The sequence below is a fragment of the Oryzias latipes genome, chromosome 1 (assembly GCF_053564925.1).
Source record: "Oryzias latipes strain Hd-rR chromosome 1, Olatipes_Hd-rR_3.1".
NCBI classification, from domain to species: domain Eukaryota; kingdom Metazoa; phylum Chordata; class Actinopteri; order Beloniformes; family Adrianichthyidae; genus Oryzias; species Oryzias latipes.
Window position 1 is genome coordinate 29,381,308 of NC_136237.1, and position 144,179 is coordinate 29,525,486.

At 39.0% G+C, this 144,179-nt stretch overlaps 3 protein-coding genes and 1 long non-coding RNA gene across 6 annotated transcripts; 2 read left to right on the forward strand and 2 right to left on the reverse strand.

Annotated features, from left to right (window-relative positions):
* Nucleotides 1–7,066: 7,066 nt before the first annotated feature.
* Nucleotides 7,067–18,785, reverse strand: LOC144981213 (N(6)-adenosine-methyltransferase non-catalytic subunit METTL14-like). 2 transcript variants are annotated; one of them, XM_078953251.1, is made up of 11 exons: nucleotides 18,335–18,785; nucleotides 18,016–18,104; nucleotides 17,683–17,734; nucleotides 13,133–13,210; nucleotides 10,794–10,881; nucleotides 10,627–10,717; nucleotides 10,373–10,514; nucleotides 10,047–10,139; nucleotides 9,078–9,194; nucleotides 7,578–7,788; nucleotides 7,067–7,498 (listed from the first exon to the last, which is right to left on the reverse strand). In XM_078953251.1, exons 1-11 carry the CDS (start codon nucleotides 18,398–18,400, stop codon nucleotides 7,194–7,196), a joined length of 1,332 nt encoding a protein of 443 aa, XP_078809377.1. In that variant the 5' UTR covers nucleotides 18,401–18,785; the 3' UTR covers nucleotides 7,067–7,193. The 2 variants fall into 2 exon arrangements, with proteins under 2 accessions (XP_078809377.1, XP_078809374.1); XM_078953248.1 differs by having other exon boundaries at nucleotides 17,683–17,770.
* A 1,676-nt stretch (nucleotides 18,786–20,461) lies between these two features.
* On the forward strand, nucleotides 20,462–50,475 carry LOC105358156 (neurotrypsin). Its single transcript, XM_078953245.1, has 13 exons — nucleotides 20,462–21,066; nucleotides 22,353–22,491; nucleotides 23,365–23,537; nucleotides 24,317–24,467; nucleotides 24,922–25,100; nucleotides 26,175–26,316; nucleotides 26,391–26,611; nucleotides 31,084–31,225; nucleotides 35,460–35,665; nucleotides 36,721–36,799; nucleotides 37,991–38,113; nucleotides 46,965–47,260; nucleotides 48,752–50,475. The coding sequence occupies exons 1-13, from the start codon at nucleotides 20,736–20,738 to the stop codon at nucleotides 49,072–49,074; spliced, it is 2,505 nt and encodes an 834-aa protein (XP_078809371.1). The 5' UTR covers nucleotides 20,462–20,735; the 3' UTR covers nucleotides 49,075–50,475.
* Nucleotides 50,476–57,821: 7,346 nt separating this feature from the next.
* LOC144981212 (bifunctional heparan sulfate N-deacetylase/N-sulfotransferase 4-like) lies at nucleotides 57,822–100,686 on the reverse strand. Of its 2 annotated transcripts, none has more exons than XM_078953233.1 (15): nucleotides 100,110–100,686; nucleotides 97,323–98,601; nucleotides 86,390–86,477; nucleotides 85,108–85,262; nucleotides 82,722–82,907; nucleotides 75,811–75,939; nucleotides 66,642–66,824; nucleotides 66,111–66,207; nucleotides 65,169–65,292; nucleotides 64,459–64,633; nucleotides 63,972–64,142; nucleotides 63,582–63,691; nucleotides 60,386–60,488; nucleotides 59,418–59,528; nucleotides 57,822–58,464 (listed from the first exon to the last, which is right to left on the reverse strand). In XM_078953233.1, exons 2-15 carry the CDS (start codon nucleotides 98,319–98,321, stop codon nucleotides 58,435–58,437), a joined length of 2,661 nt encoding a protein of 886 aa, XP_078809359.1. In that variant the 5' UTR covers nucleotides 98,322–98,601; nucleotides 100,110–100,686; the 3' UTR covers nucleotides 57,822–58,434. The 2 variants fall into 2 exon arrangements, with proteins under 2 accessions (XP_078809359.1, XP_078809363.1); XM_078953237.1 differs by having other exon boundaries at nucleotides 57,822–58,469.
* Nucleotides 100,687–114,241: 13,555 nt separating this feature from the next.
* Nucleotides 114,242–117,270, forward strand: LOC111947959 (uncharacterized). The gene is made up of 5 exons (XR_013658160.1): nucleotides 114,242–114,350; nucleotides 115,693–115,870; nucleotides 115,961–116,108; nucleotides 116,269–116,378; nucleotides 116,697–117,270. It is a non-coding gene; the product is annotated as an uncharacterized LOC111947959 (long non-coding RNA).
* The last annotated feature ends 26,909 nt before the right edge of the window (nucleotides 117,271–144,179 follow it).

Here is a 144,179-nt window from a genome sequence, read left to right on the forward strand (position 1 = left end):
TACAAGAAATGTGGAAAAACTTCAGCTGCACTGTTCAGTACCCAGGTATTTATCTCTGAGTCCCACTGGCTGGACCTTTGACTAAAAATGTCCCGGATTGATTTTAGGTCATTGAATCAGATTGTATAAAATTAACCAATATGAACTATGAATTGGATCAACAACTACTAAATATGATATCAATCAAATTGTTGAGATGAGTCATTAGACAAAAACAACCTTACAGATAAAAGTACACATTTCAGGTAATAAAGAGGCACCTTTCTCTAGAATCTTGAACAGATGCTCTAATGCGCCACTGGCTTACTTGAAAACGCAACTCTGTCATCTACACACCTTCAAAGCTTTGTACACATAATTCACTAACGCTTTCATGTTGACAAAAGCTATGTGCAGACAGACATATGCCAAGCTATTAAACCTTCTATTGTGGTAGTTTTTCATATAATAGGGAAAGACAGTGCTTTGTTTCGCCAGGATAAGAACAACAATACCATCCATGCCATCCCTCCTCATGAAGACAAAGTTTGCTCGGGGGATAATCCGCCCAGGAGATCTTTTTTCTTTTCTTTTTTCATTCAGCTCAGTGTTTCTGTGTGTTTGTCAAGCTAAATATAGCTGGGCTGGGCTGAATGAAATGTAGGTAAGAGAACTAAAGGCAAATGGGACATAACAAAAGATTATGCAAGGTAACCCTGAGCAAAATAAGCAATATCTACTTTATCTTTTTAAGTTTAATCATTTTTTATTAATGCATTTAAATCAGTTTTGGACACTTTTGAGGATTTCAGTTTCTTCTTGTAAATTCGGCACCTAAATTTGATTTTTTTTGTCCTGATTAGCAAATTTCTGGATTATAAATATGTACTAAAATGTACAAAAAGAAAAAAAAAAGTTTTTTTTAATACTTGATGGTTAAAATTGACTCATTTGGACTCATCTTTTTTGTTTCATTTTGTTTTGTCCCTTTGATCATGCTGGATGGGGAGTGTCAGTACTCAGATTTCACTATGTTGCCCTGAGGTTCATCCTGACAGTCTGGTTTAGTGTAGTGTTTTAACCGACTTTTCTTTTCCATTTCTGGGTTTTCTTGGAAGTAACTTTGTTGACATTTTAAAGCATTAAAGGGAGAAAGGAATCTTGCGGTATAAAGAAACATCCCTGCTCTGGCGACTAAAGGGTTGCTGATTGGAGCAGAGTGAGACGTATCTTTAGCAAACGTGGCTGCAGCATTCTGTAGCTTCATGTGCTTCGTGAGGTGTTCATACTGCAGCAAGGTGATGACCGCAAACATAAGTCCAGATTTGAGTAGAAAGACCTTGAAAACAAACCAATTAACTCTTTAACGCCACGGCTTTAGCTCCACTGTTTACATTCTTTTGATCATATAACTCTTCAACCTTAATGTATTTCCAGCGGATTCTGAAGAGGAGAAAAGCAGCCTTGCATTGCTATGCCACGCTGTACAGTGGTGAAGTCTTGTCTCGAGTCTTGAAGCAATCAAGATAAATCAGCAGATTTTTATATCGGCTTTGGACCGAAATGCAAAGTATTGTGTTTTTTATTTCTTCAAAAACTGTTCATAGATTTTGCTCATATAAAGAATGTTGTGCTTAAACAACATTAATTTAAGAAATAATTTAAACGTGTTTGTGTGTGAATTATCCAAATAAAAACACCTTTAGTCTGACTTTTTAAACTAACAAATGTTCCATTTTGGGCCACAATGATGATAAATCAGCATTCATTGTATTGACAGCTGCTTCAGTCAGACTAAAGGGCAAGCAAGTCATGACACGCAATGACCCAAAAATAACAAACACGAATTAACATCTTCGTAAGAAGATAATCCAGGGTGTGAGACTGCTTTCTGGTGTGCTAAATGCTCAACAATTAAATGAATGTAAAATTAAACTTTATTGTATCCTGTGATGAATCCCTTTTTTCATGTTATCTAAGACTGAGCCTCTGTAAACTTTACTTACCTCTTTATTCAAGGAAATCCTATAAGAACCTCGGCCATACATTATTTGTAGGTTTTAGTGCAAATGTTTATTTATGCTTTCTGATGGTGATTAACTGCAGTATTCATGAGTTTATACTATCCAATAACTTTTGAAAAATGTTATACTGTATATCCTTTAAAAAACGTTTCATTTTGCTACAACCTTTTCATCGTTTTTACGGTTAGAAGTTAAATAAAAGTATTTGTTGTATTCCTTTTAAATGAAAAGTTGAACCACCCAAACACCACAGATCAAAAGTCTACATCCCGTTGAAGGCTAAATATATCCTCTCAACTCTGTAAAAACAGCTAATATACGACTGTCCATTTACTGTTGGTAAAAAGTCAGTTAGTCTGATTTCTCTTTCCTTCCCATTACACTTTTTTTTTAACTGATGTTAAACGGACTTTACTAAATTTTAAGCTGCAAGAAAAACAATAAAACTGCCAAAAGATCCTTGCAATTAATTGTTTTAGGTTTAAATATACCCAAACTTTTAAGAAAGCATATATCCGAATTTGGCAGCTATACTTTTACTATTCTTCACGTCTGCTTTTCTTGTGCAGTATTTGCCACAGCAGAGGACTTCATATGCGACAAATTTAGCAATAAATTCACTATTTTCATGTTTTTAGTTGATATAAACCTTCATAGAGCAAAAATTCTACATTAAAAGTGTATTCTATTGTAAGCATTTTTACAAAACATGAAAAAATACCATATTTGAAGGTGAGTGAAACAGAATAAACATTATTGTTTGTATACATAATACTAACATTTAACCAACCTCTCATGATTAGAACACTTGCAGAACAATTGAATGTTTTGAGCGACAAAAACTTTGGCAGCTAGTAATTACTGTCAATCATCCACCCTTGTGAGCGTCTGAGAAAAAAAAAAAAGTTTGGTCTGACAGCTAGCCAGTAGCCAGTTCCACAAGATGCTCATGTGTCACTCCTTTTCCTTGTCACATTGCAAAATAACTCCCAGTGCCTGAAGGTCCATCTAACAAAGTGAGCTTTATTGTTTAATGTAAAACGCACTTGGGCAACGATGCAGAAGAAGTTGCTAACAGGGAGCTAAACTCATTTACAGAAAGCAGGCTGTCGATACGGCATTTTGCTAGATAAATGATATAAAAGACCCGAGATTGAATTTCTAGACTGACAGGACTTTAATCCCTCTGAGTCATCTGTGATGTAGCGTGACTTTACTGTTTTCGTTTGACCTATGACGTTTGCTCTTGCCCGTCAGTATTGAAATGTACAAAAACACAAAACAAAGAAGAAATCCTAACAATACAATTAAGCTGTTGTTATGACTTACTGTTTCTATTCAAAACTCTTATTAAAACATTTAATGTAAAGAAAAATTCTTGTTACGGCTAAAAGGCAAGTGTCAGACTAGTGGCAAAGTTTTACTATTCTTTTTTTGGACTGGCTGCTGAAAACTTTCTGTGTTGGATCCAAATTTCCTCCTTTCAGTTTGGTGGCGATCCCTTCTAACCATTACTTCTCCCCCCAAAAACATGCAAAAATTTTCTATGCTCCAGTAAAGATAAGTTTAGGTAGTTTAGAACTTAAACAAAGTGAACAACTTCCTATCTGGAACCCGAGAGGGAAGGGAACATAGTCCAGATTTCATATAGAGTCAAAGGTGCCAACCACCTCAGTAAACAAACCCAGAACAATAAAATTAACCCGTCAATTGGCAGCACTTTTCAATTTAGACAAATGTGAACAGGGCTTTTCAAAGTGTTTGTAATTTATAGTAAAGTAATTTTGGTGTTAGGGTTCACTTTAGGGCAACAGTCTTTGACACTCCTCACTGATTCTTCTCTTGAATACATTCTCCTTTGATGTGTCTGTCGATGAGTTAAAATCAGACTGAAATGATTGTGGGGAATGAATTTTCTTCCTGGCCAATTTTGATTTTGCTCACACAAAAACAAAATTCGAATAAAAGTTCATTTTTTAGATACCTTGCTCAGAAAATAATTAGAACATGTTAACCCTTTAAATGCCTCCTCAACAAAGTGGAAGAGCACATTTAGAAAAGATTTTAAATACATTGATTGTGTGCATTACTATAAGCAGCAGATTATTATTATGTTTTTTGTTTATTCCTGGTTGGGTAGGTAAAGTGTCAAAGAAGAAGAACATGAAACAGTGTGGCATCAATATGAGAAAAAATATAGACTTTTCCTAAAAAACATTGAGTGAGGTCAAAACCAACAACACCTTTACCCAGCAAAAGCTGTCGCATGGTGTTATCTCTGATGGTTGAAGACATAAAGGACAACGGAAGCTGCAACAGGACAAAACGGTTTGTTTAAACAGAGCTCTACACCACTCCAATGTTTGGTATAGTACAGGACAGACAGCTTCAGAGGCCTTATCCATTTCTGAGCTTTCAAGGATTAGTGGTTCTTTTGAGAATAGAAATGTTCACGTCAGATTACTGAATGAGAAACAGTTGTTTTTTTTTAAGTTAAAAAAATTGCATCAACGTTAAACGAGATAAACTGGACAAACCAAAATGAGACAGAAGGACTTTTGTGACCTCACACATCACCTACTTGACTTTTTCTTCTTCCGGGCAGTTTAGTAACTATTTCCAGCTCACAGCATGACCCACTATGTCAGACAGAAAGAAAAAAAAAACCTGAACGTTGACAATACCTAGCAGGATAGGAATTTCCTTGAGCAATTGGAATTTTGTTTTTCAATAAATTACAAAAAGATTGCAACAACAAATTTCCCCAGTTTGTCTTCTGTAAGGCTGGGTTTTCACTGGGTCAAGTGGAGTGGGTAGTTTAAAATGTAAGTTTGTCTGATATCAACAAAAAGGGTAACAATTGCTTTAAATTGAGGCTGAGGAGTGAGGAGTATGAGTGGCTGTCTTGTCTGTGTGTGGGCCAACGATGGACTGCTGTCCTGTCCTGAGTTCACCCCGTCTCTGCCCCACCTTACCTGGATTGGCTCCAGCAACCCCATAATCCAGGATAAAGTGTCTACTATATGTGTGTTATCTTTTCTTTTTTGTTTGACAAATCTAAAAAAAGGCATTTACAGTAGGCATTGGTTGCTTTCAGGCAATCATTTAAGCCGTTTTAACAATTTAGTTTCAGTTCATCCCCCTCTGTGCTGTTCTTTCCCTGTGAGTTAGTACCAGGAATTCAAATCATGTGAAAACATCACTTTATGAAGCATACATTTAACTGATTGGGTTGAATTAATGGTTAAACAGGAAACTAAAGAAAACAGTATTCTTTGGCTATGTGTAGATAATAACAGATTCTCTATTTTGCTTTTTCGTTTGCAAGTATATGGGAAATCACTTCATCGATGGTACTTGCTCCTCTGTTAGATATACAAATAGAATAGAATAGAATAGAACTATATTGATTACCTTTTTACCATAGCTTACAATAACTATATTTAAAACAGCAGTTAGATCATAAATAAATTAAAGATAATTCTGATGAATATTGCCTGTGAAACAAAGACATCTTAAATTGCAGATTTTTCATGAAAAACATATTTTTAAAGAAGTTAAAAATTATTTTTGGAATATTTCTTCTATTTTGACAACAGTTATGACATTTGCAGTCCTTTTAAAACATTTCCAAGTCACAACAATGGCAGATACTGAAGTAGTTCATGTCCTTTTTTTCGTATTTTTTCTCTTTCTTTTCTTTTATCTAACTTTTAAATCCCCGTAATTCCCCTGATTGAACTCGCTCTTGTTTCTGTTCTTGTTTTTGAACAGCATAACAATAGTGTGTAGAAAATAATGCAGCACGTCGGTGACATTCCCCGTGGGGAGCCACTCCTTTAATCTGACATTTTCAAAAGTTGCAGCATGCAGGAAATGCGTGAACACAGGCATGCAGCCAAATAGCTTTAAATCAAACCTATCTCCACTGGCAGAAAGGCAAATGCTTTCTTAAAGATTGGGTGGGGAAAATACTTTAAAGACAGCTCTTTAAATAAAAGTTACTTTTAAATTATAGTGTACAATGTTTATTTCAATGAATACTATTGCTTTGACAACACCTGCTGCTTCTTTTTGACCCTCTTTGTGTGTGATGAACAACTGCTCTTTTATTTATAACTGTTACCAAAAAAAATACTTTTTACAATTATTTATAGTCTTCTGCTTTTTAAAAACTAAAGTATTACATTATATTGTTGTTCTTATAAAGCAAATTTGCTTGTCTTATTTTACCATCCGACTGAGAGGCTATAATATGTTCAAGGAAAAACCCGGTTCTACAGAAACATTGAGTCAGGTAAAAAAAAGAAAATCCTTTTTAAAAACAATTCTTTTACAAAATTTTAGTCTAGCTTGCTAATTTATGACACCAAAACACAAATATTAGATGACTTAAAAATACTTTTTTAAATGTTAAGATGTTAAACTATCTGCTTCCACACTGGAAATCTGATAGAGTTCATCCAAATTCCATAACATCACCTTATAAAGATGGTGTTTTGTGTGACTCCTAATTGTCTTTCGCATGTTTGTGTGCTGGACTTCCTATTCAAACTGTTCTGCCTCTTTCTGAGGCGCCTGGGGTCAAGTACTTTAAACAAAACGTAGCTGAGCTGCCCATCTTTCTATACAACACAAATGCATTAAGAACAGCATTTGCAGATAGAATAAAACATGAAATTGCATTTTTTTAACTAGCTTTTTAACATGTACACAAATGACTTTATTTTAGTTTATTTTCCCTTCTTTTAAACCTGGCTGCAAGACGCCACCTGAAGCTCCAGGGAGGTGCACCATTCCCCAAATGGGCCACTCCTTCTCCAACACGTAAAAATACCTAGAGCATGCAGGAAGTGCATGAACAGGACAACACCCATAGTTACTAATCTAAAAAGTTCAAAAGAGTTTAAAAGAGCTTTAGAGATTGCTAAAAATACAATAAATTATATATACATATATATATATATTCACAAACAGCCCAATGTTTTTATTTAACTACCGTAACTCTTAGTAAATGGGCGTAATGATAAAAACCTGTTAAAGAAAGAAAGGAACGCTGAAGCTTAGCATAAAAAAGTTTATTTAGGTCCTAATATGTCTGACCCAGACCACAATGAATTAAGAAGTTTATTCACATTAACTGTGATAGAAAAGAAAAACAAAATCCTGTGTAACTACTTCAGTCTTCCTCTATCGAGGTTGAAACCCTCTATGTAGCCCTCCCCTTCCTCGGAACCCCCCCCTGTCACCCCTGAAATTTGGACGGTTTCTTTCTCGTCCCCGGTCTCCGCCCCTTCCAGCATTTGGTCCTCCACGTCCGCCTCTGGGCGCTCCGCCCCCACGGTCAGACTTCAGCTTCACGGGAGACTTGGGCCGCAGCCTCTCGATTTCCTCGGTGCAGCCGGACAGGTAGGAGTCGGGCGAAGCAAAATGCGACGCGTACGTCTCTGGGTTAAAGTTGGTGTTTGTCAAATTAGGACCAACCGTTAGCCAGCCTGGACGTAAAAGAACCCAACACAAAAGGATGAGTACAGAACAAAAAAATGGGAGCGTTTTCGCATCTCTTCGTTTTACCTGGTCTGATGGTCGAGTCTCGCCCAAACAAATGCAGCCTTCTGCGGCCCAAACAGAAATGCTCGATGATGTGAAAGATCTCAACGGGCTTTTCAACATTTCCCATCTCTGGCTCCTCCGTGATGATTAGGTCAATATCCACATTGGCATGGATAAAGTCTCCATCCGTACTCCTGCGGACTGTTCCTTTGATTCCCATCAGGCAGTGCTCCTGAAAGCATATATATATATATTTGATATGTTGTAGTGATGCACCACATCTACACAGAGCTGTCAGCTTAACTTGACATTTTAGAGAGAACAGTATTCGTTCTGACGTCACTGAAATAACTTAAACACCTTTCTTGGAAGAGAATATTCACACAAATTGGTTGTTTATGCAACACGCTGTTGCTGTTTGGCTCAGAATATGACAAGGAAATCAAGACAGAAACCAGAGTAAACAAACTACCAGATACCAAGGAACCGCCTGCTACCCCTATGCCTGCTTTTCCTTGTTGCCATTTGTAGCCTTTTTCCCCCATCGATGCAGTGTCTTTTTCTTGTTATGTTTTTTTCCTCCACGCACGTTATATAAAAAAGGTTGAAACACTCTCTTAATTACTAAGTAATCAGACGTGAGAAATGCAAAATGATTCGGTTAACTATTGTGTGGCGTTTGTGCCTTTCATCTCTAGTTCTTTTGGGAAAACAAATGCAAAAACAAAAAAAAAAAGGTTGTTTACAGAAAAAGAAAATTATGATTATCAAAATTTTGCCATCAATTATGGATTTCATCATTTTAATATCCCCACAAGTACAGGTGATAGGAATCCTCGACGTGTAGATGCAAACATGCACTTTGGAGCTGAAGTTCAAAACATATTTGTGAGTTGTTGTCATGGCAACAACTCACATGCTTAGTGACTAGTTTTATGGTGACAACTTTGCGGCCCAACTTTGCAGCAAAATTACATAAAGCCCACTACAAATGACATTGCAAAATGCATGAAATACAGTTGAGACTAAATTACATCTATTCTACTATAAGGACAGGCTGACTCAGACCATTAGGCTATAATATTATGGTCTGGCAGCTAAGGTTTTTTTTTTTGGTCAGCAGTTAATCTTTAGCATTTGCCATTACATATTTCATTTCAACAGAAAATTTGCAAGAATAAAACTTGCCACACAGTTATGTCCAAGTCACTTTTGTATGACAATTTCCATTTCTAAAAGCTCCTCTTAATCACATGCAACTGGGATGATTTTCTGTTTCTTAACAAGACGGCAGATGAGCAAAACTAGGCTACAAGGAATGTTACGTCTTTATGCAACCGTGCACTTCACAGCAGAAAAAAAAGGTATGTCATACACTAGTTCTGATTGGCCACATGTATTCTAGAACTTTTTTCTATCCTTATATTCAATATCAATTCAGAGATGGATTGATGCTTTTGTTTGGCATTATTATACATTTGTTTTTGTGGTCACGGTTTTGTTTTTTCTGTGACATTTCACCTTGGTCCTCTGGAAGACTGCCTTTGGATCCAGGGCTTTGGTCTTGCCAGGATTGTTCTTATTGGTCTTGATCCAGCAGATGTCCTCACACCTCCTGAACCCCCATTTTCGCAGGCACTGGAACAAGAACAAGCCATTAAAATGTACACATGAAGAATCCAACGACATACAACAAGAAACCTGCATTCTCTTCTCCGTATCCACTTTATTCTGGTTGGGGTTCAGAAACTAAATACATTTGGTTTTAGATCAAATAGAAATGAAGCTGCAGTAAATTGATATTATTGAAATGCAGGTGTCAACACGACAGCTATAGCATCTGTTTAAAGAAAAACAAAACTGGAATGAAATTCTTTTGTTGTTTTTATTTTTATCCGAGTTCAGAATTTTCTGAATCATTTCTGATAAAACAAATGACTTCTAATAAAAAAGTACTCTATTTAAAGGTCTTTACTTTTGCCGCCTCCTTAAAAGTGAGACTTCGTCATTTGAATTGCCCTTCTTCTAAAGCTGTCATCTCCACAGGTTTGACATTTGACTTTGACATTAACTTAGGCATTCTTAGAATTTTTTTTAGCATGAGGCGAGGTAGTCATGCCGTCTCACTGATAAGTTCTAAACCTCTGAGTATCAGTCATGTCAAAATAATGTCTTTGTTTTTTCATTTTCCCTGCTTGTTTGACATGAGGCTGGATGGTTTCAATAGAGTACATCACATGATGCTTGAAAGGTCAGCGGGGAACATGTAATTTTCATACATACCATTCTGAGGGATCTGTTCACACCTTTATTTAACTAATTTACGGGCAGAAAGAATTTCAAAGACGAATAAATGGGCGTGACTTATAATACCCGTCAAGGAACAAGGAAATTAAAAAAAGGCATAAATAGTTCCCATTTATAACTTGGTAATCCTCTCTTCTCGTAACAGGCGTGGGGCGTTCAGTGCATTCATTTGGACGGTATTACCATTCTGCCCAAGTCCAGTCCCTCCCCAGAGCCACACCACAGGAAGACGAAGGAGCGCAGGTCCGATATCTCCTCAATCTCTAATCTCATGATCTGCAGCAGGAAAGAGATGGGTATGAGATGGCCTTAAAGGTGCTAAAAAAATACAACTTGCATTGATAAATAAATAAAAGGATGAGAAAAATGTGGGGCCTCCTTCTGGAATTGTTGGACTTTAACCTGATCCTCAGATTCACATTTGAATGATGATGAATAGAATCATTACTGATCCTTGTAGAAGTCCAGAAACTACAATATTAGCACGAAAGAAAACTAACTAAACGTACATCATCCCAAGTCCAAAAGCGCTCTGTGTGGCTGATGCCTGATTCTCTGTAATATTCCTCTAAAGGAGGCTCAAGCAAAATCACATCAAACTGGCTCTTCAGTTCCCGCAGGTCAAAGTGCTCTGGATCAGCCTGGAGGTACCTGAAACACACAGACCCACACCCTGAGTAATTCTCACCAGACATCTCACCATAAACATTACAGGTTAAAAGAAGTGTGCAAAAGGTGACATTCATGTCATCGTGTGACATACATGGGAGGGGTGTTGGTGCTGGCGATCAGCTCGTCTTTGAGTCTTATCAACTCCCGCAGTTTGGGGTATTCTTCAAATCGGTCAGCCAAACCTTCCAAACCACAAGTCCAAAGTAATAAGCGGACATGCAGACGATTATTAACACTCAGGAAGAGGTAAATACGCACCGACGTCTCTTATGAAGTTTTGTGGTCTGTGTCCGGTGTCCACAAAGTGCTGACAGTAATCATTGTGAGGGTTCAGACTCTGGGTACCCTGAGGATGAAGGGAGGAGAAGAGAGAAGAAAGGATCAAAAGAAAAAAAATGTGAACCTTTTTAAAACTTGAAAGAAAGTCAATTTGTGTAAAGTTTTCAACTAAAAACTCTACAAAAACAAGTCATTGTCATAAATTCCCAATGTTTTTTTATTTAGCATCTATGCAAAAGAGAAAACAGTGGAATAAATGAATTTTATTACAACTAATGTATTCTCTAAATTCCATAAACCAGTTCACAAGCTCATTTAGTTTCTGAATCAAGATGATTAAATTAAATGTTGATCTTGAATTTCACTTCTAAAACCCATTTTGATTAGCTACGAAAAAAGGTTTTCATAACTAATTTAAAAATAACTAAATTTTGAGTTCTTAAATATAAGAATGGTCAAAAAATCTTTTATTTTTACCCTTAACTTTTATTCTTTAATTCTTCAAAAGAAAATCATAAATTTGATGAATCGATTTAGGATTTTTAAGCTCTGATTAATACATGTTCAAGTAATCTTTTCTTTTTTTTTTAATCAATCTAGCCCAAAATCCTTCAAATATTTTTACAAAGTTTGGACTATAGTCAGTATAATGATTATCTATAGCAGAATTCCTCAGTTGCACGCCATTTCCTCTTATTCAAAACATCCAAATAACAACAAAAACGGATTCCTAATAGAAACATTGCATGTTCTGAGAGACAGAAAATGTGGGTGTTAGTCTCATAGGTCTGTACCAGTGGCAAAAAGCAGAATATTTAATTTGTTATCCAAATGAAAACCAAATGGTCTAGACTTTTAACACAAAGAATACCATGTGGACAGGGCTTAAATGCAAACGCACGCAAATAAAATGCTCTTCATTAGTCAAAGACAACAGAAAAATTTGCTTTAACTGGTTGTTTTAGTTGAAAACTACAAATAACCACAACATGCAAAATGGAAAGTCAGGTAAAGTTTCAGTATGACAACCTCATAACCAAATATATATATAAATATAATATAACCTAACCAAATATTCTATTCAGATGGTTTCCCTGTCTTTGTAGGCTTTGCATAACTGCTTGAGCAGTAACCCTTTGGATCAATGCCTAACTGGTTCATGTGAAGTGAAAACATTTGCCGTCTTCAACCCCAAGATTGGACTTCTGTGTTCAGGGCAGCACAAAGAGCCAATGGGATAATGATGCATGATTCATTTGGCTTTGTTTGGAACATACCAAAGGCTACGCCCAGGCTCCAGAGAATTTACCTGTCAAAAGAAACTCGTCTTCCAGCTTTTGATAGCTAGCTGAAAAGAGTTGTCTATCACAAGGCGCACGCCAAGTCAGATGCGACTCATTCGCACGGATGTGTTACTGACAAAGCACTTTCTCCACACATTTTTATTTTTTTATTTTAAGCCTTTGTGGTTTGCACATTTTATATATCAACCTTTAATTATGTATGCACCTGGACTTGAAATAGCAAAACCAGCAGGCGAGATGCTAATCTTTGCAAAGAGCCTCTCCCTAAAAGGGTGGCTTTAAAACAAGCATTCCAATGACAAAACAAAAGGTGACCAGTCCCCGTCCCCTTCCTCTGCATTTGCTGCTTTGCATTGATGGAACACACCTGACTCAAGTTATCAGCAGCAGACAGGATGTGGATGCCAAAATAACTGGAAGGGGGTGTTCCTCGAGGATTGCAATTGGTCACCCATAAATTCTAAACAGTTAATTTTACACATTTTGAAGGATTTTTATTAAATAAAGGAGATAAACACTAAGCTTTTGCATCGTTTTTTCTGGATTCTATTCTTGCTTTGTACATTTCTTTTTTTAATTTTTTTAATGTCATTTCTCTTTTACTTGTGTTTGTCTTTGTGTATTTTATTGTGCGGGGCTTATTTAATTATTTTATTGCATGATTGGGGATTGGTGTCTTCTGCATTCTTGTTTGTTTTTATGCACAGCACCTTGAGCTGTTTTTTTGTTTTTTTTTTTACATGAAAGGTGCTATAAATAAAATGAATTTGAATTGAATGTGCCACTACTTCCTCAGGATGGTTTAAAAAGAATGCAAAACTGTTGCATACAAGACGTTTTTTATAGAAGCGTGTGAACATTTGCAAAACTACTACAAAAAAGAAATGTGGTTGCCTCAGAAAGAATTGTGTTTGGCTTCATGAAATAAAATCACTGATAAAAAAAGGATAAAAGGCCACATAAATGGTATCTGTGGCAGCAGAATTCATAAGAAAAGAAGAAACGTTCCAAAACCTTCAAGAAAGTACTGGAATCTTTGTACACTTCCTCATATGGAGAGCTCTCATCTGGCTGCTGCACTTCCACCTCATCCTAAAACAGGTGACAAAGATACAAACGTCCTTTAATACACAACACTGCAATTTTGTTTTCGCTAAAAGCACAATATTAGTAGCAAATAAAGCACACAAGAAAAGTGAATGCCCCTGTGACAGTAGTGGTAGTAGATCTTTTCAGTTTGTTTGTAGCTCAACATCAAGAGCAAACAAGAGTCTTTTGGTGGGCAAAGGTGAAGTAAAACATTGGCGAATGAAAGACTGGTTGACAAGACGACTGCAAAACTAGAAACCTGTTGTGTCTTTGAATTAAAGGAATATGGCGACAGACGTCCATATTGAAAAGACTTGCAATTTTCCATAGACAGTTGCCAATCTTCCAATCTGTGCATGTGTTACACAGTTTAATTTTGTTTTGTTTCTAACATGTGACCCCCTGCTGTTTTCTCAAGAAAACTAAAAAATAGGATTGGGGTATTAGAGTATTTCTGAAAATATATAAAGTAAGAGCAGGGTACATGCTTAAAAAGAATTAAAACTTAAAGAACATTTTTTTGTTTTTTTACTCACTACTTTGTCTCTACACTGTAACATAGTGCAGTGGGTACTAGTCACCCACCATCAGTTCACATTTATCCAAAATTCATGTAGAAACAAGTTTCACATTTTTTTGTTTTGTTTCCTTAAACTTTTATATACTTCTCAATTAAATCAATGCACCTTTAATTCAATTTAGTTCCATTTTATGAAATGCAATAAGCATAAATTCACCTTTTACGTTTTTAAATCAATCAAATACGATATTGTTTTCTTATTTTGTTATTATTAATAATGTATTTTTGTATTATTTATATGTACAGACTGAACTAACGTCACACCTAAACAGGATTCTGCAAATGTAAGTTGTCCACAAACTGCTCCTTGGCTTGAATTGTCCAAAGTTTATATAGCCTCATTGTTAACCCTGCTTTAAAGTGACACCCAGTTGCCAGAGGTCATTTAATATTAGTCATATCAATCTCCTAAATAGGGTGTTCTGTTAGGATAAAAAAAACTGCTATGTAAATTCCTACTAAAGCGCTGAATATGTTTTGTGCATAGTATTTGCAAATGACTTATATGTGCTATGTATGTACAGTACAGACCAAAAGTTTAGACACACCTTTTCATTCAAAGAGTTTTCTTTGTTTTCATGACTATGAAAATTGTAGATTCACACTGAAGGCATCAATTTGTGAATTAACACATGTGGAATTATATACATAACAAAAAAGTGTGAAACTTCTGAAAATATGTTATATTGTATTCAGTAGCCACCTTTGGCTTTGATTACTGCTTTGCACACTCTTGGCATTCTCTTGATGAGCTTCAAGAGTTAGTCACCTGACATGTTTTTCACTTCACAGGTGTGCCCTGTCAGGTTTAATAAGTGTGATTTCTTGTCTTATAAATGGGGTTGGGACCATCAGTTGTGTTGTGCAGAAGTCAGGTGGATACACAGCTGATAGTCCTACTGAAAAGACTGTTAGAATTTGCATTATGGCAAGAACAAAGCAGCTAAGTACAGAGAAACGAGTGGCCATCATTACTTTAAGAAAAGAAGGTGGGTCAGTCTGAAAAATTGGGAAAACTTTGAAAGTGTCCCCAAGTGCAGTCACAAAAACCATCAAGCGCTACAAAGAAACTGGCTCACATGCCGACCGCCCCAGTAAAGGAAAACCAAGAGTCACCTCTGCTGCAGAGGATAAGTTCATCCGAGCCACCAGCCTCAGAAGTGGCAGGTTAACAGCAGCTCAGAGTAGAGAGCAGGTCAATGGCACACAGAGTTCTAGCAGCAGACACATCTCTACAACAACTGTTCCAAGAAGACTGTGTGAATCAGGCCTTCATGGTAGAATATCTGCTAGGAAACCACTGCTAAAGAAAGGCAACAAGCAGAAGAGACTTGTTTGGGCTAAAGAACACAAGGAATAGACATTAGACCAGTGGAAATCTGTGCCTTGGTCTGATGATCCAAATTGGAGACTTTTGGTTCCAACCACTGTGTCTTTGTGCGACGCAGAAAAGGTGAACGGATGGACTCTACATGCCTGGTTCCCACCGTGAAGCATGGAGGAGGAGGTGTGATGGTGTGGGGGGGCTGGCTGGTAACACTGTTGGGGATTTATTCCAAATTAAAGGCATACTGAACCAGCATGGCACCACAGCATCTTGCAGCGGCATGCTATTCCATCCGATTTGCGTTTAGTTGGACCATCATTTATTTTTCAATGGGACAATGACCCCAAACACACCTCTATGCTGTGTAAGGGCTATTGGACCAAGAAGGAGAATGATGGGGTGCTGCGCCAGATAACCTGGCCTCCACAGTCACCGGACCTGAACCCAATCGAGATGTTTTGGGGTGAGCTGGACCGCAGAGTGAAGGCAAAAGGGCCAACAAGTGCTAAGCATCTCTGGGAACTCCTTCAAGACTGTTGGAAGACCATTTAAGGTGACTACCTCTTGAAGCTCATCAAGAGAATGCCAAGAGTGTGCAAAGCACAATAAAATCAAAAGGTGGCTTTGAATAACCTACAATATGACATATTTTCAGTTGTTTCACACTTATATGTTATATACAGTAAGGTCAATAAGTATTTGAACGCCCTGTGATTTAGCAAGTTCTCCCATTTAGAAAACATGGAGGGGTCTAAAGTTTTCATCATAGGTGCATTTCCACAGTGAGAGACAGAATCTGAAGAAACATTCAAACATTCAGAAATCACTTTGTACGATTTAAAAAAAAATGTATTTGTATATTACTGTGACAAATAAGTATTTGATCACTTGATTATCAGATTTTCTGACCAGCAAAGACCTGCTGTTCTGCTTTTAAATAGTCCAACTCCACTCTGCTCATAATTCTAAATTATTGGCACCTGTTTGAGGTGGTTAGCTTCCATAAAGGCACCTGTGCCCCCCACAATCAGTCAGAAGTCTAACTACCAACATGGGCAAAACCAAAGAGCTGTCAAAAGAAACGAGACAAAATTGTAGACCTTCACAAAGCTGGAAATGGCTATGGGGCAATTGCCAAGCAGCTTGGTGAGAAAAGAACAACTGTTGGAGCAATTGTCAGAAAATGGAAGAGGCTAATGATGACTGACAATGTCCCTCGGACTGAGGCCCCTTGCAAGATCTCACCTCATGGGGTATCGATGATGCTAAGGAAGGTGAAGAATCAGCCCAGGACTAAAGGGGAGGAGCTGGTCAATGACCCGAAGAGAGCTGGGACCACCGTTTCCAAGGCTACTATAAGTAATACATTAAAACGTCATGGTTTAAAATCATGTATCGCACGGAAGGTTCCCCTGCTGAAGTCAGCCCATGTCAAGGCCCGTCTGAAGTTTGCCAATGACCATCTTGATGAGCCAGAGGAGTCATGGGAAAAAGTCTTGTGGTCAGATGAGACCAAAATAAAACTTTATTGATCTTAACTCCATTCGGCGTGTTTGGAGGAGGAAGAAGGAGGAGCATCATCCCAAGAACACCATACCTACAGTGAAGCACGGGGGTGGAAGCATCATGCTCTGGGGGTGTTTTTCTGCAGAGGGGACAGGACGACTGCACTGTATTAAGGAGAGGATGAACGTGGCTCTGTATTGTGATATATTGGGCAAAAACCTCCTTACCTCAGTCAGAGCGTTGAAGATGGGTCGTGGCTGGGTCTTTCAGCAGGACAATGACCCGAAGCACACAGCCAAGAAAACCAAGGAGTGGCTCCGTAAGAAGCATATCAAGGTTCTGGAGTGGCTTAGCCAGTCTCCAGACCTAAATCCAATAGAGAATCTTTGGAGGGAGCTGAAACGCCGTGTGTCTCAGCAACAGCCCCGAACCCTGACAGATCTAGAGAAGATCTGTATGGAGGAGTGGGCCAAAATCCCTGCTGCAGTGTGTAGAAACCTAGTGAAGAACTACAAGAACCGTTTAACCTCTGTAATTGTTAACAAAGGCTTCTGTACCAAATATTAAAGTTGTTTAACTCAAGTGATCAAATACTTATTTGTCACAGTAATATACAAATAAATTGTTTAAAAAAATTGTACAACGTGATTTCTGAATATTTCCTCAGATTCTGTCTCTCACTGTGGAAATGCACCCATGATGAAGATTTTAGACCCCTCCATCTTTTCTTAGTGGGAGAACTTGATAAATCACAGGGTGATCAAATACTTATTGACCTCACTGTATATAATTCCACATGTGTTAATTCATAGTTGTGATGCCTTCAGTTTGAATCTACAATTTTCATAGTCATGACAATAAAGAAAACTCTTTGAATGAGAAGATCTGTCCAAACTTTTGGTCTGTACTGTATGTATGTATGTACACTTGCTATATATAAAAAAATGAATAAACAAAGTAAACATGACTGAATTAAGAACTATAGACCTAAGCTGGAGAGCAGACGTTCTATGCATGTGCAGGTTCGCAGTAGTGGTAACAGTCAGAAAACGTAGTGCTCACTTTCTGTTCCTCCACATCCTCCTCTGTGTCCTCTCCTTCTGTCGGCTGCTTCCTTTTGGAAGAGGGGAGCAGGCTGTCATATGAAGCCCTGCACAACACAAATATTTATGATTTGTTTCAACATCCCTGCATCAGCATGCACAAAGATCAATGCACAACTTTAAGGGATGGAGAAAGTGATTTTTATCCAGAACTACATCTGGATTCTAACAAACTAGTCACATAGCATAGTTTCTGACTGATTAGCCATTAGCTACAGACTATGTTTCTCTAACCGGCTCCATACAAATATTATTGGGGTTTTGTATTTTCCGTGGATGAATGTTGTGCTACCTGCAAGTTTCTCTGGTTTCCTCGATCTCCTTTAATTCATCCTTGCTGTGAAGGACAGCTCCAATGCTGTCAGCGCTTTCTGCCCCCAACTGTGGGAGTATATTGAAGAATCAGACTGTTTTTGAGGACAACAATGCAAGCAAGCAATGCCAAATGCGTAGCTAACTCATAATTAACCATTATGGAGATGTAAACACTATTAGAAGAGTGATTCAGAGTGGATACAAATATAGAAAGTGTGTTTCTTCGACTTAAACTATGATTATGTTAGCTGACTGTAGCTGTTTGCTATAACAACAGCGACTCTGTGTGTACTTGCCTGTTGGGCTAACAGTTGCCGCCTTAGTTTTTGCCTCTCGCGGATCTCTTGCAGCCTACTGTTCATATTTCCCCTCGTGGCAATTTGTCACAGAAGATTAAAAACCGCGTGGGTTTGTTTTTATTCGGAATAGATTAAGTATTTCATTTAGCATGGAAAGCAACATGCAAGCAGTAGCTAGCTGGCTCTCAGAGAGAAAGCCGCTAAAATATATTTAAAGGGTACGCTCGATATTAACCTCGTCACATCCGAACCAAGTTGAGTTTGTCTAAGTCGTAACGGACGTTGGTGAAATTTTATTTATTTTGTAATGTCGGTGCTCAATTGTAGCTAATTTACCTTAAACCTTTAATATAAATGAATTAAGCTGTAGCGTTGAGCGCATACAGACATTGAAATGCACGAGAACCGGAGCACGCCGGTGAATTTACGATTTAGCAAAATTGTAACTGGTCGCGTAATGATGGCGTCATCTTCAGAACGCATGTGTTTGACGTTTAGAGTTTGCACAACAAGCTGGTGCAGCATTCTATGATCCACTGTGATCTTTTTCCCCATCTGAGGCCTTTATATGGATCATATTGATTAGCTAAGCATGCCCCTATAATTAACCAGGGTATATCATTTTTTTAAATCAAAGATTAATATATAAGAACTTATAACCTTTTCTGAAAAACGTTTTTAATGGTGTTTGTGGAGGGGTGCAGCGAAGGGGGTAGGCTAGGAAATCCGATATGGCCACTCGTGGAATACCATTGGCTACCTTTGCCCCGAGATATATACATTACTGATGGATGTTCAAATCCATCAAGCTATGCTTTTTCCAAATGTGGACTAACACTCACATACTGGTTCAGGGTATTTTTAATTTACGATCAGGACCAGCTTTACCCTTTATTCTCATTTAATTTTTTCAGGGGTTGCTTCAGTAGGCTAAATCACCCACCTCTATTCTACCAAGACTAACACACCAACTACTCTCCATTATTTCTGTGGACCTCCTCTTGATCTGCCCTTAAGCCTCATTCCTGCCAGCTCTAACATCAGCATCCTTGAAAGGATGCTGAATACATCTACACATTCACAATCTGGCTTCCCTGCATTTATCTCCAAATGATCCTACATGAGTTGTTCCTTTGATGGATTTATCCACGATCATCCATCTTCATCACTCCTAAAGAGAACCTCAACATCTTCATCCCTAACACATCCAGCTCTCTTGACTTTCTCAGTGCCCCTAACTGTAGAATACATTGCCATTTCCATTCAATTTTCAATTAAACACAATATTTGTAATCAGAACAGTCAACCAATGAAAGATCTTTTTAAGGGTAAGCCTATATGAAATAAATATTTATAAATTGGAAAATAAAAATCAATAACGTGATTTTTGAATTGACATACAAAATATTAATTGATCATTCAGAATTACAGTAGTAATATATTTCAACTTCAAAATATGTTTTTTGTTGTTGTTGAAAGCTTGGATTATTGAGCATTTTGGATGTTTCAAATTCATACATTTTTTTTAAATTAGTGATGGAACATTTTCATTCTAAAAAACGATTTTAATTGCCACTGATACCCAATTTCTGTAAAATCTGCAGCCAAAATGGAGAAAAAAAAGGAGAAATAGCTATAAAAAGACTCACTTTGTGTGTACAATTTAATTAAATTTATTGAAAAACTTCAACTGAGCATTAGAATTTTTAGAACCTGTGCATTTACCATTTTAACCACCTAGTCTTTATCAAGATTTTCTAAGACAATGCAACCCAGTTTAGCCATCCCAGTAAAAAAAATACAAATAAATAATAATAATGATAAATGAATGGGAAAAATAGGTCCGGCACGTGTCACTGTCATTGTGGGGCTTGGAGTTAATCACTGTGGATCCAGCTCCTGCAAATGAACCCAAAAACTACTGGAATTTAAACTCTTGGATGTGTCCTGCAGCTCAACTGTGATCCACGTGTGACGATAAACAAATACATTTATAAAAATGTGGTTAACTTGCATTTCATGCCAAAGCTGATTATGCATTCCTGCACAAATGCAAAATGTTATTAATCAATCAAATCAAAATAATTGCTTAACTAATAACCCAAATAAAGGATGACACTAAACAAGTTGTTCAAATTTGGACATAGTGCTGCATGCAGACCTCTGTTCTGCATACATCTCTAAATGCATCGGTGTGTTAATGGATTTTTTTTTCTCCCCCTTGGAGGGGTGCCTGCTCAGCAAGCCACGCAAAAGCGGTTTCATCCATCTGCGCCGTTTTCCCAACACGGGGCTCACTCCCGTCCCAAAGCGACGCGGCTGACATGATGAACCCGTCAGCTGATGAGTAGCTGACATTTTCCCCGTTATCAGCGGCTCAGAGCTGTGGAAACCTAACATGCGTGTGGCGTTGCTCGCGTCTATAGCCGTGGTTCTGGCTGCGAGTGACTGTTATTCCAGCCGCGTCTCCTCTTCAGTCATCCTGCCGTTCACCGACTGCGTTCGGAGCCGCGGAAAGGACGGCTTCTACCGGGGATCCATAGACGTGACCGAGTCGGGCAGCCGGTGCATGAACTGGACCGAAGTGGCCGGATTCCAGGAGCGCCACCCGGGCAAAGGGATTGGAGAGCACAACCACTGCCGCAACCCAGACAGCAGGATCAGACCCTGGTGCTTTTTCAGGAACCACAAAGGCAGGATAGACTGGGGTTACTGCGACTGTAAACAAGGTAAACATGCAGGCCCACACGGAGTTGCGTCAAAAAAAAAAAATCTCAATTAAAAAATATGTATCAAAGCAAATATGGGGGGGGGGGGGGGGGGGGAGATGTGCATGCGCAATAGAAAGGCCCGTGCAGGTTTATTATTCTTGTGTAAAGAGTGTGGCTGTAGAGTGGCCACACTCTACAGCCACACTCTACAGGTTTTGCAAAGGTGTGCAACTTTTGTGCACAGGATCAATACAGACAAAGCATGCATGCTGACAATTCTAATGAATCGGATTTATCTCCCATGAAGGCAGCAGGTGAGAAAGCAACACTTTTGTTTTTCTACTAAAAGTCATTTGCATCTACGACAAACATGCAAACAGTTTAGTGCTGATGCCGAGATGCACACATATTTTTTCTTGAGGGAACATGGTTTACAAAATTTCTTCAATTTAGAGACAGTTGCAAGCTTTATTAAAAAAAATGTTTTATTTTACTCTCACTGCTTACTTTAAGCAGTTGAAACCTTACTAAAGCTTGCAACATTTTTTCTCACAAGTTAGAACATGCTGCTGCTCAAGAATGAATTGATATTTTCACTTTACAGAAAGACACAAAACACTGTAATAATGAAAATTACAATGGCATAAATCATAAGCATAGACATTTACAAAAAAAAAACATTTTCATTGAGTTTTGAAATATTCAGAAATTCAATCAGGGTTTTAAAACTCAGCAAAATGAAACACAATTTTTAGTAAGCTTGAAAAAAATGTCAGTCCATACAGTTTTATTATTCATACTAAAAAGTCTTTAAGAAGGCAGGTGGGAAAATGTAGACACACCAAGTACAGTGGAAGAGTTTTAACCCGTAAGAACCTACGGTGACATCAGTGCAACAGAAACATTAAATGTGTTCTGTGGTTCACTTGGTCTGTGGTATATCCCACATAATTTAATTTTTAAAAACGAATGGTTTCTTATGAGTTAATGAACCTGAGTGCTTCTGTGTCCAAAGATCTGCTGACAGGATTCTCAATGAAGACATTTTGCAGACATTTACAGGCTCTTTCGGTTGATGTTTGTGTTGTTTCAGTCAGTGACTCACAGCATGTCATCTTTACATAAAAAATAAAAAATCCTCTTTCCTGTTTTGGATTGTTTATTGGGAATGAAAACATGCTTGATTGAAAGCATTTGCATACAAATCAATTTGTCTTTTTTGTTTTTTTAAAGTCTTCTGGGTTTTTTCTTCAAATTTTTGTGTCTCAGATTTTCTCTTTTCTTAAACTTTTCTTTCACCTCAGGCTCTGTGCGCCTGCAAGGTGGGCGGTCAAAGCTAGATGGCAGAGTGGAGGTATACCTGGGTGGAGTTTGGGGGTCTGTGTGCAGCAACGACTGGGGGGATGAAGACGCTGCTGTGGTTTGCAGACAGCTCGACGAAGGGTAAGAGGGCGAGCACACATGTGCTCACATGTCTCCTGTTTGCTTTGCTCTGCTTGCCTGCTCCTCTCACTCGTGCTGTGAAACACAGGTGCAAGCACACTGACCATCTGCTGCACAGACTCAAACTGTAACGGCATATTGAGGCCTGACGGAGTGATGGGAATACCATTGATGTTAACCACACTTACTAACCTTAAAGGCACTCCCCTCCATTTTTCTGCAAAGTCTCTGTACTTTTCTGTGTGACCTTTGTATTCTTCCTTTATTCTTTCCAGAGGTTTGAAAAACCTTTAGAATCAGGTATTCAGGTATTTACAAGCTCCTTCTCTTTCTACGTCTCTCCGCTTCACACTGGGTGTATTAGTGATCTTGGGATGTCATCATATCGACATATGTTTCAAGAGATATTTGCAGACAGGCCCTACATATCTGCAGTCTTCACAGAGTAGGGTGCAGTCATTTTCCGAGCAGTGCTTTCATCAACAACAGAGACACACTTATTGCACATGTTGTCCAACACTTGTGCTGGCCTGCTCTCTGGCACGAAACACAGCTTTGTGTGCAGTCATCCCAGCATGTGGACAGGAGTCAATAAAGTATACGGTGGAAACGATATAGGTCAAATGTTAGCCATAAGTCAGCTGGAATTCCTACTGATGACTTACACATGCTCCACAGTTGAAGAACTGGAGACTTTGACGGTTCTGTATTTGGACATCATGATCAAACAAGTCATTTAACAGGCTGCCACTATGAATAAAAAATCTGCTTTACCATTGGCAGAGTTTTTTTACTGTTAATATTTTGTTTCAAAATTTCAATAAGGCCTCCACATGAGCGTTAGTGTCTCACCAACTGTCAATTCACCTCCAGGATCTCGGGACGCGCCCGTGCAGTTCCTCTTTTCCGCACAAGCAAGACCAGAATTCACTGGAAGGAAGTCCATTGCCGAGGAGAAGAGCCAGACTTACTCCATTGTTCCAAGAGTACCTGGAATGGAGAGGAGTGTTTAACCGCTGCAGCTGTTACCTGCATCCAACAGAAAAGTAGACAAGTCTGATTTGAAATAATTAAATCCGAGACTCGAGATTTTCATGACTGAAACTGAGATAAATAGGTTTATTTTCTGAATCTGCTACAATTTCAACAACTCTTCGAAAATGTGATTTAAAATAGTTTTTTTTTAAAGTGCACTATGTGTTTTATTTTTTTGACTGTATATGAGAACCGGACTGAGTGACTCCATCCTCTGGTGTTCCAAACAGGAAGAACCTACTGGTTCCAAGAAGCCAAACTCACATGGACTTCTAGTGATAAATAAACAGCTATTACTCAGTCATTATTTTTGTCAGAATAACCATTTTTGCTCGTATACCTTTTTTTTAACATGTTCTTGTTAATCCTCTTTTTTTCATGGTATTTTTTCTGGAACGCGAGTCATTCAAGTTATGAACTGACCAATCAAATGCCTCGATCAAAGACTGTGGTCTCATGACGAACGTTCAAAATGTTTGATCGACAAACCCTTCTGAGCCCGCTTTCAAATGGTATGGGTGTGGACTTCCAACAAGCTCATTCTTGATTGGCGAGAATGGTTGCCATAGGAACGATGACGCAGACCGATTGAGGTCAATCACTACTTATTGATGTTCTCTGGTTCCAACACGGCATCCATAGCGCAAAATAAATGGGGACTGAATTGGCTTAGTTTGGATGGGTGACGTCACACTCACTCCTTCCAGTTCTTATATACAGTCATTGAATATTTCACAGATAGCATTTTTTGGGAAATGTGTTTAAACTTGAATTCTTGTTTGCACTGCAGCTGTTGTGACACTTCCTATGCGGCTGATTGGAGGGGAATCCGAGTCAGAGGGCACAGTTGAAGTCTTCCATGCAGGGCAGTGGGGTTCCATATGTGATGATCAATGGGATGACAGTGATGCAGAAGTGGTGTGTCGACAGCTAGGGCTAAGGTGAAGATCCAACAGCAAAACTCGCACAAAGATCCGTGCTCACACACAAAATGTATAATGTCAACCAGTAATTGCGAAACAATTGTTTTTTTTGCTTGAAATAAAAAAAAAGGCATGATAGTAGTAGAATTAAGCAGAAATCAGTTGATGTGGGTGTCAAATCGTCTTTCTCTCCCTCAGTTTCCAGAACTATGACAAGTATTCCTTCCATTCAGACACACACACAGAAGAGTCAGCTGTAAAGAACATCTGGGGTCAAACAGTGAATCGGACTCATTGTTCCTGAATGAATTCTAGTAGCAAACACACACGCATACGTAGCAACAGTATATGCTCTGCACATGTGTGTATAATGTCTGCACTGTTGAGCCATTTCTCTGGAGAAAAAAAAGAACTATAAGCTATTTATTCTTACTTTCTATTATTGTTTTGCCTTATTTATTTATTTCTGTAGTGGTGCAGCCAAAGCATGGGGCCAGGCACATTTTGGCAAAAGCTCAGGTCGGGTGTGGTTGGATGAGGTGCGTTGCACAGGCAATGAGCTCTCTCTGGAGCAGTGCACAAAAAGTGCGTGGGGAGAACACAACTGTCTGCACTCGGAGGATGCGGGAGTGTCTTGCCACCCCCTTACAGGTATTTCACCACTCCTGAAGAACATGTGATACGTGCAATGAGGTTGAAGTATGATCATGCTTAAAGATGCTGAGTTTGATCAGTTTTCTGTGCAAAATGAATCAGGAGAGAGACCTGATACTAATTTTTGAAGTGAAAAGATGTACATTATATGTTGGGGAGGAAGTTTGAAAAAATTAACTGAGAAGTAGATACAAATAGGAATCTTTGAAGCTATAGTTTATGCCTGCTGGATTGTTTTTTGCAGCTTCAGACAGGTATGCAGACACTAACAACACCAACATTTTAGAGAATACCTCTTCATGCCCTAAAGCACAATGTCAAGGTGAAAAGTGTATTAATGAATCAAGTGTCAAAAAAAAAAGAAAAAACCTAAAGCGCTTTATTAGCGTAGAAACCAAAAAGTAAGAAAAATCTCAAAATTTTAAATTTTGATTTTCAACTCAACTCAACTCAACTTTATTTATAAAGCACTTTAAACAGAACAAGGTTCACCAAAGTGCTGAACAATACAAAAATTAATAAAAGCAGATGAAAATATAAAGCATAAAACACATAAAATAGGTCCGGATTCCAACTCAGTTAAAAGCCAAAGTGAAAAAATATGTTTTAAGAGCAGATTTAAAAATACTGAGTGAGTTTATCTGTCTGAGGTACAGGGGCAATTCGTTCCAGATTTTTGGTCCGAAGACTGAGAAGGCTCGGTCACCTCTCAGTTTTCTCCTGGTCTTCGAGACGACCAGCTGTGTCTGATTTGTTGACCTAAGGGAGCGGGGGGGATTGTACACCTGAATCAGGTCAGACAGATATTTTGGGGCGAGTCCATGGAGACATTTAAAAACAAATAGGAGAATTTTAAAATCAATGCGTAAGCGAACTGGGAGCCAGTGAAGAGATGCAAAAATGGGATTTTATGACTTTGCTTTTATGAAATGTTTTTTTGTTTTGAAATTTCACATTTTCTTTTCATAGAATATCATGTCATGATCTGACTTTACTAATTAGTTGGATTTTGAAATAAATGTTTAGACAAAGGGTCTTCTACTGCGTTCCTGCTCTGCTCATTCTCTTCAGATGGTGCCACCAGGTTGGTTGGAGGTGCAGGTAGTCACGAGGGCCGTCTGGAAATCTTCTACCAGGGTCAGTGGGGGACAGTTTGTGATGATGGCTGGACTAAGTCTAACTCACAGGTGGTGTGTCGTCAGCTCGGTTACAGGTACTGAAAAATGCTCATGCATCTTACTTAAGGGTAGAGCACATTTTTAACTTGTGGGCACTTATCTCTTGCAGGACTGGCGAAACTCTCCTTCTTGAAGGGCCAGACATACCTCCAGGCCCACGCTTTGGGGTGGGGTCAGGTCCCATTCTTCTAGATGATGTGAACTGCACCGGAAAAGAGCCCAGCCTACTGTTGTGCAGCAGAAGGGAGTGGCTTTGCCATGATTGCTCACACCAGGAGGATGTGCACATTGCATGCAATCCTGAGATCAATGGAGAGAGTCTTCCAGCTAGTAAGATAGCACCCTGTCGTTCTGTTTGAGTAATTCTCGATGGTTCCTAAACCAACAAAAAAGCCTGATGATGTAACTATGCCTGAAACCTAAGACCTTACAAACTTATGCTGAGGTAAAGTAAGTTCATGTGATAAGCGATATTCACTACTCTCTGTATTGGAGAGGTCACATGCACACTTGAGGGAAATCATTAAATCTAACCACCATATGAGATAGGCAATATGAAAACATTTGTGGCACAGATAACAAAAAATATGAATATCCACCTATGCTCTAATTCTGCTCAACCCTTTTTGGGGGTCACAGGGTTGCTGGAACCTATCCTAGCTACTGTTGGGCAAAAGCGGGATACACCCTAGACAGGTTGCCAGTCCATCACATGGTTAAGAAATAAATGTGTCAAGTAATAGTTTAATTCAATTCAGTTTTATTTATATAGCCCAATATTACAACAATAGTAGTCTCAATGGGCTTTCTAATAAACATGGAATCATAAAGAAAATGAAGTCATAGAATTCAAAAGGAAATGGCTAAACTAAACTAGACAGACTAAGATAAACATCTTAATGTTTAAAATGAAAGAGTAAAATAGTTTTTAAAAAGACAAGGTAAAAATGTTCTAAAAAAAAAATAAAAGTGAAAGTCACTGGCCAGCATGTTGATGCAGCCTTGTAATGCACAACACCCTGAGGGTGTATTTAGACTGAACACATTTAGTTCACTTAAAGTGAACCAGAGTTTATTTCCCCCGATAATCCAGAACAAATCTTCCATCTATGAAAAATTCCAGACAAGGACTGCAAAGCATAGGAACTGCACGATTTCTTTCTGCCCCGACCTTGTAGTTCCTGGCCAATGACTAAAGAGATCTGTAGTCATTTGCTTTTGCTTGTAAGTTTTGTTTCGTAATAGAATAGTCCGCTTAAAGGCAGTCTGACTACAGACCAAGGTTTAGAACGTAATGGACTCAGCCAGGAACAACTGGCTTTTCCACTCTGAAAACACCATGAGTCTCACACAAAGTGTGACTGGTTAAATAAAACAACAACAAAAAAAAGCTCAGCAAGTCTCATAAAATTACTTTGACAAAAAACTATGTTTAATTTTGTTATAGCTCTGATTTAAAATAAAATGTATTTGTTTGTTTGGGTGACTGCAGTGCACAGGTAGAGCAGTCAACCCCTGATTTGAATATAGCATGTTCGGTTCCCACCTTGCCTGCCCATGTGTCAAAGTGTCCTTGAGCAAGACTGTGAATTTATAAGTTATTGCCAGTGTTCAGCAGCGGTGCCACTATCAAATTGTGAATGTGTATGGGGTGAATGAAACTGTGACTGCAAAGCTCTTTGGGCCTTCTAAGAAGGTAGTAAAGTGCTGTGTAAGTATAGACAATTTTTTATCAATACATTTGGAAAGTTGATTTAGATTTTGATCTTTTGTTTCTACCTTTTAAAAAATGCACAGAAGTGAGCTTTCCTTTGGAATCACTTTTTTTCATTTTACCTTCTGTGGTCATTACACGTATGGCCTGGTATTTATGGCTGAAATTAATATGAGGCTAAGTTATTTTTAACGATCTCTAGCTCCAAACAGCACTCACCTCTTGACCTCATCCTCTGGTCAATATCTTCTTGCTGGTACTTTGTTGGCTGCTTTGGAGACAATAAAGTATTAGAGTCTGCCATCTGGCCCTTTTAACTCAGAAACTACAAGCAGATGTGGCCTCACAAAATATTTTAAGGCACTATATTTTACAAAAACTTTTTTTTTTTTTTTCACAAAAAAAGAGGAAAATGACAGGAGTTGCTGAGGATGTTGTTGTTAAATCAGTTTGAAAGCAGGGTTTAATGAACTGTAGAAGGCCAGGCTTCCCCCTTTACATTGCAGGTGATGAGAAATGGAAGGAGCAATAAAAGAAACTATATTTTCCCCATGTTTGAAGAGTCATGGAAATCCAAGATGACCTGAAATCTGTTTCTTAGATATCTGCTAGTTTAAATGTACTTTCAGTTGGATCTCATCTTACTAGGCAGACACGCAGAAGATGAAGTCATAAGTGCAAGTGTCAGTGGTTCGTGCCGTGTCAGTTGCTCTAGTCTTAACAACTGGGCTGCCTGTAAAGTCATTTTGACAGTGGTAAACTTGCTTTACCAAATCTTAACAAGGAAAACGTAGAAGAGAAAAAAAATCCCTATATAGTTTTGTAATTGATATACATGTATTTATATACTTTTATATAATAGTAGACATGCAGATTTTGGAGGGTGGCAGGGGGGAATCATCGCATCTTTTGTCACTTTTGTCAATTTTCAGACACCAGCAGTAATCCAGTCAGACTAAACACATATGAAGCAACGTGGGAGATAAAAGTATATCTTCTTGTCATTTTTGCTGTACGGATGCGTTTGACTAATGCAACAAAATATGCCTTTGTGTTTTTAAGAGGTTCTTCTGATAAAATACTTACTTCATTAGTTGGTTGGGGCATTTAGACAAAGGTCAAATGACTATCCTCACACAAATATTCTATTCATGTATTCTTTCAATGCACGTGACATTGCTCATATTTTTTTTATCTTTGAAGGTTTGTGAAAAACAAAAATGCTTTTGAAAAGGACGTGCGTATACACAATGAAAAATGAAACAGATGAAGCCAGTCTGAACTCTTAATCTTTCTGTTTTCTGTTCTATCATTTTCACATTTGTTTGAATTTGTTTGCTCCACGGTTTTGCATGTGCATGATTGTGAACTTGTAAAGGTTTTATTTAATACATACTGCCTCCACATTATTTTTTTTATTACCAGCATGATATTTTAAATACTTAGATAAATATCAACTTCCAACAACCAATTCAAACCAAGCGTTCATGTCATAAAGTATTATTAACTTCCTTAACCTGCCCTCATAAGCTTCTATTGGCAATTCACTGCAATTAATTGTGACAACTTTAGATGTAAAGTTGTAATGGCTTTGACCAGACGTGGGGTATACTTAGATACGCTGCACTGCTTGAATCACATCAGTCAAGATAGATGTGATTAAGTTGGCATGCAATTATGAGGGAGAGAAACAAAAAAAATGGATTTTGGAAAAGAGTTTGATGTATGTTCAATATTAATCAGTAAACACCATGTGTCGCCTTTGGTTGAGAGTTTTTTTTTTCCTGTGGGCTTAAAAAAAGGTGACTGGTTGAATTTGAGATTTTAGTCATGCTGATTATTTATAACATACAACCTCAAAACAACTCCCTTTAGAGGTACATAAAAAAACAAACTTTTTAAAACATAATAATGATTTGGATTAATTTAGCTGGTGGAGGATATAAAGGTTGTTCAAGTTCAGCCATTCCTTTTTTTTTTAATATAATAATCAGGTTAGTGAAGGTGTAAACTGATAATCCACACGTTATTGTACATTCAAACACAATTAATGTATGTGTGTCTGTGTAAGCATATGTTGGTAAAGCAATAATAACTCAATAAAAGCTATAAAAAACAGGAGAAAGAGATTATGAAACATTGGAATACACATTCTGAACATTGTGGCCTTACAGCTGAACAAAACACATGTCAACATTCAGGAATTGACATTGCTTTGGTTTTTTTCAGGGAAAAAAACAAAGCAAAAAAAACAAAATAATTATGCTCTCTGAACAGGACAAGTGCGTACATGTCTTACGTTTTGGAGACACGATTAACAGGACAATCAAGTTTGTTAAGAATTTATGAGTGTTTACTTTTCTATTTCAGGCCCTAATGCTGACTTGAATTAGTATTTTAGAAAACAGGATTTTTTCCGCAAGCTATCGTGAAATTAAACCTCAGATTATGTGCTATATCAGTTGATATGAAAGCACAAATATGTATCTAGAAATGCATGCAGGTGCCATGTTGATGGCTGACTGCAGACATGGAGATCATACACAGTAATTACAGTTGTCTTTAAAAGAGAAAAAAACTCCTGTAAAATGAAGGGTGTGTTTTTTTCCTTACCTAATATCTATAACTCTACATGCTGGGTTGAACTTTTGTTACAGCACTGGCAGGTATATTCTCACCCACTTTTGGATCAGTAAAACAAAGTCAACCGGGACAGGGAAAAAATCCTTTAATTCTGGTCATGACTTTGGTCTTTGACTTTGTTTCAGCAGCCATAGTTTGACCTTGCCCTATAAAAAAAGCTGATTGCATCATAGCCACTTTGAATATTTTTTTACATTCACATTAGTTGGTTTGATTTGATTTATGAAACAAAATTCACAAAAAATCTCCATAAAGAAAATCATATAGATACATAAAAAGGGCAAAAATGTAGTTATTTGGGACTTCACTGCACTTTAAAGTGACTATTACCAGTCCATCAAGTTTCTTTGTGTCATAATTTAAATCTACAGTAAAAAGAAAAACAAAAAAAGATCACAGCAGGACTTAATGTGGTCCAATATTTGAATTGTCTATTTGCTTTCAGGTTTACGGGTAAGGCTTGCGGGGGGAGAAAGCTCCAGAGAAGGGCGTGTTGAGCTCTACCTGTTCGGTCAGTGGGGCACTGTCTGTGATGATGGGTGGACTGATCAAGACGCTGAGGTTGTCTGCAGACAGTTGGGATACAGGTATGACATTTCTAAGTGTTTTTGTGTCCTTGCCTCATGCATTTGTTGGAGCTTAGATGAAAGTGCAAATGAAATGCGCATGGCAAATTACAAATCTCTCCTTGGTTTTGGTTGTTATTGAAACCTGCCTTGTTCTCACAGGACCACTGCAGGTGAAAGTAAAAGAAGATTGTAGGTGTTGTTTTCACCCCTTGTGGATATAAACATAAGGTGGCACTGACGTCCTAATGCCTGACATACCTTATGTTTTGACGTCACAAAGGTCTGTCAAGCCTCTCCCAGCACTGGCAGCCAAAGAGAACTGTCGGAGTGACTTATAGAATAGATAAAAGAAAACACTCCATCAGAACCCAAGAATTTGTGGTATAGAAAACAAAAATGAACAAAATGTTTCAGAGTGATAAAAGATAAGCAAGAGCTGCTGGAATAGCTTAATGCTGTCTAGGACATCTCCTTTCATCTGGATGACATGTGAGATAAGCTTTTCTTGCTCCATGAATAGAATCAAGTGGATGTATAAGAAGAATGGATGATTCTTCTAGAGCTTTTTTGATGCAGGGCTGTTATAAATGTTTATATTCATAAGCTCTGGTAATAATTATCCGGTGCAATGAGAAATTTTCAAGCATGATCTTTGGTGTCTGTTTAGTTTCTAAGTCCAAGCGCTGCAAACCTATTATCAGTCAAGAAGTCAGCAAACCAGGGAAATTGTATTCAATTCATCTTCTATTAGTGTTCAAAGCAGATCTTAATAAAATAACTTGCACTTTTGCATTCATAGTAAGTTTGCATCAAGGGGACTGGCTGTATGTGGCTACTTTAGAAGCAGCAGAGAGGAGAAAGAAGAGCGCAGTTCAAACTTGCGGCTTTGTGCGCACGAATGCACAGTGGGGTTGTCAGCAACGTCATCTCACAACAAGAAGTTTGTGGTTTTACATTGCTCATGCATGGGCTTTCTCCTGCCTCTCTGGTTTCCCTGCATGCTCCAAAACACAAAGGTTTGGTTGACTCAGAATTGTGAGTGTGTGCAAGGCGAAGTTAACAGAGTTAAATATGGATTTTGCAATTTCGTCTGCTTTAAAAAGTTGGTGAAATTTGGACAAAAAGAAATCTAGCTGAGCGCGTAAGTGCGCTTGAGTAAAATCACAATCCTACTCAGGATGATCTAATGTGTCAAATTATGAAAGGTAATATCAATGAAAAAAAGGAATTTAGGATGCAATTACCTTAAAAACAAGCATGTAAAAAAAAATCAGATTTAAAGTCCCACTCCAATCATAATTTAATTTATATTTAAAATGATCCTAGTTGTCTTTCAATTATGATTATGTCCTTTTTAGCCAAAAAAAACACCAAACCAACATTTTCTAGGACATAGTTCCTGCAGAGTGGCAGTAGTTCATCCAAAATTCACTTCAGAGTTGTGGGCGGGACTGTTGGGGCAGAGTAAGCCTGCCTCCACTTCCCATCATCCACCTGTTAACACTTTTTCCTGCTAACTAACAGCCCCTCACATCCCCAACCAAATATATTGCTCGCCATTTTATGGTGCAACAATCCAGCCATACATTTTTGAGCTGGATGCCAGCTAGGACGAGGATCTAGTCGGCATTAGAGAAGTGGATGCCTAGAAATGTGGCGGAAGCAGGGAGCTTATGGCCGCCGATTGTTAGTTCTACATCACACCTAAAAGCTTTTTCAAATGGCATTTTTTGTCTGCTCCTGGTTCAACGATTTGAAGAAAAAAAAATGCTTAAAAATACAATTTTGAGCTTAATTTTTACATTATGTCCATCATGGTAAAAATGCCACAGAAATATGTTAAAAAACACATTTTTTAGTGGGTCTTTGAGTTTCCTCAATTTTTCACAAAGATAATCTTTTTTTTTTGCCTTTACCTTGATTTGAAGGCATTTCCTTCCATTTTCCATGTCTTAAGCATTTGTTCTGATCAGAATGCTGGAAAAGAGCTCAAAATCATGAGGAAAACTATTATGGTTTGTGGTTTTGCAATGTGATCACTCTACACACTTAAATGAATCCAGACTCTCTTCTCTGCTTGTGTAATCCATCACAGTCTCAAAGGTTTTTTTTTTTTTTCATGTCTTGTGCTCAGCCCCCGATTGTCTGTCTGTTAGTCTGTCTTTTGTCGTCATCTGTAAACTTCTGTTTTCACCTCTGGCTTCATCACACATGTCTTTAGTTTTCAAGTTGGCTGACAATGAAGAAACTACAGATTTTTCTTTCAAATCACATAAATAGGCAACTTTTTATTATAATATTTTTTCCTCTAGGGTTTATTAGCCTATCTCTGACATATTTCCAACTGCATTACCTGATGATCTAAACTGCGTCTGGTTGTCTCCTTTTGATACCTAGTTGTCCTCCTACAAGTCCCCTATTTTTGTGACAGTCATGTCAATCATATGGACAAAAGAGACATCTGGATTGCATGAGAATGAGCGAGTTAAGGAATTTGTTGGACATGTGTAAAAGGCATGTTAGGATGATAATTGTGGGTCACGCAGGGTGTGGACACTGTTTTCTCAATGTATAGCACGGACCCAAAGGGACAGAAGTGTTTCCAATGGTGATCAAGTAACTCAAACATTCTCAAGTAAGGCTGAATTTAACTAACATGTGTGCTACAATTTTTTTAACACTGAGAAAAGAACACTGTGCCATCAAGGGGCAAAACATATTCAAAATAGTTATTAAGTTTGGGCTTTTCTGAACCTTTGGGGTTTTGTAAAAAAAAAGAAAAAGAAAAAAAACACTTGCTTTTTTTTTCCAGGATAGGACTTTCTTAATCCCATAATGGGGCAATTTCACTTCATCAGCAGTGCTGAACTCAATTTTATAGAGACAAATGTTTTAAACGTATGCCAGGTCTGGATTCTAGGCAGGCCAGTTCATGCCTCTTTGGATTTTGTGTGAGAGTTTTGTTTTTATGATGCTGGTTTTTGAATTAAGCTGTAATAAGAAAAGCCACATGACGTTTTTATGCTTTTATTTTAACAAACTATTTCAAGATCTTTTTTATTCAACTTATTAAAGTTTTTTTTTTTGTTTAAAGTCAGTCTTTTACTACCCTGTGTCCACAAAAAGTAGCACTTTTGGAATTCAGAGTGATTGTATCTTATTGAATGACTTTTCAATTTCCAAGTATTGTTTGGTCAGGAAGTGGAGGATCCAAAGTAATTTCAGGAACTTAAAACTCTCATGAAGAGCCACAGTACAAGCATGACATGACCATGAAACAAATGAAACAGAAAGTGGGCCAGGGCCGCAGATGAGCATAAATATACTGAGCATAATTATCTTAAATTAGGTCAGCTGTGGGTAATCATCTGATGAAACCAGGTGAGACTGTGACATGGGGGGAAAAACACAAAACAGAAGCTAGAAAACATAACTGAGATCAAACAAAGCAAAGAAAAAAGGCAAAATCTTCACATTTAAAGTATTTATTTATAGAAATGTGGAGCTTGTTAACTCAAGAAAAGACAGGTTTTTTGTAAAAATGACACAATTCAAGTTCTTATAACATTATTTTGCAGAATTTTCAAACCTTGACATCTTTTAGCTAACTGGTGTCCAAAATGAACTACTTTGCTCTATTTTTTCTATTATTTTTTAACTTTGTACTTATATCAGATGGTATTGCAATTTAACAACTGCTGCAGTGTTTTTATGTATTTCCACAGAAGCACATCAAGCAGACATTATGTCAGTTTCTAGGCTCAGATCCAGCTGATTTGAAGGTTCACCCTCTGCATACTAAGTACTGCCCAGGGAGCTATAGGAGACATAGATGTAACACTTAATCTGTCATAGTTAGAGACATGGGACTCCCAACGGGTGAGTCTGGTTAGAAAAGTTGTCACCCAATGAACTTATAAGCCAGTCTCTTTCAGTTATCTATCAATCATAATCGAAATCAGCTAGTCCACACACCCCAAGCCTATGGTCTCATGGGAAATGTGAAAAGGAGCTGTTTGTAGCTTAAAGTCAAAGGTGAGGCGGTAATACAAGCATAGCTGATATCATGTCCCAGAATGAAGTACAGTCTGACCTCATCTTAACCCTGCAGGCCAACCCATAACTTCTTTATTCTTTATGATACTCTTCATTTTTTAAGTTGTTTTGTCCGTTTGCATAGAAGATTCTAGGATTTTCTTTGTAATCCACATAATTGAGAAAGCTGTTCAAATGAAATGTCTGTTTTTCCTAGTGGTGCCGCTAAAGCACGCTTGATGGCATACTTTGGCGAAGGGACGGGCCCTATCCACATGGACAACGTGAATTGCATCGGTGACGAGCGTTCAATAGCAGACTGCATCAAACAAATGCCCGGCACACACAACTGTCGCCACAGCGAGGATGCTGGAGTCATTTGTGACTATGGTGAACCGCAGCACAGTACCAAAGAGGCCAAAGGTCAGTCAGATCGGGGTATGGCACCCCCCCACCCCCCACCCCTCCACTTAAGTGAAACCCAACTCTGTTGATTTATACGGAGTTCTAGTCAAACCATAATATGTTTAGCAAACACTGCCAACGTTAGCTGTGCACCAAAAACTTAATGAGAAACAACCGACAGCGGGGAAAGGAAGAGGTAAGGCGTTTGGCACAAAGTCAGGGGCTTCAGTAAGAGTGTATGAGCAGATGGTAAAATGAGTTAGCTGAGTTATTGCTGCTTACTGCCCGCTGCATTTTAGGACTGGCTCACAAAGTGCTTTCTGTAACCTCCTGCCATTCCTCACAGGCTACGGTGGTTGGATTCAATGATCATTTATTCATATATAGTTCCTTAATTTACTAATTAAATTTTATTGCAATACTAGTTTATTTTGCATTTACGGTACCTAAGGAAATCTGTGATTACAAAACTTCTACTTTGCCACATTGGGTTACAACTGTCTTTCTGCTTGATTTTTTTCTGTTGTTAGAGCTTCCAGATTTTAGAAAAGATGTAAAATGTGTAACATTAGATTTGATTTATTATTGAAATGCAGAGTTTGCTATTATTCCATGCTTTTCACACTTAAAAAAAGAAATCATACCTTCAAGCTGTTACATAACAAGTAAGAAGCTTTCTTCCATTAGTTACATTTTTATCTGAGCAATTATCTGAGCGGCCTCATCTTGTTTATTATTATCTGTAAGAAACCCTACTTTTTCTAGACTATACGATGTGACTCATTCACCTACTTCTATTGGGTTTTCATCAAAATGGACAGCAATGTATAAGGATGTTTTGTCTGTTCGGTTACTAGCCTTAAAATTTGCACACGCTCTGAATGTTAAAGTTATTTATTTAACTTGTCATCGATTTCAAGCTCCAACGTCATAGCATAAGATGAATTTCAAGCATCATGCTCTTGATCATTCTAAATATTTAACAAACCCAAAATCTGAGATTGTACGAAAGGTTTTGCAATTACTCTCCCTTCCACCTCCTCAACACATGCTCGGTCTTTTGTTTCTGGCAGATCCTGCCATCTCACTTTGTGGTCTGCGGCTTGTCCATACTCGCCAGCGCCGAATCATAGGTGGAGAAAACTCTCTAAGGTAAGCTGTGGCGGATATGGGGGATTATTGACAGGACAGGGAGAGTCTGAAGCAGAGGGAATTCTTATCCTACTGAGCATGTGTGGTGCATTCAAGAATGTGCTAAATGTGGGATTTTGTACGCGCTTTCAGCACACGGTGTTCACTCTGGACTGTCGCTACCCGAAACTCATGCATGACTTGGTGTGAAAATGTCGAAGTGGTGCAAATCTTGCTCCAGGTTTTTTCCTTTACAGCTCTATTCCGATATGTGAACGTTTGTTGTTAAATAATTCCGGCCGGGCACAAACGGCAATTATGGATTTGTCCTCCATGACCGATTTTCATATGGTTGGTACTTCTGTGTTTTGAAAAGGACGCTACCCAGACGTCACTACCAAAGCAAAGTCCCCGATTGGTCAAAGTTCAACTGGTTTTACTTTTGACATATGCACAATTGCCACACAGTTTGTAAGTAGAGCCCGAAAACAGACTTAAAATAAATGCGTAGCGATGCTTGTACATGCATTTGCATGTATATGCATATACAGGCATACATATTCTTTTGAATAGTCTTTTAATTGGAAGTAGTTGCTCAAACAGGCATTTCTGAACCCATGAATTACACATTATTGTAAAAGAGAAAGAGGACATTATTATCTGCTAAAACAGCAATTGTCACCTGCGTGTGCTTTTGCTGTTTTGTGCTGTTTCAGTGGTTGTAAAGAGTAAATATTTTCTATGTATAAATGATACATGCCATGGGTTATAAATCATTAAAAGATCTGGCAAAACATCACTACTTTTTCCCCAGTTTCCATTCACCTATAAGAATGAGAAAGCTCAAACCTGAGGCTAATGAGTGGCAGAGATCCAAAGATGCAGATGTTTTATTGCTCTTGTTCTTGCTGCATTTATGCACACACAGGGATGGTTTACAGTTGCATGTTTATACTTCACAAAGCCACATGTAAACTAACTGTGGCGTCTATGTGAATGTTTATGACATTTCTGACTATTTAAATTCAGGTGCAATGACCTCATGTGCTGACTTTATAACAGAACGACTTCTTTCTTTGTGCTAATGGTTTCAATATTTTATGAAACACAATGCCTCTGCACAGCAGTTCATTTATGCAATTTTGTGATTCATCTGCGATTGAAAAATGTCTGTTTTTGTTGTACGATTTGGCTGTGTGATTGTGTTTACAGGGGTGGCTGGCCGTGGCAGGCCGCTATTCGTTTACGAGGATCCAAAGGTGATGGGAGGCTGGTGTGTGGAGCAACTCTCATTGACACTTGCTGGGTCCTAACTTCAGCACATTGCTTCAAAAGGTAAAAACTTACATTCCCCCACTCAAATACACACACATTGTTTAGTGTTTATTGGAGTCCAAAAGTGTGCACCTTTTTATGCACCTTGTTTTACAGTTTGTTTGTAAAGCGGACATCAGTTTATGTTACTGTTTGAACTCAATCAAAGCTGAGCTACACTTCCTAATGCAGTGTTTTTCAACCAGTGTGCCGCGGCACACTAGTGTGCCGTGGGAGATGGTCAAGTGCGCCGTGGGAAATTGCCCTCATTCACTGATCTAAAAACATTTTCCATCTCCAGGATATCAGCTCTGTGTTCATCCAAACAGGCCCTGATAAAACACTGAGTAGTTAAGAATATAAAATATCTTAAAATTACTTTTTCTTTGTGTTTATTTGATTCTATTAAAGACATTTTGATAAGAATCACGGTACCGCGATTTAGCTGCAGCTATAAGTGTGTAAGGAAAAGTCCCGCCCCTTTAACTGTCTCCGCCAATCATTCTTGAAGGCTTAATCACATGTCATCAGTCTGACCAATCAGAAGTGGTTAAAGTCTTCACTTCCTTGTTCTTAATTCTGCTGATAAAGTTGCTCAGTTCTAACAAAAATACGGTGGTTCATCTCTTATAAAAAAACAGCCGCAATTATCATACAAATCCACGTGAGATTTTGGGGGGGGGGCTGTCGATCAATACAGACCATGAATTTCTGTTTTTTTTTTTTTTTGGATGCTCATGCTGGTGTGCCGCGGGATTTTTGTCAGGGTTAAAGTGTGCCGTGGCTCAGAAAAGGTTGAAAAACACTGTCCTAATGCATACATGCATGTATTAAAAAGGTCCCTGAGGACTGTTTGCATTCCTCTGCTGGCGGGGGAAAATTAAGTCCTTCCATAGCAAATTCTATGTATTTTGAACCATTTTTCAATACAATGAAGTATCTTTAATTATTAACAAAAGGACAATCACCTAAAAACAATGAGGGCTAAAGGAAAGTATCAAATCAGTGTTGGGCTGAAACTGGGTGAAATGTGTATTTTAACCCTCAATTCAGTTGCATGTGGGATGACCTTTTTTAGTTTTACAGAATTTACGACTACGAGCCTCACATTTTTGTGCAGGAATTTGGCCACCTTCCTTTTCTATTAGTTCACTAGGTCTGCATGTTTACGTTGGAACGTAGATTATGGTATGTCAAACATTTAGACAGGTCAAGCCATCTAACTCATTGTAACTTATTCTCGTTCTTTCCTTTTTTCTTCTCGTTCTTCTCACGTTACACTATTTTGGTGCAGAATTAAAATTTGAACAAAGATTGTTTCCACAAAGCTTTTGCTATTTAAAGGTGCGCCCAGTTTGAGTGCATAATACTACATGTATGATCCTACTATGAGGCAAATCAAGGTATGTTCAAAGCACAGTCAACCCCCCCACGTAATTTAAAGTGCAAACAAAAGACTTTCAGCAGTCTGACACTGACCCAAAAAGTGTAGCTGTAGTCAGAGTAAAGGTCTGTCTAATGTCATCAGGAAGACTTTCTGATTTTAGCTGCAGGAAATTTAACAATTCACTGTGTTTAGTCCCGACTCTGGACACCAGGAAAAACCTGTTCCTGAGCTTCTTATAGTCTAACGTGGTTCATATGGGACCATCAGGTCTATGAGCGACAAGAAGCCAGTGCAAAAACCTAGGACAGGACTTATATGGTCATACTTCCTGGTTTTAGTCAGGACCCAAGCAGCAGCATTCTGGATTAAGTGCTGATCCCTCACAGCAGATTAATCTGTAATAGTGGTTTAACTGCTGGGGATAAATGTTTAAATATGTCTCTTTAGGTCTTGTTTAGAAAGTATATCTTCTGCCAATGTTTTGGAGATGGCACATGCCTATAAACTTAATATTTTTTAATCTGACTATTAAATTAATTAAATTCAGGTCTGATCACATGTTTACATCTAGATTACAAACTTGACTTGTTGGTTTTATACAGTCAATGGTTCTACCCAAAGTCTTATTGAACACGTTCAACATTACTTTACTACGGCCCTTTCACAGGCTTTTTTCTGACCTAGTCCCCTCCATGGCCCCTTTTCTAATAGTTTCAATCTTAACGTTGTCCAGAACCTTTAGATATATATAGAAATATAAGTCAAACAAATAATCCACATTAGAACAAGAGGTATTATCATCCCAAAGACCAGCAGCACCCGAATGCAGATGCATGTGACGAAGGCATTTGCCGGACTTCAGACATAAAAGTAAAGTTAGGTGGACTGGATTAAAAAAGAACTACATCAATCATTTTGCTACCTAACCATGCCTAATTTTTAAACATTACATCCAGATTAATAGTGGTAAAAAAGAAAGAACATGAAATAAATTTGTTTTAGTGGGATCTGACAGTATCGGCTTACAATGGATCTGTATTAAATGTTGCTGACTGTAAAGTTAAGCTGTTTTCCTCTTCCAATATTTACAAGAGGGCTGTGGCTCACAGGATAATTGAGTACATTGTATAATACTGTCCCTGTGTTTTGACAAAGCCACATTTCTTTGTCTCTTACTATGGGACTTTTTATTGAAAAGATCCAAGTCTAATCCTGGAAAAGTCATAACTGCAAATGCCCTTCACGCATTAAATATCAGATTGCAGAGGAAGACGAGGAAGTTAATATGGCAGAAGGAGGGGCCATGCTGAACACTGGTCAAACAAGAGGTAGACAATACTTTTTTGATTTTTTTTTAAGATAAAAGTTGTATTTTAATTGACGTTTAAAAGCAAATATGATTTAAAAATATAATTTACACAGTAAACGTGTCAAATTAATCCCACCTTATGTTAAAATGTATTTGTGTCATTTTTGAAATTGTAATCATTTTTCAAGTAATAATTCAATAAACATGCAAATTGAATTTTAATTGATTTAAAGATTCAATTAAAAGAAAAAACAAATAAATAATTAAAAACATTTGTGTGCCCACAACATAATGGATGACGTCAGTCTGTTTTTAAGTTTAATGGGAAAAATGTTGTTGTCTGTTGCGTTTTTATATTTCTCTTTTAACCTTTGTTCAGTTTGTAAAGAATAAGTGTTTGTAATCAGCTGAGCTGAGTATTTGCGTTGAATTCCCGAGAAGCCAAATGTATTGTGTTTTTTCCTAGACAGCTAAAGGTGCCTGTCACTCTTATTTGGAGCAACTAACAAGTCCTACATTTTAATAATCAGATGCAATGCAAATATCTGTAAGGGTTCCAGCTTGGAATTGAAAAGCATAAACCCATTTTATCTGTTTGTTTGTTTGTTTTGTCCAATTTGAAATCTTAAATGGCATTATTATTTAAAGCATATTTTCATTATCTTGGTGAGTTTATACAATGTTATAGTAAGTTATTATAACCCTTATTGTTGAATGCCTAATTTGTCTACTCCCTTTAGGGCTCACTTTTTGCTTTGAATAAGTTGACATAAGTGACTGAAGGTGGAGTCCAAGTCTCTGGGCTATTGAATAAATAATGAAAGAATTAAAAGGTGAATACCTAGAAGGACCTAAAAGAACTTGTGTGTGTGTCATTCAGGATACACCCTAAAACCTGCACAACCTTATTACTATTGACGTGTGTTATTGTTGCTGATTTATTTGATGAGCTCAACAGAATCTTTTTAATATTTTAAATACTACACGTCTGGGTTTGATGAAATTGATGTGATGCATTACAATGGGTTTGACTGACAGCTATGTGTTAATACATCCCTAATAACCAAATAGCTATTGTGTGTATACTCTTAGGGCTCACTTTTTACTCTAAATGTCTTGTAATAATTGACTGCTATTGGAGTTAATCTCTTTGATCTATTGTGTAAATAATGAAGAGGTGGATCTCTAAATTCCTTTTATATAAAGTCAAATAATAAACTCTTGTGCATGGGTGTGTGTTTGTCATTTCAGTGAAATGTAGTTTAGGATACACCCTAATTAAAAAAAGCTTTGTTTTGTTGACCTTGAGATGATAAAAAAACTAGGTTGGAGCTTTTGTTTAGTTAATTTAGTGAAAAACTAATACTGAAATTCAGTCAGAAACCACCATTATTCTCTTATATGACCATATCAAAAATTCCTTTTTTTTGAAGAGTGTTGTGTCTTCTGAAACATTGAGACTCTGTCTAAATTCACAGGTTAATCCCCCCCCCCCCCCCCCCCCAACAAATTGGGTATAATCCAGATGAGCCCGTTTTTCATAGATTTCTTCTGGATCCCATGCTTGTTCAGTATCAAATTGTTGATTAAAACGGAACGCCAATATGTGCCATAAATGTAAGTTTGGGTTATTTTTGGACCTTTTGGATGAGTGGTAAATTTGGAGAGAGGTTTTAGCACCAATTTGCCTTTCTCAAAATCTCCTCTTTTCATACGGGACCACATTTTATTTCTTAACCAACAAACTAAAATAAAGGGTGAGAGATGATGAGCAGTGGAACCACATTTAATATTTTTAGTGATTTACATAAAGAAATCAGACATACAGTACAGACCAAAAGTTTGGACACACCTTCTCATTCAAAGAGTTTTCTTTATTTTCATGACTATGAAAATTGTAGATTCACACTGAAGGCATCAAAACTGTGAATTAAAACATGTGGAATTATATACATAACAAAAAAGTGTAAAACAACTGAAAATATGTTATATTGTAGGTTCTTCATTAGCCACCTTTTGATTTGATTACTGCTTTGCACACTCTTGGCATTCTCTTGATGAGCTTCAAGAGTTAGTCACCTGAAATGTTTTTCACTTCACAGGTGTGCCCTGTCAGGTTTAATAATTGTGATTGTTTGCCTTATAAATGGGGTTGGGACCATCAGTTGTGTTTTGCAATAGTCAGGTGGATACACAGCTGATAGTCCTACTGAATAGACTGTTAGAATTTGTATTATGGCAAGAAAAAAAGCAGCAAAGTACAGAAAAAAGACTGGCCATCATTACTTTAAAAAATGAACTTGAGTCAGTCCAAAAAATTGGGAAAACTTTGAAAGTGTCCCCAAGTGCAATCACAAAAACCATCAAGTGCTAGAAAGAAACTGGCTCACAAGCGGACCGGACAATGGCCCCAAACACCCCTCCAGGCTGAGTCAGGGCTATTTGACCAAGAAGGAGAGTGATGGATGCTGTGCCAGATGACCTGGCCTCCACAGTCACCGGTCCTGAACCCAATTGAGATGCTTTGGGGTGAGCTAAGCATCTCCGGAAACTCCTTCAAGACTGTTGGAGACCATTTAAGGTGACTACCTCTTGAAGCTCATCAAGAGAATGCCAAGAGTGTGCAAAGCAGTAATCAAATCAAGAAGTGGCTACGTTGAAGAACCTACAATGTGACATTTTAGGTATTTCACACTTTTTTGTTATGTATATACCGGTAATTCCACATGTGTTAATTCACAGCTTTGATGCCTTCAGTGTGACTCTACTATTTTCATAGTCATGAAAACAAAGAAAACTGTTCGTAAGATAAGGTGTGTCCAAACTTTTGGTCTGTACTCTATGTGTAAACAATTAAATTGAAATAACCAGCCAACAAGTGAACAGACTAACAATATGAATAACTGGGTTTAACTAAACAATGTTTGTATAAATTCCTAATGGCATATTACTAATTTATCTACTCCCTCGAGGTTCACTTTTTGCTTTGAATTAGTTGACATAAGTGACTGCAGGTGGAGTTACAATACTCTTATTGGCTATTGTAGAAATAATGAGACAATTATTACAGCGGACAAATAATGAGCACGCACGTGTGTGATCTCAGTGAAATGTCATCTAGATACACCCTAGTTTTCAAAAGTATTAAGGTGGAATTACTGATTCACAATCAGACTGTAATATTCTCCATTATCAGTTTTATTTTTATATGAAAAGATATTGAAATCAAAGTAAATATCAAACACTTAAATGACTTTTTGACCTTTGTCCATAGTCTATTTGTAGCAGCATACAGGCCAAAACAGGGTCTTCTGACCTCCCAGTTTTTGACTTTAATGTGTAGTGAGGCTAATAAAGTGGCACACATTTATAAGGTAGCAGACATGCACATCAAATGGCAAAAATGTGTGATTACTTTTGCTTTTAGTATTGCTTTCAAGTTCTCTGAAACTGCATGCAAGATTCGCAATTCTCCATATATTTTATTTGGTATACAAACTGTAACCTCGGATCATGCGATTGACACATTAAACCAGTAGCTTCACAACTAGAGGATTGCCAATAGTAATAAGCCTGTTCACATTGCTAATCATTGAAAGCTGATCCACTGTGCCGAAAGATGAACATAAGCATTTATTTTTAAAATGCCAAATTTCACCAAGATACAATCTAGATTCTCTTTTAATACAGTACAATCTTTGTAAAATTTGGGAATTTCCTTAAATGCTTGGTATATTTTTCTGTACCTAATCAGGGTGCGAAAAGCGTCTTGATACTCTGCCAAACATGTAGCAAGATCCAAAGGTAATCAGATCTTAACAGCAACAGTCTGCCAAGTGTAACTTTAGACAAAGACCTGCATGCTCAAGGCCGTCCTTTTTCCTCTTATTTTCTTGGTTTTTTTTTAGGAGTTTTGCCCGGGCTCACCCTGATTCTAATGTTGTTGCTGTCTCGTTTTATTTCAATAATCCAAAGAATATTTATCAAATAATGACAAATGTTGAGATCAAGCCCCTACCTTCAGTTCTCTAATTTGACACAAACAAAGAAGTATCAAATGTTGTACTTCTTTGAAAGACAACAAGAGGCAGATTTCAGAAGGGAGCAATTGACTCCCATGTAAAAAAATAAATAAATAAATAAATACAATTAAACAATAGGACAAAGTGTACGTAAAGTGTATGTTTTTTCCAAAAAAGGGTTGCCATGAATTCCTAAAAAGTAAAAAAAAAATATTTGGTAAATTTTCCTAAAATGAGGCCTTAAAATGTTTTTGATGCTATTACATTCATATATTGTGTCAATTTAATGGCATACAATCTTCTGACATGAAATAAAAAAAAAAAAAAATGGATGTCTTAAGGTTGTGAACTGATTGTAAATCATGCCTCACCTGCTATATAATGTGCCTACGTCAGTGGTGTAAAGGATAATAATTGGCAAAGTTAGTCAATTAATCTACTTTAAACTTTTAGATTAGCTCCAAAATTCATTCCTCCCCACAGACTGTACAACTGTGCTGAAGTGACACACTATGGACTCATGGGTGTTTGTCACTCATATATTTATTTACTTGTTGCTGCAGTTGTTGTTTCCAGCAGTTTTTTTGTTCTTTAACAGTTGCTTTTGGTGTGTATCTTTACTTATTTATTTATTTTTGTTTAATTTAATTTACTCTGTCATGCAGATGTTCTTCTGCTTTTTTTATGTTGTACTGTAACACTTTAAGGTCACTTTACTTTACTTTTGCTGTACGTCACTTTGCTGCTGTTGCAGTCAATAGAATGTCCCCATCGTGGGATTAATAAAGTTTTGTCTTATCTTATCTTAAAAGCTTTAGCGCCAACAGACTAACACTAACCAACAATAGGAAATCATGGGTTTCAAAAAAATGTTTTGAAGAGTAACGTACTAAAGTCCCTACTGCCAGCATGGTGGTTAAGCAAAATATCAACTGGAGCAGAACTCCACCACAATCAGCCCAGAGTGGCGAGGGTGCTGCATCGTTTTTATGATGTGTTTGAGCTTTAGACTTCAGAAATCAATGACTTTTTACCTTTTGGATTTAACAGAGCTGATGGTTCTAATCATTTTTATTGAAACCAGGACCAAAAATCTTCATAAAAGAAGAAGACTGAGTTACTAAAAGACTAAAAGTAAAATTACATATGAGAATGACTTGTAAAATAAATATATATATATATACAAGCAGAGCAAAATTCTATAAGTAAAATAACATCAGAAAAGCATTGTGTGTGAGTGAATGTTATCAAAAATAATTGTTGAAAAAAATTAACATTTATTTTTGTAGTCCGTTCCTTTCATATGTCATGTTATGTCAATTTTTTTAACTGCTGACATTTTTTGACATTATAGTTGAGTTTTACTCCAATCATATTCATCTAATCATAATCAGTTTCTATGAAATCTGTCCAAGTCAGGATCATCAAACAGGCTGCCATGCACACTTTAGTAGCAGAGGCACACAGGTGCAATAGCTCATGAAGTCTGTGACGCCACTAAAAGGCTTTAGTTTGAGCATTGTCTGTAACCATGATGTGGATGGAGAAGAAATCATGTTAGCATGACGGCGTATACCACTAACTTCATCTAATGCTTTACATAAAAAATTCAATATGGCACAGCTTTGTGCTTTTGTTCAGTTCTGTTTCTTGGTATTTAAAAATGATGTAAAACAAAACAAAAACAAAAGTAAGAAAAGACAAATATGGCATTTTCTTTTGGAATCTGTACAGCAGAGGACCACCCTCACAATAAGCAGTAAGCAAGGGGGCCTTTATGGATTTGCCTTTTCAATCGTTCAGTTCCTTTTTTGAGTCTGTTGAGGTTTTGGTTTTTAGTTGTGAGGTTTAATGTTTATGTTCCTAGTTTTAGTTTTAGACTTTGTGTACTGAAATCAAGTCGTGTCTTCACAGGTTAACCTGCTTTCCAGGTTACAAGTTGTAGATTATGGACAGTGTCAAAAAGTTGTTTTAGTTGCACATATCTGTGATATGTTTATGGCATTTTTAGGTATACTAATAACACAATAGCACAATGCTTTACACAATATCTTGAAATAGGACTAAAAGCTGAGGGGCTCCTGGTGAATATCTTCTTTTTTTGTTTAAAAGTTTCATTCCTGACAAGGGGTTCCTGCATCTTTCCATCTACAGGTACGGTAACAGCACAAAGCTGTATAAAGTACGAGTGGGCGACTATCACTCCCTGGTCCCCGAGGAGTACGAAGAGGAATACGGCGTCGATAAAATTGTCTTTCATCCGAGATACCATTCCCACAGCAATGACTACGACTTGGCCTTGGTTCACCTGTCGCCAGGAGCAGTGAGACAAACGGCGGGAGAATGTGTGTCATTCAGCCGTCACGTTCTTCCAGTCTGCCTGCCCGCGAGGAAGGAGAGACTGCTCAAACAAGCCAGCAACTGCCACATAACAGGCTGGGGGGACACAGGTCAGCTGATAGTGTGTGCATGTTGAGTGTGTGACGCAATTTATTTATTGAGAATTTACAATGAAAAAAACTGATAGTGGCAGGAAATTACAGAAAATGACCCTTTTGCCTGGTTACGTTTTCAGAAACTATTAGTTAAATCTAAATATTGTATGTTGTTTGAAAAATACAATTATGTCTTTCACGTTTTAAAGACAGAAAATGCTACAAATTACATATTTAAAAGACTAAAACAAACAGATTTGGTGGCGAGCTTATAAAGTCTATGGGGCTTTAAGGTGGAAGGCATTTTAAAGTTCAGCCTCGGAGCCTAATCATGTGAGTTCTTATTCCCTCTCTAAATAGCCCTCGTTCCACTTCATCCTCTGTCTGCTGTTACACTTGACTGTGTCCAGAGCAACACATCTGCAAGTGATCTTTAAATTACATGCTGATGTCATTAATCATGGCAACTTAGTCAGAAAGGCCTGCAGAAGGTTATGTTAACACATTGCCAGAGCCCAAACTCCCCTCTGGGAAGAGTGTTTTGATCTCCTATAGTTGAAATTGTGTGTGATAAAAGGATTTAGTTTGTGTGGGTGGCAGAGGAGAGTCGTCCAAGTTTACTTGAGTAAGGCAGCCCGGGCTATTTAGAGTCTGTGATGTTTAGCAATGACCATTCGACTCAAGACTTTGAATAGCTGTGTGGCTTTCTTTCACTCGCATATCACACACGCAAGTAAATTTTCCACATACACATCAACCTAATGCTGCTATGGATAGTTTATGATGCTCACAGGGACCCCAGAAAAAAAAATAAAAAATAAAACTTTGGCTCACATTTTTAGTGGTGTTTCCCACTCACTTCCAATAGGATAGTTGTGGAAACTGTAGTATTGACACAGTCTATAATTTAGATTGATGTAATAGACATCTTTAGGAAAATATTTGCTACAACGTCAGTGGTGCTAACGATGCTCTTATTTTGAAGTCTATTTTTGTCTTCTTGCAGAAAAGACCAAAACAAATCTTAAATATGTCAAATTGCACCTTAATCCTGACACCTGAATTTATTTCCAGCCATGAAAATAAAATCATGTGTTTTTCCTTTCAAGTAGATTGGTTTGATGCATATTTGAATCTATAGGCATCAAGGGGTTCACTTTTAGAATTTAGATTTACAGTACATAGGGGAACAACTTAACAGTGTTGTCGCAATCTTGACCTTTTTGTTGTTGTTTTTTTTTTTTACAAATTAAAACAGTAAAATGAAGGTGTTTTGAAAAACTAAAGTTACTTCTGAAAGCCAGATTGCCACAAAGCAAGGTCATGTCATGCATGCCTGCCAAAAATCAATCATTAAAATTGCTTTTAAATGTAGTGCTAGATCATTTAAGATGAACTGATAATGTTTGCTATGCCACAGCTTGAATAATTTGCAACATGTTTTACCTGAAAAACATCAACTTGCTGAATTATCTTTATAAAATATGGCACCTTTTCCCTCTACAGGACGATCCTACTCCAAAACCCTTCAGCAGGCACCCCTGTCCCTGCTGCCACGCCGCCTTTGCCAGCAGTACTACCACAGTGCCTTCACGAGCCGCATGCTCTGCGCCGGCAGCGTCCAGTCCGACAGGCGCGTTGACAGTTGCCGCGGTGACAGTGGAGGTCCACTAGTGTGTGAGCGACCAGGGGGTGGCTGGGTGATTTATGGAGTCACATCCTGGGGTCATGCTTGCAGGACGCAGCAGTCACCCGGTGTTTACACCAAAGTCTCGGCTTTTAGCTTCTGGATACGCAAAATTATTCGGCGAGACGAGAAAACGAGATAAAAGCAACAATCACCACACCAACTCAGACTGAAGGCTAATCGTGAAGACTCTTAGGACTCAATCAGTTATTTTCAACGTACCGTATTTTCCGGACTATAAGTCGCACCGGAGTATAAGTCGCACCAGCCCAAAAATGCATTATAAAGTAGAAAAAAACACAGATAAGTCGCACTGGACTATAAGTCGCATTTTAACTTTCACAACCTTATATGACACAATCATAGCAGACTGTTTATCTAATAATTTCACAGTAATTTTTTCTCAAACTTATTTATTTATTCCTTTCATGAAGCATCATTGGCTAACTAATACTCTGTTTTCATCCTGTATTTGTAGAAACAGTTTTCACTTTTATTGCATTTCTGAATCTATGAAATCATTGGAAAAATAGAATATTATGTTGTTAGCCTTCAAGATCTTTCTGTAAAAGAAGTTTGCTGATTCTCTGAGTCACTTAACATCCTCTTAACACTGAACATACCTCATACAACAAATTGACCCAGGAACATCATCTCTGTTCCTCACAAATGAACATAACAGGAGGGTTAACAATGTATTTATTTCAATTTATTTCGAATATAAGTCGCTGCGGAGTATAAGTCGCACCCCTTGCCAAACTATGAAAAAAAGTGCGACTTATAGTCCGGAAAATACGGTACTTAGCTCATGCTTATCTTGTGGGTCAATGTTAATTGATTAGAAAACATTTATGTAAAAGCCTGACCTGATTCTTATGGAAAGGTCATAAGCACTTTTTGAACAAACATAAACATAACAGAGGAAGTTTACACCAAAAACATGTCATTCTATGCCATTTTACACCTTTATATTGTTCTGACAATGCTCTGTACATATTTTTCAATGTTTTTTGCATCTATGTATTGTTATTTTAGATCAGTGATTTGAGATGTTGAAAATGGACCAAGTATTATTCTTAGTTTCTCATAAATGCACTCAAGCATGAAGAATAATCAGTGGAATAACCTGAATTATCAAACCTGCACTCCTCGCAACATGACTTTTAACTCTTCAGTGTCGAGTGCTGTCTTCACATTGATGTGTGCTTAAGTGAAATGTGTTTCTTCAAAGTTTATCAATCATGTTTTTAGGATTTTACCTCGTGTACTTCAGGTCTTATGTAACACCAAAAAAGTATTTGACTTTGACTGTGTGCTAAGTGATGTTTGCGCTGAAAGAAATGTGTGTTTTATGTTAAACAAAGCACAAAACAGTATTTTTTAAGTATTGATGTATTATTGTATTGATATGTTGCACAGTATTTCAGTGTTGTCTAACTGTCAACACTTAAGGAAAACCCTCCTAAAAGTTGGACCCCAAACTTCCTGTTAATTTTGTGTTATGTTGTTACATCGTTATATTTCATAAACTAACTTTTCGTAAGACGTGTGTTGGATATTTACTGCAGGCAACGCTTAAGCATTTCTCCTAATGCATGTCTAGCATTCATGTATGACGCTCATTGTCTCTTATCTTATGTGTTTTGTCTTGTTGTGAGCAGCGACGGCACTGATGGCAACGGAAACCTCGCTAGAATGTTTTCTGTGAACATACCGCATCAAACAACACACCCATGACTGACACTGTGGGTACGCACACACAATCGCAGGTACGTTGTGGTATTTAGTTTATGATCTGCACTCATTTGACCGATGATGACTGGTACGTTTCTTTTTTAATTTTGGTCATTTCTATTGAAAAAGCCAAGTCAGTTTTTATACTTTGAGATTAGATGGCGAAAAAGTTATTTTTTACCCTCTAATTAAAGACATAAAAAGGACAGAAATGTTTGACGTAGACCATTGTGGTATTTAAGGTGCCTTTGTGCAATTATCAGTCATTGTCTGCAAAATGTCACTTAAGTCACTTAAAGGGTGTTGCTGAAGCGCCACAAAGGGACCAGAAGTCAGGTTCTTTATCTGGATAATCCTCAGTGGCAAAATAAGATTACAAAAACACAGTTTTGGAATTTTTACTTAATGAGAAAATGCAACCCCGTCCATTTTATTAGCCCGCTGTGTCCCTTTCAGGGTCACAGGGTTGCTGGAGCCTGTCTCGGCTAATGTTGGTCAAAGGTGGGGTACACCATGGACATGTCACCATTACGTCACAGGGCAGCAAACACAACTACTTCTTAAATTGAAACTGCTTTGGCCATTACAGAAGTCCACACCTGAGCAGGAACATGGCCAAACTTGTAGTTAAACTTCGCCCTCAAGTGGTCAGTTTGACTTACAACAATGTAAAAAGGAAGGAAATCTGTGAAAATATGTTGCTTTTGTGCTGTGAAAAATACACAAGCAAAACAAAAAAAAAAGACGTGCTTCACTGGATCTAGTTATGTCCCAATAATAATAGTAGTTACAGGAAATATTTACCCTGTTTTTTAAAACAATGACTTAAACAGTCTGTAAACCAGTATCATTTCTGTTTACTTGCTTTTACTTAACATTTCCACCTTGACAATTGAAATGTAATTCAATCAAAAAGTTTCCCACCAAATGCTTCTGATGTAAAATGTAATAAAATTTATGAGGGATAATGCCCAATGAGGTGGACATTATCAGAAATTAATGAATGAGGCCAAGGCCTGAACGGTCTGACGCAAAGAGTTGGACGGTAGCTTCTATGAATATAAATATCAAGTTACATTGTATAAATTTGTTTAAATTACACTAATATACTATCTTGACATCTTAGGATCTTCTATTATCAGACACGGTTGTGTTTTGTACCATTCCTACAGTGGTATGAGAAAGTTTTGGCACCCCTGATAATGTCCAAGATTTTTCTTCATAAATCATTGGTTGATCGGATCATTAATTTCAGTTAAAAATACCATATAGCAGATGAACACAGTGATATTTGAGAAGTTAAATGTGCTATAATTACATAACTTTTGTGCTATCTTAGATGACCCCACCCTTGCATTGACGTGTTATTCCTACCATGACAAAGGTGGATAAAGGTGGAAAGATTTCATGTAATCCATAGATGATAGATAGATGATGACTTTATTAATCCCACAATGGGGAAATTTCATATATCTGTGGCAGCAAAAAACGACATTCAGAAATAATCTGTTTAACATCAAAAAAGGACATAAAAAATGACATTCATATTAAATTATTAAGAATATTAAATTATTAAAAATTATAATTAGAAATTATAATTACAATTATTATTGAAATTATTATCGAAAATTATATTCATAATAAATAAATAAATAAATATTAAATACTACTACTACTACTAATAATAATAATCACAATAATAAAGATAAAATATGTACAAAAAATATGTCGTCAACTGCAAATGCTTGATCCCTTATGCAACCCGCCGTTGTCACATTTTTTTTTTTTTTTATTGTAAATTGTACAAATTGTAAAAAGTGCAACAACTGCAACAAAAGTAAAAGAATCAATGAGTAAAAGAAAGAAAAACACCCCTTGGACCGTGGAGTGTCACTTTGACACGGTGTTGTACAGTCTGATGGCTGTGGGGAGGAATGACCTGCGGTAGCGCTCCTTCTTACACTGAGGGTGCAACAGTCTTGTGCTGAAGGAGCTGCTCAACGCCTCTAGAGTTTGGTGTAGGGGGTGGGAGGGGTTATCCATGATGGATATTAGCTTAGCTAACATCTTCCTGTCTGCCACCTCCTCCATGGACTCAAGCCTCTACAAGTCTCTGCCTGCACTGCTCCCCGCCCAGCACACAACTCCATAAAGGACCACTGAGGCCACCACAGTATCATAAAAGGTCCTCAGCAGCTGTCTGCACATGCCGAACGACCTCAGTCTCCTCGGCAGGTGGGGGCGACTCTGACCCCTCCCGTACAGAGCATTCGTGTTGTTGGACCAGTCCAGTCTGCTGTTCAGATGAACACCCAGATATTTAAATGTGTCCACGACCTCAATGTCTGAACCCTGGATGTTCACCGGTGAGTGTGGTGTAGGGGACCTCCTGAAGTCCAGGATCAGCTCCTTCGTCTTGCTGGTGGTTAGCACCAGGTGGTTAATTTCACACCAGCCAATAAAGTCGGAGATGACACTCCTGTACTCCTGCTCATCCCCCCCTGATACACAGCCCACAATGACACTGTCATCTGAGAATGGACACTAGTGAAGATCACAAATCACTGAAGAAAAATTGTTCAAAGCACTGTCTAGTAGGTCTACATGACCCAACTCTGAACGTTAAAGTGCTTAGGAGAGCACAAGGGTTAAACAAAAATAATAAAATTTGTTTTACAAGCTCAGAGACCCTTGATCTACATACACATGTAAAGCCTATCATGAGAAGAGGTATTTAAGGTGGCCAAGAGCAAGTTTTTCTCCTCTATGCATCTTCCCTGAAGAATGTCAACATGGGAACCTGAAAACAGCTGTCAGATGACTTGAAAACAAAGATTGTTCAAGATCATAGTTTAGGTGAAGGATACAAAAAGCTTGCTAAGAGACTTCAGCTGTCAATTTCCACTGTGAGGAATATAATGAATGGAAGACCACAGGCACAGTTCAAGCAAAGGCCCGGAGTGGCCGGCCCAGAAAAATCTCACAAAGGCAGAGGCGAAGGATGGTGAGAACAATCAAACTCAACCCACAGACCAGCTCGAAAGACCTACAACATGATCTGGCTGCAGATGGTGTCTCTGTGCATCGTTCAACCATTCAGCGCACTTTGCACAAGAAGATGCTGTATGGAAGAGGAATGCGGAAGAAGCCTGTTCTGCGCACAAGCCACAAACAGAGTCGCCTGAGTTATGCTAAAGCACATTTGGATAAGCCAGCTTCATGTTGGAATAAGGTGCTGTGGACTGATGAAGCTAAAATGGAGTTATTTGGACATAACAAGGGGCGGTATGCTTGGCGAACAAAGAACACAGCATTCCAAGACAAACACTTACTACCCACAGTCAAATTTGGTGGCGGTTCCATCATTCTTTGGGGCTGTGTGGCCAGTGCAGGTACTGGAAATCTTGTCAAAGTTGAAGGTGAGATGGATTCCAGTCAGTTTCAGCAGATTCTTACAAACAATGTTCAAGAATGAGTGACAAAGTTGAAGCCGGGGGCTGGATACTTCAACAAGACAATGAACCTAACCACTGCTCTAATTCTACAAAGGCATTCGTGCAGAGGAACAAGTACAATGTTCTGGAATCATCTCAGTATATATATCTGTGGTGTGATTTAAAGTGGGCTGTCTATGCTCGGAAGTCATCAAATCTGACTGCACTGGAGATGTTTTGCAAAGAGGAATGGTCCAAAATACCTTCAACCAGAATCCAGGGGCCTCATTTATAAACGTTCCGTACGCACAAAAGAAGGCGTACGCCACTCTCTACGCAGTAGTTGATATTTATAAAAAGCAAACTTGACGGGAAAATGTGCGGTCCTTCACGCAAGCTCTGACCCAGGCGTACGCACAAAAACTGGTGAAATGAGAAACGGCGACACCGTCGGCAGATGGAAGAAACACGTGAAAGTCAAAATGACAATACTGCCTCTCATAAATAACATGAAGACTTCACAAAGCAAGTCTTACAATTAACAGCCTACACGAACACCCGTTCGATCGATCAGCAGTGAAACAAACAAAAAAAATCAAACGAAAATTACGACAGAAATTCAAATGAAAACTTATTTGCAAAAAGAAAAGTGAAATATGTTCTGCAATATTGGCATGTTGTGCAATTCATCCTCATAAATAATAGTTAACAGAACGAAATAATGTACAAAACTGATATTCTCGTCAGTGTGTCCGTCTGGCGGAGCAGATATAGGTGCGGGCGTGCGGACAGACGTACTAATTGTCCACTGGGGAAAGTTATTTTCATATTAAAACATTTCTTCATAAGCTATGGAATTATGGTATTCATGCATATGCCTTTAGTTTGTTTTATCTTTGATAAAACCATGTATGGCGTATGTCTCATCATTCACAAAGCAACAAGAAATTACATTTGCGCTGAACAATTTCCCATTTCCACGTCGATTATTACCAACATCTGTAGTTTGTCAGATGCAATAAATGGATGGAAATAAAATGCCCCATCACAATGCGTAATGACGCATAATGGCTGATCTTGCGCTCTTAGAAGATGTGGCAAATGGAAGAATTCGGAGTGAACGCATCCTTAGACAGCAAGAAGACGTGCTGGCAAACGAGGACGAGTGGCTCATGAGCCGGTTCAGACTTCCTCGAGCCGTCCTGTTGGACCTCTGCGGGCTTTTGGGCCCGGCGTTACAGAGGAGCACTCGGAGGAACCACGCGTGTCACCCGGTGCATCTGGCGCTCCGGTGCCCCCCCCCCGGTCCGAGGTTGTGAGGCTACAGCATTTGGCGTCTGCCACCGTTCGCCACTCATGTGCCTTTTTGGCATTAGTAATGCCCACACTGTGCCCTCCAAACAACATTTTTCTCCTCTTTTCCACCTCGCCAACGATAACTTCTACTTCACATTGAGTGGTTACGTTTTTTTGATTTCCTCTCTGTGTTTGCCATGATCTCGCAAGACATGAATATTCCTTTGTGGGCGTTTCACGGACTATTTATGGACAACTATAGGCGTGTCATGAAGCCGCAAAAGCTGCGCAGCATTTAGAATTGGTTGTGATTTATTAAGGGAAAGATGCGTAGGATGTGCGTGTGCACGGTTTTATAAATCCGAATATTTCTGTGCGTACGCACGTCCTATGTTTCATCCGTACGCCACTTCTGACGCAAATCCTACGCAAAGTTTTATAAATGAAGCCCCAGGTCCTTATTGGAAGCTATAGGAAGCGATTGGAGGCTGTCATTTCTGCAAAAGGAGGATCTACTAAATATTGATGGCATGTTTCTGTTGGGGTGCCCAAATTTAAGCACCAGCCTATTTTTGTTTAGGTAATTATTGCACAGTTTCTTTAAATCCAATAAACTTCATTTCACTTCTCAATTATCACTTGGTTCATCTGCTATATGATCAATTTAACTGAAATTGATGATCCAAACAACCAATGATTTATGAAGAAGAATCTTGAAAATTATCAGGGGTGCCCAAACTTTTGCATACCACTGTTGGAATGCTAAAAAACACAACCGTGTCTGATTATAGAAGAACCTAAGCTGACAGTTATTGATATAGACACTATGAACTTTATTTAACAATTTTCAACTTGTTGCTGGTTTAGCAATAAAAGTATTCTGAGAATTAGAATATGTAAATATTTAAAATAAATAAATTTACAATGTTCTAAAAATGGCACGCAGAAATAGGCTGACAGCTTTGAAACACTGACCTTCTTGTTGTTTGACACCTCGTAAATGGCATGTGCGTCACGAAATTCCTTTTGAGTCACACGGAAATACAAATAAAAAAAATACACTTGAAGAGTAAGCCATAAAAAGGCTGGGAATGTTATGCTTGGCTCATGGTGTTTCAGTTACTGCCAAGACAGATACTGGTACTATTGGAAGTATGTTTACTGTTGATTAAGTAGAGATATGGCTGGGTTTTTATGACAACCTCTTAAGAGAGATATAGAAAACAACTTGAGTTTCTTTGTAGTTTTTTTTTATGTGGTGTTTTGGAAAGATATCCATGTTTTATTGTGATAATGATGATTTGATAATGGATTGTCATTTTTAAACACCTTTACAAGAATAGATTAATCTGGTTTTACTTGAATGGCATCATTGGACAATACTAAAACTGAAATGCACATTTAGTTTTTAAACATTTTTTCTTGTATTTTGTGTGGCCTACTGGAATTATATAAACTGAATTAACATGGAGCACAACATAAATCTGCAATTACTAATCAATAATTTTACTTTGAAAAATGTTTACTTTAGCAAAAAGGAAAAAAAGGTCAAAAGTCAATGTAATCATAATGCATGCATGTTTCAGCATTATTTCATTTATTAGTGGATTATTTCTTCTCTACAATATTTTATTGCTCATCACTTTGGAGTAAAATTGTATTTTTTTTACATTAGACTGTTTTATATCCAACAAAATAAAGGCTTTGTATCTATCATACAAAAGTACATCCCTTTTAAATCGATTTTAAAATGCTAATGCATTCCTGTTCATAAACTGCAAAGTAATAAAGTTCTCTTGGGATGTCTGGATAACTATACGACCAACCTTTCAGAGGAGAGTAAACATATTTGTCCATATCATAAAAAAACAAAACAAAACAAAAAGGAAAAGAACATTTTAAGCAGTCATATTTCCTTCTTTAATTTTCCTTCTGTGTGTTCGGTTGACAAAATGGGGGCTTTTCTTTCTAAATAAATCCCCCCCCAAAAACATAGAGGTTTAGAGGGAAAGACAAAACGTTTCTCAAAGGAGACCATGACAAAGAAAAATGTGACTTTGTACTTTTCCAGTAACAGCAGCAACCACAGATCTTGGATTTAGAAAATTATTTGCTTCAAATCATGTCCAGTCCTTTTGAAGAGAGATTTTCTTCAGTCAAAATGTTTGCAGGACTCTTATGTGCAATTTGCAGGTTTCTGTTGCAGCGTCACATTTTCAGCTCTCAGGGAAAGTCTCATCTCAAAGGGTGAAAATGGAAAGTAAATCTTACATAAGCTACTTTCAATGTAAAAAATAATACAAATAAAAGAAAAAAATATACCAATAAAAGTAACAGTCCGTCACCCACCCTGAGTCTGAATTTATCCCTTTTCTCCATCAGAGTAACATCTTAAAACAACAAAAAACACACAAAACTAGTAAAAGCAAGCAAATATATTTGTATTTATTGGGTTGGAGTTTCAAAAAACAGAACTTAGTGCAACGTTATCCCTATGGAAACCACGCACAGCTGACCAGCGCTGCAAGATAACTTAAAGGAGAAAGTCAAATAACAAAAAAAACAAACAATAATATTCACTGCAGACCTGTATGACAGATCAGGAACGGGTTAGGGCAACTCTGGCCAAGCTCTCCTTGTCTCCTATAACTTTCTTTATTGATTTATTGTGGCTCATCTTTTCAGTTCCCACTTCCTTTAGAACTGTTCCATCCATCCATCCATCCATCCATCCATCCATCCATCCATCCATCCATCCATCCATCCATCCATCCATCCATCCATCCATCCATCCATCCATCCATCCATCCATCCATCCATCCATCCATCCATCCATCCATCCATCCATCCATCCACATTTGTTCCTGCTGGGTTTCTCTGTACATCGCTGACGTCCTCTCTGCTCAGCAGCGTCCCGGTTGTAGGTGACGCAGGGCGTGTCATCCTTGCCCCCGCCTCAGGGTGCATGAAAAGGCCACAGACAGTGCAGCTGAAGTCAGGTGCTCCTGGTCACTTCTGCGTCTCTGACGTCTTGACCTTTAACTCTGGCTCACAAACGCAAAGGTTATCTAACCTTCAGAAAGTGGTACAAAGAGAACGGGTTGTTGGGGGCAGGGGGAGAAAAACAGAGAGAAACTGGATAAAGTACTTTAATCATGCTTTTGATTATTTATTGATTAAAATATCAGCCGTGGAAATAGAGAGCAGCAGCGGTGAGTGCTGCAAAATTGGGTTTGTTATTTTTTTCTCTATGAGCAGCAATTCGAGTTTACTCAGAGCTTGAAGGTCAAAACAAGTCTACTTTATCAAGCTATTATGACTAAAGTCGAAAGTGTGAAATAACAGATGTACACAGCTCTAAATCCAAAGTTTCAGTATGGATCAGTGCAGCAGAGATTCTATCGTTTATTATCTAGCAGTATATGTGTTTTTTTTAAACTTTTTTTACTTGTTATTTTTGTGCAAATGCTTTAACCCTTGGGCTATTCTATGGGGTCCAGATGACCCGATCCTTACATTGATGTGTTATCCCTACCATGGCAAAGGTGGATAAAGGTGAAAAGGATTTCATATAATCCATGGACACCAGTGAAGATCACATATCGTTGAAGAAAAAAGGTTTAGCGCACTGTCATTGAAGATTGAACATGAGCTTAAAAAAGCAAATTATTTTGAGTAAATGTATTACAAAATTATTTTTGCTGGCTTGCAATGGCTTTTTAAAAGACAAATCCAGAAAGTTTGACGAAGCAAAGAATATTTCAGGCGTTTGTTGCCCTTTGTAGTCCAGTTTAAAAAAAAGGGGTAATACATCAAACAATCACTGGGTGTCACAATTGAGCAACATAACTACAGTAATTTAGAAATGGTAAAATGGGAAAACTAAGTTGTGAAAATATGAGAGATTTGTTGGTTTTATTTCATTTCTGTCTTTTTACTTAAATAAAGGTAAAAATGAAATGATCCTAAACACTTCACTCTTAAATGATTTGATTCATTGTGAGATGAGCTTGCTACTGACCTTCTGCAGCTCCTCTCTGAGCCAAGAGGGAAGGGGCTGTCCAAGACGATGCAGCAGTTTTGACAGCTCAACATTATGGTCCCTGTAGTACCTGGAGAGATATTCGCGTGCCTGAAGAGCAGAGGAAGAGAAGCAGAGAAGTGTAACAAGATTAGAAAGTAAATGGAGGGTTAAGGAAAGAGTGTTGCAAAGGTCAGAAAAAAAGGAAATAGACGATGGAAAAGGATAGGAAGCAGTTCCCAAGGAAGAAAATAAAAAACGAACAGAAATCACAGAATAAATATAAGGTTTTTTGTTTAATAAAACATATGAGCAGCAAAAAACTGTAAGTTGATATGAACTGACATATGAAAAGAGAGGTGGGGGAGCAAGAGGAAATTACATAAAAAATCCCAGAGATCATCTCTCCACCTCCTCTCTTGTCTCTCACTCCTGCTGTTCGCTCTGCCTCTCTCATCTTCTGAACTCGCTGCCTTTCCCCTCGCTGAAAGCTCAAATAAATTCTAATTACAGGTGACACCAAGGCACAGCCAGTGGCCATGTGTGAGCGCAAGTGTGGAGACAGATTGTTGGTATGAGTTTGTCTTGAAGTGAGAGTGAACATGTGATTCATCCGTGAGCTGGTCTCTCCTCTGCAGAGTCTGCAGCCAGGACAAAGATTAATGGATTTTTTTTCCCTCTGACCTGTCCTTTTCCTCAATCCAAATCTGCCCCCATTTTCTGTCTCTCACAGGTGTTATGTCACTATGAGTCCTCATAGTAAGGTGGTGGATCTCTGGATGGATCTGATTGGTTGACAGTTTTCATTATTGTCTATGTCCTATGGGACGCAGGAGATGGAGAGACTGTGGGCTGTCAATGTCAGTCATCGGATTTGTGGTTTTTTTGAATTATAAGATGGTCAGAGATTTAATTCTGTATTTATATTCTGTATTTATACGCTTTAGGACATGTACAAATAAGTTCACCTCTAGCTCCATAGGAGGGTACTTCCTTCCTTTGCTTTTCCCCAGACATTTTGTCTTTCCTCCGTCAAGGAGTTGACACCAGAAGCCCTTCTGAGGGTCAAAGCTGAGAAGCAGGAAAAGTAGACAAAAACAAACAAAAAAATGTGTTGAGTTGAAAAGCAGTGCAACATTTAACAAAATGTAGGTTAGATTTTTTTTGAGACCACTGATCAAATCACAACCATGCAAAGAAGCTTTAAGCTAATCCTCAGCTACTAACTTGGAAATGTGTGACCTGAAAAGTTGACACATCTCTCACACGAAGCAGAGAGAACTGCTTCAAATTCAACACACTCCGTTTGACTTTTCCTCTTTAGTTATCAGCATCTCCCTGTCAGCCGTGCTATCTCCTCTCCCTTTTAGTGGAACAGTCAGTTCGAGTACACTTGTTGGCTATTAGGCGGCACTCTGATAGGATGGTGAAGTAGCTTTTTTTAACAGCAAAAACTAAATGTAAAAAAAAAAAGTGAGATCATTTTTTTGTTTTTAATCTTGTTCCTATTTGCTGTCAGTTGTTGTGAGTCTAATCCTATTAAGCTTTGTTTTTCATGAGTCCAATCATTGGCCTTTCGTTGTTTACCAAAGAGGTTCTTTTCAATTTGCTGGATTTATTTTGTATTAGTTTTTTGTGATTTGTTTTAATCTTGCATTGCAGCATGGAATGATTTAAAGCAGGATCCATCAGCTAATTCCTATAAACTAACAGAATATGTCCTCTATATTTAAATAATATTTACGAAAAAAAGGTAGTGACAACACCAAAAGAATACATTTAACTGAACTCCAAGTCTACAACTTTTAAAAGCCTTCACTAAATTATATATATATATATAAAAAAACAGAGAAATTACAACTTTTCTCTTCAGTTCAGTTACATACAATTCAGTTCTACAAACTTGATTCTCCAGTGCTGCATTTTTAACATCATCCTGTTGCTATGTAAAAAAAAAGTAGGGGTGTACCAATTAATCGACTTAATCGATGAATTTATATATATTTCTATGATCATACAGTTGGTTTATTTTACTATAGCATAAAAACAATCAAGTGCATCACAGTGGACAACACACATGTGATGGCTGTAAAAACTGATCAGTACATCATTCAAGTCCAATGTGTGGAAACGCTTTGCATTTAGCAAATACATGTGATAATACACTGCGACATACTGGCGACCTGTCCAGGGTGTCCCCTGCCTTCGCCTGTAAGTGGCCAAGATAGGGTCCGGCAGCCCCCTGACCCCGAATGAGATAAAACGGATTAGAAGATGAATGACTGAATGAATGAATGTGACCATACAGTGAGGTAGAATATTCTAATAACGTTCTGTTTGAATTATTTTAATGTGCAAAAACAACAGTGGGCTGAACTTTATGGAACTAAATAGTGAATGGATTTGCCATTAATTCTTGCTTGTTTGTTTGTAAACATATTTAATTTACACTTGATTATATTGTAAGAAATACAAGTAATCTGGGAAACTTCACCTGCACTGTTCAGTATCCAGTTATTTTTCTTTGAGTCAAACTGGTGGAATTTTTGGCTAAAGATGTCCTGGATCGATTTTAGGTCATTAAATCGGATCATTTAAAACTAACCAATATGGACAATGAATTGTAGCAGCAACCACTTATTATGATAAAAATCAAATCGTTATCAAAATGAACCATAAAACATCTTGAAAAAAGATGCACCAAAAGGATTATAAATATTAATATCCGACATAAGTAATGTTGATTTTGGAATCATGCACATTGATGCATGGATTCACAGATTATTCTCCTCAAGTGCACAAACACTGAAGTAAGAAAATGGTAATAACTTGGCGGAAAACAAAAAAAATAGTCACCAGAAAAACTATAAATTCAAGTAATGTATAGGCGTCTGAAATTCCCACACAAGTACAGGAAGAAAAGATCTGTAATTCAGTCTCAAGCACCTTTTAAAATGCACTCCATATTTCACACGAATGGAAAAGATTCCTCCATGATATCCTCTTTATTTCTCTTTGAACACTTCTTGTGCATTTAAAAACCCCTGATGTAATGACCAGAATGGAGAACAGCTGCACCCCAGAGCACATTATGAGAAAACCTGTCACAGGCAGTGACCGTGGGTGTCTTTGTTCATTATGGTACATAATGTTGCTTCTAGTGTACATGTGTGCATGTTAGTCTATCTGCAGATTAAGACATACAGTATACTGTTAGAGTTTAATTTTCTTTGAGATAAATAGTATTTGTTTTGTTCTTCTATTTAACTGATGACACCCTTTAAGGAAACAGACTTTTAATTTTATTCCGTACAAAAACAGAAGAACTTATGCATTCCTATTTAATTCATACAGGGGAAAAAAGGGGGTCAACTTTTAATGAACAGGAGGATCTGTTAGTCCTCAACCGCATGGCATAAACATGTTGCCTTTTGTGTTTTACTTGAGCAACAGCAACAACATAAACAGCATCCTTAATAGTCTATCTTTTTTTTATTTTTTGCAAATTATTTGTCTCAATGAGGCTTTGAGACTCAAAACAGAGGTGAACCCGATTCCAATCACAGCTGAAAAATTCAGGATGTCCCTGTCTGGAGGCTGGAGGGCTTGCAAAGTGATTGCATTCTGCTGAGTGATGCTTGAGAAATAAACAGTTTCCCTACTCCTACAAACCATAAAGGTCACACGTAACAACTCTAATAAAGAAGGAATTGAAACGGGGCATGAAGAGAAAGAGATAATTTTCCCGGGCTATTTGCAAACGGTATATGGGAGAAACTGTCATAAGCAACATGTCATGTCAGTGTGACATATTCAGTCATTAACGTCAGCCTGGATTGCCTGAAGCTTAATAAATGGCTCTGCACTAAATCAAACACATAAACTCCAAAATAAAGAATAAAATCTAATGTGTTATATAGTTTCTTAGTTTTTCTTTAAAAAAAAAAAGTACCGGTATACCTTTGTTTTTTCATTAAATGAATGTTTTTGGCAATAGAAATAAAATGTTTACAGTATTTATAAAATACAGCAGAATGCAATAAAGGCCTAAAAAAAGACAACAGTAGTAAACCAGTAGATGTCAGACTTTTAACAGTTTTGCTTATAGCTCTACATGTGGAATAACATTTGAGCAGGTGGAACATTTGAGAGTGGAACACTCACGTTAGGGCCTGCGAGTAGTTGATGTGAGGTGTGACACCCAAGAACTTTTGGACTTCATCCATCACAGCTGCAGGGTCAGTTCTTAACTGATGACCATCGATGATCATCACCTACATGGATAAATCAGTGTATTATCAGGGTAGACTGGTTAAAAAACATTGTTTCTCTTGTATCATTTTAGCAACAAGCAGCTAAACACAATTCTCTTAAATGTGTTTAATTATTTTCGTTTTAATTTACCCTCATTTCCTTTGTTTCCTAAGAAACTCGGAACAACAGCTCACATATTAAACAAACCAATAGCGATTTCTTTTCTCAATTACAATGTGAGAGAGATCTGCTGCTTGCATGTCTGCATGAGGATAGGCTTGTATCGGTGAGCATGCATACCTGATTAGCAGGATAGAACGTCAACCACCTTTCGAGGTGTTTGGCATAGAGACCGGGGATGAGACAGCGGTTCTGCAGGGAGCGCAGCTCTGCGGGCGCACCTTTTCTGCCACTAATGACATCATAAAAGGTGTACTGCAGGGCTGCGGGGTCTTCGTGGGCCCTTTGATGCTGAAGGTGCACAATATTGAAGGAGGCTTTAAATCACATACTGAAAAAAACTATTTTGAAAAAAAGTGAGATACCATTTAGGATGGCATGTTAACAACTTTCCTTTCTAATTTAAGACAATTTAATAATAGGCTGTTGTGTCATTTTTCTCATAATGGATATGCAGTTACACAATTGTTCCATAAAAGTGACATCAAGCACCCTTATTTGGATACATACAATTATAATCTGTTCAGTAATTGAAAACTTTTGTTAAATAAAAAGTATAAAAAGTCAAAACCAAAAGATGAGCAGTACATACACTTAGTTTACTTGCCTGATACCAGCTGTAGGCTCTGTCTGAGGGGTTGATAAGCAGGGTGATGATCTTGGCCTTTGGCAGCAGAGCAGCGGCTCGCTGTGGAGTCTCCTCTGAAGGGAAATAGTTGGCGCTCTTCTCAAACAGGAAATCTGTGCTAACATTGGAGGGAACAGGGAAAAACTCCATGTACCTGAAGGAAAAAAAAAACCTGCATGCTTAAGAGCCACAGCTCAAACACAGTCATCTAAAACATCAAACATCAACTTTAACAGCACTGTTTGGTGTTTTTCAAAGACAAATGTGTTTCCTAAAGTCACCTTGTTCTGAGCTATATCTGTGCTTAACCAAGCTTGATATAATCTTGATGACATAGTTTAAACCATGTTTAATGAAGGTTTTTTTTTTAAAATACAAGTTTTTTGGATGACTTTGGAGAATACACCAGCTGCCTTGCTGTCAGCCAAGTAACCCACTTATGGGTCAATTTAGGAACCATATGTCTGTGGGCTTAAATTTACCAGATTAAAGGATCACTTTGAGGAAGCTGTTGTGCTGTTTTGAGATGCCTAAAGTATCATTGAAATCTGCCTGACGCGCGACAAACACGGAGCAGAACAACCTTGCAAAAAGGAAAATGAAAAACGGTTGTTTTTTATCTTTTATTTCACCTCTGGCTCTGGCTTGTAAAAGACAAAGAATGAAAGCGTGGTGCCGAGCGTTATTACCAGTCGATCCCTTTGTGGTAGTTGTTGGTGTTGAAGAACTGGACCTCCTCGTAAGTCTTTGGACTGGGAAAGTTACTGGATATGGAGGGGTGCATGAGCAGGAAAAGATAAAGTGCTGTCGTTCCTGGAAGAAAAAGGCATAATTCATTACCGGCTAGTTAATTCAGCAGAATGCAGTGTGTGTATGTGTGTGTGTGTGTGTGTAAAAAGCATGTGAGTCTGAATGTGTGTAAGAGCTTTCAACCACTGATCCATACTGGACAATCTCCCCTTTTCCAGATTTATGTTGCTGAGAACTCATTACGTTTGTGTGTATGTGTGTGTCTGTAAAGTTCAGCGGCCTCTCACATCAAATGATTCAAAATCATTTGACACCAATCAGAAGTGGGGCTTTGGCCCTGCCCCATGCCACATCCTCGACACCTCTCATTTCACCTTCAGACCTCCCGACATCCCCTCTAATAAAATGAAAATTTATAGTAATCTAATTGTGGCTGGGTTGCTAATGTTTCTATAATGAACTCTCCTTCCATTTGGGAGATTATCGCCCAGTTAATTAGCAGTTATATCAAACCTCCTCACCTCACACCCAAAACACCAGCAATTAGAGCTGCAGAAATCACATGGTGGCAAGTCTCAACACTGGAATAATGTGTACACAACTCAGACAGGCTCCTTCTATTCAGCCTCTTTGATGGAGACAGAGTAAAAGAAACAAAAAAGGCAGGCACATTGGTTTCACTGAGCTGAATCTCTGTGCTTCTAAAGCAGACAGCATGTGGGTGGAAGAAAAGAGGCAGGAGCCTCTTCCTTTGTCTCCCTGATGGGGTAAAGGTGGGAGGGGGATTACATGACAAGGCTCTGATCTAGACACCTGTGCACACAGAGCTGGTTTCTGTGTTGCTCGTGCATGACGGAGCGTGATTTTTGAGTGTGCCTTACCTGTTTTCTGTGGTCCCACCACCATGAATTTGGGTAATCTGTCACAGGTTTTCTCTTTAGACCAGATGTCTTTGTGCCGTTTATCATCACACGGGTTCTGAAAAGGTGGGAAGAAGGCTTAGGGACTAAAGCCATCGCGTACATGCGGCATGAAAGCATGCTCACAAATTCATGTCATGGAGGATTTTCCACACAGAGATGAAGAATTGAGCTTTAATTTTTGGGGAATTTAGTTCATAACCAATATTGGTTTTGACATAACTAAATTCCTTCACAAAAAGAGCGAAATGCTTCAAAGTTGTTGTTAAAGAAAACACTCAGCAATCCTTACTAATTTGACTCTTTCTGAGAGTTATTGATGAGGAGCAGTTTGAAACCTGAAGGATTAAACTGTTGTTACAAATTTTTAAAGAATTTTGTGCAAAAATGCTGCAGCTTTTTTTTCTTCTCACCCTAAAATGCTTTAATCCACATTATAAAAACATCAGGACAGAAATACATCAGAATGGGTTTATTCTCTTGCAAACACACCTGCCAAAGTGGGTTCTTTTGTTCGGGAAAAAGCTGAAAGTACTTGTGCGCAAGCTGCAGAGGTGGAAGCGTGTGGAGTCTCAGGTTTGTCCACGAGCGAAGGAAAGAGGCCAAGTGGACAAACGTGTAAAGACCCAGTCGATCATTCCCGTAGTTGGACAGGTGGGTCATGAATATGCTTATCTGGAGTGGAAAGGAGACAAAACGGAACAGGGAATAAAGATGAGAATAGATATAACAACAACAGAGAGAAATCTTTTTCCAAAAAAAGTCAAATTTTCACTTCAAAAGCTGTCGTCGTTGTTGACGTGACTTCACTGAAAGGCGCGATTATGTGTGAGTGTGAACAGTGGGTATCAATATTTACCATCAGCTACTTTTGTTAAGGAAAATTGTGTATTTACTTTCATCCCAAGACGATTTCAAGCACAAAAAGGTAAACAGATAAACTAAAAGTGATGCATTCATTCACCAGTCCTGGTAGATAAAGCCAAAGAGGCAGCACAGTACTCCTAAGAGGCACTGATGGGGGGGAGGGAGATGAGGCTGCACACCGCAGAGTGTGTTTGCAGAGTGTGTCGGAGTGTGTTCGTAATGGTTAATGTGTGTGAGGAAAAAGGAGACACTCAAAAGAGAGAAGGAGCAATAGTGTGTCGGTGGAGGCTATCTGTCCACGCCTCAGTGCTTTTATAGGCTGATCGAAGAGACAAGCTAAGATAGCTGCTGTGTGTGCACACTCACACACACACAACTCAAACACACATGTGCACCTACAGTTTTTTGATTGCACAGAGCTATGGGAATGTGTCCTGATAAAACGGTAACATCAACCATTAAGATATGAATTATTTGTTGAATTTGAGCATGTGTCTGTTTTTGCATAGGTGATTGCAAGTCTGTCTGTGGGTGATGTTTATGAATGTGAACACACCTACACAAACACATGCTGGCCTTAGATTGGAGGATGCTATGTTCATTTCCATTAATTTTGATTTCTGCACAAACCTAAAAGAAACAAGCATGCATGGCTTTAGCTTTAGGGCCCACTCCAATGAGATTTATGTTTTTAACATGTTCTTGTGACATTTTTCTCATAGGGGAGGACATATATAAAAAAAATAAAGATTAAAAGTGCTTTCCTGAGTATTTCTTTATTCAGAATCAGGGACAGATACAAAAATAAAGCTACTATGCATGTTACAAGCTCCCTGCTCCGCTTATTCGGATGTATCTGCTTATAGGCAGATAGATCCATGTACGTCTTCATTTCCCTCGTCCGAGGTGGCATCTAGCTCAAAACTCTATAGGACTATATTGGATAGCTCCAATATTGCTTGCCATTTTTGTTGCACTGGTAATTTTAGGTTGGGGTTGTGAGGTGCTGTAAGCTAGTGGGAAAGGAATGCACTTAAACAGATGGATGATGGGAAATAGGGACGGGCTTACTTTGCAGCAATAACCCAGTTTCTAACTCAGAAATGAATGTTTTAATACATTTCTGCTTTTCTGCAGAGAGTGTGTTCCAGTAAACAACACAAGTTTGCTGAATCATAATTAAAAGACCACTGGGATTTGACAGGTGATCAAAAGATTTGAGCTGACATTTAAAAAAGTCAGATGTTGCACGTTAGAAAAAGTGCAGATTTTGGTACAGGTAGTACAGGTAAAAATATTAGGATTCAAATATTCAGGGGCTGTTTTTTCTGGTGACAAAGGGCTGCCGCTTCTGCTCTCTAACAGGGAAGGTTGGTGTAAATACACAGCGACACAATGTCAGGGTTTGATGGATCAGTGTCCGGCTGACCTGGAAAGCTGTTGAGAATACTGATCAGAAGAGTGTGTAGGTGTGTGAGGCTGAGAGACATTGTGGAAAGCTGAATCGGATACAAATGAAAAGAGTTTTTTTTGTGAGAGAAAGTGCAAAAAAACAAAAAAAAGAGAGGAGAGGGGTTGCATGTCAGAATCATTTTAATGTGCATGAGTGTCTGCCTATGTCAACATAAATATTTATACATTTGTGCATCCGTGTCTGCCATCAAAGTTTTGTGCGTCTGCCATTGTCTTTTTTATCTTGTGCTCACTAAGCAAACCAGCGGTGTAGCGTTCCGGCTTGCTTGCCTTGTATCAATCTAGCTGATGTGTGTGGGAGTAGCAATGTGGAACCACTGTCAAGGCGCCTCCCAGAACTCAGTGTGGGAAATTAGAAATGCATTATGCAAAAATAAACTGTTTAGTTGCCCCTCCCCTTCGATGAAGTGTAATGTTGGTGTTCCCTCTTTGAAGAATGAATGAAAAGAAAAACGGGAAGGCAAAGCTCTCCGCCATCCCAAGAGATATCCATTGAAAATTAAAACCGAGTCGAGACATTTAGCACAGCAGACGGCTGTAAAGAGGAGCAAAATGAGAGTGTAAGCTGTGTACAGAAATATCTGACCCGGGGTGAATAAAAACAATTGTAAAGTTTTCCTCTCTGTGTTTGTTTGTTCTTTTTTTTTTTTCAGAGCAAACAAGGTGATCAAAAAGTGATTTATGTTCCCTTCAAACCCCACAACAGCCTGTGATGTCTGGCTCAGGCTGAAAGAAAGCATGCTGCACTGTATTCATGTGTGTGTGGTATTTCTGCAGGTAACGAGAGAAAGAGGAAGAGAGAGGTAGTCTAAGTATGACTAAAAAGGGTAACATTCATAGTGGGGATTAGGCTGCGGTGGCCAAATTAAACACAGGGGAGGGAAGAAGATGATTTGTGTTTGTAATTGGAGAGCTGCAGAAAAAGAAGGAAAAAAGGAGAAATGCACATAGAGCAGGTTAACAAAGCAAAAGACAGAAAGTAACCTTGACAGGTGAGTTTGAATTAAAAAGCAAAAAGCCCCTTGAGAGAATGCTAATCTCCAAACACAGAGCAAAGTCCCAGCCTTTTTAGTGGAAAGGCTCTCTGTGCCTAAGAATTCAATTAACCGAACCATTTAAAACCTTTCACATCTCATTTCTTGAATATTGAATTGCTCAGAGTCCCATTTGTGCCTTTAATAAAAACATACCATACTTATATATAATTTAGCCCTGAAGTTGGACTCAAATCATATACTTAAACTTGAACTGCGAGTGTGAAGATGATCACTTCCTCTTTTAATTTTTCCCCATCATTCCTCTTGTAGCTTAATATCTTTCCTCTTCTTTCATCTGTTTAACGTCTTTGCTCTGAGTCTCTCATCTGCTCTTAAAAGTAACTTCGTGTTCCTTTCCTCTCTTGCTCTGATCTCGTGTTGACCTAAAAGCTCTGATGAGGCATGTCAAAGCAACATCACATCATGTTCTTCAAGATACAAACATGCAGAAACCCACACAGGCACACAGAAACACAAATGTCATGTCTTCTGAGATTAGAAGAATACTCAGACATGTATTTGAGGTTTATGACATGTTTTAATCCCCTCTAACATGACTGCATGTTTAAAGAGGAAAAAAAAACTTGTGTGCTGCCCTTTGGCTGCCTAATCTTTCACTTTGCCAGTTTGTCTGTTTTATCAATATTGAAAAAAAATTGACGTACATATAGAAAATTTAGCCAATTGTTCAGGTGTTAGCATATCACTTCAGGAAGCAAACATTTTTAAACATGTATGAAACATCCATAACCCTGGCAATCCAAAGAAGGCTGGAACTGCCTCGCTTCTGAGTCGACCTAAATTGACAAAGCTACATTCCACTGAATGCTGTTGCTCTTCAGTGACTGCTTCAGGCAAACTGAACACACTCCCACATGAAAATCTGTTTGCATGGAGGCAATATTTAACTGAATGGGAAAGGGAGTCAAGACAGTTGACAGTTTTATCAGATATTGGGCCAAAGCATCTATAAGCTCTTTCGCTGTTTTGCACATTCTAGAATTTACTGGTAAAATAATTATGTTTAGATTTCTGGTTTTTGGCTGAATGAAAGCAAACAAAAAAAAAGAAAAGAAATTTCTTGCAATTTTTGTATAATTTTACTTTTTACTGGTTAATGCTCCAAAAAAGTTGCAAACCTGGAGATGATTCTGAGAAAGTTATTTGCACAGGGCCAGTCGCAGTCCTGACTAACTTAAAATACAAGATAGTATCTAGTAATCTAAAGTGTTTTGAAAACACTGAATTTATCTGAAGAAAAAAAAAAAAAAAAACATACTTTAGTATGGTTTAAGTTTACATTTTAGAAATACCAATCTCAGTAAAAGCTGATAAACTGCAGAGGGAACAATTTCTATCCAAAATATTTTATAGGTTTAGACACACATTTAAGTTCGAGTGCTTTTCTGGCATCATTTAAGAAACAATTGTATCAAAATGCAGCAATTAACTTCATTTAAACTGACCAAAGCTTTGAGAGAAGAAAAAAAAAATGCTTTTAAATACAAAAATACAAAGTCATTTTTTCTGTTAATAGTTTCTGTTATAAAGTTCCTGATTTATAACTTACTACCAACAGAATCAGAAAGCCTTTATTGTCATTGTTACACAAGAAACTCGTGACAACGAAATTTCCGGTGCTAAGTAATCTTCTAAAGATAAGATAAGATAAAAAAGGATGAAAAGATGTTAAGATAAAAAAAAATAGTGTTTGACTGAAAAATATACATATATACAAGCTACATACATTTTCTATAACTTTTCTATATAACAGAAAAAAGACTATCACTTTTGTTTCATGTTTCTTTGTCATTTTTGTCAACTTTCTAATGAAGCGATATTTTTCAAAAGTGCACTAACATAAAAGATTCTTCAATTTGGTTACCGAATTTGTCTTCTGAATACAGACTCAAGAAAATAGTGCAACTCTGTCATGTGCTTGCACAGTTGTGTATTTATATAGCGCTTTAATACTTTCTTAGAAGGCCCAAAGTGCTTTAGAGTCACAGTCCCATTCACCTATGCACAAGCATTAATACACTTCACAGCCAAACACTGGCGCTAACCTGTACCCACCAGCAGCAATGTAGGGTTTAGTGTCTTGCCCAGGGAAACATGGATACATGAGCAAAGCAAGGTGGGACTCAAATTGGCAATCTACCATTCAAAGGTTGACCGCTCTACCTTTGTATTTAGTGCTTTCTTGGTCCAGTATCTGAGTATCTGACTGATAAAAGTCAACAAGGAAGAAAAGGCAAAACAACTTTATTTGGGGTTGTAAAGCTAAATATAGCTAAACTACGTTGTAAATATTTGGAGGCAAAGATAAGTTTCACAGCATGTATGCTAACTCCTGGCAGGCTCAGATGGGATGCATATGATAATAATACTATTGATGGATTGGATTTTTTTGCACTTTTCAGACGCTCAAAGCGCTTACAATGTGTACTCATTATTTGTTCACTCCTTATTCATACTTGGTGATGGTAAACTACTGATGTAGCCACAGCTGCCCTTAGGCAGACTGGCAGTGGCCACCACTGACCTCTGACCATCATCAGGACATTCATACACATTCACACACCCGTGGCACCACACTGGAGGCATGGAAGGTGAAGTGTCTTGGCCACAACAACAGTTCACTGGGGGGAGCAGGGATCAAACCACCAACCTTTCAATCACTGGCTGACCCGCTCAACCATCTGAGCCACTGCTGCCCCATTGGCATTTGTGCAACAGCAATATGAGCTCCATGGAAATAGCCGTTCTGGTGCATATTTTTGGGCCAACGTTTGGTATTGAACTAGTCACAAGCTGTCAAAGGCCACAAAGAAAAAGTAAAGCAAGAAATATGGCATCAAAGTTGCTGCAGTTAGTTGTACTACTGTTAGCTGACCTGTCTGTTACCTTATAGTGATAGCCTAAGCAATTCACACAGTGCTCCCATTGTTTCTTTTAGAATTTTTTGACATAAAAAGTGGGGGAAAAGTGTTGCAGAGATGCCATGAACATGCTGTGGGGTAGATTTCTTTTTTGTTTCAATCCCAAATCACAATTTTCATTTTATTTTAAATGTAAAAATTCTTTTTTTTAATGACATTTTAATGCTTTGTCATCCTGCAGGTCATTTTGCCTGCTCTCCTTCTGCTTCCATCAGCCAATTCTCTAAAAAGCCCTTTTCCCATTACAGACTACTTATTTCCACATTTCAACATTTCTATCTGACTGCTACTAAAAAGATTATTGTCACGCTGACGCCACCTATCATTCTCTCTACTTTTCCATCATTGTCCTCAACCCTTTCCTCTTGCAGTGGTTGCTTATTTCCTCCTCAAACACAATCTCACCATTTCTGTGGATAATTGAAAGCTGAGCATCAGTACAGCAAAAGATTTCAATTCAATTTACTCTGCCCGCTCCTGTCAACATCTACTGGCCTTTTCTGTTATGCATCTTTCATAGCTTCCCTCTCCCTTTGTAATTTCTCCTCCCATTTGATTTGTGGTTTATTGTGTGTGCAAGCGTGTGTACTGTTTGAAAGCTTGCATGTGTTGATGAACTGCCAAAACCTTCAGTTGCAATCAGCAGGAATCCAGAGAAGGGTATGGGGAGGGAACGGAAATGAGAATGAAAAAGGTGTAGAGAGATTTACATGTGTGAGCAAAGTCAACAGACTGGGGTGGAGAATTGCAAGAAAAGATGGAGAGAAATTGAAGGCCTCCGCAGCAGGGACAGCAGAAGTGAGGCATGTCAGGGGGGAGAGGTGGGTAAAACAGAGCGCGGGGAGATTGTGCTGATATTTGGTGTTTGGCTAATAAGCTTAGTGGCAGAGCTAAGAGCTAAATGTCAGCCCTGATATATGTCTCAAGCTCTGCTTATGTCAGCCCTACACACATTCATTTAAAATATACATACGCAGATGATTAAGTCTCACAAACATATAGTTTGTGTTTGTGTCTGGGAGGGCATACGTGTGCATCACTCCTCTCTGTATGTGTCTAGATTTTCAAGTGACACAAGATGCCGTGACCCGAAAATTAAATCTCAATCTGTCTGCCACCTCCTCACCCCGTTCCCCCACCCTCACCTCGTCCTCCTCTCCCTTTTCTTACACCATCTCTCCAGCCATTTATTGAGGAATCTCTTGGTGCCCTATTGGCTGTTTGCAAAGTCCAATCAATTCTCGGGGTGCACTGTATGCTGAATAATCACGGAAGCACCTCTGAATGATGCAAAAATCTTCCATGCGCACGCACCCAACAAGTTGACTGTCTCTGGCAAAGTGCCACTGCATGTCAGATGTGTTTTAGAGCCACTGAACAGAGATGCAGAGGTGCAGATCATCAAACAAAAGGATAGGCCCGGGGGACTTAGGCGGCAAGTTACAAGGCACTATTGATTAGGCACCAAGTGTGCACACTAATTAAGCTTTTGTATCTGCAAATTGAAACATAGCAGCGAGGCGCTAACATGAATCAGCAGTGACTCTGTGTGCGAGCATTGTCTGAGGATCTTCTAAATATATGATGCGACAAGAGGAGAGCTTTATTACCTGTGACAGTGAAAAGGAGATGAGAACAAACAGGAAGCCAGCCAATGAGAGACAGACAGGAAAAAGCGTGTGCGGATGTGTCACTTGAGGTTGGCTGTAATGACATCACCTGTGAGCTAAAGTTTGATTTGTCCTTTTTTTATGTGTGTGTATTTGAAGTGTGAAGGTACAGTGTTAACCATCACACCATGTAGCTAGTTTCCTGACCTTCTGCATCATATCTCTTCCCTTGCTGTCCGTATTTGAACACACCAAACTCTTTCACTGGGATTGTAAAGGTAAGGTAAACTTTAAAATCCCACAGGGGCAATTTGTGGTACAGGCAGCAAATAAAAACAAAAGGGATGTCACAAAAAGATGCTTGTTTTGAGTGTTTCTGTGAAGATTTCAGGTCAGAGCCTGATCTGCAGGGCAAGTAGATATCAGGTTGATCTAGAAGACGTTTTCAGATCTTCATTTTAACTTGGTTAGTAACATCAACATTACTTTTAAGCAAGTTCCCCTAAAAAGAAATAAATGAATTTGCCTATAAATGGCTTTTTGTTTTAGCTTTCTCAGGTAGTTTTTTTTTAAAGATTGTATATTATTACAACTTTGTTTAAGAACATTGACTTATATAACCACAAATATGTTGTTATTGTTATAATATTTCATGAATTAAACAAATTTGTATAATATGACTTGTCTTATATCGTGTTTTTAGGAGAATATAAGACTTACCTTAAATATTTCAACATTTGAAACTTACTTGTATTTATGTTGTACACCAAGTATTTCTTTTTTTTTTCTCTTTAAACAAATATAGATAGGAAAAAAGCTGTATTTTTCTGAAAAGAAAACATCTTTGTACAGTATTTTGAGTGAAACCCTATTCTGAAAATAACTAATTATGGGAACAAAAGTGATACAGAGAGGAGAATGAAAAAGAAAGGCTTCTGCATAAACAAAAGAGTATAGAACGGAAATACATTAAGAAGTAGCTCAGAAACAAGGAGTCGATAATAAAGTTAAATGTCAAGTAAATGAGACAAAAGAAGAAGAAAAAGAAGATATAAAGAGGAGAATAGGCAGAAGAAAGAGCCAGATTAGGTTATTGTACAAAGCTGCACTTTGCTCCGTGATGTTGGCTGAGTTCTGACAGCTCCTCAGGTTCAGCGCTCCCCTTACCTGACACTTCAATACAGCTTACTGTCTGTCTGCGAGCATCCCTGTGTGTGTTTGTGCACATGCAAGTGTGCTGTTTCCAGTCACAGAGAGCCAGAGCAGAAGAGTTTGTTTGTAGACAATTACTGTGAATGTATATGTGAATCACTGTCTTTAACTGAGTCGAGTGTGTGGCCCCAAACACGTGTGCCCATGGACGAGCCTTTTCAACCGCAAAACCTAATCGCGTTGCTCAATTCAGCTTGGAGTGGAGACGAATTGACATGCCGCCGCAGAGGTAAGTTAGACGGGAGGGGAAATGTGTGTGTTTGTATGTGACAGCAACCCCCTTGTGGTAAGAACTAATTTAAAGAGCGGAGATGAGCAGTGCTCCACCGCGAGACGCTATCCCTGACAGGAAAAGAGACAGACACATGCACAAAAAATAAAAATAAAAAAGGATAGAGATGATATTTCCTTTACAGTGAACTTTAATAATACCTCTCTGAAGTGCCAAAAAATGTGAATCTTCCTCACTCCTTTTATCAGTTAGCTCATGCAAGTGGTTTCTCACAGCTCTCTGACTCACTGGGTTAAGTAGCACAGTGAGAAACAGCTCTCCCCCATGGATGCTCTTGTCCAGTTCTTTCGGTCCACCAGGGTATTCCTTATAGTAGATGGTGTGAGTAAACAGGCCACACGTCTGACGAGGCAGCACCTACAGATACAAACAAAAGGCGAGATGAAGAGCTGTTAATTTGTTTGAATAAACAAAAAGTTCAGCCAAGCAAAGCATGCCGGGAAGGTGCCAACATAGCAGACCTGTGCTGGATACTACAGTTTTAAAACCAATGCCAGTTTATGAATTCAACGCATTTTCCGCCATGCAGTCAACCATACACAGTGTAGAAGTATCATTAGGAGAAGTAGTCATGGAAAATGGAAAAGTACTTTTGATTTTTTTTTATAAAGTACTCACAGCAATATTTCAGTTTTCAAGCTTAACGTCTTTAGATGAAATCAGTCAGTTTTATGGAAACCCATATTACTCCCACAGGAAACACAGAAGCTTAGTGCTTATATTGCTTTCCACATATGCATCAGTACTCCACAAGACCTGTAAAAACACTTTCTTATGTTAAATCACCAGAGTTTCCCCCTTAAGTGTCATAAGAAAAGCCCCGCGATGCAAGAATTTGAGATTAAACTACAACAGATGGTTGTGTGAGGACGTGAGATTGCTGTTCACTTGAAGCGCAAACAAGAAAGTACAAATATAGCTCACAAAAGTAACTACACCATCAGATAATGGATAAAAAAAGAGATAGAGTTATGGTTAGATGTTCGGTCCACTTTACTTAAATGGTTGAGGATATTCTGGTCGTGTTTTACACCATATGGCCGAAGTGCAAGCAGTGACGTCTCTTTTACATTTTAGAGGTCCAAGTTCACCATCTGGATTTAAAACAGGCTGACCTGCTGTCACTTAAGCAGAAAATGTCATTATTAAATGTCATTACATGGGCTTTCCCTATAATAATACATTAACATTTAAGAGGTCTAAAAAAACAAAAGAAGAAAATAGGTCCTTAGCCTTTGGAAAATAGATTAGATAAATGTTAAAATGTAAAAATGAAAAAAAGGAAAATGTCATACTAACTAAATCTCCTGTGTGTTGGTAAAAAAAAGTATATGTAAAATATAAATTGCATTATCTAAAAACTGTCATACAAATATATTTTCAATATTAATCCATCCATCCAGGTGCCCAGCAAAATGCTCCACCACCCACTTCCCCTCTTCAATTTAGGAGTCAAAAATTATCGTTATTGACAAAGATTGAGAAATCCTCAGTAAAAGCTTCTTTAAGCATTAGTAATAGCTTCTCAGCTGCTGTTTTCATATCATTAACAATTAAAAAAAAACAGTAAAACAGTTTGAAATATATAGTTTTGATACTTTCATTTGTAATGGCCTTCCACCCTGCTGGTCGCCAGTTTGTAGTCTAAAATGTATCAAACATTTATATAATTAGCTGCATTTTATATACATTAAATACCAGTACTATTTTCATCTATTTTTAATATTTGCATGCTCGAGTATTTTTACTTTTTTCATTTGTACAGCAGGGTTTGGGAGGATAGTAATTGCATTAGTGCTGTATGTTCAATATACACTATTTTACCAAACGTATTCGCTCACCCATCCAAAAGATCAGAATCAGGTGTCCTAATCACTTGGTCTGGCCACAAGTGTATAAAATCAAGCACTCAGGCATGCAGACTCTTTTTACAAACACATGTGAAAGAACGGGTTACTCTCAGTAGCTCAGTGAAATCCAACGTGGAACTGTCATGGGATGTCACCTGTGCAACAAATGTTGTAGTGAAATTTTCTTACATTTTGGACGATTCCATGCCCCCAACCTTGTGGAAACAATTTGGAGCGGACCCATTCCTCTTCCAACCTTGACTGTGCACCAGTAAGCAAAGGAAGGTCAATAAAGACATGGATGAGTCTTGTGTGGATGAACTTGACTGGCCTGCACAAAGTCCTGACCTGAACCTGACAGAACACCTTTGGGATGAATTAGAGGAGAGACAGAGAGCCAGGCCTTCTCCACCAACATCAGTGTATGACTTCACCAATGCGGTTTTGGAAGAATGGTCAAAAATTGCTGAATTCCCACTCCTCAACCTAGTGGACAGGCTTCCCAGAAGAGTTGAAGCAGTAATAGCTGCAAAAAGTGAAATCAATATTGAACTACAGTTCATGTGAGTCAAGGCAGGTGAGCCAATACTTTTGGTAATATAGTGTATATTGCACATTTGAGAATAACAACACAAAATGTAAATTAATCTTGAATTTGTATTTTTTATTTTCTTTTTTTATTTCTTTTATATAGGTTTTGGATTATCTTGCAGTTGTTTGGCTAAAGATTAATTTTTTGACAAGTACCAAATACTCAATAAAGCTTTATGAATACAGTTTACCGTTCAAGCTTTGGTCACGTGCCTCTGCAGCTCTCACAGGTCAAATCCTGCTTTCATTGGAACAAATTGATACAAGTCATCCTGGAATGCTAACTAACAAAGGAAGCTGTGGAAGCAGAGAAGGCTCGTCTGCTCCGTCCTGAATGGTGGCCATGTCTTGTAATCTCAGCCAAGACATCCATCTGCCTTCACTGAAGCAGCCTTTGAGCGCTCTTCAGTCATTGCTGAGATGGTAAAGGCACATTTTCAAAAGAAAAAGATGTAACACTTTTCATGTTTCTGTCAAGGTTTAAATCCATTTTTCAAGCGTACCTAATTTTAACCAGTGCTTTCTGTCAAATTGCTGACCAGCAGTTTAAGCAACTAATAAAGTGACACGGCTAACATCCAATGACATGTCTCAAAATAATCTGAGGCTTACTGGATGCACCTTCTGATTAGCTGTTGACAGGAAGTGTGACAGCACACACAACACCAAAAGTGACAGAGATGAACTAAATCCCAAAGCAATGGGCACGTGCATTTATTTTCTGAAAGCAAAAAAGGATACATACCTCTAGATCGGTTTGGTTCCTGATAGTGATACAACTTTAGTTAATTACCCGACACAATAAAAGCCTGCACCAATGTAAGTCTTGTATTTGTACAGAAGATTATCTTCTCTCCTGCTGCAGTGCTATTTCCCCCCTCCTCACTTACACTTGTTTGATGCATGTGGTTACTCGCTGTTTACCAAAGGGGAGGAGCTTATCGTTTTTAAATCCAATCTTGACCGTGATTAGTTTTCCCTCGGAAACAACAACTGCAAAAAAATGACCCAAAGCTAAAAACACTGGTTGCATACTCTGCCTCTTGGTTTTATCAACTGTTGCACCATAGATTACAACAGCCACTTAGGTTTATGTCTAAAATAGAAGTGATGGGTGTTGCAATTATTCAAAAATGTAAACCTGCGTTATTAATAAACATGTAAAAAAAAAAAGCAATATTCCGACAATTGCAAAAAGCACTGTGTGCAAACGCATGTAATTTAATGAAAAGAAGAGAATTGAAAAGAAAGGAAAAGCAGTAAGGAAGAATAACATCTTTATAGTGAATTCCTAGTGGAGCACCTCACTGTGTGAAATAGAGAGTAAAAGCTGGAAGCGCAGATATTGGCTTATCTATAAAACATTGCAGACTCATTCACACACACACACACCAACGCCCACACAGACACACTCAAAAGGGAGTGTGAGAGAAGGCCACCATAGCCACAGACACTCAGCACTATTTCACCAAACCAATTATCCACAGAGCTATAGCTCAAACTGATATAGTGCATTTTAAAAAGAAATACACACGTACACATACAAGTATGTGCAGCGCATACACACACTCACATGGCACAAACCCATATCTCAGTCTGATTTGTTCTGATACTGTGGGCCCAGTGGGTCGCTCTCAATCTGCTGACAGAGACACACAAACACCAATTTTTACCATCTAAAGACAACTTCCTGTCCTCCTGTGTGCAAACGAAGACGGAGCACGCAGCAGGATAGAAAGATTGGAGGATAAAAGTGGACATGAAGCATGCCAAAGGTAGAAAAAACAAAAAGGAAATGTGTGATTGATATGGTCCCAACGTAACATTACTCTGGGTCATAAAGCAGGATCATTTTTCAGAATGAGAGAAAGTGAAATGACACTACGGATAGAGTTCATGCATGCATTTCCACACAAATAGGAAATGGCATCCAAACTTTGGACTAAGATTTTTATTTAAGATCCTCAACTGAATTAACTTATTTTTGGGTTGTTTTTTAATATTTAGTTCTTTCTAAAATTGTATGTTGTGTCCAAATGTCCATATGATGATTGTCTTTGATCCTGGACAACATCCCGCACTGGTGAGTTTCTATTAACGTCCCAAACATACTGTTACATTCATCATTGGCCTAAAAAATTAAGGAAAATAAAGTCAAACCTGCTGTCCTGTCAACATTTTCTGCTTACATGGCTTGAATAGCTGTTCTCCTAAGAGGAAGACAGCTCAGTGCAGCAAAATACAAGAAAACCTACAAGAGCACTAGGGGCACCTAATTTTGCTTCAGACACCTCAGGTCTGGGGAAGCTTTCCAGACGGGATTTTCATTACAGGCATTTTTTTATAGCATTTTCCCGAACATGTAGCTTTCAGTTAGGCAGGCCAGTCTGTCTAGACTGTATTTAGCCTGCAGTGCAGGGTGTTTCCCACAGCCTGCAGACTAGCCCAAAGAAGCACAATCAGCAACTTACATTTGAAGACCCTTCATTTCAATGCAAAGCAAAGAAGCCAGGGAAGCTCAACTCATATAATATGATTTGTATGTGTCTATTATAGGGAAATCTCCTCCCAACTAGACAAAAAAGTAAAAAAAAGAACATTAAAACCCTGGAATAAACTGTTAAAGAAAAAGGAATCTTACCTTATCTAAGAAATTGTGTTCACTGTTCTCCTTGCAAAGCTACAACATTTGTGTTATCTGCTTATGTCCATTTCAGAGCATCCTATAAGTTACTGACTTGTTATTTTATTGACTTCAGCAATTCAGTAAAGGTTCTGAATACAGTACAATGAATAAAGTATAATGACACATTACAGCCTGTCAAAAAATGAGTCTGCCTTTGTGCACAGAGGATGTGCGATTGATCGGTTGGCTTTTATGACGCAGCGGCACGACAAAACAGAATAAAAGGCAGACTTCCAGGACTGATTAGAAAATTGATACAGCTGTCTCTTCACATTATTTGCTGGAAAACCAAATATGGCAGAAAAAACATGCACTGATAATTTTGGTGTCAGATGTGATTGGCTCTTTTGTCAGGAAAGAAACCGTTGCGCATGCTGAGGAAGAGCCTGACTGGCAAGTGAATGGAGAGGAGGCGGAGGACGAGAGACCAGGAAAGAGTTGATGACAATTGCTTATGTGAAATGGCTGACAAAAGTTGTGTTCTACCGCTCTCTCAAACTGTGATGGGTGATTATCTATACAAGCGCAAAAGCACAAAAATATCGCTTTTGTGTTTAGCCTTGCGTTCATTCCACAGTATAAATTAAGTGCACTGACAGACACACAAACTCGGAAAAGTTTGCCGCTGTGGCAGCAGTGGGAAGGGATTAAATATTGAATTAAATGAGCTGAACGCACCGCGGTGAGAGAAGGTCAAATATGCCACACCCATAAGAATACACAGGGAGGTAACAAACCACCCATAGCATCATTGATTTTCTGTTGTGGATCCGAAAAAACAATCAACACACAATTTACAATCCACCCATGACTTATTTAACTTTTCACTGCAATATAAAAGATGTCTGCAGCAATAAAAGCTCCAAAGACAGAGCTAACTTGAGTTGAGATGGTCCACAAATTTACAAATTTAAATTTTTAATTAATTTAATTTTCATTTTGAAATGTACGTTTGAGCGACCACTTCTGATGTAAAAGATGAATGTAAACACAAGCTTATATGCGCTTCAGGCTTCTTGCATTCTCGCATTCACACGTCACCACGCAGGTTTTTAAGTCTGTTTATGGGCTATAAATTTATTGCAATTGAATGCACGTTGAAAGTTAAACCAGTTGAACTTTGACCAATCAGAGACTGGGATTCGCTAGTGACGTATGGGTGGCATCCTTTTTAATCATTACGTTTTGTCCCCGGCGTGAATTCTATGACACCATGTCATTCATACATCGGAATAGGGTTGTAAAAAAAAAAAGCCTGGAGCAAGATTCGTGAAATTTGCACTGGTTCTACATTTTGCACTAAGTCTCCTCCATATGTAGGTAAATTGGCTTGTACAAGGTAGCGACACTCCAGTGTGAACCATATGCTAAAAGTGCATTCAAGAATGTCTGTTTTGCACCCGGTGTGTACGTAGCATCATTGTTTATGTTTTTTGTTTTTTCATCAGATGGTGCGTGAGTTTTGCATTTGATTCTGGACTTCTGCCCGATGTTGCTCCTTATACACACCTCATTTAGTCAAATGACACATCTGTGCTTCGTCTACTGCGTGTCAGAAATTTTTTTTAAACATGAATGAACACAACTTATACTCAGAAGAAGCATCTGTTGAGAAATTGTTCTATTTGGATTTTGTCAGGAGATGAAAAGAAAATGGGGAAAAATTACAACTTTATTAAAATACTATCATTTCAAATGAGTTGCCAGCTAAAATTGTATATGTATATATATAGACAGTATTTTGCCTATATATATATATATATATATATATATATATATATATATATATATATATATATATATATATATATATATATATAGTCATTCATGAGTATCCAACATCAAAAAAGTCTCTACAAAAACATGTCAGCTGATCAAAGTGCATTTATGGATGTACATGACTCATGAGAATGGACATATTTATTAGCCTGGTGTGAAGCAGATGCAGCCCTGAAGCTTTTCATAAATAAATGAAAGTTCTTGTGTTTCACAATGGTTGTGCTGGCACTCACCAATATGCTGTTGTGGATGAAGCCTTTGCGGTATCGAGCAGGTTTGAGGTGGGGGTATTCTTCAGTGCTGGTGACCCGGATGTTCCAGACACGCCTCCATGCCTCGTACAGCTGCATGTGCACCGGGTAGACGCCCGAGTGGTGAGGAGCCACGGCGTAACCCATGTCCACTGGGATGTTGTGCTCCTGGATGAGAAGTATTACACAGTTAGTACATGAAGGTTATATTAATAAACAGAAATAATGGCCCAATTACAGATCACACACAAAGGACTTTGTCACACATAAACACAGAGAGCCGCACAGTTGACCTTGCAGTAAAAGCACGTGGTTGGAGTCGTGTTTGTTATGGTGCTGGCCTTGGGGGTCAGAAATTAGAAAAAATACGGGTTCTCATGAAGATGTGTGTGTGTGTGTGTGTGTACGAAATGTGTGCGTGTGAGAGAGAACTGGAGGGTGGATGTTTTCTGGGTGCACTGACAAGACTGATGGTGTTGTCCTTTGGTCTAACACACACCTACTCACATTGTCAAAGCCAAGCATCAATGGTCAGGGGGATGGAGGACTGAGCATGTGCACATGCATTCTACTGAGGTTGGTGATCACACTTTATAGTCCGGCTCACCTTCAACAGCAAGAACCAGCCTCTTTTATGCCACATCATGTGTGTGACACTTTAGGCCAAAGAGGTCAAAGGAATCAGTTTCACGCACACACCAATGTACAACTCACACCCTATGAAACCCATGAGAAGCTTTTAAATTGAAATATGTTTAAACTGCCCATCTGAAATGGATTATCATGCTAAATAAAAAGGGATGACTTCAGCAAATGACTTCAAAAAGCAGTTGAACACAAACAAACACTTGTCCAGATCAAAACGCATAGTGTAAAAGTGCCCAGAGACAACGAGGCTACAAAAACTACACCAACCCTGAGGCACTGTAATATAATGTTCACACCAGGCATGTGATGCATGTTTTTGAATGCGCGTTTAGCCCATGCTGTTCACGGAGGACAAGCAGGAAGGGGCATCTACCTCCTTTCTATTGCTACTGTTTACTAGCGCATATCCGGCATCTATAGTTAGAAGAGGCTTGGTACAAAATAAAAAAGGGACGCCATCTATACGTCACTACCAAATCCGAGTCCCTGATTGGTCAAAGTTCAACTATTTTAAGAGCCCAAAAACGCATTAATGCAAGAGTCTTGAACGCAAAAGCCAGAAACATGCATTTATGGGCGTTTACATAGACTTTTCATTGGAAGTGGTCGCTTAAACATACATAGCAGCTCACTAGTGGTTTTCTGAGTAGCACATGGTTTTCAGTGGCTAGCAGTCTTTCTTCATAGCGAGGATGCCCAGGTTCAAATCCTAGCCGTAACCTTCCTACGTGGAGTTTACATGTTCTCCTCATGCATGCATGGGTATTTTCCGGGAACTCCGGCTTCCTCCTACAGTCTAAAAACATGTTGCATAGGTTAATTGTTGTCTCCAAAATGTCCTTACATTTGCATAAAAATGTGTGGGCCTGCAACTGACTGATGACCTGTTTAGGGTGTACCCTGCCTTCGTCTGACAGTAAATGGATGGGCTCCAGACGTCTGTGACCCCAAAAAGGATTCAGCAGGTTCTGAAGATAGATGGATAGATGAACATCTTAAAATCTTTGATAAAGCATTCAAACTCTGCATATAATTTCTTTCTGCAAAATACATGTTACCCTACAAAAGTAACTAATTTTTCCACCACCTGACAACCCTTCAGGGGATATTTACATAAGAATTTGGGTAAAGGCCTAAGATGGAATATCAGAAAGACAGGTTTAAACCTTACTAAAAACCACACTAATGGTGTCAACTTGTTCTTTTTGACAAGCGACCACAATAATGCCCTTCACAAATGTCAGGAATCAGAATTAAAAGGACTTTTCTATACATTAATTCCAGATAATGAACACCTCTTTGGAGGATTATCCCTCACCCAACCAGAACAATGTCTACATCTTTGATGTGCTTTACCCATGTTACTGACTGGTGGAAATTGAGAGTTCAGCCCTAAAAAACACACAACCTGGTATCTGGCTTCATATTCCCTCAGAATAAATCTTTTAAATTTTCAAAGATTAAAAAAGCTTTTAAATGAGTATGAAAATTGTTGCTGTTTTACTTTTTTTTTTTTTTAATCAAAGCACCATATTGGCTAAAACAGATTGACCTGACAACATTTTTATGGTGTGATGGAGTAAATGACAAGTGTCTGTAGTGACGTGTGTCGCTGGAGGAAACAGTATAATTTAAAGAGACACATTTGAAAAAAAAAAAAGGAGGAAGAAAAACAGACAGTTGCATGAACGATGGATATGTGCCTGCGCATCCATCTCACCAGAGCAAACTCCTTGTTGAGGACCATCTGCTCCAGCAGCGAGGACTCGTTGTGGAAGAGGTGAGGCTGCATGTGGCTCCACATGTGCGGGAACCACCAGAACTCATCCACATACTTGAGCAGCAGATCGTCTCCCTCGTCCTCCTCTGGCGTGCCTGAACGCGTGGGAACACCAGCGTTGACAAGGACGGACGGATGGAGAGGGAAGAACACACAAAACAAATGTTTTCAAACCAACGATCAACCTAACTTTTGCTGGTATAAGGTCAAAAAATAACCTCTTACTAATAAAATAACTGATACCAAGATAGTCAAAAACAAAATGCTTTCGTTGATTTGGATTTTTTTGTCCTTTGTTTTTTGTGTCACACTTATCAACTTCTTTCTATTTCATTCTAAAACCAGATGACTAGTACGGTACAGCCTCTGCCTCACTTAACATCAAATAATATACAGTGCAACCAAATGTAATAATATTAAATATATAACTATATAACTATAAATAATGCTGTCAACATTTATTTTACATCTCTATATAAAAGTAAGCAGTAAAAACCTCAATTATACAAACTAATCTGCTTTTTACCATAAACCACAATGTGGTATGTGAGAATTTGTGGCAGAAATTAGTTGTAGTGCATTTATCTAATTTGACTTTATTCGGCCTTTGAAGGCATCTTTGTTCTTCCTTGCAGCGGTGTAATATTTCATTTCATTTCTGTGGAACCGTAAACCTGGTCGCAAATGTTTGCTGTTTTGTTAGAGTCAGACCGAACAGCCTTGCGATGCTGCAGGAACAGATGAGACTGCGACACTGATGTGGATCGGTGTGTTTCAGCTTGGTGGGTCACGTGATGAGGCATAAGGTACAAAAACAAAACAAAATAATAACTGGAGGTTCATTCTGACTGCAGACTGCTGCTTACATGAGGTTAGTGGAGGTGCAGTGGACCTTGCAGCCATGCAACTGTTGTGTAAAAGCGGTTAATGTTCGCTTATGTATCGGTCTTTGGCAACAAAAGACGTCTAATAAAACTGTAAAGATTGTTTTTTTTTTATTTACATTGAAGCTAACAGATGGATAGCTTGTCCAAATAAAAACAGTCAGACTGCAAAAGCAGAGTGGTGCTTCTAATGCGGTTGAAATTGAGTTTAAAAATAAACAGAAACGTTTGAGGAAAATCCAACAAACTATTAACAAGGGTGGTTTTCATTAGAATTATAGTTACTATACTGAAATTGGCTTTGAGCATTTAAAGATGAAACATGTAAATGAACCCACCTGTGTGGTAGAACTTCCCTGAGAAACCCAGATTAAAAGTGAAGTTAGTGATGTAAGACCGGAGCTGCTTCTGGGTATCAAGGAGAGCCTGGGGACAAAAAAAGCAAGGTTTTTAAAAAACAATCACTTTTTTTCCATCCTTTGGTGTCTCACACTGTCTCCCATTGACCATTTCTCCTTCTGTCTGGTTAGTTTATTTCACTGATGCTTCATTCATACTTCTATTCACACTCTGGTCATTGTTCCAGTGTTTTCCATGACTTAGACAAAAGCTGTGAAGGGCGCACTCCAAAATCTGAAAGGAATATCAAGTGATGTGTCACTCTCTGTGCAGCAGGTTTTTTAAAGCTAAACCAACAGGAAGAATGAATTAAGCTCAGATAAAACTTTCACTTTAATGGTTTTGATCTTTTCCAAATGTTTCTGACTTTCAAATAACAGGAAAATGTAGAAAAACAACACATATTTTTATCTTATTTCATTCTTCTAAACTGCACCGTTGGAATCAAAATGCATCCTTCAGATCTGTCAACATTTAAATAATACACATATATATATATTAGGCCTGCACAATATACCGCAAATTTATCGTTATCGCAATATCCAGCTCTGCAATATGCATATCGCAAAAGACGGCGAATATCGCAATAAATCGCAAACCCAAAATGTGTTAAAACAATCTTCTAGCAGCTTGAAGCATTTAACGAATCAAATAAATCCCTTTATGCTTTGACCAATCAGATGGACGCCTTCCCATTGTTGACCAATCAGATGGAGGCCTATTATGTTAACCCTGGTCCTGAAGAGCCTCAACCCTGCCTGTTTTCCAGCTCTCCTTAACCAGCTTGCTGTTGATTGGCTGACTCAAGTGATTTCACATCCTGATTGACTGAACACACCTGATTTTGGTTATCATTATCGAGCAGTCTAGGGAGAATTGGAAAACAGACAGGGTTGAGGCTCTTGAGGACCAGGGTTAGCCACCCTGACGTTTGTCCCCCATGTCGATGAGGGTCATTTGGAGTATAATTTTTAAACTGTTGCAATGAAATGGGAATGATGTTTTTGTTTATTTTTCTATTTGTTTATTTACCGCAAATTTATCGTTATCGCAATATTGATCACTAATATCGCATATCGCAAGTTTTCCTCATATCGTGCAGCCCTAATATATATATATATATATATATATATATATATATATATATATATATATATATATATATGTATTTGATGATAAATTTCACTAGATATGACGCAAAATCATGTCACATCAGATCAAATACTAAAGGCCTGTTCACACCGGGACGAATTTCGCCGGCGATTTTCGCCGACGTTTAACGCCTCGTGACTAAACAAAGGGCACCAACGAGAGTGTGCACACCGACGCGAAAAAACGCCACACGTTAAAGCGTCAAAAAAAAAAAAAACGCCTCGGGTTCGTTTTTTTTCCGACGCGTGGCGTCGAAATCTACTCGACCAATGAGAATGGCGCTTTTGCTCACGTGTCTGGAGCTTCTGAAGTTACAGTAAAACACAACTTGGGGGCGCTCAAACACAAAACTGCCTTGCTGAGCACACATACCAGCGAAGAAGATAGACGCCAAGTAGCGTCTACACACAGCCGCGAAGCAATAATGACGGACATTCAAAAATATCCCCGAACCAAGCACCAGTTGGAGCTACTGGTGCTTGAAATATTCATGTTTTCTTTGTTTGATTCTGACAAGCGTGTAAATACTTGCTCTCTTCTTCTGAGTGAAAAGCGACTTTAAGAAGCGTAAAGTTGCGCAGCGCCACCTTGTGTACAGGAGTATTTCTGTTTTACATTAAGCGCCATCTAATGTCAGGGAATGAAATTGCATGTTCACTCCACTCATCGTCAGCGAAAATCGCCTGGGTGTGAACACAAAAAACGTGGCGAAAAACGCTGGCGAATAACGCCTGGCGAATATTCGTCCCGGTGTGTACTGGCCTTAAGACTTAACTAAATTTTGTACCACTTAGCAAATCATCATCCAGTGTGTTCCTGTTAAATACACAGATTTAGGCAGATTCTAAATTTAGGCAAAATTCTATAGAAGTTTTGAAGTGTGTGGTACGTAAGGAAATGAGGTCCTGGTTTATTTGATGACTTAACTCATCTTTTTTATAGAATATAAGAGGAATTATGAGAAGTAAATGACAAGCAAATCTATATTGTTGTAGACCTTCATATATAATTATGGCCTAAATGCCATCTAAATTCCCAGTATCTTAACATTTTTATAAGAATATGGATTAACAACTGTAGATTCTTGTTTTCAGAGTCTCTGTTTGTCTCAAAAGGGATTTGAATATTGATGGGTAATTTATCATTTTTTTAAGTTTACTTCAGAGGTCACTTTATCCCCTCATAGTGATTCCTGCTAAAATCACACTGTTATGTCTTGTTTTTTTTATATATATATTTTTTTCAGTTTTGTCAGTGCACAACTCCAGCCGTAGATTTTTTTTTTGTCGCCTCAATCTCTGGTTTCAATGCTGCCATCAGGATTTTCTTCACTTATTTAATGACTTCATTAGTTTGCTGGCCTTTAAACAAAGACTCGGTAATGAGTGTCAACTAAAGAGAGTTGAACACACCATGCACGCACACACACACCGACAGTAACGCAAGTTAATGAAGGTCAGTGCATTACTGGCCTCCAGAGGGTGGACTAATAACACCCACACCCACCCCTATGTGCACAGAAACAATCTTTCCATCCATTTCATGGTTTCCTCCATTCATCCCTAACATCACCTGGTGAAACCCGTGGATCCCAGTCCCCTCAGCTCTCTACAGTTTCGTCCTACTGCTCCGGTTCTCCGTCTTCTTGCCAAGAACCTGCAGATTCCTCTCTGCCCTGCCGCCCCTACCCAACCCCAGCCCTACCGCATTTGTCTTCCACACTTCCCACCCACCTCTGAACCTCTCTCCTTCGCTTGCTCCAAGAAAATGTCACATTCTCAGGAGACAAGGCAGTATTAATTTGAAAAGAAGGCTGAAGCAGCAACGAGGAAAGATCGCTCCCACCGCCCCTCTACGACTCTATACCCTTGCAAATTCTTTGACCATGTCCCCCTGCTATTGCTGCACTTCTGCAAATATTTTTTTTATCAACCAAGTTGTGAATTTTCTCTCAAAAATGTGTTCAGCTGGGTCTTTGTTCCCTGTGTCACGCCCCAACAACAACTCGGTTTCACTGCTTTTAATCGATCCCCAGAAACCCTGCTTTATTTATGACAGCTGAGCAGCTGGAGCCACAGCAAAAGATTGGTTGCTGGAGCTCCTGCTCTTTCCTTCTCACCATCTCAATTGAATGTGAGTCTCCCAAAATACCAAATATACAGACACATGCTTGGAGTGTCTTCATTAGCCTTAATCTAATGGTGCAGAAGATGGCTGGCTGCTGACAGATGTGCACAATTCCCTAATCTGATCCCCTGTCTCCTCTACTATGACATCTTCTATGTCTTACAGGCGTGCAAACACACAGCCAAATGTTGGGACACAAAGACTTGAGAATTCAATCAAGTTTGCAGCTGGGTGTTTTGCATTATAACTTAATAAACACTTCATGATGCAATTGGCTGAAATGTAATATTAAAGTATGTGCTGGCATACTTAAGAATTAGTGGAGGTGAGTGTCCAAGTGTGCAGAGTATTAGTTCAAACATCTCATTTGTATTCCGCTGACAAACATTTATAACGCAGATCTGCAGAGCCACACAGGAAATGTTTGTGTTGTATCGGCGGGAATCAGAACCACTAACAGCAAGAATGGCTGCGTTTGTATTTATTTTTCTTTGTTTTGTTTTTCTTAACTGTGACATTCAGCTATTCACATTTTTGACTTGTCAACGTTGTGTTTATTTTATTTTTTTGCACAGTAATATCATTTTGAGTAGAGAATTGTGGCTAAGATTGAAGATGTTTTTAATTTGATTGCACTAACAAGCTGAGTTGATGACAACGTATAAAACTACCCAATAAAAAAGGGATTATGGATCTCCTTGAAAAGGACAAAAAGAATGTGTTTGTCTGAACAAAAAGAGTTTTGCTCTGCGGTCAATTTAGCAATAATTCACATTGGTGGAGTAAAAGAAAAATATTTATGTAAAAATATGCAAGTACACAATAAGTAATGATAAAAAGTTTATTAAAAAAAAGGTCACCAGTCAGTTTTTACTTGTTAAAGTCTCACTTCGATCATCTTTTCATCCTTTGTAAAAGCATTCCGAGTAGTCTTTAAATTATGATTACAGTGTTCCCTCGCTATGTTGACCTTTTGCAATCTTGCTGTTCTGCAGAATATTTTCAGCAAGAACTTTGCATGCTTTATTTGTATTTTTTTTATTTTTTAACAGCACATTGTGTTCTGTGTCTTGATTGGCTATTGATCTTGTCAATCACTCTCTTTTGTGCAGTGTCTTCTGTACAGAGATGTGGCATGTGCAGCTGGCCACATTAACGTAAATCTTCAGTGTGATCAGAGAGTCTAAACAAGAGAGACTAGTGTGAAAATGGATCATAACAAGGAAACACCGTAATGTGTTTCGTTTTTAGTCAAATAAAAAAAAACAAAGCTGTGCCTTTTTTTTTATATAGTTTCTACATAGCGACCGGAGTTCATTAGAAATCTGCCTACTATTGGCTCTCTCGCTAGCTTACAGCTCTTCACAACACCAACCCAACCATAGCGGTGCAACAAATATGGCGAGCAATATCGGACCTATCCAGCCGTATTGTTTTAACCCAAATGCCAGCTTGGATGAGGAAAATTAATACATACATGGATCTATTTGTCGGCAAGTGGATGCATCAGAATGGAGCGTAGCAAGGAGTTTGCGTTTTTTGATCTGCTCCTGATTCACAATGATTTGTATAGAGAAATAGTCAGAAATATAATTTGGAGTCTTTGAACCTTCTATTGCAGAGAAAATTGTTTTTTCGTCAAGATGCAAAGCTGCTTTTCCTCGCATCAGAATCGGCTGATTGATTGCGTAAAAGGTTGAAGAGTTACAGTAGTCTAAAGAGTGTCAACACTGGAACTTAGGCACTGGTGTTTCAAAAGCTGCATTTTTATATCGTCCTTTCCTTAAATTCCTTAGAAATTTGACTACAAAATGATGACCAGAAGGGAACTTTGAAGACACTAAGGCCAGTAGATGAAAGACAAATATGTCAGACGAAACAACTCTCCCCTAGATAAATTACCAGTCTGTAAGTCGGTTCTAACAGGGCTTGGAAGTTTCATCCTGATTTTTATCTGAAGGCTGTAATGCAGTTTGGGAGAAAAACTCTAAGCAATGAGGTCGAGAGGATACCTGGACTCAAAGCAGAGAAGGATTTTTGAAATCGGCCATTAAAGCTACTGATAGGAGGGAAGCGGAAGAAGGCGGGACTGCGGAAGGCGATCCACAGAAAAACTGAGGCAAAGCAAAAGCATCCTTGGATTAACATTTCACTGGCACAGAGCGCCCACCTTTCATCCACTTCCAATGGCAGAGACGATGGACGATTGTTTTGTGGTGCATTTTCTTGCATGTGTGCGGTAAGCCCTTGAAGAGATGGCAGATAGATGTTGGGGTTCAAACAGATGGGAGACAGGCATCTGGACAGCTGACATTCCCTGCCTTTCAAAAACCCTTTATGCCAACCACCTCTTCACCATATCCCCATTCTGTCATCTTGCACTTTTTTTTCATTCCCCCGCTATCCTTTTTTTTAAGCTTCAAGCTTGACTGCAAGATGTAAAATAATAAAAGTAATTATAAAAGTGGGATTTTACGCATCAACAGATTAGACAGTGAGAATCAGAGGGGAGGGCACGAAAAAAATTGCAGTCGTTAATGGGGTTTAATTCCTGAGTAAAAGCAAGCCGTCACTTTCGTCTCTTGTGAACGCTTCCCGCCATTGTGTGTGTATCTGTGCATGAGATGTAAATGCTGGACCAGCACAATTTTAACTGGGTCAGGCATCTCTAATTGATGACCAGAAAGAGCGCTTAACCAGTTAATGTTGACGTCTTCCCGTTCACTTGCTTCTCCTGCCTGCATATCACTTCCAGTCTCCCTTGTCAGATTCAAGTCAGTGTAGCTTTTCATATGTGAGCATTTTACAAATTCATCTATTCACTTGCATTTATGTGAGGCACTTGGGAGAGCTTTGGCATTGCTACCCTTACGCTAAATTCTACTTGGCAGGCCCGCATGGATTTTAAGTTTCAGTGATTGCTGTGACTGCAAAACCCACCTCATTGTGTGGAGGAAAATTCATGGCACACAGCCACACTCGCAGGGTTTCCTTTCAGTTTTGGGGGGGGTGAGTTGAAAAAAAACCTGTTATTTAAAGACCCACTCTTATTACTATTTTTTTGTGTGTTTTTAGTATGTTCTTGTGGCATTTTTCTGATGATAGATTTCTACTTGTTGTAAATCAGGAACCAACAAAAAAAATACCGTTGTAAAAAGTTTGTAGCTGTTACGTAGGCGCTACAATCGCACAAGCTCTTTGCTCTGCTCCATTCTGATGCATCCTCTTGCAAACAAATAGATCCATGTGCGTCTTTTTTTTCCTTTTTTGAGCTGGCATCTTGCTCAAAACTGTACGGTTAGATAGCGCCAATATTGCTCGCCGTTATTGTTGCATTTGTAATGTTTGGTTGAGGTTGTGAGGGGATGTAAGCTGGTGGGAGAAATTGTAAACAGATGGAGGATGGGAAGTGGGGGCAGGGTTGCTCTGCGCCTACAGTCCGGCCCACAACTTGGAGGAGAATTTCTATGTCCTAGAAAATGAGGTTTTTACTTTACACTTTTTACACTTTTAATAAAGTAAAACATTTCTAGTTATGTATTTTTTTAATTGGTAAGATTAATGAGAAGCAGATTTGCCAACTGTCATGCTTTTCTGGGTTAAAAAGTGTGTAAATCCAACACTATCAATATGAAATGATCATCAGCACACAAATTACAGGAAGGCATCTGTGCTACTTGTAGCAAACTACTCAAATCAATCTCATTCTTTTCACATTTGCCGTTCTCTCTTCTGATTCCTAAATCTTCCATCCAGTGTTTACGCCTTTCTTCATTACTTATGTAATAGCGTTTGGCAATGAGGCAAACCGATATGGAGAGTTAGAGCTTAGTTTGATTGATTTAATTAGTTCTAAAGATTAACTCTAAATAGAGCTGCACAATAAATGAAAGGCTGCTAAGCTGAAATCCTTCAAAGAAATTGGAACGACATTTATTTGGTGTAATACCGTTTTTGTTTAGTTTTTGGGTTAGATAAAACCACAGGAACACTGGAGCCATGGCATTTTGATGGCCATCCTTTGCTATCATTCCAGCTGTTCTAACAATGTGTGCTTGAATTCAATGTAAAAAATACAATTAAATGGAGGATAAGTAACAAACTTTCTGTTTATTGCTACAGGCCAAAAAAGAACTGCTGCATATTAGACCACAAGGAAGTTATAATTACTTCAGCTGCTAAATTATACCAAGTAAAATGGCAAAAACTGTTAATTTTCACAAGGGGTGAGATATGGACAGTCCAGACCATGGGAAAATTGGGGAAAATGTAGGACACTTCATCAGCAGGATGACAGTCTCCACTGCACATGAGGAAGGTGTAGAACACAAAAAGTTTTGAGTTGTTATTAGCTGTGTAAATCACTGAGCCTGCTTGCCTTTACCGACTGCAACCTTATGTATCCTAACGAGAGAGGAGCAGAACTCAGCTTCTGGATCTTTGTTGCAGCCTGCGTGTTTGCATGCATGTGTTGTCTAAACTTAGATTACACCTCTGCAGAAAACACCTTTGGGAGGAAAACAGCGGGAACGAGTTGAGAGAGAGATTTGGAGAGGAATACAAACAGGCCGGAGATAGCGATCAATGACTCAAGTGAGGAGGGAGAGAGGAGGAAGCCGAGTGGAGGAGAGAAAAGGAGGTGATAAAGAGGAATCCAAAGACGAAGATTTGACACCCCGCTAACGACCACTCTGAGAACAGAGGAGAAACCTATGCGAATGAAATTTCAAAAAGAGAAGAAGAAAAAAAGTGCAGGCACAAGTATCACCGATGGGGGTTTTTGACTGGCATCATCCCTCATTTTGAGAAATGTCATCTGTGGGGTGCCTCCCTGTGAATCATTTTAATAGAGGATATACAGCTGTGTGGGTGAGTGTGCTCGCAGACAGAGGGGGGTGTAGGTATTGTTTGTCACCAGATGAACTCGTGGGGTGAGACTAATGAAGAGTGCAGGGAGAAGGAGGGTGGCATTTTAATTGGACCCTCTCTTTTCTGTCTCTGCCTCCTCTTATAGGGAGTCGCAGGAGATTGAATCTTATCTTGGCAGAGGTAAGAGAAGACTTCTAATGTATTATTATAGTGCGCTCAATCACCAGCTGTTGAGCCCCCCAGTTTTACATTGACACGTTTCTTTGGCACATCTGTTATCTTTACTGTTAAAATTTTTCAACACAGGTTGACCTATTTTGTGATCTTACATTTATTTTTAATTGGTGTAATAATTAATTTGTTTACTGTTTCCCATCTCAATTTTTTTCTTTTTTTTAATAGAGTAGGATTAATTCTTCACAGAAATGCAGCTGCAGGGGTCTTACACATTAGATAAGTATCACTTTCACAGCAGGAGGACACAAGATAATATTATCACTTTAATGAAAGCAAATTTAGGGAATTTAATAGGGCTGCTTGAAAAGCTTCTTTAATTACGTTCCATTTTGCTGATGGGGAGCAGATATTCGTTTGGGATACGAAATATGAAAAATTAGGAATACTTTATTACATAAGGACTGAAATATTGTAAAAAATTAACAACTTATCAATATTTCTGTTTTTGTAGATTTATTTTTTTTAAAGATAAAGTAAAATGCCAACAAATTCCCTATTTAAAACCAAAATGCAATATATGAAGAAACATTTAAGCATGTTTCTCTGTAAATTATAGTAAGTTAAGGTGGACTTTGATTATTTAGAAATTAAAAAAAGAGATTTTTGAAAGTTATTATTGTTTAACAGGAAAAGATAGACGCAAAAAAAAGGCCCTCAAGCAAAATCTCTTCAAAGTAGAATAAGGATTTTTGTCAAATAAAAATCCTCCTTATTTTGGGTTTCTTTCATCCTGTCTGTCAAACTAAACCCTCGCCCACTTCAACTGATCTCTGCAGGTTTATAGGTTTCACTTTACACCAAAACCAAATATTGTCGCATGCTGATGTCGGCGAGCAAACATCTTGCTTTCATGGTTACATTTAAAAGACGAGAAATAAAGAGCAAAACAAAAAAACAAATTCCACAATGGTGACACATCATTCAGCTGTTCTTCTCACCCAGAGCTACATGTGCTGTATATTTGACTTGTGGTCGTCTAATATGAGTCATCTCTTCAACAGCTTTCAGCACCAGAAGGAGAAGACTTTCATTTTTTAGTCCTTCTGCAAACTGATAGGATTTTGTTCCTCTAACCTATCAGATATAAAGAATAAATACAAAATCCTGAATAAATAATTATTTCACTGAGTATTTAATTTATTATGGCTGATTGACTCCCAGATCAAGCCTCAATCAATCAACTCAACCTAGAGCTACATATCTATCAAATAAACACTTCTACTCTCCCTTTCCTCATCACCAATTTTTCTCTGCAAATTAGGCAACGACTGCCCCTGAGGCATTACACCCCACTCTTCTCATCTCTTAAATGTTCTCTCCTTCCTTTCTTGACTGCCAAACTCGCCTTAGATGAAGAAGATCAGTTTCAAATGTCATTGTTCCTTCCTTTTCCTGACCCTCTCCAAGTCCGTCTCTTCAATCTCATCCCTTCTGTTATGGAACTGGTTCATCCTCATGTATATTTATGGTACAAAGCTGAAGAGTCAGGCAGACTTAAAATGAAAACTCCAACTAGAGAGCTCTTGTGTGCTCATTTTGTGAATGCGTACGTGCACTGTGATGTGTGGCTGCGCTGAGGAAATGTGCACCCTTTTAAGATATAACTTTTTTTTTTATTCTTAGGTGTGAAGTTTCTCCTAATGTCACCACCCGCAGTGTGAAACCCTTTTTATTCCTTCCATTTTTCCTGTTTCAACCCCCAGCAGTGAACATGAGGCTCTTCTTTTTCTTCATGCTTCACGGGACAGGTGAATGAATGTAAAAGACACATTTTAGTTCAAGAGAGAAAATCTTTCTTTTCTTCGTTTTAAGGATACTTTTTGGCCACTTTGCCCCACTCCATTCCCAGCAACATGATCATGTTTATTTCCCTCTTATAAATATGAGATTTCTCTCACAAGTTTTCATTTTGTGTGCGTGCAAATGTTGTACTTTTGTATGTAAACAGGAGTGCAGAGGCACATCTGCCTACATCTGTGTGCTTGTGCTTCTAAAAGTATGTTGAAACAACAGCACTCTTTAGAGGCAGGCGGCAGGGCTGACTCTCCTTTAGTTTCCCTAAGAGCAGAAACGTGGGAAAAGAGGAACGCGCGCCATTCATCTTTTCACTGCCTCTTCAATACCTCTCTTTCTTGCTCTTACCCCTCCTCTTCCCCTCTTTCACACATCTTTGTTCACTTAAATGGCTGCTTCTTGCTAGACCTCCATTCTGAAATGCCCTTCAGTCTTACCCCCCCCCCCCCCAACACATAGTCACTTGGTGTGAACACAAAGAGGGATTAGACTTGTGCATATGAGCACACATAGAAGGATTCTTGATTCACAAATCTCAAACGTTTTCCAAAAGTGAGCCAAATTCTTTCGTCTGATCACAAATCAGTCAAAAGTTGAATTTGTGTGTAAAAGTATCTGGAGTGTAATTCAAACTTTAAAAAACAAATCATTTGTTACTTTGTGTCAAACTTTTTGCGTACTTGTGCCAAATACCTTTACATCCTTGGCGTTCATGCGTGTCCCCTCTTTGCCGACGAAAATGTCGTCAATATCCACCAGCATGTGGCGATCCAGACCCAAAGTAAGCTTCCTGTCTGTGAGGTAGGAAATGGCATCCACCAGGATGAGTCTGTGGAGCCAGTAGCCCAATCCCTGTCCAAACATCACTCGTCTCACCCCGTCATAAAGCCCCAGGTCCTGTACCACAGTAGCCTGAAGGCCGAGACTGAAACCTGGTCCTGGATTATCTCCACTGCCTGCCCCTGCTCCCTCCTTAGCCCGTGCGTGCAGCACAGCCTGGTATGAAGAGTGATTAGAAGAGAATGAAGTCCAGTCCTCTCCAGGTAAGGCTCCTCGATCTGTACCAGGTTTGGTCATGTGGAGGAGAGGCGAGCTAGATACTACGCAACAGTCCCAAAGTGCCTGGTTGGTCCTGAGCATCAACGGCAGGCCCCGGAGTTTGAGGACAGACGGAGAGTTCTCAGTAGACCGATAGAAGCCTATTATGCCGACTCTGTACTCAGTACAATATTGATGCAACAGCTGCCTGTTCCATGTATCTGCATGTGCATACTTTAAAAGGTTCTCATAAATGATGAGAGAATATCTGCCGCGGCCATTTTCTGTCAGCGGTGGAAGGTCGCCCTTTCCTGAGACAATCTCCATGCGGAACTGAAAATGGGCTGATTCTAGTATTGCGACAATGTCCTGACCCAACTGAGAGTACTGTGACTCCACCAGCACCAGCACCACCGGGTCGGTGTGGACATGTATGTGAGGGGGGTTTGGGGGATACGGGTATGGCAGGTTCCGGTATGGAGACATAGACAGAGACCGGGAGCAGGCGGGCTCAACAGACTGTCCTAGTTGCATGGAAGGGGAAGAGTTTGCAAAGAGAAAGTAGGCAGAAAGGAGAAGGGACAGGAGGCAGCAGGAGGCGAGTAAGAACAGAAGCCTGCGCAAATGCCGACGGAACCGCACGGCCACTGTCATCGCGGGACTGGGGAAATACTGAGCGTCAGAGGAATTGATGTCTCTTTTATTTTGCAGGTGTCTAGAGGTTTTTAAAACCTCCCCGAGAGATTGTCTATTTGTGGGAGGCAGGATCAAATCCACTCAGGGCCATATCATGTCACCATGGCAGGTAAGGAGGGGTGCAGCAACGGATCTCAGGGAAGAAAGGTCTTTAGCAGAGGAAATGCTGTGGAGGTGGTCTCCTTCAAACCCTCATGGAGGAATCACACGCACAGACGGAGCAGGCGATGATTAATATCTGTGGAAAACGGGAACAAGGAGAAAAGAAGAAAGAGTGAGTTGGTTGGGGAAGGTTGAATAGTATGCATGAGTTTTGTGTGCGCTTGCGAGGGAGCATGTACCCAGGTTTTGCAGCCCTGGGGAATGTAAGGGCACAGCTGGTAACTACAGAGCTGATTGAAAACAACTCGCATCCATAGGGCTTAGCCAATCTCTGACACATGCACACACTCGTGCACACACAGACGAAATGACATCCCAGTTAAAACACAGCACAAAAGTCAATCCTTCCAAACAAACAACAGCTGGTTGTGTGTTAATATGGCAATGTGGAGAGGTGGATGGAGCTCGACTAATCAGTCCTGCAAAGCCACCCTGGGAATTCCTCTAATAGTGCCAAACTCTGTGCACCTCTGTCCTATTTCTGAACCTAATCATCTGAAATACCACAAAATTAGAGTTGGAATCCCTCTGCCTAGTGCACTAATCTGAGAGGAGTCCATGACTGTAAAGAGGAAATGAAGTGCAAGAATATGAGACATAGAGAAAAGGAGAAGAGAAGAATATAATGCAATGAATAATAGAAACAGACCCCAAAAAAAATGAGGATTAGCATCTCAATATAAGATAAAAGATCCAGGAGAATCTCCTCTTCATCCCCCACTTCTTTTTCCGTAGTTTGTTTTTCTGTAACTCTCTTCTTCTGTCAAGTTTGAATATCAATGGACTTCTCTCCCCATCTAGCTTTCCTTATTCCCTGCCTTTAGTGAACACAGAGAGAAGGTCATGGAGGAGGAGTTCATTCATATATATATACATACACACACATATATATATATATATACACACACACACATATATATATGCGCACACACACACATATATATATATATATATATATATATATATATATATATATATATATATATATATATATATATATATATATATATATATGTGTGTGTGTGTGTGTGTGTGTGTGTGTATACAGATGTGATTAGAGAGTGAAGGAGAGGAGAAAATGACCTCTATTAAAAAGCGATAAGGGAAGATGAACCACTGACACAGACAACTTTCAAACTTTCAAAGCCTGACATGCTCTCTGATCTGGAGGTGTTTCATTCAGAACTGATGGCGGGAAGTCTTAAAGATGTGTGAAGCCGGTCCAACCTGTTAATCCGCTTCAATACTATAGAGGCCAAAAGGGGGCGCTGATCCTGGATCATCACAGACACTTGACGGGAAAGTTTTAGCCCTTCATGTCAACAACAATAATAGTTTATTTTTATTTTATTTGTTTAAGAAAACTGAATAAATGAAGTTATTTTGACTTATAATAATTGTTCGCAGAGTTTATTTTTCTTAACCAATCTGAACTAATTATTTTTGAAGTTAGTATAATGAGAGACATTGTAGTTTGCTTGTCTATTCAATCTGTCATTTAACCAAAACTCCTAGATAAAAATACTGTAAGATTATGAAGAAGTTTGGTAAATGACAAACTTATTAACAGCGGTTCCAGCTTACCTGTAACCCGGGTTGAGGCGCTGCCTGACCGGCCGTGGTGAGGCGGCAGCGTTTCGGGACTGATGCCACAGATGCGCGAACGTCCAGAGCTGTGGTCTCGGTGGTGCACTCCTGAATGTGGAGGATACTGAGGCGCTGTGCCATCTCCCACTCCACTCTCTACGGGAACAACAGCAGCGGCGGTGGCTGTGGAGAATCCTCCACTCCTCTTCCCTCTGTCATCCCTCCTCCTTTCTTCTTCCCCTCGTCTCCCCGCTATCTTTCCCGAATCCCGGGAATGGCCACTTATTCCCTGATGGCAGTTTGTTATCGCAGAGATTAGGCAGCCTTATGACCGGAGAACTCCGATCCACCGGGCTGCCCGTTAAAGACTGAGAGGCGCGCGTAAACGCTGCGCTTTAAGAGCGCCTACACAAGTGGAGGCGATCGAGGGAGACTGGGGAGGGGGGCTGGAGCGAGAGAAGGGGAGGGGGATTGGCTTGATTGACGCAAACAGTCTTTTTTTTCGCGCATCAGCTATCACGAGTAAAAAGCTCACGGCCCGTTAGTCCTGGTGCTGGATGCGCGTGTGTCGCGCAGACATGCACCGTTGAAGGCGCGCCTTGATGCTTCTTTAAGTTGTATTACAAAAAAATCAAATGAGAGGAGAAAAGGTGTAACGGGAAGAGAATCAGCTTTAACGCATTATAAATTGGAAGAATAAGGAAAATAATTTTGGAGGATTTTTTTTGGCCCACGTGAGTCCTGCTCCAACGCGCGGCAGCTTGCCAGTCATCCCGTTTTAATTTGATTAGGTGTTCCTTTTCTTTGCAAGTTCATCCATCTCTCTAACCTATTTGCACTGACACACTCTCACTCACACAAGCCTCAGTTGAGCTGGTGGGCCCCTCATTCACATTATAATGGCCCTACAATGGAGCTTATTTAGTGTGCACGCGCAAAAGTGCACGGGATTTTAGAGCAAGACACGGGTGTGGGGGGAAATGGATGAACTTAAAGACTACAGAGCTCCTGCAGGGAACTCAGTAATTAGAAATATGGAACTGATTGTCACCTGCAGGGAAAAATAAATAAAGATTAATGTGTGGAAAATATTATTTCCAGGTATAGTAAACTATATGAAATAAAATTAAAAATTGGAAAAAAATATTTATTCTTTTCTTCTTATCACTTTAAAATCATTTTCTAATGGCATGCTGTACTTGAAGGTTTATTAAGATGTTTTGCTGCTTATCCATGTTCCGTTAGTGTCATTAAGTGTTAAGGCTATGAAACAACATATTTTTAGACACCTTTTACTGTAAATTTTCAATGTTATTTTAAAATCCACACACAAAGAATCTAAAAGATCTACAGTTTATTTTTTAAAAAGTTTGCACATCTTTAATGTAGAGTGATTATTATTGTCTAAAATGAGACAAAAGTATCTTGGATGTGTTTTGTTTGTTTTTTGTTTTGTTTTGGTTTATTTCAACGTCACGACAGTTTAAATGACAGGGTAAAAAATCATTCACACACAAAACATTTTTGAAAATAAAACACCAATTTAAGTTCAGATTTGTTTTTCAAAGTTCTTTTCTCAATGTAGGGAAATCAACTGAATAAGCATTTAATATGTGTATTAATGCAAAGGTGTATTATTCTTTCAATTAAAGGCATTGCATAGTGTAATGCCAACTCAATGCCCCCGAATTTATGAACATATGTCATTTTCCCCTGTTTTTTCATTTTTTATTTTTGTAATTGTGTTATTAAACAGAGAGTGTTTTTTTTAGAAAAGACATGTTGCAAAGCAATGGTTTGTATCAGACTCGGACTATTATAAAAAATCTTTTCAAATCCATTATTTACCTTTTATTTTCTAAGAATAATCTCCACAAGTCATAACAGTGTTAAAGGTGACAAAAGATTTGACCAATTTCCTAACCCTTTGAACTATTGATATGTATCAAACCACTTTGGCTTCAAAATTACCTTAATTTAGCATCTATTTGAAAGTGAAACATGAGTCAATTTTTTTTTTATTATCTAAATAGAGTTGGAAAAAAATTCAGACGTCAAGGGGTAAAAACTCTGAACATTGCTCCTTTGTTTTGATTGAAGAACTACAAATCTAAGATACTAAATTGTGTTGAAAAAGTAGCATTATTTTAATGTGTTACTTAATTGCCGTTGCTTTGAATTGTTTCTGTTGTTTTAAGATTTCTTACTCGATGAAAGTTCTGCTTTTTTCTTGGGTCACACCTGAAATCTATCTATAGCCGTGGAGGTAAGAAACATAACTTCAATGAAATACAACTGCCAAAATATCATGCGCCGGGTAATAAAATCCCATAATAATGAAGGTTTGGATTTCAGTGTGATTGTGTTCGCATGTAAATTAGTGTCAGTGGGTGAAGTGTAATTAGAGAGGTTGTTCACCCATTTCCTCTGCATGACAAGGGGAGAACTACTCCAGCTATCGTGCTAGTCCAAGACAATAAAGCAGAAATGAAAAGGAGACAGCTGCACACGGGGTGCAGTGTGAGTATTGTGTTTGCATGCATGCAGGTTCATGCAAACTGTAATCACAGAGACCTTCATCGCCACAAACCACACAATGATAACTGATGAAAGATCTGAGGAAGCATGACCACACACGTGTAAGCATATGGCCCCACTAACTAACAACACAAGCAAGCAGTGACTTGCACAGATGCATGTGAGAGCAGACACAACAAAGGGCTATGTGGAAAGTGTCAGAGCTGCCATGTTCAACTAGCACTCTAACTGTTAAACAGAGGGGAGCACAGAGATAAATGAGAGGGAGCACGAGAGCGGGAGAAGAGCACTTGTTCTCTTCATCAGATGTTTTTTTTTTTTTTTTTTTAAGTGAGAGATAAGAGAAGAGAAGCAGATGATTCCCCCCCTCTTCTCTCTCTGCTGAGAGCTAAATGGTGGCTCTGTGAGTGTCTGCTCCTGTGTGAGGCCTGAAGAGAGCAAATGGATCTGGAGAGTAAAAACAGGATAAGACATTATCATGGCAGCACATCACATCATGGCAGGGTGGTGTGACAGCAACATCCATGCCCCTCTAACATAAAAAAAAAAAAAAAAAAAGTTTTCCTGAATATTTGTGCTTGACAGACTCTAAAGCACATGTCCTGTGAACACTTGTGGAGTGACACGTTCCTCTCTGCTGTTTCCACAAAAAACAAAACATAGAAACTATCTGTCCCCCCCCCGCTGTGGTAGCAAACAACAGCTTTCTTTTTAACTGGCATTTTGGCTGCTCAACTCTTGCTGTTCTTTTTGCGTGTGATCCAACATGAGATCAAACCATCCACTCCATCTCTTACCCTTTCCAGACTGCTCATAGACACTAGGCGTTTGCTCTTAAGAGTTTGAAAGCAAAGTGAAAGAAGGCCCTTACTCCTCCATTTAACTCCACTCCACCCAGCACTCCTAACCCCCCCCCCCCCCCCCCCCCCACACACACACACACCCTTCCTAACTGCATTAGATACAATACACTTTATCCAATCAATAGAGCACTGGCAGATTGATAAGTTCAACAATGCACAATAGTAAAAGCTGCAAAGAGAAATCAACAACAACAAAAATAAAAACTAAAGAAGTCTTCTTCCATCTTTGGGTCCAGACCCAAATCAATCTATTTCTGGAGTGCTGCCAGTGGCAGGATTACCATGGCAACGTACACCGACAAACTATAGTCTGCTAAAAATAATATTAGATGGCTTTTTTTCTTATTAAAGCCTAATAATGGTAACTTTAATGTGATCAAGGTGTGAAATAAAAAGATTTCAAGAAGGGTTTGAATTCCAGATCTTCCTGTATGTCTTTGCGTTTTCTGATCAAGAGTACATGCCAAACTCCCACAGCGACACATTTACTGTCAAAACGTCCACACTTTTCACACTGAGGAGTTTCAGGACCAGAACTTCAAAAGAGTTAATGGTCACAGGAAGAAAACTCTCAGCGTAACCACAGTGCATTCAGACACACACGAGTAAGGTCACAGCAGCATACCGGTATTTTAGCTCCAGCATCTTCAGCTTTGTGACTCATTGCAAGACAGGATGCGGTACGCCTATAAGAACATCGTTGTTGTTTTTTTTGACATATTCTAGAACAATATCGCCTTCACACAAACAGAAACACACATAAATGCGCACACATACCCCGCAAGATCATGCAAAACACCCACACATGTCTGTAAACAACCCTACGCTCCTACACTTTCACAAGCCACAAAACACTAGTTGGCTTGTTGCTTGTACAGTGAGGAAGTGCACCTTCATTTAATATCATATCAACACTTCATCTCAGCACTGATTGCAAGTGATGCCTCTGATGGACAAAAAGGGAACGCAGCAGGATAAAAGCATGCTGGAGTGGGAGTCTACTTGCATATCAGCGCCATATGGTCAGACGATGATTGAAAAAATATAAAACAGGAAAAGGTGGAGAGAAAGAACACAGGGTAGGATGTCAGAAAGCACTACAGTGATCAAATCACCCGGCACTCAAGGGAAAGAAGGGTAAAGTGATCCATCTCTGTCTCGCTCTGACCTTGTTCACTCTCACCAAAAAACCTGCCTTACAACCCCAAACTAAATATGATACCTCCGCATTATGTCTCCTCGTCTTCTCCCCTGTTTCGCTTGTAATAAATTGTGCTGTAATTACCAGGCAGGATCAATAACAGTCACATCAATCCTCCCTCCTGCTCGTCTCCCTGGTTGCAACTGACACTAACATGTTCATCTCTCGCTGTGCGGCACTTTTATAGATCTATAAGCATTAGACGGCATCCTGTTTCGTCCCTGTACGCGCAAACATACACGGGAAGCACAGGTTCTCACTTAAGGGCTGCACACGCAGAGACAGATCCAAGTACACAAACTGAGTTGGACGGTCGCAATGAATATGAGACTTGGACGCCACAGGGGGAGGCCATAGGTCTCAGTTGCTATTGGAGACGTCTCTTTGGCTGAGGAAACGCTGAAGAGTTACCGTTCTCTCCCAGAATAGATCACAAGGCCCCATATCTAATTAAAGTGAGGACAAAGATGGGAATCAGATGGTCAGCCAAACAGTGTGAACTTGGTAAGTTTGTCTTTGACAGATAGAAGGAATGCATACATGCGAGGGCAGTATGCTGTGTGCTCTATGGGAAATTAAAAATACCTTGCATAGCAATTTTCACACTTCAGAACTGTTGACTTGAGTCACACATACCTGCTCTTAAAGTGACACCTGATGTGGAGGCAAGGAAAAAAGTTTATCAACGTATAGTTAAAGGTACATAAAGGTACGCATTTATTTACAGCACATGTCCATAGTCGTGATAGAATAAAGTTAGATCTTAACTGTTTCAATTCTTTTGACCTTTTTCATCTTCAAAAATAGCCTTTAATTTAAAACCATTCCCCCATTGATGTCAGCCATATTTCTAATCAGTCGGAAAAGTTCGAGACACAGATTTAATCTTTTGATGCTGCCTCCATACATGGGTGAGTCACTCCGTTCAAGATTAGGATTTCAAATGTCTGTCCTCAGAAACAAATACAGTTTAACCCTTTAACATCAGAGCTTCAACTCCAGTGTTTACATTCATTCAACTATGCCTAAACTCTTCAACTGTTTATGCAATTAATGTAATTCCAGCAGATTCTGAAGTGGAGAACAGCAGCTTTGTGCTGATATGCAACACTGAAGAGTTGAGTATTGCTGCTTTTACTAAAACAAAGAGTTGCATAGTGGTGAATTTAACATTAAGTGTTGCAAATTAGTGGACTTAACAAAGTATTGCGTATCGGTACATTTAACGTAAAGTGTTGCACATTGGTGTATTTAACATAAATAGTTGTATATTGGAGCATTTTATGTAAAGTGTTGCATAATGGTGCATTTAACATAAATAGTTGTATATTGGAGCATTTATTAATCTAAAGTGTTGCATATTGGTGTATTTAACATAAATAGTTGTACATTGGAGCATTTATTAATCTAAAGTGATGCATATTGGTTCATTTAGTACAAAGTATTGCATATCAGTGCATTTAACATAAAGTGAGCCACTTTTCTCTGCGCCAGAATCAGTCGATTCACTCTGATCGCGCACGAAGAAGATGTTGAAAAGCTACGGTATTTCAAATAGCGTGATATTCATGTGATACTGGTGATATCTCTGGAGTTAAAGGGTTAAGCTCAAGGTGATCCCTGAGTAGATTTTTTTTTCTCTTTTTTTTCTAGTTAAGTAATTTGATCTTTTATCTTTTGGTTGTAATTGGCTTTTTAGTTTTTGTTTCTTGGTTTAGTTTTTGTCTTAAAAGCCATGATGTGTTGGAGCCATGATCACATTTCTTCAGCTTTTGTATTTTCATGTCTGGTTTGTGACTTTCTTTTTTTTTTTTAACTGGTCCTTTCCAACAGCTGAGCAAACAGATGAGAGCTGGACATATTTTACTTTTACAACAGGAGTTATGAATCTTCTGACAAACCAGATGTTTATTTGAACAAACTCCTTTTTAAATTGATTCTAAACTTTATGTTTTTTTTCCATTATATTTGTAACAGTTTTTTTGTTGGACAGGACGGAAAAGAAAAGGAGGGTAGAAGACAGAGGGATGTTGGGGGGGGGGTATTTTAGAGGGGAGGGGAGTAAATTTATAAAGCAACATGTTGTTGGACGTTTATAATTATTACTGTTAGGTTTAGATGTAGAACAATTTTAAAAGGAGCGGGGTCTGTCCACACACGCACTCAAATGTTACAAACATACCTGTTGGCTCCCATAATGTTCACATACAAACAGGTAAACATGGACATAATATAACTATTGTTCTATTGTTCACACACTGTTGCCTTCAGACCAACACATGTGAAACATTTCAATCAGTCATGCAAACTATTTGTGCAAAGGTGAGCTAACCTGTGCTTGAGTGAGTGTTCATGTTCTTCTAAGGTGGATGATGGAATGTAAAAAGAAAGAGGGAGAGTGCCCAGTCATCCCCACACCAAGACCCCCGCCGCAGCGGCAGCCAGAAACCACCCAACACCCGCACGGTAGCAGAAAGAGAACAGCTGCCCTCTGGGCAATGGCGTCCGCCACTCAGGACAGGGCCAGCAGGAACGCCACAGGGGCTCCCAAAGCGGTAGAACGAGGAGGCATAGGGGAACAGAGAGTGCAAGCTCCAGCCTAACCAGAAGAGAAGCCCCCCCACCACCACCACGCCAAGAAGGCCCAACGTGGGACTCCAATAGGTGAAATTTTTGCTGACCTGCCTTTCTTGAACTTCTATCATTTGTAAATGGTCAAAGGCTTTTAGTTTTACTAAAAACATTATTAGCTAGAAAATGACCCATACTGGTTAGGTTTCTTTCCATTAAATTGAAAGTTTTCATTTAACATTCAGCAAGTGAGTCAGAGAAAAGGAAAATGCAAGTTTCTCAGTTAACCTCATTAAACTAAAAGACAAATGATTTACATGAAGGATATTTGAATAATGTGTTTGCACTTTTTCACATTATTCTTCTCAATAATTATCAAAACAAACTCATGTTATTTAGAGCAAACTCTTGAATGGTTAGTAATTGTTGAGCACAATTTATATGCAGGGAATTTTGGAAGGCATTGTGCTAATTAACAAAAAGATTTCAATAAAATTAAAAACCAGAGAGCCTAAATAACAAGGTGTTTACTGGAAGAGTTTGATTATAATTCATGCTACAAAATAAAAGAACAAAAAAATGAAGTTAATGATGAAATATAAAAGAATCTCTAACCACAAAAAGGTTAATAAAAACAAAACATAATGATATTAGTTCATACTTCATAACTAAATAAAGAAAACATATCAACTTTTAATCTATCTTAGTCACAATTAGTGGGTCTACCTGTTGTGCAGAGAATGGAGATGAGTATAAAAAAATATGTCTAAAAGTTCCATTTTTGGAGTATTTTAAAAGGCAGTAGAAGTACATAGAGTCTAAAATTATTGTTTGCTTCTAAAGTTTCAAATGTAAACTAGATAAAAGTAAAGAGACATGAACTTAACTGCTACATTTGTTAATTCCTTACAGGTGCTGCAGGTTTTTGGGTTGTCCGGGCCGTTCTGCTTATTAAAGGGAGTGCAAGAGTTCCTTGAGGTTTGCGGGGCCACTTTAAGGGACATCTTGAAAAATTGAATGTAGCATTGCTTTGCATGTGGTAAATGTATCTTATTTGTAGGATAATGTAAGTTACACTCACGCATGATGGATGGATGATGCCGTTACGGTCCCTTTACAATGCACTGCAATTGTCAGTATGGTGCACGTACGGGCTCCTCACTGACTGCGCAATTGCTGCTTGCATGGGCTGTACACATAATACCTAAGTGCCTGTGTGATCCCCATGCAAACAACACTCTAATTTCCTCATGTCTAACAGTAAGGCTGTAAGGGGCTGTAAGGGGTGTGCAAGGAGCATGCACTTATCCCTTCAACAGGAAAAACTGGCCCTGGTGCAGTGCAGAGTTCGAGGCAGTAGAAGAAATGAAAAATTTGTATGATGTGCTGCGTCTCACCTATTTCACCCTCACTTACCATGACGTGTTGTTTAGGTGTTGGCTAAATCCTGTCAACTGCAGCATGCCCATACAAAAAAAAGTGCATGAACATTTTCACTCTTTGGGCTCATGGAGTGCTCTACGATCTGAACATTTTGTGTGTACCACCTGTACAGGTTTGCCCATTTTTCGCCTGCAGACAACTCATATCCAACATAAAAGCAGTTGTTACTACAGCATGAGATGTCCAAAAGTTCCTCATTTAATGAGTATATGATCAGAGTCTAAAGTTTAGTATGCTATGGTGGCTGTGGATCAGTAGAGAGCAGTCATGCTAAACTGTTGTTCAGTGTTGGGTAAGAAATCTGATCCTTTACTGTCCTTTATGCATTCATCTGTATGAGTGTGATAAATAGGTGATTTGAAAAAGAGAAAAGAATGTCTTTTTGTTCTGAGAGTGTTAAAATTCTGATGCTCTGCGTCCACATTTTCACTCTCCCCATTAAAAGATTTGTTGAATATATGTCTACACATATAAGGCCTATAGGTCTGACATACGTGACAACATGAGAAACACTCTTAAAGAGAAACTTGTTTAAATGGAGCCCAGTTTACAGTTGATGGGGAGCAGTGACAGGATACAGTCGTATTCCGAGGGAACCGTGTTTCACACCACACGCTGTGGTTTCATTGCCGACCGACTCACACTTTGTGTCTCTTTTTACAAGCCTGATTTAGAAAAAAAATTGCATAGTTCATCACAACTCTTAATCACAATTTGCCCAGTGTTGCTGACGAAGTGATAATAATATTTAATAATAATAACATTTTGTGGAGACATTTTTTAAATGTTGATTATTTTAAGACACACAGTGGTGACAGAAAAAGAATGACCTCGGTAGAAGCTTTGAATTTATCAATGCCTCATTGCATATATTTTAAAAGTTTTTGCTGCTGATTTTGCTACATTGCGCGAACAAAAAACACACCCAAATGTTGCTTTTGACCGTGATGTAAAAACCCTGTTCTGGCGTTCTGGGATGTTCTAAATCCTTCGAAATTTGCGTTTCCATTTTTTCCTGATATAAGACAAATTACCGATGGGAGGCAAAAACAAACCGTCCTAAGTCTCCAAATAAACTATTTTTTTTGTTTTTTATTTGTTTTTTTACTACAAATCTGCTGTAAAGCCTTATAACTTTGTCAACAGATTTCAAAATTATAAAATAAAATAAAAACAGATTTTTCAACTGATTTTAATTTGGTGCACAGAAACATGTAATTATTTAAAAATCGGGCACAGGAAAGCACAATCAAGGAAAACTGTTTAATAAAGAACAATGCAGCCTTTTATTTTGTAACTGTCAATGTATGACTAAATGTATTTATAGACTTGACCCGGGTGCCTGACTTTCTTATTTCATATTATTACACGTAGAAAAAAGGACTTCTTTTTATTGATTAATATTTACATTCAAAATTCTCTGCATTTTGTGTTGTGACTTCCATGAAAGAGAGTACTGTCACTTGTTGTTGTTCACTTAAAGCACAGCATCTCGCTCAATTTTTATTTTATTTTAACTGGCGACCCTAACAGTTACCCTCCCCACTTTTAAGCTTTAATAGAAGTTTATTTTTCTACAATTCTGAACACTCTTGGGTTGGATTTATGGTAAGTTTTTTTAATTATTTTCGCTTCCAGCCAACAATGTCCGACGCCATCTTGTTCGTCAAACAGAAATGTTCCTGAAACTAGATGAACAAGCTAAAACCAACTGTTGCTCCCGCAAAAGTGGGGTTTTGTTAAAGGGAATGTCTTACCTTTACGTTCCATCCAGCGAACCTTATTGCAGATTATCCTCCTTGCTATCTATATGCAGAGGAGAATGAGCACTGCAGTATGGAATGAAGTTGCTGATTAGGTGAATGATTTAGTGTCCGTAGGCCTTATCACAATTCTGCAGTGCAACAGAGATAGGATGGCCCTCTGAATTTTTTTCTCCTCTCTTTCTCAGTAAATCAGAATGGCAGACGTGCAGCAATGGATACAAACACACACACACACACACACACACACTAACACACACAGCTTTACACAAACACATTGCTGGGCCTCTATTTTCTCCCATTCGTCACAGGGCTTGTTGTTCTAATGCCACAGATAGGTCTGGGTCCTCATGCTGTTCGGGTTTACTTTTATGATATACGGTGTCTCAAGGTTTCTTGCCGAGTGTGGGGAAAGTAAGAGCTTGCTGAAAATAGGCGATAACTTAATTAGCATAATCAAGAGTCTCAAATGAGAGTGTGAATGAAAGGTTGATGTTGTATATGTTACTCACCAAGGAGGAAATAATTGGCAGAAGAAAGAGATTCTTCACTTGAGCGGCTAAATATGCATGCTTAGAAAGATAAGATCACAATAGAAGTGCCAACCCTTCTAGTAAATTTGGTAAAGTAACATTTCATTGATGCTATTTGGGTAGACAATTCTGGATGGATTTTTTTTTTTTTTTTTTTTTTTTTTGTCAAATAGGACACATCGTTGTGGTTTTTCAGCTTTCACTCTTTCTTTCTCACAGTCTGCAACCCACCTTTTCCTGTCTGCTGAGTCGGAGGTGTTTTCTTGCACCTAACCACCAATTTCAGAGACACTTTGCACCAATTCAGCTCCAGATCACAGTCCAGCATTTTTTTTCTCATGTCTGAGTGTTTCCTCTGAAAGAGTATTGTTTTCCCACTTGAGCTGATATGGCCTTGGCGCTGTAAATCACTAACTACTACTTAGCTTACTAACACTCCATTCAAAAACTGAGAACAATAGATTTACAACACATTCATTCACTCGCTCTCCTGCTCCCGCCTTCCAGCCATTCAACTTTGGTCTCTTCTTGCATTCCCATCCAACTGCTCTTTCCTCCCTCCTGCTATGCTAATCAGTTTTCTCGTTTCTGCATTCTTCTGCATTTCTCCCTCCATCAATTCTCCCTCTATAGTTCTTGATGTGGTTTTGTTTCCTGTTTTTTTTTTTTGTTTTGCAGATGGGGCCAACAGATTCTCAAGCACCTGTTTGGTCTGAGATATGTCACTAGCCACAAATAGGCCTTTACAGACACAAACGTAAACATGGCCTTAAAGTCCCACTCCGATCATCTTTTGATCTATTTTAAAAGTGTTCTCAGTGGTCTTTCAATTATGATTAGGCCGTTTTTAAGGTTCTGCAGAGAGACAGAAATTCATTAGAAATTTGCCTCTGAGTTGTGGGTGGGACTGTTGGCGTGGAGTAAGCCTGCCACCCATTTCCCGTCATCCACTCTCCCCCTAGCTTTCAGGCCCTCTCACCCCCCAGACTAAAGGGCCGTACACACCGGGACGAATATCGCCGCACGTTATTCACCAGCGTTTTTCGCCACGTTTTTTGTGTTCACACCAAGGCAATTTTCGCTGACGATGAGCCGAGTGAACATGCAAATTCATTCCCTGACATTAGATGGCGCTTAATGTAAAACAGAAATACCCCTATACACAAGGTGGCGCTGCGCAACTTTACGCTTCTTAAACTCGCTTTTCACTCAGAAGAAGAGAGCAAGTATGAAGGCGCTTGTCAGAATCATACAAAGAAAACATGAACATTTCAAGCACCAGTAGCTCCAGATCCAGTTCCAGCGATGAAGAAATTATTGTTCCGTTGTGCCATTCTCATTGGTCGTATAGTTTTTGACGTGGTACGTCAAACCAAAAAAATGAACCCAAGGCGTTTTTTAAAAATTGACGCTTTTACGCATGGCGTTTTTAGCGTCGGTCTCCACGCTCACATTGGCGCCCTTTGTTTAGTCACGCGGCGTTAAACGTCGGCGGGTATCGCGCGCGAAATTCGTCCCGGTGTGAACAAGCCTTAACATTACTGGTGCACAAAAATAGCGAGGAATATTGGAGCTATCCAGTCGTACAGATTAGAACCAGTGGCCCACCTAGCGTATTTTCTACATCACAAGAACAATCATTTTCAAACAACTTTTTTTTTTCATCTGCTCCTGATTCACAAAATTTGATTAAAAAATACTCAGAAATGCAATTTTAAGTTTAATTTTCTTTATATTTGTCTTCCATCATCATAAAATGCCACAAGACCATGATAAAAACACAATTTTCATCAGAGATGGCCTTTCATTATTTCCCGAACATTTCATCTCAGTTCATTTGTTACAGGAGTTGATATCCAACTTTGTTGTGTCTGCAAAAAAAAAAGGCAGATTCACAAAGATGCACCCAAACTAAACCTTTGAGAAAGGCATCACATCTGACTGGCCCCGACACCGCTGCAGCCTTTTCTTATTGGACGCAGCAAGCGTCTTCACTGCAAAAATGAAGTTTCTAACATAGAATTATAATCTTAAATTTAGTCCAATAATCATTTAAAACTTGTTTTAAGAATAATTTACTATGCAAGAGAAGAATTCATTAGATTATTAATCTTGTTACAAGATTATTAGTCTTTTATTTCTTACTTAGTTTTATAAAGGCTAAAATTAGTCATTTTACATGTACAACAAGATAAATTACTCGCAGAGGCTTGAATTTTTATTTTGTGACCATTTTTAGCTGTAAAGACTTGTTTCAAGACCTAGTAACATGTGGACTTGAACACTGCAACAGCAACAAAGCTGTTAAGAAAAGTAATATTGCTATACCTGTTCTGTAACCCTTGTGCTATCCTATGCACTTTAACATTAGGAGTTGGGTCATCTAGACCCACTAGACAGTGCTCTGAACCTTTTTTCTTCAATGATTTTTGATCTTCACTGGTGTCCATGGATAACATGAAATCTTTCCACCTTTGTCATGGTAGGGAGAACATGTCAATGGAAGGGGGGGGGGGGGGGGGGGTCATCTAAGATAGATAGAAAAAGGGATAACCCTTGTGCATATCAGTAACGGAACACAACTGTCACAAAACCTTCCAATCTTTCCTGTAATGTGTTCCAAATTAATTATTTCTGAGACAAGGCCCAACTCCTTCTCATGTAAAAATATATGGGATGCTCTGTGCTGATATCATTTTGACAGCATTCAAAAAGCTGATTATGGTTGACAAGTGATTAACAGACATTTCTGAAGTTTAGTTTAGATGACCATTGTTTAAAAAATGTGCTTTGACTCAAACATAATACACATATGTCTAAACAACCAAGATAAATAATTTTAACAGGGAGATGCAAAGGCAGTGTTGCTTAGGAATTACAGTTTTCTAAGGAAACAATGGCTTAAATCGTTTCAGATGCTGTTCAATCAGATTTGTAAGTCTTAATACGCTCTGCATTGGTAAAACGGGTGCAAAAACAATCTGGACTATCTCAAAGTCTGAAATAACATGAACATACGGTACTCCTTTTCCTCCTGCGGTCAATACCAGCTAAGAAGGGAATGGGGGGACGGGAGGGTTTCATAAATAACACAAAATTTATTTTCCCCAGTATTACCATACAACAATAATAGAGGTGAGTTTTAAAGTAGTGTGTATAATATCTTCTAATTACATCATACAACTTTGTGGACAAAGGTACATGTTTTGCGGTAACCCTCTCACCCCCACCCCCCTCATGTCATTTGGTTGCGCCTGTCCTGACGGTTGGAAAGAGAGGGAAAAGCAGCAGCCACTTTGAACCAGACCCTTCTGATAGCCTGTTCGGTAAGTTTTTCTGAGACTATTTTTATTTTATTAAATATTATTACTTCACTCAATGTGAACAAATATTGTTCCCCGAAGCCTAATGACAGCTAGGTATCCAAGCTAGTCGACAAGTGTGACGAGGCAGCCAGTAGCAGAGCGGCATTCCGTCTCTTCTAGGCATGTTCGTATGACCTAGCTTAGCCACCAGAATTTCTTCCATTTAGAGGAACGCGAGGCTGCAGTGTTTTCTCCGTTTTATGAATGAGCGTCACTAGATCGGTGCGTACTATACATGCAGGCTAATATTTTTTGTTGTAGTTATCTTCACCTCCCGGAAATTTAATCAGTAATCAAAAGCGAGCAGGTGCTGTTCCCCCCGTTTGCAAGGCTCCGTCCAAGAAGTGAATGCTGGGACATGAGGTCATGTGACAGGTTTTGAGTAAACTGATAGGCTGCAACCAATGTCTACAAACATAAAGGAGCAAACGTAGCTTAATGAAATACTATTGGATTGTGGTATAAAATAATAAATAAATAAAACAGCAGTTTTATTATTGTTTTATTTATTTATAAAAATCAATAATGACTTTTGAAAGTACTTCAAAGTATTTTTACACATAGAGCCACATGATAGTTCAAACCCAGGAAACGAGTCTGGAATCTCTCTTATTTATTAACTTGAAAAGTTAAAATGTAAAAGGAAAATAGTGTAAATAGGATATCTGTTTCCAAAGGTTTTTTTGGTCAGCTAAAAATGGATCATTTTATAAACATTATATATGCCATGAAGAAGATTTCAGTGTTTACTCTGCCTCACAGCATCTGTTTAGCTTAATTGAACTGTACAATCTTTTCGGTTATATTCGTAATTACTTATTATTTGTTGATAATGAAGTAAAAATGGATTTGATATCAACCTTAATTCATGTAGTTCTCTGACTAGCTTTGCAATGATACCTCCCTTACTTGGATTAGACAAGTTATGAGAAGGTTATGACACTAAGAACTCGTATCTTTGATTCAGATCGCAAATATGTTGTTGTTTTGCTGTTTCCTTCAGGAATAAAATTATGCCCTCTATGTGATCACTTAAAATGCTTTACCTTTTCTTATTTTTTTGACCTACCTTAATTATCCTTATACCATTGGATATTGATATTGTTGATATTGAGACATTACAGCTATTGTTGTTTACATTTACATTGTAAACAAGCTTTTATATACAGCAGTGTAAGATGCTTTCTCATTTATGTTGCTCTAATAAATAATGGAAGTATAACAGTTCATGTCGGCTAAAACCCATTGTATAATTCAGAATATGTCTGATATCTTCACTGATTTTTATTTTTCATTTTGGCAGAAACGGATAGCCTCGATAGATGTATAGAGAACCAAAACCAAACCAAGATGCTGTCTGCCAGATCCTTGACCTCGGATTTCAGTCAAGAAAAGCCTTCATTGAAAGTGATGTCCTAAAAGAAGATGATAGACCTACAAAGATTCTGGAGGCATATCCATGTTTCAAGGAGCTTCATCATGTAAGCAATTTACTTGTGTTTTTGATTGGTTGTTCCCCCCACCGCCCATCTTTACTAAGGAGGCATTTTTGTATGTTACTTGTGTTTTAGGTGATGGAGGAGCTGCGGTGGATCCAGGATATGGGAAACGGCAAATTCAGATGTCAAGTACAGGACAGATGGGAAGACTTCTGCTCACTAGTGCAGTTTTACAGAGTTTGGAAAAAAGTGTTGAAGCCTCCCATGAACTTAAGTGGAGGTAACTCATTTTACTGTCTTTTTTTGCATAATGTTTTCAGAGGTGTTGGTCAGAATTGCGTTGTTATTATGCAAACTGATATTCAATTTAATGTAAACTCAACATTAAGCTGAAAATGAAGTTAATAACTGAGTTATTCTATTATATTGTTCTATTTTAGTTGAACACAACGTTGCACTCTTCAGAGCACTCCCAACGCTTTTCCCATCTCCAACTTCACCCCTTAAGAAACTGGCACATGCTAGTGAAGCATTGCTGCATGTTCTAGAGGTGAGTTTTTGTTCCCATTTGAAACTTTGATTTTGTGCTTGATTTTTGTTTGTCTCTGATGGTCTGTAATAACTGTGGGTAGAGACTGGAAGGAATAATGTGAGGATCCCAGCATTTATTTCTGTTTTTTTTTCTGCCACTAGATATGCAAAATGGTGTTAATGACACCTAAAAAGCCTAAATACAAGCATCTACAAAAATTATATTAATTTTCAAAATGGCAAATACGACCCTAGTGATGTTTCATTATTACTAACAAAACGTTTTTAGTAAAAGTTACAACATAAACTGTTTTACCCTAATTATTTTTATCTTTAGCCAACAGATGATCCTGCCAAATACCTGGAGAAGAGATCTTTCTCCAGCCCGGTGTTGCTCTTTGATGGGTCCTGCTGTCTCGTGGCAAGTGGAGAAACTCCCATCACCACCTTTGCCAAAGAAGATCTTGGCCATAGGTTGTTTTATCTGTTGGCTTACCACTACACCTTCCATCTTACCCATCCCAAGTTTGTGGCAACCCTACTTTGTCAGTCAGACAGAAATATTGAAGGACAATATTCACGAGCGGGACACCACAAGTTCATAAAAAAAGTATCGGCAGAGTGAAACGTTTTTACTGAGTGGTAGAGCTCTCACGGTGAGAAATGAATGCCTTGTTTGGTGATGTTAACCAGAGACACTCTTTTTCTTATTTCTCTTAACCTCAGATTATTTACTAGTATGGCCTGCATCAGCGTTCATTAAGATTTAGCTGTAAACCTATGTTAAATTTTATGTTGAAATGCTTCAAGCAGTTCTTTGTATTTGTAGAAGCAGAAGTATTCTATGTTAACAGTGTATTCAAAGCAATTTTGAAAAAAGCAATATAAATAAATATTGTTAAGTATACTAATCCTGTATGCTTGTATTTTTCTTGTCTTGGTTTGAGCTACAAAAGCTAGTAATTACACAATACTAGCTTTAATTCAGCTAGCAATAAGTCTTAATTCTACTATAATAACTCTTGAATTAAAAGCATATCTTCTTACGGTTATCTAGTTTTAGGGTCTTTTTACTCAAAGTGAGTAATAAACAACTGTCAAAGAAGAATTTATAAACTAGTTTTGAGACTTTTTTACCTAAAAAATAGTGCTTGAAATGAGTATTTTACTACTAATTTTGAGTTGTTTCTCTCTTTCTAAAAGCCAAGATATTTTTTCTTATTTTAAGATATCTTATCAAGTGAAATTATCTTACCCCACTGGCAGATAATTTCACTTGTTTTAAGACAATATAATCTAAAAATAAGTCTAAATTTCTTGTATTTAGACAGTCAATTTTTGCAGTGTTCTGTTTGTATTTTTATCTGCTGAATGGTAAAGTGGTTGCTAGAGCGAAAACTTGTAAATGTGCAAGTAAACATGCATGGAAACAGCAGCAGTATTGACTGTCGGTCTCAATCATCTCAAAGCGTGCTCTACATCCATGCAGCTTTGAAGTGCAAGGATGCAAGAGAGAGAAAGAGATAACCAAAGAAACAGACATGGCAAGCTGTGATTTATGACCTGAAAAGACAGATTAACTCTACCGGCTGCCTAACTGGCCCTGAAACAAGCTGAATTACAGCCTAGACCAGAAGGAGAGGAGAGGTAGAGAAATGCAGGGAGAATGAAACTGAAAGGTCAATCATGTGGCAAGGGAGAAACAGAACAGACGATGGGATGAGAGGGCCGACTGTTATGGGGAAACTCAAAAGTGAAAAGGTCAGTGGTAAAGAGGAAGCTAGATTAAAGACAGCGGGGGTAAGTTGAGACTGAGAGGGGCAAGAAATTGTCCAAAAAAATCAGGCCTGTTAGCTGTAGATTTTTTTTTATTTGGCCACAAAGTTTGTTTGATCTGATGAACCCTATTAGATTCCTTTTTTGTGGCATGCTGTAGAAAAGCAGTGTTTGGGTCAACTCTATTTCACCTGCTTTGTGGTATGAGTTGAAGGGCTAACATAGGATGTGTGAACAATTCACACAAATCATCTGAAGCAGCCTTTGGCAGAGTGACCCCTGTGAGTTACATTGAAGCAATTTTCTGATCAGAGCAAAAAGGAAAAAAAAAAAAGAAAAAGAAAAACTTGACCAGTGCCAAGTTAGACTGTGGCCCCACAAAGCTGAAATAAATTCAAACAACAAAAATATGCTTAAAACATGTAACAAGTACAACAGTTGGTTGTGTTAAGTAAAATAGAAAATTAAGTTTTAATGGCATCTAAAAATAATACCCCCCTAAAATGGTGCAAATTGGATCTAATATAATCAAAATGTCTGATTTAATCCTCCCTCCCCATAATTACTATGATTAAAAAAACGTCAAAAGATCATTGAAATTACACTGTAAATATGTTTATTTTTGGTGCAAAATCTGACTATTCAACATGAGAGTCAAAGAGAAATTGCTCCCTTCTGCCACCTTCTTCCAGTGGTGTTTGGTGGGACTGCAACAATTGAAACTTCCTGGTTTGCACCAAATGCAAGAATGGATGGTGGAGACTAGAATACAGTTTTAAGAAACTGTTCAGGTTATGACACACACTGGACAGTTGGCCTGCACCTAAATAAAGAGTGATTTATGGCAGTGAGCTACAACATGAGATAAATTTAAAATAAAAACAAAGTGTGCATAATATGTTGGGTTTTGAAGTTTTTTCTTCAAATGAATAATCCAGGAATAGTTATCTAAATGTATAAGAATGGTGACAAAAAAGAAGAACAAAACATTTACTTATCATTAGAATATGGGCCAAACAAAGCCCAATTTTTTAAAGTTAAAGAACAAGAAAACACCAAGGTTAGGTAACACAATAACAGAAAACAAATTAAAAAAAACAGAGATCCTAGATCTTGGCTCACAGTAGAGCCTAATAAACCTCTTTTTTCTTCTTTTTACGGGTCGAGTTTTTAAAAAAAATGTTTTTCCAATTTACCATATTTTCTAGGAGTGCAAGCACAACCTATGTTTTCATAGTTTGGCTGGGGGTTTGCAACATACTCAGTTGCAACTTATATGGGATTTAAAAAAAAAGAAATAGCAACAACCACTAGAGGGCATTATAGGTGTGTGTATCTACTGTTAGCAACGCAAAAGAAGAAGAAGCGTTGCTCAATCTTAAGGCCGGGCTTGGTGATGTTGGTCAAAAGCGACAGAGGATAAAAAACTTAGTGAATTTGGTGCTTTAAAAGGATATTAAAGAGTTTAGTTGATTTGTTAGCATGTTCTTCAAGCTATAATTATATGAATATTTGTTCATATGTTGCCCTAATACAGTATACTTGATTCCTTCTAAGTTTTCTGAAGCTAAATAAGCATCAATGTGTTAATGTTTATATATCCACTATATTATCTATTCCTTTATTATGATTTGCCTTTGAAGATGAAATGTCCATTATCTGGCAAAAGTGTGACATATGTGATTTTTCTACTTTATTATGCATTTTTTTGGCAGCCACGCTACAACTTCTACTCCACTTACAGTGGGGCAAAAAAGTATTTAGTCAGCCACCAATTATGCAAATTCTCCCACTTAAGAAGATGAGGTATACTTACGTAGGCATGCTTTAACTTTGAGAAAGAAAATGAAAAAAGAAAACCTAAAAATCACATTGTGTGATTTTTAAAGAATTCTTTTGCAAATTATGGTGGAAAATAAGCATTTCGTCAATAACAAAAGTTCAACTCAATATTTTGTGATATGCCCTTTGTTGGCACTTGTTTTCTGTAAGTTTCCACAAGGTTTTCACAAACTGTTGCTGGTATTTTGGTCCATTCCTCCATGCAGATCTTCTCTAGAGCAGTGATGTTTTGGGGCTGTCATTGGGCAACACGGACTTTCTACTCCCTGCAGAGATTTTCTATGGGGTTGAGATCTGGAGACTGGCTAGGCCATTCCAGGACCTTGAAATGCTTCCTACAAAGCCACTCCTTTGTTACCAGGGAAGTGTCTGTGTGATTGTTGTTATGTTAAAAGACCCTGGCACGTTGCCTTGCTGAAGGAAGGAGGTTTTTACTCCAAATCTGACGATACATGGCCCCCATTCATTCTTTCCATTACACAGATCTGTCATCCTGGTCACTTTCCTGAACAAACAGTCCCAAAGCATGATGTTTCCACCGCTATGCTTTACAGTAGGTATGGTGTTCTTTGGATGCAACTTGGCATTCTTTCTCCTCCAAACACGACGAGTAGAGTTCTCACCAAAAAGTTCTATTTTGGTTACATCTGACCATAGGACATTCTCCCAATCCTCTTCTGGATCATCCAAATGCTCTCTAGCAAACTTCATACAGGCCTTCACATAAACTAGCTTTAGCAGGGGGACATGTCTGGAACTGCAGGAATTGAGTACTGCAGTGGTCTTGTATGTCTTCCATTTGCTAATAATTGCTCCCACAGTTGATTTCTTCACACCAAACTGCCTACCTATTGTAGATTCAGTCTTTCTAGCCTGGTGCAGGTCAACAATTTGGTTTCTGGTGTCCTTAGAGACCACTTTAGTCTTGGCCATAGTGGAGTTTGGAGAGTGACTGTTAGTGGTTGTGGACAGGTGTCTTTTATAGAGATAACCAGTTCAAAGTGGTGCCATTAATACAGGTAACGAGTGGAGGACAGATGATCCTCTTACAGAATAAGTCACATGTCTGTGAGAGCCAGATATCTTGCTTGTTTGTAGGTGACCAAATACTTATTTTCTACCAGAATTTATATCTTAAGTGGGAGAACTGGCACAATTGGTGGCTAACTATATACTTTTTTGCCCCACTGTATATTCCAAAAAGTACGTTGAACTACTACAGAGAATTACGTCTTTAAAAACAGCTGCCCTTCAGACAACTTTCAATAAGAGCTGCCGACAACTGAAGAGGCAGTTTGCCAATTGCTCTGGATGTTGTTTGGTTTATTAACTTACTGCTTTTATAGGTATCCCACACTGTGCTTGTGCATGCACACATGAATACACCCCCTGCGACATGTCTTGTTCCATTAGGCATGAATGTGTTTATGTGTGCTCGTGAGTGAGTTATGCGACTGGTCGCTAATTGCAGACAAATCGCTTTGCCGCACACAATCATTCCTGCTTTTTTATGTTTAATTTCACCAGTTGATTACCGGCTGAGTTTAGCGCCACCATCCCTCTTCCTCTACCACCGGAACGCCTCATTCGTCTTCTCACTCTCCTTCTTTCTCTGACGTGCATACATAATGAGCCCGCTTGGACGAACAGAGGGATGGCTTTCATAAATCATGTTCTTGTTTGTAACAGCCTTTCTCTCTTCCCCTCTGTTTTCTTGTCTCTCTTTCGCTTTCAATTAAAGCAACAGAGCCTATAGAAAATGTAAAGACTTGGAGTAAAACAGACCACCATAGTTGTTTTTTTTTGTGGTTTCAAGGAGTTTTGGTGTCCCTCCAATAACACCATATTCACCTAACCTCCCAAGTCACACTCTAAAACATTGGCTAAGTTTCTGTTCAGTCTTTTACACACATTGACTTTGCAATAATAAGTGCCATAAAGATAGAGAAGTACAGAGACTGCATAAGTGCAGTAGAGGGGTGTTCGGAGGAGGCTGTAACACTGTTTATATCTAGTAAAATGCCATTGTGGCTAATATAGAGCTTACACTGGTCTGTTTGTGCTGGGTCTCCCTTGCATTGCGAGTCTGTCTCACGACCAACAGTTAGTTTACATCATCTTTGTTATGTCTCCAGAAGAGTGGTTTCTCCTGCCACCTCCATGTCAGCAACAAAACTTTGGCAGTCAGGCCTCATGGCCTCTTCTTCCTCACTAATTTCTTGTAAAATGCATTTTGTACCATAATTGATGCTTTTGTATTTTCAAAATTTTACTTTTGGCGGGAGTGCCATGGTGCATTTTCGCTTGACACGTCACCTTATTTTGAAAGTACAGCGGAAGTTTTTATTTTGAAACCTGGACCTGTTCCCCATTTTTCCAGGACTGGACTGAAAATTGAACTCCTGCGAAAAAGCTTGAGTTGCGTTCTGGAGGGCCAAATGTCAGATGCAGACATGACGGTGGCGATGGCATTCCAATTGACATTCCGATTGATTAATGGACTCAAGCTATTGTCACGAGCACCAACAACAAATGTTGCTTGCTTTCTTATGGCATCTCCTTCTGTTTCTTTCTGATAATGACATGTACACATATTAAGATGTAAAATTTGACAACAGCTGTTTTTTTGTTTGTTTTTGCTTTGTATTTATTCCTCAATGCTGTCTGTGATCAGAAAAGAAATGGAGCAACACAATTTATTTGTTCGCTTTTATCACTTGCTCTGTTGTTCACTGCTCCTGGCAGCAGACGGAAATTTCACGGAAGCCACAAAGACAGACTTTTACAACTTGGAGTTATATTCAGAAAAAAACGGAGGGTGTAAAAAATATATCAATGTTTGTGCATTTTAGGTAGGCTCGATGATCTTTGTCTAACACGGTATTCGAGCATCACCTTCTGTGACATCTTTAAAAGGCCTGTACCTAAGGGGAGTTGGTAACTCTCCTCCACACCCCTGCACTTTACTAACAGGTTCAATCTCATCAGCCAAATAAACAGCTGCTGTCATTGCTTCTATTTAATACACCCCTAAGGCAGTATGGACTCAGTTATACAGTGCAGCAATCTGAGGTGCAGTAGCTTGTGTAGAGGACGGGTGGCCTGCATCTTTTCTCTTATGTTCCTAATGATGTGGTGAGTTTGCCCTTGGCACTGAGGAAATTGGTGTTCGATCCTTAGCAGGCTGACATCCCTTCAGGCTCGCTATTAGCCATGTGCTAAGCTAAAAACAATGCAAATACTTGCCCAGAGTTCAGCAGATGATCATTAACAGCCACCCAGCCTCTTCAATTATACAACAGGTGATGCATGAAAGTGTTTAGGGCATGCTTACACCAACTGTTCCTCAATAAAAGTCCAACGACAAATTCACTTACAAAGCAAAGGGTCAAGGAAAGGGCACATTTCTTAGAATGTTTTTAGTTGAAGTAAGAAAATTGTCTGTTAATGTAAGGCTGTAAAATATCTGTTGTTTGTTGAATTTGGTTAAGATGAAGAGAAAACAAGAGAAGGCCAGTTCCAAGTTAAATCAGGGATCCCTTTGCTTTTTAGATCTTTGCAAACAAGACTTTTTCAGATGCCAGGGTGTGCTCTAGTCTCTTTCTCTCCTAAATAGATGGATAGGCAGGCAAGTAGGCAAGTAGATATGTGTTCTGCAGTAGCTTTTGACCTCTGTCTTGTGGGGTACCAAAGTTCTATCCTTGGTCCAGCTCTTTTTTCTTTATGTCTTCTGCCTCTTGGTTCTGCCATTGCACAGCATCATGTCTCTTTTCAGTGTTACGCCAATGATCTGCAGATATATCTACCCCTCAGTTTGCGAAAAAAAAGAACTGAAACATTTTAATGGAGTGCAATGAAGACATAAAGCAGTGGCTGAGGCAGAATTTTCTGTACTTGAACAAGTCAAAAACAAAGAGAATTGTTTTTAGTGAAACCTCTACAGCGGAATCTACTGCTGTAGATATCTTTAACAACTGTATTAATTTGACAAAAAGATTGTTAATGTTGTCAAAATTAGCTTTTATCACCTCACCTTTTAGCTAGAGCTGAACCTTCCCTAAGTCGCAGTGATCTAGAAATAGCCATCCAGACCTCTCGTATATCTCGCCTATCGCATAGATTATTGCAACTCTCTGAACTTCGGTGTCACCCAATGATCACTGCGTTCATTTCCAGTTAGTCCCTAAATGCAACAGCATGAATTGGAATCCAGATGAGAACACATCACTCTGGTTTACTTTACTGGTTCCCTTTACATTTTTTTAAACTAATATTTGTTTGTTTGTTTTTAGAGCTCTTCATGGTCTCGCACCAATTTACTTAACTGAACTTTTAACTGTGCACAGCCATTCTAGGTCTGCTAAATAATATCTGCTTCATGTGCCCAGGTCACCACAGAAAAAATGGGGTGACCGTGCTTTTTCCATTGGCAGCCCTCAGTTATGGAATAACCTTCCTGCAGAACTGCACATGATATCTGACCTTCCTTGCTTTAAATGTCAATTAAATTCTCAGTAGTAGGTGGCATTTTTTTTCTTTTACTTGTTTTTTTATTGCATTCTTATGTATCTTTTATGTGTTTTATTGCTGTTTTTAATTGTTTGCATTCATTTCTTTTATTTGCCAAATTTTAAACTTTCTTCTGTCTTCCTCTCATTGTGAAGCACTCTGGTACCTTTTATTTATGCTACACAATCGCTTCCATACACATATAGCTTCATTTATTCATTCATTCATTCATTCATTCATTCATTCATTCATTCATTCATTCATTCATTCATTCATTCATTCATTCATTCATTCATTCATTCATTCATTCATTTAATCTTGTTCGGCCTACACCCTAAAGCGTGTTTTGGAATTGGGGCCCATGTGCAACTGAGTTTGACACCCCTGTAATACGATTATATAAAATTCATGCATTTTTTTGTGTAAAATGGGCAAATGAAAAAAAGGGAACACAAAGGGATGTCATCAAATTTTGTGTGCAGGGGGTGGGGTGGGGATGTTACTCGCCTGGGTAGTAAGTTAGTATAAAATCGCCACTGATCCATAGGGTCTTTTGCAAACCTTAGACAAGACTGCACATGTGCTGGCTTAAGCAGGGGACTTTCGAAGCCCTGCAGGATTTTTAATCCACAATGACAGAGTGTGTTGCCAACAGTAACTTTTGTTACTGTTGTCCCAGCTCTCCTCAGGTCATTGACCAGTCCCCCCCCCAATAGTTCTCTTGATCATTTGTACCCCACCAGGTGAGAAATGACTTTTTTGCACCTGCAAACAAGCAAGAACTGTGTTCCTCACAGAACTGTCACACCTCCTTTAGGAAGCTCTTCTATCCTTCACTTGTTAGCTGTATTAATGTCACCTGTTTGAACCCTTAAACAGTCTGACTGTGACTTCTACACCACGACCAAACAGCTATCGAAGGACACCAGGAACAAGATTGTAGACCTGGACAAGGCCGGGACAAACCAATCTACAATAAGAAAGAGGGCGGCAGTGGCTCAAGCGGTTGAGCAGGTCGTCCAATGATCGAAGGGTCTTCGGTTCTATCCCCACTCCCCCCAGCCAACTCGTTTGCCAAGCCACTTAACCCTCCTTGCCTCCAGTGCAGCTCCACTGGTCTGTGAATGTGTATGAATGTCCCAGTGATGGTCAGAGGGGAGAACTTGCAGCCACGCCTCTGTCAGTCTGCCCCAGGGCAGCTGTGGCTACAACTGTAGCTTACCATCACCATGTATGAATGAGGAGTGAATGAATAATGGAGATACATTGTAAGCGCTTTAAGCGTCTGGAAAAGCGCAGATAAATCCAAACAAGATCTCACTTGATGGGGTACATATGAGCTTTAAAATAAGGAAAAAACAACCCAGAACCACACGGGTGGAGTCAATGACCTGAAAAGAGCTGGGACCGCGGTAACAAATGTTACTAATAAAAAATAAACTACATTAAATAAACTACAACGTGTCCCTGCTTAAGCCCACACATGTTCAGGCCTGTCTAAAATATGCCAGAGACCATCTGGATGATCCAGAAGAGGATTGGGAGAATGTCATGTGATCAGGTGAGACCAAAATGGAACTCTTTGGTATAAACGCCTCTCCCCGTGTTTGAAGGAAGCTGAAGACCTGTGCTGCCTGGAGACAGCCTCAAAGCATTACACTCCTGAAAAGATCTGTATGGAAGAATTAATCAAAAAAGCAGCTTCTGTTTGTGCTAGCTTGCTGAAGAGCTACAGAAAATATTTGACTTCTGTCATTACCAACCATTGTAAAGTATTGAGGTGAACTTATATAGTTCAAACACGTTTTTTACCATTATACACATGAATTCCTTAAATATCAAACAATGTGATTTCCTGGATTCCGTTTTTTCAGTATTGTGTTTCTAACACTCAAAATGTATGATGAAAACGACAGAATTTATCTTTGTAAGTGGAAACGAGTGACTGAAAAGCATCCTCTTTCCTTTGCATAATGCCATTACTTTAAGAATATCTTTTTTAATCTGGGGCTGTGGGCGCTCTTCTGGGGCTGGGCCCAGACTTGAGCCTTCCTGGCGTGGCGGGGGGGGGGGGCTGCTCTCCTTGTTGGGCTGGAGCTCGCACTCTCTGGCTACGTTCACACTGCAGTGCTTAATGCTCAATTCCTATTTTTAGAAAAATTCGATTTTTTTGCAAGGCCGTTCACATTTCCAAATAAATGCGAACTTTTTTGATCTACTATGTGACCGTGAAATAACCCAGAATTGACCCGCATGCGCAGAAGAGTACTCAACGGTGAACGTTAACAATGGATGTCAATGACAGTGTTGTCAACACTGGAGCTCTTTTTGCATCATTAATTTTATTTTCACAAAGGAGCCAGCACAATTAACCACGCTCTGCCATTTCGCTGGAAATGTTTTTAAAAAAAAACCCGGTTGCGATAAGAGCCCTGGAGTTTGGCCTGAATGGAGCTGTCACCCCAAATATCAAATCAGTGACCTCGCTTCCCTTCCACTGACTGGTCTCAGAAGCATCGTCCGCCATAGTTGATGTTTATGTTCTCGTTCCCGCTTACTTCAATGCAGATTTATGACGTTTGTAGCGTATCGATGACGGACGGGTCGGATACATGTGGCCTGGCCATTCAGACGGAGGTCGCATTTAGAAAGATCGGATACGGATCGGATTCAGGACCACATACCCAAGTGGCCTGGGTCACATTTGAAAAGATCGGATCTGTGTCGTTCAGACTGTCATGAAAAGATCAGATACAAGTCGCATTGGGGCAAAAAAATCGGAATTGGGTCATTTCAGCCTGCAGTGTGAACGTAGCCTCTGTCCCCCCATGCCTCCCTCTTCTCTGGCTTTGGGGGCCCCCGTGGCGGTCCTGCTGGCCCTGGCCTGGGTGACAGATGTGACGGTTGTTCTCTTTCTGCTACCGTTTAGGTGTTGGGGGGGTTCTAGCTGCTGCTACAGCGGGGGTCTTGGTGCGGGGATGACAGGGCAGTCTCCTGCCTTCTTTTTACATTTCATCATCCATTTTAGAAGAACATAAACAATCACTCGAGCACAGGTGTTAGCTGACCTTTGCACAAATAGTTTGCGTGATTGAATGAAATGTTTCACACTGGTTGGTTTGAATGCATAAGTATGCGTGTGTGAACATTATCTATATTGTGTACATGTTGACATGTGTATATTTTTGGAGCCAACGGGTATGTTTACAACATTTGAGTGTCTGTATGGACAGGCCCTGCCTTTATAGACTTGTAGTACATCTGAACCTCACTGTAATGAATATAACCATCCAGCAACTTGTTGCTAAATGCTGCTTCTTGGTTTTACACCCCCCCCCCTTCTATAATCACCCTCCTAACCCCCCCCCCCATCTTCTTCCCTCCTTTCCTTTTCCGTCCAGTCCAACACAAAATATTTTCAAATGTGATTAAAATGAATTACGTTTGCCATATTTTACAAAATGGGTTTATTCAGACATACCTCTGGTTTGTCTGAAGATTAACAACCCCTGTTGTTAAAGTAAAATATGTCCAACACAAGAGGCCTTCAGCTCTCATCTGTTTGCCCAGCTGTTTGACAGGACAAGTTAAAAAAAAAAGAATATTTGTTTACTTAGGAAGTATTTCAGTCAAGTATATTTAAAGAAAAAGTCACAATTTTACATTAAAATTTTATTATTACCGTAAATCTGAATTGATTGGATTGGGACCATTTCTATGCATCTGATAGGCTTTATCAGCATATGTGTAAGCTTGATGGAGGCCTTTACTGTAGTTAATTCATTCAGGCTATGTGCTCTGAAAACAATAATAGACTCTGGCTGAGAGTGCATTTGTAAATGTACTGTAGGCTCAGCATGCAACTGTAGTTCTTTGTGAATATCAAAGAACATTTTACAAATTAACATAGCACTGCTGGCCTATTTTACCAAGGCTATGGTGTTTGAGTAAGTTCCTGCACAAGTGTTGACTTCTGTGTGTGTGCAGACAATCTGTGTAAAAGTGCATGTGCATAGCAGATCTGGTTGTTCCAATGATTCTGCCTTTTTGCTGACAGGAATGAAAACACTGTTGGGCTGGGAATGGGGTGAGTTGAGACCAGCGAGTAGGTGGGAAGAGAAGGAGGGAAACAACGACAATAGAGGAAAGCACATTGGACAACACCTATTTATCACCCCGAGTCCATCTGTCCAACCCTCAAGAGGGAGCAATGAAACAGATGACATGGGCGCTCCAAAAAGCTTAAGAATCAGAAGTTATAAACAAATAAAGAAAACTCTGACCGCTTCTCATCTTTAGTGATTATCTTTTTTTCACCCCCGATTCCTAAGGTTATTGCTTTCTGCATGACCCTATTGTCCATCCAGCACTCTCCCTAAAGCCTTCATCCCTGGCTGATTTTGTACAGCAGGAATGGATGAATAGAATTGGCGGGGTGGCAAGAGAGCAGGTGGGTGGGGTGGTGGTAAGTGGATTCCCGCAGAGAAAGCTACTGTTTCCAGGGGGAGGGTAAAAGAATGTGAATTTCATTAGAGGGAGAAGGGGGGTTGAGGATATAAAAAGGAGCTTCTTGTTAAATAAAAGCTTGATGATAATCAGATCAATATCACGCAAAACACTGTGATCTCCAACTTTGAAATTACACATTTAACTTCCATATCTAAACTTACTCTCTGTGTATGTGAGGGTGTGAACGCGTCCTGTTGGGCACGCTCAATAAAGGTTTTTTTTATGCTCACAAACCAATTTAGGCCTTGAAATGAGATCTGAAGAACTTTCTCACAGCGCTTTGATAATTAATTGAAAAGAAGTAAAATAATAATATCTAGGGAATGGTATTGATAGACATGGTTTATTTCTGACAGCCAGCTCACACTGAGCCCTGACACAGATGTTATTAAGCCTGAAAGAACAAAAGATTTGAAATCTCCATGGCTGCACAGCATGCTTTCAGCTTTTGTGCTTTTTTTTAAATATATATATTTATATTTTGGATTTTGTTTCATTTTTTGTTTGCTTTCACGATTTGGATAATAAGAGACACAGACAGAGAATACACCAAATAGAAATAAAAGCAAGCAATATTTCAGGTGTTCCAATTATGTGATCTTTGCTTTAAAATGTTCAGAAAAGAGGGAGGAGAACACATTTATTGGGTTTTTGCACTCAAGCAAAGGTCTCCACCACAGAGAGGGTGATAAATTGCGTGTCTAAGAAGAAGGGACACCTGTCAACCACCCCCTTCTCTGGCCAACAATATGAAAGAGGAGGCATATACATGTGAGCTCCAACAAACATGCGCTGACATCTCAAAGTGCAACACTGTGGTTGGAAATAGCTGTCACCTTGAACTGTCAATTTTTCATCATGTTCATAGCTGTCACAGCACAAATAAAGTGTGTGCTTAAGCAGTGGGACTGTGTCTGTGTGCAGCAATTTTAGCTGCTGGATTAAGCAAAAGCATAAACAGAGTTTAAGGAACAATTTCTAAAACATTTTCGTTTTAGTTTTATAAGCTTTTAATTTTTCGATTTTGCAAGTCAAGACCTTTGTTTTTGTCTGGTATGAATTTCCAGTGATTGCACTGCATTTATGCACGTCAAATTAAAAGCCTTTTCAATACACTCATTCCTCTAGAGTGCCCCGAATGTGCCAGTTTGCTTTGGGTAGGGACAGCATAAGTGTGATCTAAAGCGATGGTCTTTTAGAGGAATTCAAACAATGTGTGACAACACCCAATATTGCCTTTCCCCCATCTTACCTTTTAGTTTTATATGATTCTTTTGTGTTTTTTAGTGAGTGTGTTCATTGTTCAACTGGCGGAACTAACACCATGCTTGGTTTCTGAACAAGCTAATTGTTATTGAAAACAACAGGTTTTGGAGCACAGAGTTGCTCCATCGTTGGTTTTGTGTGAAATGTCTATTCATTTCAACATCAGTACCACTACTGCTTTCGGCTTTTAGACTAAAAAATAAAAATTTGTAGACAGTCTGATTTAGTTTTTGTGAAGTCTGGTTTGAAGCTGTTGGTCTCCCTGAAAATGAGGCTTTGGTTTGCCTCGGCTGGTGCCGCTGATATTTTCAGTGCAATTTTTCCCATTTCTTTTAACAGTGCATTGTGTTTTGTCCCCTGACTGGCTTTTGACCTTGTCAATCAATATTTCACATGTTGTATCCATTGACTGTATAAGAAAACTGGTCTGAGCAAGTGTGACGTCACCCCTTGAAAATGCATTATCTCTGGCTCCAGCGAAATGAAGCAAATTCAGTTGCCATTTTTCCGCAACATGGACGTCGCCATTTTGGACCCAGAGGAAGAAGATGTAGGAAAAAAAGGAGAGAAAAAAAAAACGTATAGGAACACGAATTTGTTATTCTGACAAATAAAATTACTGTTTATTTCTCAATAGAAGTCTATAGGATTTTGGCTTAATTCTTGGATCCAATTCGTATTTGGGACCTCATGGGGGCAGGGGTCACTCAGACCAGTTCTCATATCTCATATTACAGTTTGTCACATTTACACTAATCCTTGATCACAATCAGGTGTTTGTTTTCATTCTTTATTACTGTACTTATTTTTCTTTGAAGGTTTTGAATATTCAGAGTTTAAACAAAATAGAAAAGTGTAAAAATGTTCATGTATGTTTAAGAAAAGTGTATAAAATGTGTAATGAGGCATTTTACAGCCGTAAAACATGTAAACCTACTTCACTGAGTTCACTTATCGCAGCGTTAATTTTTTAGAAACCCCTGCAATAAACAAGGGACCGTTGTATTTGGGAGTTTCCTTGAAATTTGATACCTTGTTGAAGTCCATCGCCAGCTTCCTAAGATATGAATTTTATTTTGATAGTCAATTCTTGCTTCCTTCACACGCCCATGTGAAAAAGTCTAACCAATACCAATGTTCACTGCTTTATTTTGCCAGGGCATGAAGTTTTGATGATAAAAGAACATAGACACCATTATTAAAAGCTTTTTGATTAAACATACCTTAGGTGGCTGAGGGAACAGCTGGCTAGTTAACAGTTGCCAGTTGCTACAATGATTATCTAAATTACAATCTGCCTGCAGCCTTATAACATCAGCTGCTGGAAACAATGTCAGTTTATATTTGTAAAATGATTATCCTTGTTAATTATAGGTCTAGCCATCATTGAGCTCACATTTTACACTGCAGTGAGAAAAAGCATGACAAAAAATCTTGGAAAATGTTACGACTCGTGACCGAAGGAACCCAAACGCAGGAAGGAGGAACTCAAACTCGAACTCAAGTAGACTGTCACAGATTTACTCGAAATCTCAAAGAAGTCAAACATCCAGTTGTACAAACAAACAGGACTCTGCGACACTGAAAACAACAAGGACAGAAACTTAAATAACAAACCACATAATCAGGAAACTGAAAACAGCTGAGAGAAACAGGTGAACACACAGAAGGGGGAGGAGGAGGGTGCAGCTGCCAGCTGATCCATGACATAACCCCCCTCACAAAGTCCGGCTCCCAGAACGGACCCCGACGAGGCTGATCAGGATGGTCACGGTGGAAACGGGCAATCAAGTTTGGGTCGAGGACGTGGCGCTCTGGCACCCACTGACGATCAGCAGGGCCGTAACCCTCCCAGTCCACCAGATACTGGACGCCTCGACCAACCCTCCTGGAGGCGAGGAGTTCCCGAATAGTAGACACAGGATCTCCATCCACAATACGAGGTGCAGGGGGGGGGGCACGGAAGGAGGCTGAAGAGGTGAGTCCTTTGCAGGCTTGAGTTTGCTGACGTGGAACACCGGGTGAACTCTGAGAGTACGGGGCAGACCAAGCCTGACTGCCACAGGGTTGATGATCTCAATTATGGGGTAAGGACCAATGTAGCGAGGCATCAGCTTCCTAGAGCCCCCTTTGAGTGGAATGTCTGCGGAAGAGAGCCACACTCGATCTCCCACCTTGTATTCAGGGGCGGCAGTCCTCCGGCGGTTGGCGACAGCGGTAAACCTCTCTTGGTTTCTCAGCAACCGGTGTCGGAAGTCCTCCCAAAAACGACGACAACGCCTCACAAATGCAGCAGGACCCGAAACCGAGGCCGCCTGCTCCTGGTGTGGGAAGAGAGGCGGTTGGTAGCCGTAAGCTGCTTGGAAGGGGGAAAAACCGGTGGTATTGATGAGAGAGTTGTGTGAATATTCTGCCCAGGGGAGATGAGATGACCAGGTGTTGGGGTTCTTTGAGCACATAGCTCGTAGAGTGGTCTCTAGATCTTGGTTGAACCTCTCTACCTGGCCATTGGTCTGGGGGTGGAAACCGGAACTTAGACTGACCTTGACTCCTAACATTTTACAGAACTCCCTCCAGTAAGAAGCTACAAACTGAGGCCCACGATCAGAAACTATGTTCTGCGGAAGACCGTGCAGACGAAAAACGTGTTTCGTCACCAATACTGCCATCTCCTTGGCTGATGGTAGCCCTTGTAGTGGTATAGCATGAACCAGCTTGGAAAATCTGTCCACTATCGTCATTATGACTGTTTTTCCCTTCGAGCTGGGCAGACCGGTGACGAAATCCATAGCAATATGGGACCACGGCCTGGAGGGTACAGGAAGAGGTTGAAGAAAACCAGCAGGGGGAGTTCTGGGAGTTTTTACACTGGCACACACAGGACAGGAGGCAACAAATGCCCTTATGTCTGAAGACATGGTGGGCCACCAGAATCCTTGGGCCACCAGGAAGGCAGTTCTCATAACTCCAGGGTGGCAGGCTAACCGGGACGAATGTCCCCACTTTAGGACTGACGGACGGAGACTGGAAGGAACAAACAGACAGTCTGCCGGACAACCTGGTGGTATATTTGCAGGATCAGAAACCAAGGCCTTGACCCTGCGTTCCAAGGACCACCGTGTAGCACCCAGAACCAAATGAGACGAGACAATGGGGCTGGCTGTAGTTGAATCTCCACCCTCCTCTCTCTGATGTAGACGAGACAGGGCGTCCGGCTTGGTGTTCTTGCTGCCAGGGCGATAAGAAAGGGTGAAGGCAAAACGGTCAAAAAACAGAGCCCACCTAGCTTGGCGAGGGCTTAGGCGTTTGGCAGTCCTGATATACTCCAGATTCTTGTGGTCCGTCCACACAAGAAATGGTTTCTCAGCACCCTCCAGCCAATGACGCCACTCCTCAAGGGCTAGTTTAACAGCAAGTAGTTCTCTGTTCCCAATGTCGTAATTTCTTTCTGCAGGAGAGAGCTTGCAGGAGAAATACGCGCAGGGATGGACTTTATTATCAGACGCCATCTGAGATAAAACAGGCCCCACCCCCGTCTCAGACGCATCCACCTCCACAATAAATTGTTTGGAGGGATCAGGCTGAGTCAGGACGGGAGCTGCAGAGAAGCGTCTTTTCAGCTCGGAAAATGCTTTGTCTGCGCCCTTATCCCAGATAAAAGGTACCTTAGCTGATGTGAGTCCATGCAGAGGTGCAGCCACGTCACTGAAGTTTCTAATGAACCGCCTGTAGAAGTTGGCAAACCCTAGGAATCGCTGAACTGGTTTGCGTCCAGTAGGAACAGGCCACTCCAGAACGGCCCTCACTTTGTCCTGGTCCATGAGAACTGATCCAGGTGAGATCACATGGCCAAGGAACTTTGTGTGTGTTGTGTGGAATTCACACTTCTCGGCCTTACAATACGGGTGGTTCTCAAGGAGGCGCTGGAGTACGGCTCGGACGTGCTGCACATGGGTCCCGAGATCTGGAGAAAAGATCAAAATATCGTCCAGATATACAAACACGAACTTATTCAACATGTCCTTGAGCACATCGTTAATAAGACTCTGAAAAACAGCAGGTGCGTTTGTGAGCCCGAAAGGCATAACCAAATATTCAAAGTGGCCATTAGGGGTATTAAAGGCAGTCTTCCACTCATCCCCCTCACGTATACGGACAAGGTGGTACGCACTTCTGAGGTCCAATTTGGTGAAGATCTGGGCCCCCTTTAATTGATCAAAGGCAGTCTGTAATAGGGGTAAGGGGTAAGTGTTCCGAGCAGTGATGCAGTTCAACCCCCTGTAGTCGATGCAAGGACGCAACCCCCCGTCTCGTTTCCCCACAAAGAAAAATCCTGCTCCTGCAGGAGATGAAGAGGGACGAATGATGCCAGCCTGGAGACCCTCCTGAATGTATTCCTCCATAGCCTCCTGCTCAGGACGAGAGAGAGGATATACATGTCCCTTGGGTGGATGTGTTCCTGGCAGAAGATCTATGGCACAATCATAAGGACGGTGAGGGGGAAGGGACTTGGCAAGGATCTTGCTGAACACAGAAACAAGGTCATGGTATTCAGTAGGAACAGTGCTAAGATCCAAAGGTTCAGGGGAAGGTCTCTTGACTGAGGAGCGAATAGTGGCTGCAGTTAAACAGTTCAACAAACAAAACGAACTCCAAGACAATACACGTCCTGAAGTCCAGTCCATATGAGGGGTGTGTCTGCACAGCCAGGGAAAACCTAAGATAACCTGTGGTTTCAGCGATTCCACAACAAAAAATCTCCGCAGTTCAGTATGGTTACCTGACACAGTTATATGAATTTCAACCGTACGTGCAGACACTTTATGAATGACTGCCCCATTGATGGCATGAATGTGCAAAACTGGAGACAAATGTTCAACAGGAATCTTGAGTGTTTTTATTACTTCATGAGAAATGAAGTCGCCATCTGAACCAGAGTCAATTAAGGTCTCAAGCTCTTCCTGAACTCCTGCATAGTTTTTTAAGACCTCGGTTGAAGGCCTTGAGGGAGAAGAAAAAGACGAAATCCGGCTCACCAGTTCCCTCCTTGCTGATGAACCCTGTCGTTTCCCGGGCAGTCGCGCACAAAATGTCCAGACCGTCCACAGTACAAACAAAGTCCAGCTCCCATACGGCGCCGCCGCTCAGCGGGCGTCAGACGTCCTGCACCCAGCTGCATGGGCTCCGGGGAAGGAACGAAATAGTGGCGAGGAGTGCTGGAACGGAGCGGAGGATCACTCACAGGAGGAAGCGGGCGAGGGCGGGGACTGGTGTTGCGGCGTCGCTCACGACCCCGTTCCCGCATCCTCCGATCAATACGAACTGCCAGATCGATCAGCTCCTCTAGGTCCTCTGGAATCTCCCTCGCTGCCAGCTCGTCCTTGAGGACGCTGGAGAGACCCTGGAGAAAAACGTCCACGAGTGCCTCATCCGCCCAGCGGGTGCTGGCGGCCAGGGTCCGGAACTCCACGGCGTAGTCAGAGGCGCTGCGCGGTCCCTGCTGGAGGCGAAGAAGCTCAGACGCGGCTGCTCGATGGGGTGTAGTAGGGTCGAACACAGTGAGGAGGTGGGTTGAAAATGCTCGGAAAGAGCGGCAAAGTTCTGCTCCGCGCTCCCACTCTGCCAAACCCCATCGTTTGGCTCTACCCGTCAGAAAGCTCAAAGCAAAAGCAACCTTGCTCTGCTCGGAGGGGAACTCGTCGGGGTTGAAATCAAAGTGGAGGCGACAGGAGGTGATGAACGCCCGGCAGTCCTCAGCTGTTCCATCGAACGGCTCGGGATGACCCAGTCTGGTTTGTCGGGTCGAAGGTGAAGGAACATGCTCCAGCCTGGAGAGACGATCGTGGAGCTGTTGCATCCCGGACATGAACCCACGCATCTCCTGAGCCAAGGCCAACAGCTCTTCACCGGCGACGGAGCCTCCTTCACCCGATGATCCATGTAAGTCCCTCAGCTGGGAACCTCCTGCTGGGTTGGTCATGGTCGCAGAGTAATGTTACGACTCGTGACCGAAGGAACCCAAACGCAGGAAGGAGGAACTCAAACTCGAACTCAAGTAGACTGTCACAGATTTACTCGAAATCTCAAAGAAGTCAAACATCCAGTTGTACAAACAAACAGGACTCTGCGACACTGAAAACAACAAGGACAGAAACTTAAATAACAAACCACATAATCAGGAAACTGAAAACAGCTGAGAGAAACAGGTGAACACACAGAAGGGGGAGGAGGAGGGTGCAGCTGCCAGCTGATCCATGACAGAAAATATATGTATTTTTGATTTGAGCTTATGTGATGCAGCATGCTGAAGATTCACACGCATCAAGGTTTTAAGTGAGGTTTAATGTTTAAAATGGACTCTAACCTGATAATATTCATGAATGTAACTACTGCACATCAGAAATTTACTGACATACTGCTAAAATAAACAGGTTAGGCTTCAGGTGAGGTCTTAAACCTAATGATTCATTATGCAACTGAAGCAGCAATGAGTAATGTTAATAATTTGCAAGCGTAAAACTGTTTTTTATTTGAGTGAATTATTTGTCAAATTCATTTTTTTATTTTTTTATTTTTATTTTTTTCTTTGTCAAATTAAAAGTTTTTCTCCTTTAAGGTCATTTTTGTTGTAGTTACAAGTTCCTAAAAAGCAGAACACTCAGCTGCTCTCTGGTGTTATTTTTGTGTGATTAAATAAGGCTTTGATTGACATCAATTTCAGAGTCACCCATTACTTCTATTGACCATGTAGACTTTGATAACAGTCCCTTTCATGATTAATCACTCCAATCCGTGAATAGGTTTTTGAGAAATTGCTTTGCATTTATAATGAGTGAGACTCACTCTTACTTACTATTATGCACAGGGACTACATTGTGTGCTCTAATTGCTTGAGTCAAGAGTGATTTTCAAAACAAACAAAAGTGGTACCTGAGAAACTTTGAAGGGTGCTAGAATACTCTCTGAGCCAAGTTTGCTGCACAAAAAAGAAAATCAGTCTTCGTATAATAAATGGGAAGAAATTGTAAAAGAGCTTATAAGGGCCTAGATGCTATTCTTAAGCATTTCAGAGTAAACTACATTATTTGGCACAATAAAGCACGATTAAAAGAAAAAGTTATTTACCCAGTTCATTCTCGATCTCTGAGGCACCTCCGTGTTGCTGCTGTCTATTTCATGACGTCAGCCCAGAGTCGGACTCTGTAGTACGTCTGCGTTTTGCCCTCGAAAACAAGCATCCGAACTGTTGTACATTTAAAATGAAAGTGTTTTGCCGATCACGCTATCTCCGCTGAGAAAGTGTGTGTGTGTGTTGGCTTGGGGCTGACAGTACAGACTCTTCCTGGAAGATGCTGTTCCCCACTTTGTGACATCACAATGCGAGAACCCACTTGATTTCATGGATTGCGAGTGGCCGGTGCTCAGAGAGCAGGGTTTTAGAAGAGCGCTCAAAAGTATGTGAATGAATCAAAATACCACTTGGGGTCCTTTATAATGATGAATATACATTTTTATACACTTAAAAGGTCAAAAAAGGTGATTTTGCATGGTTTAGGCCCATTAAGGTTGTTTTTTTGTAGGTTTTCATTGCATGAATCATAAATTCAACACAGCATAAACTCTGTTGGGAATACTTGTGTGTGATCTGACACATATGGAAGGCCTATGCATGCAGTTTAAGAACAAAGGAAAGTTCACCTGTATTATTCTAAAGAAGTTGCAATCTAATCTGTGCAAAATGCCTTAAAGTTTCATTCAAAACATTAAAAAAAAACACAATTGTTCTTACCCAACAAATACTGAACAGAAAAAGCAGCAATTTGCATGTGAATATTGAAAATTGTTGCTTCCGTAGAGTTTCCAATTGCTGCAGGTTTGAGAAAATACACAGGATGAATTCTACATGTTTTTGTATCCCCAAGTAATCTGTTTTATTCCCAGCTTCAAAATAATTACATAAAAGAGTTTTTACAGCCCAGAGTATTATTCACAACAGATGATTTCCACTTATTTGCATGCTGTTGAATATTCTCACGGGAGTTCTTATTAAACATTTCCACATGGTCCATTCTGGTTTATCCTGCAAATCCTTGCAGCCGGATTAGTATGGGTGAGGGGCTAAATATAATGATTATAAACTGTTTAAGCCCATTTGAAGGAAACACTGAAGGGAAAGTAATGTGAAAATACTAAATTTTTAAAGAATTCTATAGACACTTGGACTTGTATTTCTGCATCCCACTGCACTTAAAAAATATTGACAGATATGAAAGCAAAAAAGGAAGCGGCTTACAATAAACCCAACAACTGCAACGCTCCAGAGGGCCTGCAGTTATCAAAGAGGGTACTTTTTTTGACTCTTTACATTGGCAATCCTTTGCAATTGTAAGACTTTTGAAATAATTTTCTGGAGAAAACCCAATGATTTATTAGATTTTAAAAGAAGATGAAAGAGCAAGAAGTGGAACAGAAATAGAAAACAAATCCATCAATTTATAGTTTTAAATCCAAATAAAGCATTCAATAACGTGTAAGCTAAATAAACTGTAGTCTAGGATTCATTTCAGTCTCTACCACCCGACTTGCAGATGCACCGCATGACTTGTGCAACACCATATTACACCACAGATGTATGTTTCAGGTTGTGGTAAAAATAGTCTTCTGTAAGGAAACTAAAAAGACACAGGAAGGCTCAAAAAGTGTGCTGGGAGAAGCTGTGTAGAAACACAGCCAAGATATTTTTTTTTAAATAAGGCAATACTGTCAGGCTGCAGGTTCTGCATGATTTTATTTTATTTATTTATTTATTTTTTTGCGTGTGCAGGTATAAACTTGGAAATGTAGACAATAAGTGCAGAAATGATTTTAAACTATTGCACTTTCCCACTATTTGACAGCATTGTGGTTTGTCACAAATGGATTATTCTGCATGCCTAACGCAACCTACATTTTCAAGCTATAATGGTGAAAAAGAAGGTTGAAGACATCAGAGCTTCAAACAAAACAGAAACTTGCTAGCGTATTGCTTTTGAGGCTGAAGAGAAGGTTAATGGCAGTGTGAGTGAGCAGCAACTGATCTGCCAGCCATTTATTGACAGCTTTGAATGGCACTTATCATTCTGTATAAAAACACATAAATACAAATAGAAAAAGATGCAAATAAGTAACTACAGTTTTTATTAGATCATGCAGCCAACAGGATTTCTACATCTCTTTCACATCTGTCGTTGTGGGTGTAAGCCATGAGGCTCCCTTCTTCATCCTACGCTTCCTCTCAGTCTCTAGCATGGTTTTCTCTGTCCTTGTCAGTGTTTATCTCTCGACGAGATTGCTCTGCCACCCCTGTGAGGCAAATTCTGTTTAGGATTTAAAAGAGCTGCATTATTAGCCTTTATTGCACCACGTATCCCAACATCACACTGGGTATTCTTAGACCTTTTGACCTGTAAGATAAAAAAAATAAAAGAAAATAAATGCTGGGAGCAAAATTGAGCAGAGCAAAATATTAGTTTCATTTGTCTGTTGTCTTGGCAACAGAGAATAATAATAAATCAATGTTGAACCAACGTTTTGTTTGCGACTAGCACTTTTTAAGTCCCACTTTCGGATTATATTATGCTGCCATAAAATGGCTTCAATTAGCTGTTATACAAAGTTTTTCTGTTTGAGTCCAACATCTCTTTCTCCCTCCGCCTTCCTGTCTATCTAGCTCATTTAATGAGAACTTTTTTTTGTCTTATGTGTCTTGACCCAGTTTCAAAAAGATAAGTGTTGAGTAGGCAAGACCAAACTTTTGACACAAGAGCTAATGTGTGTGTGTGTCTTCTCAATAGCATTCAAAAGAGTGTGTGCAATCACATACATTTTATGTACTTTTAGGAGGAATCATGTCTGTTAATAATTCAAGCATCTCTCATGTGCACAATCCTTTTTTTGTCATTGTTTTTTATCTCCATGCAGTTCTTTACTGTTGCTTTTTGAAAGTACCTTCATCATCATAGATAATGCATGACAAGCAAGGATGTCCGCTTCCTACTGGCTTTCTCGAGTGGCTTTCACAGAAGAACAGAAAAGGAAAGATTTGTAGAAATGAACACTTTTATTTTACCGCCTCATGAGTCTGTCAGAGTTTAAACTTTTCCTCAAAAATGGTCCCAAAATTGTGTCACAATGCATAAATGCACACATTTATTTGTGGTTGAGGTGCAATGACAGCCTTGGCTCTTCTCATGAATATTATATGAGCACATGTCCAATAGACAGGATCAATATGTCACCAGTGCTGAATTACTTCAATGTCTTACACTGACTGCAGGCCTTAACTTAGCATTTTATAAACAAGGGAAAAATACAGACAATTAGAAAATTAAGTACAAAATATTCACACAAGCAAGTTAGTCTTTGGTGTACCGAAACATGATGTGAGCATCTGATCATTTGGTAGTGAAAAATAGGAGGAAAAGCTTGAAATCATGTTTATTTTTGTTTGTTCTTTATGCCAAACCATCCTATAGCATTAAGATTTGTATCATAATGATCTTTATTTGTTTGGTCCAGTACATACATTTGTAAGGCTTAGCTGTTATGCTGGAAACAAGGAAGAATGCTAACAAACAAGCACAAATTTCCTCTCAAAGCTGAAACAAAACCTCTTCTTGTCAGCATGTGAAAGTTAAAGCGAATGCAGCTTTCTTCTTTTCCTTCTTTTTCTACCCTCCAAACCTTCCCAGGTGTCATGTTGTCATGCCAACGTCTTCTAGGAAGTGATTCCCCCCAACTGCATTTCTCACACACAGGTACAAACAGCCCGTTTACCCCTGAAATGAAAACAGTAACTAACACCCACCAGCTCACCCACACAGTCCTCAAACACACACACACACACACTCATACATGAATGAGTAATAAACTTGAAATAATTCAACAGATGTTCATAAGCTTGTTAAAAAAATGTTCATGTTCAAACTGCAAATTAAATGAAAAATTTACAAAAAATAAATTTTATTATTTTTGTTTTTCATTATTTTTACAATTCTCAAGTCCTAAGGCTACATTCACACTGTCAAGTCAATGTAGAGGTCCTGCAATTTGAGCGTCAGGCGTCATTTTGGGCACTGCGTCAACGTGGTGCAGAAAAAATTCAGATGAGTGCCGAATATTTTGCCGCACAAGTAAAACATCTAAGCATTGTCGGAGAATTTTTTCATTGCGTCAACCAATCAGGAATTTAGCTTTGGCCCGTAAAATTTTGATCATGTAACAAGTGAGTGGAGACCAAAACCAACATGGGAGAGAATCTGATTGTTCTCCTGAACTTTGATATTTTTCTTATTTGTATTGAGAAAATAATGAAAAGATCCTCTAATTTTACTTTTGTTTTTATACTGTGGGACAGCAAGTCATCAAACTGGGTCACAGAGAGACGGAAGTACCGCTGAAAGCGGTTGTCATTCATACACAGTTCCTGCAGAAGATGGTGAACCTCACTGTACTGAGAGAGTCTCTGAATGATCCCATAAACCCAGACATGATTGCTGATGCTTTAGTAGAACTGTTCAAAATAAATAAACCTGATCTCTCAACATCATCTGTGACTTTAATGTATTGAGTAATAAACAGTCAGTGCTTCCATGTGGCGATGGGGTTAAAAACTTTTTACAGTAGCTCCTCTTACACCTGACAGGAGCATCAGGTTTATCAACAGAGTCCAGCAGCAGATTTGCCGCACATGAAAACAGACCCAGGTCGCAAATTCGCCACGCGAATCGCGTTCTGTGTGAACGCAGCACAAGAGTTGGTTTGGGTGCAAAACAAAGATGTATTTGACAGTTTTGGTAAGTAAAAGCTTTCTTTCTATTTCCAGTTAAATACAGCATGTAATGTAAGCCTATTTTCCAAGCGCTATTGAACTTTTTATGACCTGAAGTGAAGATGAAATAAAACCGAGTGGTTTAAGGCAAACAGGACCATCTTTTGTAAATTTATTATTTTTCCAATAGATTCTTTGCCTTTTTATATCCGTTTCTGTCTTTGGTTTCCCTTTGTAATGATGTAAGCCAACCTAAACACTTAAAGAACTGAAAAGACATGAAAAACACAGGAGGTAATCATAACAAACATCAATGCATAACTGATAAAAACTGCAGGATTTCAACACAAATCACTGGAATTAATCTTTTTTCAAAATCTCAGATCAATATTCTCGCAGGATGCCTTTTTCCCTACCAACCATTTTTTTTTTTTGGGGCAACCTTTGGTTAACGTAACAAAAACAAATGAGAGTAAAACCTGATAAAATGATCCAAGTGTTGGGCTGACTAAAAAAAAATTCTGTAATTAAAGAAACTGACCAATACCTAAAAATGATTTCAGATTACCTTAATTTGGAGTTTGTTGTCATGGCTGCAATGAGATGAGGTACTCTGGAATGTAAAGCCTGTGTAACATGATGACAAGAAGAGATGGGCTTCAATGTATCAAGATTGTCCTGAAAAAGCCCTTTTAGTCTTTATTTGATACAGGAAGGAAGTTGAAATGTGATATTGATTTGGCTTTGGAGTTGAATGCAACTGACACAAGAACACAAGATTGAAGATTTAACAATATGATAGCTGGACCAGCTAATTCAATATGTCAGAATTCATTATTTTTCTCTGTCTGTTTTATTCCGCATGCAGCCTCTCTGTGGGGTGCATAAGAGAAAGCCATGCAAGCTCACACTCTTTCCCTCTGACTATTAGAAATAATCAGTCAACCAGTTAGTGTTTTAAAATATATTTTTAATATTTTTCTTTAAAAAAACAAAAAAAAACATCTGATCTTTTCAAATTAAATATGTTGTGAGTGGATTTTGTTTCCAACCAGGTCAAAATTAAACAGTGCACAAGAGATTGACATGAATGCTTTTTAAATATTCTATATTTCTGTTTAAATCAATTCTAGTGTCTACAAAAATTACTTGTATATTATTAGCTTATGTCATCACAGGATATTTCTGGCAGTAAAAGAAAAACTCATTCAAAGAAGTGTCAATATCTTTCAAATCTGACTGGAATGTTCTCTTCCAGATGCTGCTGTAACTAACCTTCAAATCTGGTGAGGTTTTCAGCCACATGCAGAACTTTTTAAAAATTTACTGAAGATCAGGACAGACAAAAATCTGCTCTCTTTGCAGAACCTACCAGCCTAATGCTGTGCATAATGGTATGCACCATCATTCCTCGTGTAATGGTTGTGGGAATTTGATTATTCTTATCTATGCTCATGTGCACGAAAACATACAAAACCAAATTAAAAACCCACTACAATGACAATTGTGGTTTTGGTTATTTTAACATGTTCTGTGGCATTTTTCTCATAGAACAAATATTTTTTTATTTAAATCGCAGTGAATAAGGAGTAGATTTTAAAATGGCAGTTTGAAGAAGCTTGTAGTTGTTACCTACAAATTACAAATGGCGAGCCACAAACTTCATTCTGATGCCTCCACTTGCAAACAAATAAATCCATAAACAACATTGTTTTTCTTGTCCAAGCTGCCACTTGGCTGAAAACTGTTTGGCTGGATAGCTCCAGAATGGCTCGCCGTTTTTGTTGCACCAGAAAACGGCGAGCAATACTGGGGCTTGGTTGGGGTTGTAAGGTGCTGTAACCCAACAAGAAAGTGTGTAAACAAACAAATGATGGGAAATGGGATGGACTTACTCCACAATGACAGTTCCGTCCAAAAGTCAAAGGTGAATTTCCAATGAACTACTGCCGCTCTGCAGAAACTATGTCCTAGAAAACAACTAATTTTGGCTAAAAACGGCATAATCATGATTAAAAGAGCACTGCAGGCTATGAAAAGATGATCGGAATGAGACTTTAAAAAGTGATGCTAACGAAAAGTAAAACCAACGAAAGTCTCTCATTTACA

Coding starts and splice junctions, on each gene's coding strand:
- LOC144981213 (XM_078953248.1), bottom strand. CDS start 18,400: ATGAACAGTAGGCTGCAAGAGATCCGCGAGAGGCAAAAACTAAGGCGG. Junction 18,105..18,334: donor GGCAACTGTTAGCCCAACAG/GCAAGTACACAC, acceptor ATACTCCCACAG/TTGGGGGCAGAAAGCGCTGA. Junction 13,211..17,682: donor AGGATGTGGAGGAACAGAAA/GTGAGCACTACG, acceptor CACCTGTTTTAG/GATGAGGTGGAAGTGCAGCA.
- LOC105358156 (XM_078953245.1), top strand. CDS start 20,736: ATGCGTGTGGCGTTGCTCGCGTCTATAGCCGTGGTTCTGGCTGCGAGT. Junction 25,101..26,174: donor GTCTTGCCACCCCCTTACAG/GTATTTCACCAC, acceptor CATTCTCTTCAG/ATGGTGCCACCAGGTTGGTT. Junction 47,261..48,751: donor AACAGGCTGGGGGGACACAG/GTCAGCTGATAG, acceptor TTCCCTCTACAG/GACGATCCTACTCCAAAACC.
- LOC144981212 (XM_078953233.1), bottom strand. CDS start 98,321: ATGACAGTGGCCGTGCGGTTCCGTCGGCATTTGCGCAGGCTTCTGTTC. Junction 63,692..63,971: donor CGTTCTATCCTGCTAATCAG/GTATGCATGCTC, acceptor TTATCCATGTAG/GTGATGATCATCGATGGTCA. Junction 58,465..59,417: donor TCAGAGAGGAGCTGCAGAAG/GTCAGTAGCAAG, acceptor TCTGAAGGTTAG/ATAACCTTTGCGTTTGTGAG.